General features: G+C 39.4%; 1 protein-coding gene across 10 annotated transcripts; it reads right to left on the bottom strand.

Annotated features, from left to right (window-relative positions):
• Window positions 1–452: 452 nt before the first annotated feature.
• Window positions 453–103,063, bottom strand: LOC106065257 (uncharacterized). Of its 10 annotated transcripts, none has more exons than XM_056005133.1 (3): window positions 17,777–17,874; window positions 11,127–11,387; window positions 453–8,111 (listed from the first exon to the last, which is right to left on the bottom strand). In XM_056005133.1, exons 2-3 carry the CDS (start codon window positions 11,149–11,151, stop codon window positions 6,043–6,045), a joined length of 2,094 nt encoding a protein of 697 aa, XP_055861108.1. In that variant the 5' UTR covers window positions 11,152–11,387; window positions 17,777–17,874; the 3' UTR covers window positions 453–6,042. The 10 variants fall into 10 exon arrangements, with proteins under 10 accessions (XP_055861108.1, XP_055861107.1, XP_055861109.1 ...); XM_056005132.1 differs by having other exon boundaries at window positions 17,666–17,870; XM_056005134.1 differs by having other exon boundaries at window positions 17,663–17,777.
• Window positions 103,064–103,358: the final 295 nt, after the last annotated feature.

The raw sequence follows: 103,358 nt of genomic DNA, 5'->3' as shown, positions 1-103,358 counted from the left end.
AAGCGGGAATCACTCTGCTAGTGGAAATCCTATGGACATGGAAAATAGTAGGCTAGAGTTATCTATTGTTTCTATAGTCTCATCCTATTTTTTATGCTCTATTCACTAAGACTCAGACGAGGTGTATAAAGGGGACCAATTCAGTTTATACCACCACTTCAATTAAGTACAAATTCTTTTCCTTGTTTGAGGTACCTAACAAAATAATTACCGTTTTTATTTGTTTTATTCTTGTGATGTCAGGTAAAAAAAAATAATTGTGCAAAGTTTCAACTTAATCCGAGATTGGGTGTGGGAGAAATATCGTGTGCAAACTTTTGGCCAGACAGACAGACAGACCGACAGAAAGAGTGAGTTGATATAAGCTTTGCAAATATGCACAAACAATCAAGAGAGTACAATCGATTCAAACAATCTTTCATCGAACTCACAGAAAAACAAAACATTTCAGATTAAAATTGTAATTGGTTTATTAATTATAATACAAAGTTATTAGAATAAGCAAATCATGTTTATACATTGACATAATCAGCAGTTATTAGGATGGTGGCAAAAAGATTTTATTCTAAAGTTTGGTAAAGTGTTAGAACATTTGTCTGAAGACAATAACATTGAAACAAACTCAAACACTATTTCCCCCGAGTTGTTACAGCAAAGATATAGGCCTACCACATACATACATACGTATGAGTTGTTAAAACAAAGATACACACACTGTGAAATAGAAACAAGCATTAAGAATTCTGAGAAACATTTTCTAAAAAAACAGACCATTCAACAACAAATATTGTCATTCAACAACAAATATTGTCATTCAACAACAAATATTGTCAAACTTCTGAATATTACGCGAATTTATATTGTCACAATCATATTCATCTTCTACAGACCATAATCAAAACACTCTCCAGCAGTTACAAAATATTAACCGCGAGCAACTTTTATTTTGATGAAAACAACAAACTCTTTCTCCAAACCACAAAAAATGTACATTAAGTGACTGAAAGACGTGACGAGTTTCACATGTTACTTCAGAATGGAAGATAATTTACTTCCTAGTCCAAATCTCCCGTCAGAAGCAATAAACGAAGATATATCAAAGCTCAAGCCACCAAACATGCACATCATTTAAATTTACCTAAAACTAAGTGTTTTTTTTTTTACCGAGCTTTCCTGAAAGTGAAACATTTGAAATTTGACTATGTACTAGTGCTAGTCCATTACTAGACAGTAAAATTAATGCTTCAAATGTGTCTTACAAATATCGCTTCAAAATCACGGGACAAAATCATTTCCCTTCTTTCTTGAATGCCCCATACATGCACATTTTGGATATGGCTATTTCAGTATAATATTTCTACAACCAGTACAATAATCATCGTTGGGATGGGAAGGGTTGCGGTATTAAAAGGTCTTGCTTTAGTCCCCATTTCCCTTTATTTCTAATCTTCACTTAAAAGATAAAGGTACTTCTTTCAGACCTTGCAATATAAAGGCACTGATGATATACATCTGTTTCTATGGCCAACGGTTAAAAGGGTATCATGTGGACAGCACAACAACCAACCGCCCTTACTTCTTCAACGTATGTGAAGTACCCATAAGAATTGGGTGGACTCAAAGCGCCCTCTTACTATATTGGAAGTTTAAGATAAAAATCTACATCATCACAAGGTTCAAACCCGGGACCCCTCAATTCAGTACCCAAGCGCTTTACCACAAATCTGTACAAATCAAGTTTCTTTAAACATTGATCATCTCATAGAAGAGATGTTAAGGACTCATGCTACAGTAAAATAACTGTTCAAAGAAAATTCACACATGTTCTTTAGATCCAGCTATATGAAAACGTATTGTCACAAATCATGTAAGCTCAATGCCCTTGCCAACAAGATTCATGTATTATGCAACAGAATAGACTTAGTCCAGAACAAGCAATGCATGGTACTGATGGTTACAATAGACACAAAATATCCCTGGATAGGATACAGTGAAAGAATTCAAGGATAATATTGAAAGTGAACAAGACTTGGTAGATCAGATATGTTTGAATAAGATAAACATTATCCCAGGAAATATATCACAATATGTGGGCCAGAAATGTCCAAGGGACATGGACAATAAACGCAAGTGAATTAAATTTCATGTAAAAGCCAGAGCGTCTCTAAGTTGGTTAATGAGCTAATAAGGAATGCATCAATTAAAGTACTGGATCTAGCTCTTGTCTTATTCAAAGTCTAATAATACACATAGGGGAAAGTGAATGTATAGTATAGTCATGACTGAGGTCTGGTTTGATGTTTTTTTTATTTATTTCAGGAGCAGTAAGCCCTAACCGAAAGTTTTAATGTTTATTAACCCTACAAAATATCTACAGTCTAATCTGAGTTGCTTGATGTTTGCCTTTCAAGAGAAAGGTAAACCCAAAGAAGAATGAGTTAATGTGTTTTTTTTTTAATTAACCCTACAAAATACTCTACATTCTTACACCATAGTAAGTCATCGAAATTGTCTAATGTTAAACAGCATTCTTGGCGCCAGCTTGGGCGTTGTTTGAAAGAACTACTCCGCTTTTTGCTTCGGTCAGAGGGGTAATAAACAAGGAAACGTTAATCTGGCTAATGAAGCCTCTTTTCTTTTTTTCTTGACTTTTTTTTCTCTATTGCTAATGACTAACAAGTTCATGATCAGGTGTAACAGACCAAAGCTCCATTGACCAACAAATTCACTGTTTTGGACACACACACACACACACACAAAACATCATTGCCAGGTGTAGTGTAATAAACTTATACACAAGAGGACAAGAGAAACAACTGTTCTGCATTCACTTTCTATGCCCTGCATTCACTTTCCTGCATACTTGCCCCATACACAACCTAACCAATGATAGTAATTCAGTTATTCAGTTCAATACAGATTCTGAAATATCTGTTGAAAATGATGCATTATAAAACAATACAATGGTACATAAGTAAATGAACAGTTAATGTATTAGAGAAATATTTACACCTCACAAGGGATGTTTCCCATTCAAATTACCTTTACACCACACACAGGCGCAAAGACACACAAAGGCACAAAGTAAAACAACCAAATGTATTCAAAATGTATTGCGAAAAGAAACATTATGCAAAATGAAGCAAAGCTTCAGAATCCAAATCAATAATTTCAAACAATAATAGAACACTGTAAAGAAAATACATAAAAGATATAATCACAAAAATGATATAATCACAATCATAAATATGTTGTCAAAGGATTATTCCTAGATTATTTTATAAAATATAAACTATAAACAGAAAAGATGCATTTATACACTTAAGATTCCAAAAAAAAAAAGATCAATAATAGCATTAATATTTAGCAAATATAAGCTTGTCATAAACAACAAGACTTCAAAGTCATCCAGTCATGACTTAGTTCTACATTTTGATACAGTCATTTGCAGTGATTTTAGTATTTAGTTAAATTACTTATAATACTTATTACTTATAGAAATATTTTGTTAGCTGAATGCATTTCAGTATATATAGTCTCTATGTATTATAGCCTGAGCCTAAGTAGTCTGTATGTATTATAGCCTGAGCCTAAGTAGTCTGTATGTATTATAGCCGAGCCTAAGTAGTCTGTATGTATTATAGCCGAGCCTAAGTAGTCTGTATTTATGATATCCTAGTCTAGCGTGTATGTTTATTATATTCTTATCTTACCTTATATAATACAGACGTTACTTCAAAAAAGGATGATTACGTCCTACGCGCCATGCATATTCTCGTTTAGCTTGTATGTGCTTATTATATTCTAGTATTCTAGCTTATCTTGTATGTTATTATATTCTAGCTTATCTTGTATGTTTATTATATTCTAGCTTATCTTGTATGTTTATTATATTCTAGCTTATCTTGTATGTTTATATATTCTAGATTATCTTGTATATGTATAACAGTATTTTCGATTTTAGCTACTCTTGAGTTATTTCACATTATAGTCGTACTGATTAAACAGGCCTATATGTCGACATCTAGAATTCCTATATGTTTGATTTATGGCATCATTTTAATGTACAGGATTGTAAGTACATATCAGTCATTAGTTTCATGTCCTATTTATTATTGTTGCCTTATCAGCAAAGCCATGGGTCAAAACTGTGAACTTATAGAAGGAAGGGCAAACAGAAACCAGTAAAAGAAAAAGTGTACCTAATGAGTCCTTACTTCCACGAAACAATTATAAATAAGAGACTAGTTTGCTTTCTAGATTTGGTGACTGTTTTTTTTTTTTACAAAGCTTATTTCAACGGACTCTGGTACAATTCTTGCACACGTTAGTTCTCACACTTCCCAGTCTCGGATCAAGTAGAAACTTTCACAATTATTCACAATGTCGATGACAACACATGAATCAATCAAAAATAAAATTAATCACATAGTTTATTTTAACTAATTTTGTCTTATATACAAAAAGGGAGATGAATCTTGTGAGATATGGCAGTAATTGTGTAGTTTTTCCCCTTATGTAAGCTTGGTTTGTACAGAAGTATTTTTAAAAAATATTTTGCTTGTTTTTTGTTGCTATCCAAATGCATAATGAACAGATCCAAACCGCCTCTTAAGTTTTAGCCTAGACAAGATTGTGGGCAAGTTGTTGCTAATTACAAATACAGTTTGATAATCGTTTCATAAATACAAAACTAACCAGATCTGGAAACATATTAGGCACTATTTACTAATCTATGGGTTGAAATTCCGAAGTGACGTTACAGAAGACCTTCCCTCAAAGATTGTAGACTGTGGACATTGAATACACACTGAATATATCCTATCGGTAAAAACATGCGATAGAATGGTGACAAGTCCCTCGCCCTATTTAGGCCAAAAACTTTTTGAGATATGGGGCGCTTTATAAGTCCACATATTATGTGTCAGTGAGGAATATTTCTCTGGGGCCCTATTCTATACCTTGGTTTCCTACAGGTAAATCTCAGCCCTGGAAAAGTCCTCAAAGACATTGGCACTGCATCTACTACTCAACATAATTTCTGCTTGTAGAACTGCGGAATGTCACGTTACATTCGCCCTCTAGCAAGACTACATCCCGACACTACTAAAGAAAGACTCTTTATTTCATGTTTTTAGATGTATACTAATTTTTGAAAATGAAAAAAAATAGTTATAAGGCTTTTCTTCGAGTACTTAGATTGGAGTTGGGAAATACAGTACTTCACGTGGATACGCAGTCCCCGCTGCGACCTACATATTTTGCCACACACTAATGATTAAAATAAAGTTATGAATTTGTCCCTAAGATTAACTTGTTTTTTTTTTATATTTATAAATTTATATTTATACATTTATATTTATACGTAATATAGTGAACATTGTATTATTTCTACTTTTCGGTAGCGATATTTGCTTTATCAAAGCTCATGTTACTGGAAGGTATGATAAATATTCTAGCCCAACTACCAAAATGCATTAATATATTATATTAAATATATAATGTAGTGATTAAAATGCATTCATTACTAGTGGATTACGACTTTAAAAAAAAAAAATAATTTAATGCCTGAGAAAAACGGCTACATTAAAACTGGGTATAATTTGTATGGGCAAGTGAAACCTAGGTGTGGGCAAATTTATTTGTTTGATGCTAGGTAAGTGCACTCTCTATACTCCTAGTTCAAAGCTGTGCATCTTGAATGTTTAACATTATTTATGGTACGAATTTGACCTAATAACTCAAATTACTCATAACACAGGTCTCTAAATTTCAGAGTGACTATTTCCGTGCCACAGCGCCGCCAAATTAAAAGATGATATTGATTCACGCAGGCTGCATAATGGTAGTCTTTTGATCAGTGACACCGGAAAGTTGGTGCCATACAGTAGTACACCCTATTTTGACGTTTATTATGTAGATTCAGTTATTCAAAGAAATTGTAGATATAAATCCAGTTATTTGTAACGATTTTTAGTTATCCATTTAGAACATTTCATTTTTTTTGTTTATGAATTGAATGTCGCGCTGTTGATACAGCACTCAAGGAAGATATCCCAATCCTTCCTCGAATTCATTCCTTCCCCTATACATGTCCCCAGGAGGCCTTACACCTCCCTGTTGCTGTTGCCTGTAGTTTGAAAACATGTTGGCTATCTCTAAGTCTTTCATCCGGGCCAGCTGATCCATAGAGTCCTGGCCTGCTGGGTACTGGCTGTCCATTTGATAGGAAGAGTGGGAGGACTTTGGTCCGGGCCCCCACTGCCGCCCCATCTGGTCACCGTAAGCCGCCGGCATGCTGTACCTGTTTTTATTGTTGTTGTCCTCGTACTGGTGGTAGTGGACGGGGCTACTGCGACGGTAGGCAGGGTCGTCCACCATAAGCCCCCCAGGTGGCTTCTCCCTGACGGTCTCCTGCCAGTTGGTGGTAAAGTCCCGGCTGTCCTCCTGAATACGACCCCTGTTCGAAAAGTTCATGAAGCCATCGTCGTCTCCGTAGTTGCTGCCCATTCCGGAACCGGATTTCCCCAGAGCTGGGTTGTAGATGGAGTCTCGTTGGTTTTCTTTGGCTTCCCTGTACTTGTCCATAAGATCTTTGTTATTGTCGTAGCCTCCCGAATCTTCCAGGTAGTCGGCGGGCTTGTCAGCCTTGGCCTTTAGTTTAACTGCTCTGAAGTCTGTCGGAAGCACTTTGATGCCTTTCATGTGAGGAGGCACTTTGGCCACGGGTTTAGCCATATTGGGATCTCTAGGGTCATCCTCGACGACGCGGCTCTCCAAGTTAGACGCAGAGAAGACGGGGCCTGAGTCGTGGATGCGTGGGCTGGTCGGGGGAAAGGCTAAAGATGATCTGGGGGAGGTAACCGGAGGAGACGTTGGGGCGTCAGAATTTCTTGGAGAGAACTGAGGACCACCGACATATACTCCACTGGAAATGCGGTTGTTGGCAGGTATCTGACCACCGGAGATTCGCTGCCCACCACGCATCTGAACATCATCCATCCTCATTCTGACAGCTTGGTCAGATCCGGTATGAGACGGATAGCCCCTGTCGTAAGGAGGGTTTTCCATGCCATCCCCTGACCGCTGATTAACATGCATTATAACGTCCGGCCTGTTTCTGAAATTCTGCTGCTCATAAATGTATCCAGGAACCGTTTCGTGCATCATTTGTTGTTGTCCCATTACTGTAGGGTCTCTAAAGTTTTCTTGCGTGAGCATTATTCCACCATGCATATTTCCACTAGCTGGACCCATGGGGGTATTTTTCACAGGGCTCATAACTTGTCCTCCCATTGGTGGGCCCACTGGACCTCCTAAAGGTGGTCCAACTTGACCACCCATTGGACCACCCATTGGTGGCCCACCTGTGCTGAAGCGCTGACCCTGTGGAGGCCCCTCGTATGCGTTGCTGCCCCGATAGACGGAATATTCTCCGTACTCTGTCCTGATCACATCACCGCGGACTCCTCGGTCGAATCCGGCTTTGGCCTTGCCGTCAGCCAAATCGCCGCGACTGTTTCCAGAAGGCGACATGGGCATTTGTGTGGAGCTGATGACTGCCGAAATATGAAGGGCATTCTCAACTGTATCCAAGGCGAACACGTGGCAGTCCAGCGCCTTCACCCCCGCGGGCCTCCTCACCACGCAAACCACGAGTGGCGGATGGGTCGATGAGACGAGAAAGTGAAACGCCTTTTCAACAGCAAAGGCGTGTTTGTCGCTCAGTGGAGCCTTGCTTTCGTCCGCTGGAGCAAATAGTGCCTTAGGCTTCTTCTCGCTGGAGGTTTTGACGGTCAGGAAACGGACCGCCTCCACAAAGATCACGCTAGAGAACTCGAAGAAGATCTCATTTTTGACGGCGCCGTCTTCGTAGATGCTGACAAAGACACCCTTCTGTGTCAGCTTTAAGCTGGCGCTGCGGCTCCCAGTCGGGGACTTCCGGTATTTGAAGTACAACTCCTTTATAGGGCTCTGGAGGGCGTTCAAATTTGTGGGAGGTTTAGAGATGGGACTGAAGTTGAGGTAAGCGCAGTAGAAACTTGGTCCGTCCATGTCTTTGCTGGACTGTTCCTCTGCTGATGACCCGGTAGTGCTCGCACCAGTGCGATCTGCAAAGTAGAAAACAAAATGTTGAAATGATGGAGAAGGATTTGTTAAAACAAAAACTTTAAACAATAGGAGAAGAACAGAGACCAGGCGACAGTTTCATCACTGTCTAACTCAAAGTTTAAAATATACGGTTTATTCCATGAATAATGGGAGCGTTTACTAGCATTCTAAAAATAATTTGGAGTCTATTAAATTTGATTTCTAGAAAGTTAAACATATATGTTATTTTAATATGAACAGAACATGGTATTGATAGGCCCTGCTCTTCGACGGACTTCAATATCAGGTATTTGTTCTTGCCATTGTTTATATATAGATTCTACTAAATGAAACAGCTGATAATAGTCTTCGGAAAAAGAGCGCTTTAATTTTGAAAACTAATTTGTAGGCTTATGAATAAGTGTAAAACATTTTAGATCTATATCAAGATTTTGATTAAAGTAAGGCTTTCATTTGGTCGAGTTCTTATCCAGATATCAAGTACTCTGAAAAAGTAAAGTTTCCCGTCAATGGTTTAGTCAATGCTTAATTTTATGTCAAGTCATAACATTGCATGAAATATTATTTCCACAGAGCAGTGTTTCCCAAACTGTGTTCCGCGGGACTCCAGTTTTCAGTGAGGCCTGAATGGGTGTTCCGCGAACTACTGAAAGAATTAACTAGTAGGCCGCCATGTGAATTAATCTCTAAAGTATAAACAAAGTGTTCTGCTAGATACTCAGAATGAGCGGCGAAGTGTTTTGTTAAGAGAAAATGTTTGGGAAACACTGCGCCATAGAGTAACCTCAGAGGAATGAGCCCACACACAAGCAGAATAAATGAAATGTGGATAGAATTGAGTTTCCTTTAGTGTGTCACTACAACTAGCAACACAACACACGCGTGCTGAGACGTCAAAGTGTTGGTCCTCATTTGCTGCGCCTGACAAAACACCACAACACACAAGACTGCAGCATGTGTGCGGATCTGAATGTAAAGAAGGGGGGGGGGTGCCTGTGATGGAACGAGAGGGGAAAAAATATAATGGCCCTTAGATTAAATAGAGCAGAACGAGGACACAGTTTACCGTTTCATTTTGTTTTGTTCGAAACTTCCGGGAACGCAGTTAAAATATGCACTTGAATTTACACCGAGTATTTAACTAAAAATATTTGCATTTAGTACGGGGAAAACAAAAAAGACTACTGCCATATCACATAGCTCACAACTGCCTGAACGAGTGGTATGCGCTCTGGACTTCAGTCTCGATGGTCATGAGTTGGAGCCCCCCCCCCCCCCAGCAGTCGTCCTGAGAGAAGCTTGCTAAAGGATGTCAATTACATTCTGAAAGTGCATGTGAAACACGCAAATCCCAGCATCTTCAATTACACGTACATCTAGATCTAGATCTTTTGGGGACGTCAAACTTGGTGATCGTTAACAACTTTGGGTGGGGGGGGGCGAAAGAAATGTCCTATATCCATAACGAGGCTCCCCGATTAGGGGAGCGGGGGAGCGCTGAGAAGGCAAAATGGGCTTCAGAAAGTTGGGATGTTACTAAAGTGCATTAGACCAGAGACCAAGGAACTGAAAAAAAAAATTTACATCCTTAGCAGGAGAATGCTTTTCCTGAAGGTTGCATAGGTATTTAATTCACTTTTTTAAACTTTGTTTTTTTACGACCATAAGCAGGGGTGGTTTCCCTTGGCAGCCTGGGATGACACGCGGGAGATGGTGTGACCAATCAGAGAGATATTCATGACCACGGTTCAAGTGACGAGACACAACGAGGAAGCATACGTGTGACTTGACACACAGTCGGACACCCATTAGCGAATGTATTTTAATTACTTTGCGGAAAGAGGCAGGTGTACCTGTGTCTATGCCACAGTTTGTGTGTGTGTGGGGGGGGGGAGGCAGTGGCGTATCGAGGGAAGGGCCCAATGTTTAAGTACATCGTAAGGCTATTATTATACATGACAAAATTATCATAGAAGAGCAAACTGATTGGGTCACTTAACAAGGAAAATAAAATACTTTAAAAAAAAATTGTTCAAAGCTTATAAATGCTTATATATTTAGTCAAACGTGAGCACCGTTCAATCGCTGCCATACTTATCGATATTGCAAGGTTAATTTCCCCTTATTCTAAGAGTACAATGTTAATTTATTACCAATAACTGATAAACTAATTGGCTATTTTATTTATTAATGCGATGCTACCGGGAATGACTAATAGTGCAAAATTTCAAATTGACTTGAGAATAAGGAGTGTGAAAAAAATTGTTTAAATGATCCACCCGGACAAACAGATGGACGGAGTGAGTTAATACAAGCTTTGAAAAAAAAAGTTTGGAGTAAGGCAAGTAGCCACTTGATAACCTCTTGGGCAGAGAGGAGTATAGACATTTGTTGCTGAAGAGTGTGTACGAAAATAAGAGATGAAATAAAACAATTCATAGGTTTGTTTTCCTTGTTGAATCAACGGTGTTGTGGAGTTTCATGATGAACGACATCTAAGACTTTCAATTTTCTCGATTATCTTCTGTCTTATGGTAGATACTATCTCCAGTTTAACTCTTTAATATTTATCTAGGTTAGTTACGTTGACTAAGATTTTATATATTGACAATACATTACTTATCAATTTCTTAGAAGCACAGAGACACGAATGTCTAATTAAATAGCAACAAAAACAGAATTGGACAAAAAAAAAAAAAAAAAAAAACACAATACACTATGAAGTGAGATTCAACGCCATCTTACTAACACTACTTTTATTCGATATTATCTATAAGGTGAGGTCCCTACTCAAAATGTGTCAATAAATGAGACTTCTTAGAAACTACGGTACATTTTTGTGTTTGATATATGCAGGCATAATATTTGTAACAGATTGAAATATTGTACATTTAATTCAATGTATCAATTTTACAAAGTAGATCTTAACACCTCCTTACAAGTCTCAATAATCATAAAACTTAAATTCTATGTTGAATGCGACATGTGTATCTATTGCATTAGGTTGTACTTACTTGACTGTGGCTCTGGTTGCTGCATGTCTTAATCTAATAACCTCTACTCACTTATGTATATGTAGTACAAATAACACTTAAGAAAATAGGAAATTCGAAATAACAAAAATTACAGTCACTGAAAACTCTAAATGTCACAGTGTTAATTATTTTAGGCGTTCCAAAGAATGTCCAAATATAGAACTATCCGACACACGAGTCATGATGCTGATGTATACAAATATGTAATCCTGACTTCTCCATCCGGACCATCACATCAAACTGTGATAGAGATAAACAACCAGTGATAAAAAGGATAGATATGTATAACAAACAATAAGACAGTACTGGCGGCGGTCCACAGAGTTCTGTCTTCTCTGTCGCACTGTCGGAGGTGACTTAGACAATACAACACGCGTGATGAAGCGGTCGATGTGTCTGTGTGTGTGTACGTCTGTGTGCGTGTGTTGGCTGATATGTCAACTGCCAGGAACTAGAACTGTTTAGTATAGATCTACAAATGACAAGTAATACTCTCAAGGCAGACGCAGTGTCAACAAATTCAGTCGCATAAAATCAAACTGTAGGAATCCGCTAACCAACTGTAGATCTATATTATCATCACCCAGAAGTCATAGACTTGGACAGTCACTAGTGTGATGTAAAAGAAAAGAATTTGTCAAATTTTATTAAAACAATGCAACTAAAGTAGCACCGAAAACAAAACAAAAAACCAAGGCATATAGGACTATCACAACTAAACAATTCAAGAGGCACAGCAGATATAATAGTCCAATTGTGATGCACAGGAGCTGCTTGCTTTTGAAATCCACTCACTTATGTCTACGGTGAAGGGCGTTTAAAGACTACGTCATTGAATAACTTAAGACCGCCTTCAGGTCTACGTCTAACTAACCAGCAGAAGTTAGAAATCAAAGTGAGGTACAACATACTCCCGATTCACTTGCCAACTGCAAGTTTGCGTCAGATGAGATACAATCGTAGAAAGCATGTTAACGATACAGTCAGATGGTATGTACATCCGTCAGGCTTTAGATTTACGACTTAAAGAAACACCAGAACTGATGGTCTAGGCCGATAGTCGTCTAAGCGGTAACCAGAGATGCGAGATTCTACCCTTCCGACTAGAGAGAACTGGAGTCGCATTTCATTCCACATTCAGATTACACATTGATTGAAATCACATGGAGCTCTACACCCAAACAAACAAAAACACTGGAGTGTTAACACACTTGGCTTTCTAATCAAACGATCTCGGTGATGACAGACATTTTGAATTCGAGGATTTTTAGGACCTCCCTGTATCCAGACAGTCCAGACAGTTCAAACAGCTACCCTCCCCCTCCCCCCAAATCAGCAATGAGTACCGGGGGACCAGTGGCGTAGCTAGGGAGGAGGGGGGAGAATTTGAAAATCCCCCGGGCCCCCACTTGAGGGGGGTTCCAAATGAGTTTTCGGAATAGTTTTTTTTTTACATTAAATATTAAATATTAAAAAAAAAAACTACAAATGAAAGAGCTAAGAAAGTGCTACAAAGAGCAAAACACTACACCACTACTTCTAGTCTATGAGATGTACATAGCTTAACAACACATCTTTTCTTATGTACACCAAAATGCGAGCTATTTATAGTTTTTTCCGACATTGACGAACATCTCTAATATGCTTATAACTTAGATTTTAAGCTTATTTGCAATGAACGTGCTTTAAATATCGTATGACTGTTTTTAATGGAAGTCTATTACATACCATAGGTTTACTTTTAATGTCACAATTATAAACACTACACAAAGAATGCTTTAATGATGCATTTGTACAAAACTGAGAAACTGATTTTCCATAAACACTCGTTCAGTATTACATCAGCGAGACATTGAAGGCTTTATATAGGATGAGAACATAGGACAGTTGCCACAATGGCAGAGACAATATTCAAGAAGAAATCCCTGAGCTAGAGGAAGTGATTTCAACTAGAGTTTCACTGAGCATAAAATCACACATTACATTATAGTGTACATCAAAACTGCAGCCTCAAAGACAGAGCTCATCAATGTCCTCCACTGTCCACGAAAGCATATTTTCATAATTTAATTAGACATCTACAACGAATAACTGTCTTTGATTTGAGACAGTCAGAAAACATGGGAACAGTTAGGAGGTCTGAGTATAGCCAAAAGACCTAGAGACAGAAGACATTGGAACAGTTAGGAGGTCTGAGTATAGCCAAAAGACCTAGAGACAGAAGACATGGGAACAGTTAGGAGGTCTGAGTATAGCCAAAAGACCTAGAGACAGAAGACATGGGGACAGTTAGGAGGTCTGAGTATAGCCAAAAGACCTAGAGACAGAAGACATGGGAACAGTTAGGAGGTCTGAGTATAGCCAAAAGACCTAGAGACAGAAGACATGGGAACATTAAAAGGTCTGGGTACAGCCAAAAGACCTAGAGACAGAAGACCCGGGGACATGTAGACAGAAGAAATGGAGACAATCAGAAGAAGTGGAGACAGACAGAAGAAGTGGAGACAGACAGAAGAAGTGGAGACAGACAGAAGAAGTGGAGACAGACAGAAGAAGTGGAGACAGACAGAAGAAGTGGAGACAATCAGAAGAAGTGGAGACAGACAGAGGAAGTGGAGACAATCAGAGGAAGTGGAGACAGACAGAGGAAGTGGAGACAATCAGAGGAAGTGGAGACAATCAGAAGAAGTGGAGACAGACAGAAGAAGTGTAGACAATCAGAAGAAGTGGAGACAGAAGAAGTGGAGACAGAAGAAGTGGAGACAGACAGAAGAAGTTGAGACAGAAGAAGTGGAGACAGACAGAAGAAGTGTAGACAGACAGAAGAAGTGGAGACAATCAGAGGAAGTGGAGACAGACAGAGGAAGTGGAGACAATCAGAGGAAGTGGAGACAGACAGAAGAAGTGGAGACAATCAGAAGAAGTGGAGACAGACAGAGGAAGTGGAGACAGACAGAGGAAGTGGAGACAGACAGAAAAACCTGGTCCTTGGTGCTGCTGTTCATTTATGTTTAATATGTTTGTATAATCGTCAGTAACCAGTGCATCTATTTCTAAACACTGAGCTTTTTCTCGCTCAATAGAAGGGACACAAGGTGAAGCCAACCTGCTCTGTGTCATAGAAATTCTTAAAATATTTTTTCCTGTCAGATTTCAATATTCATAGCAATTTTAAATAAATATAATGGTAATGACGTTCTGTAAGAACTATGAACCAAATAAATACTAAGCATTGGTTAAATTTTAATACAATTCCATGATCAATTTGGGCATCTATCTATCTTCTAGATCTTTGTTATAAACCTGCTCTCCAATTCGGTTTCGCCATTCATTGTAATAGCACAAGTACGATGCATATGATGTTTCTTTTGCTTGTTTAATATTTAATGATACTTTTATTCTGTTGTAAACATTTTTAACATACTACAGAAGACAATAAAAATTGTATGATGAAGACTTTCACGTGTTAGTGGGCCTTTAAAGTATAGACTTTGTCGGATCGGATGAAATCCTTTAATAACGTTTCATTAATCTGTTAAATTCTCAGACTTCATACAACAGTAAGTGATTTACATACATGAAAATTACTTATTTACGTATTTTAAATTAAAAAAAATTAAAGAAACAGATTAAGCTTTCTAAAAAATTGAATAATTAGTAGATGTGTCGAAGTTCTCACGTGGGCCCGTCAAGAGTTATGGACCCAAGTGCAATCAATCCGTTTGCGCCATTGTTGCTACACCACGGGCTGTGGGCCCTTAATGGTCGCGGGCCCGGGTTCCTTCGCGCCATGGATGCTACGCCACTGTACACATGTACATCTAGTAATGTGAACTAAAAAATGAAACTAAACATTTTTTTTTCTAAACGTTTAAGTCTGTTCTATGCGCAGCTCCTCCCTGCATTCATACAAAAATTGTTTAAACGCCGGCCAGATACATAAATAGAGTTGATGCATTAGAATACGATAAGACATCAACCTTTGACCTCAAATAAATCATTTTTCCACGAAATCAACGAAGGTACGCCCATCAGTTAGTGTACATATCGGAGAGGGAAAGGGCGGTGGTGTGTGTGGGGGGGGGGGATAGATAACAACCAAACAGCTGACTCAATCGACTCAATCAAGTGAAGAATGCGATGACAGAGGAGCTGTGTGGCTAATTAATTGATCACCAGAATGAAAACAATGGCGGGTCTTTTGAAGGTGGGAAAAAAATATGCGTTCGACATTTTCCACTAAGGGATACGAATCACGACAGACACCCGGTTGGGCTAATGAGACACCCGGTTGGGCTAATGAGACACCCGGTTGGGCTAATGAGACACCCGGTTGGGCTAATGAGAGTGTCATGAAAGAACAGAATACATGACCTAGAAAGACTTACGAAGTGAATAAATCTTGGCCTTATCACACTATATATCGTTTTGTTACCTTCTAGTGCGCATGTTTATAATCTAGTACTAAATTCATCATGAAGGATCTTAAAACACAGACAGTCCAGGTCTGCCACCAGAAATATTTTGTCCCAGAGAAGTGGGTGCCTGTGAGCTCCTCTGCCTCCCCCCCCCCACACACACACATGCCAAAACCTTCAAATAAGTTTTCAAGATGATAGATAGATAGAGAACTGTAGATTACGTCTCTTAATTTCTCCCATCTGATAGAGATGTCTTCTTCATCACTTAACATACACGATCCTCTGGAAAACTATTGAATGTATCAAGGCTGCGGGCAAAAACCAAGGTTAGGAAGCTACTCGTCAGGGAACTCCTGTATGCTGATGATGCAGCTATTGTGGCTGATTCTGATATTCAGCTACAGTCCATGGTTGACAAACTATCTGCTGCTTGCCAGAAGTTCGGCTTAAACATCAGTCAAAGCAAGACTAAGATACTTGTCCAAAACACAAACACTGCACCTCAAGTAAGCATTAATGGCCAACCACTAGTAATTGTTGATCACTTTTGTTACCTTGACTCCATCATATCCAACAACACTCTACTGGATAAAGACATAAACAACAGGATAGTCAAGGCAATGGCCACCATGTCACGGTTGAAGAAAAGAGTCTGGGACAACATATTGCTGACTAGCAGTACTATAGCCCTAGTCTACCGGACCTGTGTGTTGAGCACCTTGCTGTACGGAAGTGAAACATGGTCAACCTACTCATGGCAGGAAAAAAAGCTGAATGTCTTCCACCTCCGATGCCTAAGGCGGATCTTTAAAATAAGGTGGCAAGATAAGATAACCAATGAGGAAGTGCTACATAGAGCAGGATGCCAGGACATCCGCTCTGTTATCAGCAGCAGACGCCTTGGCTGGCTTGGCCACGTTCGTAGAATGCCAGTAGGTCGACTTTCACAGGACATCCTGTATGGCGATCTAATAGAAGGCAGGAGAGCCGCTGGTCTCCCACTTTTACGTTATACGGATGTATGCAAACGCGACATGAAGCTCTTCAAAATCGACACTGGCAACTGGGAAGAGGTGGCACTGGACAGATCCACATGGAGAGAGAGCATAAAGAAAGGGTCACAGATTGCAGATGTCATACACAACAGAAGCAGAAAGAAGGGTGAAAATGCAACGGCGCCTGGTGATTATATATGCCCAACCTGCGATCGCAGCTGTGTATCAAGGATTGGTCTCTTTAGTCACACAAGAAGTTGCAAAGGGAAAAGATCGTCTCTCGAGACGTAAAATGCCACAGAGATAGATCGAGAGGAGAGAGAGTGGAGAGAGAGAGAGAGGAGAGAGAGAGGAGAGAGAGGAGAGAGAGAGGAGAGCGAGAGGAGAGAGAGAGAGAAGAGAGAGAGATTGGGATGATGAGATGTACCCACTACTTACAAGACAAGTGAATGGTGTCAAGAATGTCACTGAAGATGAGATAACAAGATATATGCTCCGCGTGAACTCCCAGAGTTTGAAGATGTTTCTAAAGAACTTGAATGTAACCACATTTAGGTGGCTTTTCAACATGTAAATGAAAAGTCAAATGAAGGAGCGGAGAGTATAAATGGATTTCAATCAGTGAGATAGGTCAACAGGAAGATATAGAGATAGATGGAAGTTCTGGTTCTGTTACAGACTAGCTGAAAGACTGGGAGAGTTAGAATATATGGATGTAAGATAGATATAGATATAGAATTACACTAATACATGTATAAATAGCACTACTCTAACCATCTTCTTTTTTTTGAACTAAGATCGTGACTCATGCTGTCACAAACAAAATATCTGAAAGAGAAAGAGAGAGAGATACTTTAAGAAGATAGCGGATTGAGAGAGAAGGGGGGGGGGGAGAGAGAAAGGGAAGCAACACCCAAGTGGAAAATGCCCCTTCTTCCAACAACAACAAAATGTACCAAGTGCTCCATTGAGCAGACCACTAGAACACATCGACACGATCAATGAAATAATCGCGCCCCCCCCCCATAAAAAAAAACAACTAATTTAAACGGTCAATTAATTAGATCTGTTAAAAAAATATTTCCACAAGAAAACCAACTACACCAAACACATTGCGTAAATCCTTTGCTAGTCACTACTACAACAGCAAGTAGTTCTCTCAATAATTAATATTCTAATTAAAACATTCAACGAAATCCAAGTCACGCCAAACTGTTCAGAAATAAATGATAATTCTATTCCTCCAGGTGACATTGCGACTCAAGAATGTGTCCCACACATCCAGCCGTTGTTTGCACACAACCAAATCGTCTGGCCAGAATGGTTCTCTAACATTACCAAGCGAGACTTTCCCGAGAATTTAGGAGCAGATGACAATTACTGCGCGTTACCGGATTAACACATCGAAGTAGATAAAAGTAAATAGGGCCGACAAATTGGACCAAGATGCGCTGAAGACATAAATGGATGGCTCCCTGGTTGAAACCCTGCCTGTAGCTACCCCCCCACCCCACCCCCGCGGCCGTCCTGCGGGAGGTTTGGGTTAGGATGTAATTATCATCAGAACCTGAAGAAATGTCCGAAACATGTTGAACAATTTGGAAAATATTTTTCAAAACAAAGACTCGTATGAACGAACATTTATAAGATAAGATAAGATCAAATCAAATGGAAATTCAGTTTGACTACAATTGACAACCTCAGCGTAACTACTGTAACAATAACAGTATAGAAGAAAAATTCGAACAACATTCACACACGAAAGACATACACATTTACAACCAACGCTTTATGAATTAGACTTCTATGTACTTCTCGATGACGACAGCTGATCTTGTAACACTCTGACCGAAAGTGGGATAAAGGAGTTTTTAAATCTTTCTGTTTTAGTCCTAATGGAAAGGAGACGACCACTTCGTTCAGATCTAATGTAACAGTGGTTTAATGGGTGCAGCATGTCTTTAAGAATCGTGAGTGATTTGGAAAGGCATCTTTCATGAAAAAGCTCTTCAAGAGATGGTAGCTGTATTCGAGTGATATGCGATGCGTTTTTAATTAGCCTACTTAGTCTAAGTCTTTGTGCAAGTGAAGTATTACCATACCAGCAGGTGATGGCAAAGTTAATTAGACTGCTGATGGTTGCTGTATAAATAAGTTTAATAATTGTTTTTGTCGATGTTAAATTTTCTTAGCTTTCTGAGATTATATGTAGCAGTTGTATCGAAGTGAAGCTGGCTAAGGTGGACTAGTATCACCGCAGCATACGCTTATCCGCCGCTTCGTCCGGATGAAACAAAATGAGTGCTCTGGTGATTCTTTACGTGAAATAATAAAATGACCCTCTCTAGGCCCCCCCCCCCAACTCTTCAGTGAAGTAGTTCCACAATGTAAAAAAAGATATAATTTAAAATAATTTATGCAAAGATTATGCATCTGTGATTGTTTCTGCTGGTGACGTCTTTATTGCATATGGACATAACCCTGATAGGATCCCGTGAGAGATTGAGAACCACTAATGGAGGCCAAAGTAGTGCAGAAATGTAGCGTTTTTTTTTATAAATGTGATAACAAGAATGTCTGGCTCAAGTTGATGGACAACACAAGCGTGTTGCTAGACGTGTCACGTGACCACATAACCAAGGACCCTTTTTTTTTTTAACAAAAATATTTACAGCGGCATTACAGGTACATGTGTACTATTACTATTTGTAGGCTATTTAGTTATTGACAATGATCAGGGCTTATCAGAAAGTTGGTTGACTGATCAAATGATCAGGGCTTATCAGAAAGTTGGTTGACTGATCAAATGATCAGGGCTTATCAGAAAGTTGGTTGACTGATCAAATGATCAGGGCTTATCAGAAAGTTGGTTGACTGATCAAATGATCAGGGCTTATCAGAAAGTTGGTTGACTGATCAAATGATCAGGGCTTATCAGAAAGTTGGTTGACTGATCAAATGATCAGGGCTTATCAGAAAGTTGGTTGACTGATCAAATGATCAGGGCTTATCAGAAAGTTGGTTGACTGATCAAATGATCAGGGCTTATCAGAAAGTTGGTTGACTGATCAAATGATCAGGGCTTATCAGAAAGTTGGTTGACTGATCAAATGATCAGGGCTTATCAGAAAGTTGGTTGACTGATCAAATGATCAGGGCTTATCAGAAAGTTGGTTGACTGATCAAATGATCAGGGCTTATCAGAAAGTTGGTTGACTGATCAAATGATCAGGGCTTATCAGAAAGTTGGTTGACTGATCAAATGATCAGGGCTTATCAGAAAGTTGGTTGACTGATCAAATGATCAGGGCTTATCAGAAAGTTGGTTGACTGATCAAATGATCAGGGCTTATCAGAAAGTTGGTTGACTGATCAAATGATCAGGGCTTATCAGAAAGTTGGTTGACTGATCAAATGATCAGGGCTTATCAGAAAGTTGGTTGACTGATCAAATGATCAGGGCTTATCAGAAAGTTGGTTGACTGATCAAATGATCAGGGCTTATCAAAAAGTTGGTTGACTGATCAAATGATCAGGGCTTATCAGAAAGTTGGTTGACTGATCAAATGATCAGGGCTTATCAGAAAGTTGGTTGACTGATCAAATGATCAGGGCTTATCAGAAAGTTGGTTGACTGATCAAATGATCAGGGCTTATCAGAAAGTTGGTTGACTGATCAAATGATCAGGGCTTATCAGAAAGTTGGTTGACTGATCAAATGATCAGGGCTTATCAGAAAGTTGGTTGACTGATCAAATGATCAGGGCTTATCAGAAAGTTGGTTGACTGATCAAATGATCAGGGCTTATCAGAAAGTTGGTTGACTGATCAAATGATCAGGGCTTATCAGAAAGTTGGTTGACTGATCAAATGATCAGGGCTTATCAGAAAGTTGGTTGACTGATCAAATGATCAGGGCTTATCAGAAAGTTGGTTGACTGATCAAATGATCAGGGCTTATCAGAAAGTTGGTTGACTGATCAAATGATCAGGGCTTATCAGAAAGTTGGTTGACTGATCAAATGATCAGGGCTTATCAGAAAGTTGGTTGACTGATCAAATGATCAGGGCTTATCAGAAAGTTGGTTGACTGATCAAATGATCAGGGCTTATCAGAAAGTTGGTTGACTGATCAAAGCCACCTGTTTTCATACTATAACAAGCGGAATGATATCGACCTACGTTTTGTAAGGTGTGAACATTGAAACCAATATCAACGACAACAAATTAATCGTATGGTAAGCGCTCTGGACTGTCGTCTCGATAAACCTGGTTCGAACCCCCCTCACGCCATTCTGAGGGAGGTTTGGAGCATATAAAACAATCAAATATGAACTTAATTCTGTGTTTCTACTTGATGTTTGCTACTGATGTACAGTTTGTACACCTCCATTTGTAAGGATTTCAGTTCTAAGTAAGCCATGCTCTCATTCTTTCAAGACTACATTTTCCCCCTGTAAACGTTTGTTACCAGCCAATACCTACAAGTTCTATTAGTTGGGAGGCATGGGAGTCAAATGCCTCACTAGAATGTTTCATCACTCATAAAGATTTCCAATGAAAAGATAAGTGGCTCAAAGTCGTTTCTTAAAGGCAATTACCTTAGAAGAACATGAAACAATGGAAGAATACCGACTGTATTTACGAAAGAAAGAGCCTTCAGATTCTAGATCAGTAAGGAAAACGACATGGAATCCAGAGACTTCAGCTCCCACATTAAGAAGACAACATGGAATCCAGAGACTTCAGCTCCCACATTAAGAAGACAACATGGAATCCAGAGACTTCCGCTCCCACATTAAGAAGACAACGTGGAATCTAGAGACTTCAGCTCCCACATTAAGAAGACAACGTGGAATCTAGAGACTTCAGCTCCCACATTAAGAAGACAACATGGAATCTAGAGACTTCAGCTCCCACATTAAGAAGACGACGTGGAATCTAGAGACTTCAGCTCCCACATTAAGAAGACAACATGGAATCTAGAGACTTCAGCTCCCACATTAAGAAGACAACATGGAATCTAGAGACTTCAGCTCCCACATTAAGAAGACAACATGGAATCCAGAGACTTCAGCTCCCACATTAAGAAGACAACGTGGAATCTAGAGACTTCAGCTCCCACATTAAGAAGACAACGTGGAATCTAGAGACTTCAGCTTTCACATTAAGAAGACGACGTGGAATCTAGAGACTTCAGCTCCCACATTAAGAAGACAACGTGGAATCTAGAGACTTCAGCTCCCACATTAAGAAGACAACATGGAATCTAGAGACTTCAGCTCCCACATTAAGAAGACAACATGGAATCCAGAGACTTCAGCTTTCACATTAAGAAGACAACATGGAATCCAGAGACTTCAGCTCCCACATTAAGAAGACAACGTGGAATCTAGAGACTTCAGCTTCCACATTAAGAAGACAACATGGAATCTAGAGACTTCAGCTCCCACATTAAGAAGACAACATGGAATCCAGAGAATTCAGCTTCCACATTAAGAAGACAACGTGGAATCTAGAGACTTCAGCTTCCACATCAGATAGGAATATGTCGAGTGCCTACACCATCATGAGCTTAGTAGTTATCGGGTTAGGTTTCTAAATAACTTTGATTTAAATATGTGAATGAAATCAAAAGTCATTCTAGTTTTAACTCAATACCGGTATACAAAACTTACCAATCAAAAAATATTTTAATGCAAAGCTCTACACTTTCCAGTGGACAAGATTATATTTGAAATAGTTTGTCCACTTTCCAATTCACCTTGAAAGCACATAGAAGCAATCTATCCTACAGATAAAGTCATCACCTCAGGGTAGACTCAGTGAATTGACAATGTTGACATTCCAACCATGTATACAGGACAAACATTCAACCAATCCAACCAAGGGGGATAAAAAACTCTCGAATCACTCCACTGATCTTGATTTAACAAGGAGCCGACAAAGAGGTCAAAGTAAACTGTAGATATTTGCTGTACATTTAGATCACTTAGGACCATGCTTTTTTTTTTTAAGGAGCAGGGTGAAAAAAAAAAGTAGTTCCGGTATATTTTAGCCTGCTGGACAAACCAGTGAGCAAAGTAGTCCCGAGGAAGAAGCTGTCATGCCAGCAACGTCAGCACAATCAAAAGTATTAAAGTATTGGAACACTCGTTCAAACAACAGTAGGCTAGCATACTTTATACAACTGATCAGTGCTTTTTTTTCTGTTAAAAAAATAGATGTCGGTACTCACTAATAAATTAATAATAAACGTTAAAATAAAAGAAAAGTAATAATTTTTTCCACACAATAAAAAAGGTGCCCGGTACGCCGTATCAGTGTGTACCGTCACAAAAAAAGCCCTGCAACTAATTGTTTGGTAAATGAAGATGAGGATAAAGAAAATGGCAGAGCTGAGATTTTTTTTGGAACTCAACATGCTCTATTGTCAACGCAAAACATTGTTAACTGTTGTCGATACGAAAAGATGGCGAATCAGGTCAGTACGCAAAAATCGCAATGTCATATGCAATAGAGCCTGTTAATATATTTTATACAAGTTTTAGATTACTTTTCAACCAGTTTTTGTTGTTGTTGGGTTGTTGTTTTTTTGTTGAGTCTGAAGATTCCAACCACTGCTCCCATAGTAACCTTGTGGTCGATACATTTTCACTCAGTAGAAACGGAATATATCCATGTTCTAATAGGTAGGATTAATACAAAAAAGAATGATAAAGATAAAAGTAACTCTAATTTTGAAGAGCTTGGAATGCGGTAGTTAAGATAAAGTTAAAGTGTCTTTCTCCTCTTTCCCCCATGTATTGTATATAGATCGGTGATATCTAAGATAATCACAATACGAGATCCGGTATAAAAGAATATATGAATCCACTGTAAAATGTATGACATGTTTCGGATCTTCCATCAGATTTACAGATAATTACATCCTAGCCGAAGTCTCCCACAGGGAGAAGGGAGGATGGACTCGAACCAGGGATCATCGAACGACAGTCCAGAGCGCTCACTACTCGACCAGGCAGCTTCTATATGACATTAATATACACAGACGACCATATCCATGCAATATCCTCGAGCAAGCTATCAAACTAGCTAATGATTGATGATAGTTATTTTACTTTTTTTTTATTAGAATAATTGGATCAGAAATGCTCCAATCTTAGGCGTGAGATGTTAAAGATCTTTTCCTAGTAACGAATTGTGCTTTAAGGTTTATGAATTTAGTCTTTCGGGAATCAACGACGTAAAACCCTTTCTTGAGCAAGTGTCCGATTATATCATTTGAAATTACGTGACCGCATGCATTATTTATACGTACGGGGCTAGAACACAGTCTTGTAACTTGTTAGAGCTACCGTGATGCATGTGTAGTAGTAGTCATTTGATTCTTAAACTTTTCAAGTAACAAGATCTACAGCACAAGTGCTCCACCTGGTGGGATTAAAAAAAACAGTCATACACGTTTTTGCGGGGATGGGGTGGGTATCGGTTACCGAAGCACCCAGCCATATCACGTGACAACTTTTCTGAGTGCCTATTTGATGGGAGGTTAAACAACTGCAATGGGCTGAGATGTCAGCTCGTCTCTGTTGACCCATGAATCCTCCGCAGGATTGAGTCAAGGCAAACACTTAAAGGCATTACTTCCCCTGGTCGTACCGAGACCTCTGTTGGCTGTTGGTACTTCGATTGTTATCCAACAGCCATTCGTAACATCGCCATGAATTGAGATGGTGTAATGACATAGAGGTTTTCAAATAGACACGTCTTATACATTAGGTCCATGCTGATCCTTTTTTTTTTTATGTGCAAGATTTTTTTTACAATACCTCTATTCAAATCACTCCTCCGTGGAGGGTGGAACCTGGCTGGGCGAAACTTGGACACGGATCTCGAAAACGGTTCTAATGATATTTCTACGAATTTGATAGTTGACGTATATTGTTTGGAAAAAAAATACTATCTTGTTGACCATAACAGGAAAACTCTATTTTGACTTTTATAATTCTTTAAAGCAAAAAAAGAAATTAATTAATTTTTTTTTGTTTTTTAAACTAGGTCTAGATCTAGATCTAACATCGGGTTTGAAAGGAGTATCGCGTTCGGGTATTTCCAAATGTAAAGCATCATTGATTCATGAGTTTCATATATTAAATCAGTGGTTCCCAAACTTTATCCTTAACGGAGCCCTTCGCACATTCTGAGTATATAGCGGAACACTTGGCTTTTGTTTCTAGGAGTGATTACTTCACTAGTGGCCTACTATTTCATTATTCTAGTAGTTCGTGTAACACCTATTTAGGCTTCGCGGAACGAACACTGTTGGGGAAACACTGAATTGAAGAACAATTTTACGCAGCCGTGTGCCAATGAACATCAAGTTTTGATGACGCAATAAAACTCTTTTCCAATGTACTCTACATCTAAGCAAAATAATCGCTCTATAAGAAACAAAGAGAATTTCATCAATTTTGAAGTTCTGCTCTATAAGTTGCACGTGTCATTTATCGAAGACACGCCTTTTATTGTAAGTTGTATAGAGGAGAAGTTGTATTTTTTCAAAAGTTTTTTTTTTAATGCGTTTCTTGCTCTTGTTCTGTACACGTTCGTAAGGCTCTGAGAGTAGATGTACTAATCAAGTAGGCTTGAGACATGCAGTGAAGTAGCGTGAAGAAGAACATGCTGTCTTGAGTCAGTACACGTCAGATGAAAGGGAAACTGAGGTGATAGACTTCTAGATGAGAACCACTCAACTTTTAACAAGAATAATAGTCATTTAATACTACAGGAGGCGGTAGGCTGAAGAAAAAGTCATTTAATACTACAGGAGGTGGTAGGCTGAAGAAAAAGTCATTTAATACTACAGGAGGTGGTGGGCTGAAGAAAAAGTCATTTAATACTACAGGAGGCGGTAGGCTGAAGAAAAAGTCATTTAATACTACAGGAGGTGGTAGGCTGAAGAAAAAGTCATTTAATACTACAGGAGGTGGTGGGCTGAAGAAAAAGTCATTTAATACTACAGGAGGTGGTGGGCTGAAGAAAAAGTCATTTAATACTACAGGAGGTGGTAGGCTGAAGAAAAAGTCATTTCATACTACAGGAGGTGGTGGGCTGAAGAAAAAGTCATTTAATACTACAGGAGGTGGTGGGCTGAAGAAAAAGTCATTTAATACTACAGGAGGTGGTGGGCTGAAGAAAAAGTCATTTAATACTACAGGAGGTGGTGGGCTGAAGAAAAAGTCATTTAATACTACAGGAGGTGGTGGGCTGAAGAAAAAGTCATTTAATACTACAGGAGGTGGTGGGCTGAAGAAAAAGTCATTTAATACTACAGGATGTGGTGGGCTGAAGAAAAAGTCATTTAATACTACAGGAGGTGGTGGGCTGAAGAAAAAGTCATTTAATACTACAGGAGGTGGTGGGCTGAAGAAAAAGTCATTTAATACTACAGGAGGTGGTGGGCTGAAGAAAAAGTCATTTAATACTACAGGAGGCGGTAGGCTGAAGAAAAAGTCATTTCATACTACAGGAGGTGGTGGGCTGAAGAAAAAGTCATTTAATACTACAGGAGGTGGTGGGCTGAAGAAAAAGTCATTTAATACTACAGGAGGTGGTAGGCTGAAGAAAAAGTCATTTCATACTACAGGAGGTGGTGGGCTGAAGAAAAAGTCATTTAATACTACAGGAGGTGGTGGGCTGAAGAAAAAGTCATTTAATACTACAGGAGGTGGTGGGCTGAAGAAAAAGTCATTTAATACTACAGGAGGTGGTGGGCTGAAGAAAAAGTCATTTAATACTACAGGAGGTGGTGGGCTGAAGAAAAAGTCATTTAATACTACAGGAGGTGGTGGGCTGAAGAAAAAGTCATTTAATACTACAGGAGGTGGTGGGCTGAAGAAAAAGTCATTTAATACTACAGGAGGTGGTGGGCTGAAGAAAAAGTCATTTAATACTACAGGAGGTGGTGGGCTGAAGAAAAAGTCATTTAATACTACAGGAGGTGGTGGGCTGAAGAAAAAGTCATTTAATACTACAGGAGGTGGTAGGCTGAAGAAAAAGTCATTTAATACTACAGGAGGCGGTAGGCTGAAGAAAAAGTCATTTAATACTACAGGAGGTGGTAGGCTGAAGAAAAAGTCATTTAATACTACAGGAGGCGGTAGGCTGAAGAAAAAGTCATTTCATACTACAGGAGGCGGTAGGCTGAAGAAAAAGTCATTTAATACTACAGGAGGTGGTAGGCTGAAGAAAAAGTCATTTAATACTACAGGAGGCGGTAGGCTGAAGAAAAAGTCATTTCATACTACAGGAGGCGGTAGGCTGAAGAAAAAGTCATTTAATACTACAGGAGGTGGTAGGCTGAAGAAAAAGTCATTTAATACTACAGGAGGTGGTAGGCTGAAGAAAAAGTCATTTCATACTACAGGAGGTGGTAGGCTGAAGAAAAAGTCATTTAATACTACAGGAGGTGGTAGGCTGAAGAAAAAGTCATTTAATACTACAGGAGGTGGTAGGCTGAAGAAAAAGTCATTTCATACTACAGGAGGTGGTAGGCTGAAGAAAAAGTCATTTAATACTACAGGAGGTGGTAGGCTGAAGAAAAAGTCATTTCATACTACAGGAGGTGGTAGGCTGAAGAAAAAGTCATTTAATACTACAGGAGGCGGTAGGCTGAAGAAAAAGTCATTTCATACTACAGGAGGTGGTAGGCTGAAGAAAAAGTCATTTAATACTACAGGAGGCGGTAGGCTGAAGAAAAAGTCATTTCATACTACAGGAGGCGGTAGGCTGAAGAAAAAGTCATTTAATACTACAGGAGGTGGTAGGCTGAAGAAAAAGTCATTTAATACTACAGGAGGCGGTAGGCTGAAGAAAAAGTCATTTCATACTACAGGAGGCGGTAGGCTGAAGAAAAAGTCATTTAATACTACAGGAGGTGGTAGGCTGAAGAAAAAGTCATTTAATACTACAGGAGGTGGTAGGCTGAAGAAAAAGTCATTTCATACTACAGGAGGTGGTAGGCTGAAGAAAAAGTCATTTAATACTACAGGAGGTGGTAGGCTGAAGAAAAAGTCATTTAATACTACAGGAGGTGGTAGGCTGAAGAAAAAGTCATTTCATACTACAGGAGGTGGTAGGCTGAAGAAAAAGTCATTTAATACTACAGGAGGTGGTAGGCTGAAGAAAAAGTCATTTCATACTACAGGAGGTGGTAGGCTGAAGAAAAAGTCATTTAATACTACAGGAGGCGGTAGGCTGAAGAAAAAGTCATTTCATACTACAGGAGGTGGTAGGCTGAAGAAAAAGTCATTTAATACTACAGGAGGCGGTAGGCTGAAGAAAAAGTCATTTCATACTACAGGAGGCGGTAGGCTGAAGAAAAAGTCATTTCATACTACAGGAGGCGGTAGGCTGAAGAAAAAGTCATTTAATACTACAGGAGGCGGTAGGCTGAAGAAAAAGTCATTTCATACTACAGGAGGTGGTAGGCTGAAGAAAAAGTCATTTAATACTACAGGAGGTGGTAGGCTGAAGAAAAAGTCATTTAATACTACAGGAGGTGGTAGGCTGAAGAAAAAGTCATTTAATACTACAGGAGGTGGTGGGCTGAAGAAAAAGTCATTTAATACTACAGGAGGCGGTAGGCTGAAGAAAAAGTCATTTCATACTACAGGAGGTGGTAGGCTGAAGAAAAAGTCATTTCATACTACAGGAGGTGGTAGGCTGAAGAAAAAGTCATTTAATACTACAGGAGGTGGTAGGCTGAAGAAAAAGTCATTTAATACTACAGGAGGTGGTAGGCTGAAGAAAAAGTCATTTAATACTACAGGAGGTGGTAGGCTGAAGAAAAAGTCATTTAATACTACAGGAGGCGGTAGGCTGAAGAAAAAGTCATTTAATACTACAGGAGGCGGTAGGCTGAAGAAAAAGTCATTTAATACTACAGGAGGTGGTAGGCTGAAGAAAAAGTCATTTCATACTACAGGAGGCGGTAGGCTGAAGAAAAAGTCATTTAATACTACAGGAGGTGGTAGGCTGAAGAAAAAGTCATTTAATACTACAGGAGGCGGTAGGCTGAAGAAAAAGTCATTTAATACTACAGGAGGCGGTAGGCTGAAGAAAAAGTCATTTCATACTACAGGAGGCGGTAGGCTGAAGAAAAAGTCATTTAATACTACAGGAGGTGGTAGGCTGAAGAAAAAGTCATTTAATACTACAGGAGGCGGTAGGCTGAAGAAAAAGTCATTTAATACTACAGGAGGCGGTAGGCTGAAGAAAAAGTCATTTAATACTACAGGAGGTGGTAGGCTGAAGAAAAAGTCATTTCATACTACAGGAGGTGGTAGGCTGAAGAAAAAGTCATTTAATACTACAGGAGGCGGTAGGCTGAAGAAAAAGTCATTTCATACTACAGGAGGTGGTAGGCTGAAGAAAAAGTCATTTAATACTACAGGAGGCGGTAGGCTGAAGAAAAAGTCATTTCATACTACAGGAGGCGGTAGGCTGAAGAAAAAGTCATTTCATACTACAGGAGGCGGTAGGCTGAAGAAAAAGTCATTTAATACTACAGGAGGCGGTAGGCTGAAGAAAAAGTCATTTCATACTACAGGAGGTGGTAGGCTGAAGAAAAAGTCATTTAATACTACAGGAGGTGGTAGGCTGAAGAAAAAGTCATTTAATACTACAGGAGGTGGTAGGCTGAAGAAAAAGTCATTTAATACTACAGGAGGTGGTGGGCTGAAGAAAAAGTCATTTAATACTACAGGAGGCGGTAGGCTGAAGAAAAAGTCATTTCATACTACAGGAGGTGGTAGGCTGAAGAAAAAGTCATTTCATACTACAGGAGGTGGTAGGCTGAAGAAAAAGTCATTTAATACTACAGGAGGTGGTAGGCTGAAGAAAAAGTCATTTAATACTACAGGAGGTGGTAGGCTGAAGAAAAAGTCATTTAATACTACAGGAGGTGGTAGGCTGAAGAAAAAGTCATTTAATACTACAGGAGGCGGTAGGCTGAAGAAAAAGTCATTTAATACTACAGGAGGCGGTAGGCTGAAGAAAAAGTCATTTAATACTACAGGAGGTGGTAGGCTGAAGAAAAAGTCATTTCATACTACAGGAGGCGGTAGGCTGAAGAAAAAGTCATTTAATACTACAGGAGGTGGTAGGCTGAAGAAAAAGTCATTTAATACTACAGGAGGCGGTAGGCTGAAGAAAAAGTCATTTAATACTACAGGAGGCGGTAGGCTGAAGAAAAAGTCATTTCATACTACAGGAGGCGGTAGGCTGAAGAAAAAGTCATTTAATACTACAGGAGGTGGTAGGCTGAAGAAAAAGTCATTTAATACTACAGGAGGCGGTAGGCTGAAGAAAAAGTCATTTAATACTACAGGAGGCGGTAGGCTGAAGAAAAAGTCATTTCATACTACAGGAGGCGGTAGGCTGAAGAAAAAGTCATTTAATACTACAGGAGGCGGTAGGCTGAAGAAAAAGTCATTTAATACTACAGGAGGTGGTAGGCTGAAGAAAAAGTCATTTAATACTACAGGAGGTGGTAGGCTGAAGAAAAAGTCATTTAATACTACAGGAGGTGGTAGGCTGAAGAAAAAGTCATTTAATACTACAGGAGGTGGTAGGCTGAAGAAAAAGTCATTTAATACTACAGGAGGCGGTAGGCTGAAGAAAAAGTCATTTAATACTACAGGAGGCGGTAGGCTGAAGAAAAAGTCATTTAATACTACAGGAGGTGGTAGGCTGAAGAAAAAGTCATTTCATACTACAGGAGGCGGTAGGCTGAAGAAAAAGTCATTTAATACTACAGGAGGTGGTAGGCTGAAGAAAAAGTCATTTAATACTACAGGAGGCGGTAGGCTGAAGAAAAAGTCATTTAATACTACAGGAGGCGGTAGGCTGAAGAAAAAGTCATTTCATACTACAGGAGGCGGTAGGCTGAAGAAAAAGTCATTTAATACTACAGGAGGTGGTAGGCTGAAGAAAAAGTCATTTAATACTACAGGAGGCGGTAGGCTGAAGAAAAAGTCATTTAATACTACAGGAGGCGGTAGGCTGAAGAAAAAGTCATTTCATACTACAGGAGGCGGTAGGCTGAAGAAAAAGTCATTTAATACTACAGGAGGCGGTAGGCTGAAGAAAAAGTCATTTAATACTACAGGAGGTGGTAGGCTGAAGAAAAAGTCATTTAATACTACAGGAGGCGGTAGGCTGAAGAAAAAGTCATTTAATACTACAGGAGGTGGTAGGCTGAAGAAAAAGTCATTTAATACTACAGGAGGCGGTAGGCTGAAGAAAAAGTCATTTAATACTACAGGAGGTGGTAGGCTGAAGAAAAAGTCATTTCATACCAGAAGGAGGCAAAAATAAAGCGATCAATTGTAATAATAGACTTCAAGCCTTAGACTACATGCTGTTGTATGCTGTTGTATGTGGTTTATATGTTTAACATCTTTAGTACAAGCTTGCACGTAAGTACTACAACTCACTAGTACAGCCTGTACAATCTTCGTGTGCATACTGTTGGCTGCTATTATGCATAATCTCATCTAATTAAATGTATCAAACAACGCAAATGATTTATAAGGGAAAAATTGCAATGCTAAATTCATGGTTATAAAAAATAAGAACGTAATGATTTGGTATGTGTGTAGAAATAGACGTAGGCTCAATGAACTTGCTGGCTTGTGAAGTAAACAAAACAGAAAACATTAGCCTAGGTAAATAAAATACAGGTAGACCCTTTCCAAAACAAAAATAATTCAAAGTGTCATTTCAAAAACCAGGAGGGGGAGAGGGGAAGTTAATGTCTGATCCAATCAGGTGACACATTCATCCACAACGGTCAGATTCAACTTTGGTTAAGTCACTTTCATCGTCCCATCTTGCGGTCACGTATTGTTTGACCGCACAGTGGCCAACACGTAAGACTATAAACTGGATCTGAAAGTGAGGTCAAAGGTCATCCAAGCTGAGGGTGTTTTGTTTTGTTTTAGTTGGAGGCAACCTTCAAGAATGTAGATACAGTGGAGGCAACCTACAAGAAACCAACCAGCAGGGCGTCATGTGGCCATGACAACGACCAACCGCCTTTACTAACCCCAACTAAAGCCAAGTACCCATTAGAGTTGGGTGGACTCAGGGGCACCATGAAAATCCAGAAATTCAATATCGCCCAGTCTTCATCGAGATTCGAACCCAGGACCCCGGGTTCGGAAGCCAAGCGCTCAACCACTCAGCCACCGCGCCCTATTGTAATCCCAAATCATGACACAATTCTTAACTTTTGGACTGGGGCAGGGGAAGAATGAGGCGGCGTACTCCGATCCCGGAGCTTCGTGCTGGGAATCCACTGCGCATTAGGGCACGCCTGGCCAAGTTGGGAGGAGAAAGTACTCAGGACAACTTTGCATTGAAAACACATTGTGTAGTGGGACTAGATTTATACCAGATGTATTTTCTAAATGTCTTTGACACTGACAGCTCTATTTACTGTATACTGTCCAACAAAAGATAGTGTCATGGCAGAATGCGACAATGTTGTCATCTCCCCTTTTTCAGTCACAAACAAAATTGTCAGTCACCATAAAAGACATGTGTCAATGACTTATGAACCCCTACTAAAGAAAGGGAAACAAATAACAGGTGAGGTTAATATATAAATAGACTAGAGAGAAAGCATGATATGAAAATAGACTAGAGAGAAAGCATGATATGAAAGTAGGCTAGAGAGAAAGCATGACATGAAAATAGACTAGAGAGAAAGCATGACATGAAAATAGACTAGAGAGAAAGCATGACATGAAAGTAGGCTAGAGAGAAAGCATGACATGAAAATAGACTAGAGAGAAAGCATGACATGAAAATAGACTAGAGAGAAAGCATGACATGAAAATAGACTAGAGAGAAAGCATGACATGAAAGTAGGCTAGAGAGAAAGCATGACATGAAAGTAGACTAGAGAGAAAGCATGACATGAAAATAGGCTAGAGAGAAAGCATGACATGAAAATAGACAAGAGAGAAAGCATGACATGAAAATAGACTAGAGAGAAAGCATGACATGAAAGTAGGCTAGAGAGAAAGCATGACATGAAAATAGACTAGAGAGAAAGCATGACATGAAAATAGACTAGAGAGAAAGCATGACATGAAAATAGACTAGAGAGAAAGCATGACATGAAAATAGACTAGAGAGAAAGCATGACATGAAAATAGACTAGAGAGAAAGCATGACATGAAAATAGACTAGAGAGAAAGCATGATATGAAAATAGACTAGAGAGAAAGCATGACATGAAAATAGACTAGAGAGAAAGCATGACATGAAAGTAGGGGAGACAGAAAAGCAGGAACTAGCTGACAAGACCTGCGCTTTCATGTCCGGTCTATCTATACAAGACAACGCCCTCCAATAAATACCTCTATGACTAAACGTGGAGGTGACAATATTCACTGACTGACGTTTCTGTTAACGTCGCATTTATAAGCATTGGGAAACTCGGAATAACCTAATAAATATATTCCCCTTATTTCTGGTTACATATAAACTTTACTGTAACTAGTCTGTTATATTTACACATGGATAACATATATACAGAATTGACATTGGTTGGCAATATTAGGCCTACAAAAGAATTTTTCACACCTGGTTCTTTTATTACTCTTTTTTTTTCCTTATACACTAATTTAATTCATTTTACTTGAGACTAAAAGGGTGGGAAATATTGGTAAAAAATAATATAACAAACAAGCACAAATATGTAAATTACCTATACCATAATGTCATTAAAACACACCGATAATCATAATGCAGTGGGGTTTTTTTTTTAGTAATATCATCCAGGTAAACAATACTCTAGGTAAAATTCATATTTCACGCAAGACTAAATTAAAAGAAAACCAGGCCGCTATTTGAGCACTATGGGGCCCTTTATAAGTTATAGTATATATCAGTGCTAAATATTTCTTGGGGGGCTCTAAACTATAACTTATGTTGCCAAAAGGTAAATCCAGCCCTGGGCGCAATGTTTCTGTTTTGAAAGAACATTTTACTATAAGTTGAGAGCAACGAGACGTCGACGAGTAATCCAACTTCGCGAGGGCCTCGTGTGAGAACCTTCGTATGAGAACATACAAAAAGACGTCAACATGATAAGTTCTTCAAGAGAGACGTACACAATGAAAGGAGGATGTTAAATCCTGCCCCGTTTAAACAAACGACGCCTAACATTTAGGACAATATTTGTTTTCTTGGCGTTTTTATTTTTTAAATAGCAGTTTTGATAGGCACGTCGATCCATGGATTTGTGAAGCGTCTGCTTTCAAGACCAGCTGTGAACGGGCCGCATCTAGTAAAGCTTGAACACCGAGTGGAGTCCCGTGCTAAAGTTTCGCATGCGTAGCTTCTGACAACATTCAACTCTGTGCCCCGAATGGAAAGGAAGATGATGAATGGCCCACACGCTGGAAGACATTCCAAGTAGAGAAAATACATTTTGATGAAAATAGGAAACTGGTCAACGAACATAAGATAAAGCCCTAACGCCTAACATTGTATTGGACATATGAAGAGAGCTGATATACAGGGGGCCATATTACAAAAAGTGCATGACTAGATAGTACTAAGATTAGGTTTCAGGTAAGTATCCGCCTCTCCGTGACATCATCAGTAGGTGCACTGCGTTCACATGGATAAATCCGGAACTGATCAACACGTGAGTAGGGTAATAATGTAAGGTAAGGAAGGGGCTAACCTTCATCGACCTGGGGGGGGGGGGGAGGGAGGAAATTACATTTTTAGACATACATCAAGGCCTTAATATGCTCAGTGAGATTTCTTGGGGCTGGATAGCACCGAGTCGAGGGTCGGATATGACCCACTGATCGTAGTTTGTAGTTTGGTTAACACTGATGTGAGGTAGATGTGCAAGCTATTATTTACTGATAGTGTAGATATGCCTATATCTTATGATTCCATCTCAACATCAGTCGCCCACCATTTACCACCTTCACCTAATGTGTTAATATAATAATATTATATTTTTACTAACACTTTTAAAACGAGCTTCCTTGGATACTTTGCAAAGTCATTGTTATTCTTATTTTTTTCTTGCACCAGTCTTTGGAAACAAGACTAGCTTACAGAGTGTGTAAACAATGATCGAAGTCCAATCTTGTTTCCAAGAGAAACCATTTCCTGCTGGCATGCTGTGGGCTGAACTCTAAAATGTCAACGCGATACGGGAATGCAAAAACTAAATAAACATCCGATAACTGCAAGACCTTTACAGCACGTTCTTCGATCACAGTATTCTCGGAAGCTAGGTTCCAGGCTAGATTGTGCTGAATGGGGAAAAAAACGTATCAATCTAGATTAAGTGACCATAAAACAAGTTTGAACCTAAAACTGATAAACATACAAAAATGTAGTGATAAACGGATTGATGGGGTGTTTAATGTTCTGCAGGACCACGCCCAAAGTACTGACACATAGAACACGGTAGTTTGTTATATTTCGTCCAAGTTTAGGTGACATAAAGAGCTAGATTTAGATCTAGAAGTTAACTAAATAACTCTTAAAAAATATAGCTAGATGTAGATCTTTAAGTACTTGTGGTTTAGCGGTTAGAGAGTTGGCAACACGTTTTCTTTTAAATTAAGAATGAAGTGAGACTTAATATTGTAAATTCCACTCATGTCAACAGAGCCTACATCTAGAGCTATATTTACTATATGATTGCAGCAGTGATATCCAAACTACGACCCGTGAACCATTGTGCTACTCGCCCACTATAAACGTTTCCCACAATTCACAAGAAAGCCGCCTAAGTTCTAGTCCACTCGACACTTTGTCGCAGTGATGTCTTAAATGTCTATAGTGCCCAGGCAGAAAATGTTTGGGCACCACTGTTTTACGCAGTAGAACGTAACCACTTAGTGGCTGAAAGTCAAACGTTATTACAAAAAAAAAAAAAGGGGGGGGGGGGAGTCTAATGTAACTGAATTGGCTAGAGCAAGTCATTTGGACCGGCTGAAATAGGAGGAGAGTTGGGCATTGGGCTGGCTACCCTACACCGTGAACAAAACAAAACAACCCACTAGCTATAACAACACCAAACAGCAAATCGAGTCCTGGACCTGGGAAGAAGTCCTCCAGCTGGAAGGTGTATGACGCATGTCGGTGTAAACCAGAGTCATCTGGAAGCCGAGAGTCTGCATCCAACATAACAAGCCCTCCCTGGAACTCCGAAGGAAAGAGGAAGAGGGGACGGCCCAGGAATACATGGCGCAGCGATTTGGAAGCTGATGAAACCACTAGCAATACCAGTTTAGAGAAATGTCCTACTTAAAGTTATTCACAGTAAACATACCACTTTGTTGACATTTTGATTGCTAACATTCGTTTGAAATATTTTTTTTCAGGAAAAAAATAAAGCTTTAAAAAAAGGAGAAGAGAAAAAAAGAGAAAGCGATAAAGAGAAATAATGGAATACACAGGATTTATAAATACCAATAGATAATTAGGGGAAAATAACAGAATTAAAACAACCTAGGGCAGCTCAACCTTTACTAAGGAGGTGTCTAATTCAAACAATTTGTGAAAGTCATTGCTACAATGAATTCAATTTTCTGTCTCTGTCTACCTGGGCTACCATTGTGTCTGTCTACCTGGGCTACCATTGTGTCTGTCTACCTGGGCTACCATTGTGTCTGTCTACCTGGGCTACCATTGTGTCTGTCTACCTGGGCTACCATTGTGTCTGTCTACCTGGGCTACCATTGTGTCTGTCTACCTGGGCTACCATTGTGTCTGTCTACCTGGGCTACCATTGTGTCTGTCTACCTGGGCTACCATTGTGTCTGTCTACCTGGGCTACCATTGTGTCTGTCTACCTGGGCTACCATTGTGTCTGTCAACCTGGGCTACCAATGTGTCTGTCTACCTGGGCTACCATTGTGTCTGTCTACCTGGGCTACCATTGTGTCTGTCTACCTGGGCTCCATTGTGTCTGTCTACCTGGGCTACCATTGTGTCTGTTATGTGAACAATAAGTGACGACATTCCATTCTACACATTCACTTGCTAAAAATAGAAGCAGGCCGTGGCTACAGTATTAGATGAGAACCAACACACCCCCACTACCCTCCAGGCTTCCAGTTTCATGGATATATTAAATCAACGGTTCTCAAACGGTTGTAGGTAACGAAGCGATATAGGCAGGGGTAGACTGGGAGACACAGTGAAGCGACCCCGGGCACAACTGCACAATCTGGACTGGAAGCCTTGCCCTTACTTTTAGGAGGTTATACCACTACGTATTACTGACTTAAAACAATGTCCAGCTAAAGATTTATCAGTACAACACTACGCATTACTGACTTAAAGCAATGTCCAGTTAAAGATTTATCAGGTGCCTGGAGATGGGGGAACTGCTGCATGGGTGTGGTAGCGTAGCTAGAAATTTGCCATCATGTGGGGGCCCGTGGGGGGGGGGGTTGACCTCTTTGGGGGCCCCTGCATTTCGACATTCGACATTATGATATGACATAATGACGTAATGTTTAATATTAAATGTAAAAAAAAAAATTCGAACACCCTAGCTACGCCACTGTATTAGTGACATTGTTCCGAACACAGACAAAGGCTACGCCACTGTATTAGTGACATTGTTCCGAACACAGACAAAGGCTACGCCACTGTATTAGTGACATTGTTCCGAACACAGACAAAGGCTACGCCACTGTATTAGTGACATTGTTCCGAACACAGACAAAGGCTACGCCACTGTATTAGTGACATTGTTCCGAACACAGACAGAGGCTACGCCACTGTATTAGTGACATTGTTCCGAACACAGACAAAGGCTACGCCACTGTATTAGTGACATTGTTCCGAACACAGACAAAGGCTACGCCACTGTATTAGTGACATTGTTCCGAACACAGACAAAGGCTACGCCACTGTATTAGTGACATTGTTCCGAACACAGACAAAGGCTACGCCACTGTATTAGTGACATTGTTCCGAACACAGACAAAGGCTACGCCACTGTATTAGTGACATTGTTCCGAACACAGACAAAGGCTACGCCACTGTATTAGTGACATTGTTCCGAACACAGACAAAGGCTCGGGCTTTCCTTTTATTTTGACGAGATGAAGAAGGGTAAAAGAAAAAAAAAACATTTTAAAAAATACTTTGATACTTTTAAATCTGTAACGAAGTGTAATTGTCTCAATTCGTTTGGATCAGTCGTGTCATTGAGTTTCAATAGAGCTAGACCAACAACAATACATCTATGGGATTAGAAATATTTATATTTAGCGCTACTTCATGATTTGGCTTTCTCTATACGCTATGATCCCAGCACCTGGACCAGTTGAGAAAATGGTGAGGTGTGTCTAAAAGAAAGAGATATTTGGGTGAAGTGTACCGTTTTTTTTTTTTAAATAATTTAAAAAAAAAAAGGGGTGGTGGAGACCTGCTAACAGCAGCTTTTTCCTAAGTGGGCCACTTGAAACTGAAGTTAGAAGGCATTAGTCAATCAATAAGTCAATCAATTAGACAATGAATGAACCAATCACGTACTATACAATCATCTGCTTTGCAAACGACACACGTACATTTAAATCTACACTCAGGTACAAACTGAAAATAGCCATTTTATAATCAAACATTGGGTTAGGGGCAGATCCGGAGGGGGGGGGGGAGATAGAATAATTGGCCAGAATCTCTGTTTGTATGCTTTGATCTTGTAGTAGTTACACAACAAACTAGCCACAGAATTTAAATTACGTTTAAACACACACACACACAGATCTTGTAAAAAGTCTTTTGTCGTTACTGTCTAGTTTTATTTCTTCCATTGTATGGAAGTAATGATCAATTTCGCAGTCCCTAATGACTCTATCAACAGAACAATGCCAACACCCAAGACAGACGACATTCGCTTTGTTTGGGATTCACTGGAGGCAGCGGAGCGTCAATGAACGTAAAAATGAAAGATACCAAAGACTTCCTCCTGGTGATAGCTACGACCACTGACGGTTAAATATCAACTTTTTTTCCATTTTTTCAACAGCTGAACAGAACTGTTTAAAAAAAAAATAGCGTTTTCCAATGCTTTGATTTCTGTGGGCAGACTGGCCTTATAGCCTTGTGAGGTACTGGACAGCCAGTCTAGGAGATGCAAGCTCCGAAATACAAGCTATGACTAACTGATTACGTGTCAGACTTCAGTGCCACAGTGAATGACTTTTAGTGTAGAGAGTGGTATTGGCCTTCGGAAGTCCATCATCACTTTATAAATACTGAGCCGCAGGCTGGAGAATAGGGTTTACAGCGTGACATACTGCACTCCTCCTTAATCTTCTGATTCCAAGTCAAAATTTATATATAATCCAAGAAGTAGTGTAGTGACCTTGTTAAGTTTAGAGATAATGTTAGTTTTGTAAATAAATATATTGTGCATTGTTTGTAGCGACGGTAAAAGTAGTGACGTAGACAGACGAATGACGTTGCAGAATACGTGTACATGATAGGAGAAGAATATGGCTAGGGCTTGGTGCAAGATTTATATTGAACAGGCTGTTAATTAAACGACGGTTAGATTGACAAGACGATCATCCCCAATCTGTAAATAAACATTAGTTGAAGTCTTCACAAATTGTATATAGTTAATTGTTGTCTCCCTTGGATGTGTTCGGACTGGCGTTTAGAATATGTGATATAGTATCGAACAGACAACACACACAATCCAAGCAAGGCGGGACAGTAGTCAAAGTTAGCGACGCCCCTGTCATGAATCACTGAGCGCCTTGACGATCCCTTTATGAATGAATCCTGTAACACAGCGATGCCCAAAACTACGACCCGTGGGGCATATCCAGCCCTAGATGTTGCACTATCCCTCGAATCCTATGACCACAGGACATAACGAAGCCGCACGCAGAGTTTCGATCCCATTAGAGGAGACTTGTGTGTGTGTGTGTGTGTGTGTATGTGTGTGTGTGTGTGTGTGCGAGAGAGAGTGTGAGTTTTAATAGTGATCTGGGAATTAGGTATTCAAAGATCATTAAAAAACAGCGTGTTTCAGTGATTGAATGCCAGATAGGTAATGAAATCTAGCTTTCCCACTAGCTTTCCATTACGGGCGGGACATTTAAACCTCCCCCCTCATATTTTAAAATACTGTTTTAGATAATAATGACACCAGATCACATGAAAACTAACTCCATGTGTAAAGTGATGCCAACCCTGGCTTGACCTGTCCACTACGAGTACGTCATTAGAAAGTGCATGACACCCAAAGCTGGCAATAGGCATAGAGGTTTACATCTGGAACTAATCAGCCATTACTCAATGCCATACAGAAATCGTGCTCTTGGAGCATTTTTTTTTTAATCCATAAAACCATCGAACGAGCAAGGGTAAAAGATGAAATCAATATGATTTCTAGACGCAGAGCTTTGGAGATCAATATTTTTTCATCAATCAATCGATAAGGTGGACTCTCAAAGGCAAGGCAGGCACCAGACCCGATAAAGTGATAACGTCACGTCCTAACTGGTTAGTTCTGGAGTAGAGGAAGTATGGGAATCTGAAGACATAGTGGAACGTTTTAATGTCCACTGAAACTTTATGATCTACGCCCTACGGGAATACAGACATGAAAATCCTGGGTTCCATTCCTGTCTTAAAAGTGATTCCAGGATAAACCACATATACCACTCAGTCATGAGGTCAAGTTATGGGGCTTTGTTATGGCGACATACAACTCTGTTTAGTGAGTGAATTTAACAGGACCAAAGGGCCTTCTGGGTCAGTGCGGTAAAGGCTAAAGGGCGTTGTCATGGTTACATATAACCCTGGTTAAAGGGTGAATTTAAGAGGACCTAAAGACCTTCTATGTCTTAGATTTTGGATGTGATGTGAATGTGTTTACTAAATCAAAGGCTCAGGAAACACGGTGACTGATAAAGACAATAGCCCAAGTTTTTATTTTCTGACAACACATCAGCGTTCTTGTCATGACAGCTTTCAATGCATTCTCACGTAGGAGTTGTCTACAGAGTGTCATGAGAGAGTAGAGACAAAAGAATGAATGATTGCATTAATTAGTATGCAAATATACTTTAAAATATTCGTGGTAACAACTCTTGATATTACATTTACACACGAAGCCTGGATATCACATTTGCACACGAAGTCTGGACATCACATTTGCACACGAAGTCTGGACATCACATTTGCACTCGTCACTTAAACCTTAAGGAAACACAGACACAGTAGTGCTTCACATTTGGGAGTTTTAATTACGGGTTTTGTCGATATCTAAGTATCGATAAGCTTTGTATAAAGTATTTTAAAAGCAAGTAACTTGTATGCACTTTTCGGCAGAGTGTAATAAAATCTCCAAGCTCTTCTTGTAGTTCAATCGAATTTTTATTATTATGAAATATTTCAACAGTTATCGTCCAATATAAAGTCCCTGACATGGATTAGTTTGTCTATTTATTATGAAACATCTTCCAAACCTCCCTCCTTTTATTTTCTGACGTATTTCTCATGGTTCCAAAATATCGACCCTACATATCACTTACATATATATAGATCGCTTTCCTTTCATTTTTTTTAAATTGCTTTTTGATTGATAACCGGATCTTAAAACTTAAAATGTAAACAAAGAGCAGATTACTGAGATTAACTTGATTTGGGAAATCTGGTAATAAGATATTGTAACACGCTAAGATTACTAGCAGACGACGTATTTGAGTCGATTTTGGAATCAAACGTTCGTATTTGCTGGTATTTATTTATTTTAGACATTTCGTGGTTCTTCCTGATTAAGTTTAAGTTTGCATTGTCAATGAATACAAACCCACAGAACCTAATTTGTGTATTAATGTTTTCTTTCAAGTTGATTTTCACTAACTCTGGGAGTAGCGTAATTATCATCTGTAGTGACCTAGTTTAGTTTAGAGATTATGTTCGTTTTGTAAATAAATATATTCATTGCGACGGTAAAAGTAGTGACGTCGTCAGACTGACGAATGACGTTGCAGAATACGGGTACATTATAGAAGAATGTGGCTAGGGCTAAGAGAAAGATGGATATTGAGAAAGATTGCTAAGTAAGCGACGGATAGAGAGACAAAATCTTCATCAGTTTTACTAAGTATAGCATAGTTCATTGTGGTGTCCCTTGGATATTTTACGACTCTCGTGTCAAATGAAGGAGTGTTTGAGTTAAACAACACGCAACATACAAGTCAGGACACAGTAAACATCAAGTGTTAGACAGCACACAACATCCAAGTCAGGACACAGTAAACATCTAGAGTTGAACAATACAACATCCAACTCAGGACACAGTAAACATCTAGAGTTAGACAACACACAACATATAGACCAGGACACATTAAACATCTAGAGTTAGACAATACACAACATATAGGCCAGGACACATTAAACATCTAGAGTTAGACAACACACAACATATAGACCAGGACACATTAAACATCTAGTGTTAGACAACACACAACATATAGGCCAGGACACATTAAACATCTAGAGTTAGACAACACACAACATATAGACCAGGACACATTAAACATCTAGAGTTAGACAACACACAACATATAGGCCAGGACACATTAAACATCTAGAGTTAGACAACACAACATCCAAGTCAGGACACATTAAACATCTAGAGTTAGACAACACAACATCCAAGTCAGGACACAGTAAACATCTAGAGTTAGACAACACAACATCCAAGTCAGGACACATTAAACATCTAGAGTTAGACAACACAACATCCAAATCAGGACACATTAAACATCTAGAGTTAGACAACACAACATCCAAGTCAGGACACATTAAACATCTAGTGTTAGACAACACACAACATATAGGCCAGGACACAGTAAACATCTAGAGTTAGACAACACACAACATATAGGCCAGGACACATTAAACATCTAGAGTTAGACAACACACAACATATAGGCCAAGACACAGTAAACATCTAGAGTTAGACAACACACAACATCCAAGGACACAGTGAACATCAAGACATCTCTAAGAGTAGCGTGCGCATCATTAAACATTAAGACTTCCTTTCATAACAAAATGGCGATTGAAGCGATATTCTTTCAAACTAAGAGGCATTGTGAGGAACTCTCTAACAAAGGTGATCGATTTTTGTCCTCCCTATATATTTAGGACCAGCCCAATGGTGGAATGCCCTAGGCCGTCATAAAAGCTGATAACATCAGAAGCACGGGGATATTGTCTCAATGATCAATTGATACCGACTAACACTGACCCTGATAAAGATACACTACAGATATATGAAGTACAGAACTAATACTGACATGATACAGATATGATATATGTATATGGCGTACAGGAAGGCGTGATGGATAAGAATACGGATATATTTTACTTAATTATAGCGTATATGTTTATCAATAACGTTTTGTAAGTCCTAACACTTTGGCTCCTGTCAATGTAAGGTCTGTTGGTTTACAAAGAAGTGGATCGTCATACAACAGAAGACTCGAAAGAGTCCCACATTCTCCTATATTAAAGAAAACAAAAAGCGAAGGTGACTCTATATCTTGGATATCTATACAATATTGTAGTTTTCTTTTAAGGTATCTTTACTGGGTAACTCTAAAACGTAGCACTAAAAGATAACATGTTGTGCTACTTTTTCAAGTTACGTTATAACCTATATACCATCACAAGGTAGCATCTGTATACCATCACATGGTAGCACTCTTTAGATCTTTATGAGGCTATTTTATTTTGTTTAATGTAGGGACTACTCTGTAACCATAACTTGAAAAAGTTTCACTACGTTGAAATCTGCATGTATTGTAAACACCATAATCGTATTTAGTGTCTTCTACATTAGTTTGTGTAAACTTCTCACCACAAAACGTAGTGCTGCTGGTTTAAGTCGTTTACTTTTTACTGTTTAGATATATGAATGTTTAAGAATTAGACAAAAATAAAACAATACAAGAGTTGTTTTTTTATGTAACGAAATTTGACAAGTCATCAGGGGATTATCTAAATCAGAGATAATTGCAAAACGGAGTGAGAAAAATGTTTCTATAGAATCAGCATTTGTATGAGCAATCAGATTTTAATACCGTACATTAAAATAGATTTAAAAGAGTTTGTGTTAAACTCAGAGGTGGCCCCCGAAGGATGCATCCATAGGTCATTTGTTTGGTAAGCAATGCATGTAAAAATGCAGGTTTCAATATTTTCAGAAGCTATAACAATCAAAATATTAAGAATGTAATGACTTCAGATTTGAGACAGTTGATACTGACCACCTGGAGCCGGGTAAATAAACAACATATCTTAGTTATCTTACCTAGATCTATACAAGCCCAGGGTTCGATCTCAATGTGTTTTTTTTTTGTACTTTCTCAGAGTACCCTAAGAAGTGTTGCTACTGTATCATTCTCGAATATTGTGTGTAAGTTATCCAAGGTCTTGTCTATTGGTACTGAGTAGGTAGCGACTTGACAGGGACTTAAAGACTGGTGGGTCTTAGTTTAACGTATCTATTAAGTCTGGTGGGGGAGGGGGTGCCACGCCTCTCACACTCCTCGTCCCTATTTTACACACACACACACACAGATTGTTATCACAGAGACATTGCAGGTTACAGGTAAAACGCTAATTATAAGTTACGGATTGATAGAAAGGCTAAGATCTATGTGACTTGATTCGCGCTGTGCCTCTCTTGTAGTGCACACACACAGACTGATAAGGCGAGTAAATAAACACACCCAGAATATACTGACACGTACACACACACACACACTTAGCAACACGCTTGTACATAGAGTGTGCGTCTGAAGACAACTGCCATTCAGTGACAGCAACACATACACACACGAACAGGCCTTGCACAGAGTAAAAGAACTTAAGAGTGCGCATTTAAAAAAAAGGATATATGACAATAGCCAAGTACACACACTCACACACACACACACACACACACACACACAGGGAGTGACACTCTGCCACGAGGTTGTATTGAACAATAAATTATCTTGTTTAGCAGAAGCACGTCTTTATCTCTGAGTAGCTTGTTTAGCAGAAGCACGTCTTTATCTCTGAGTATCTTGTTTAGCAGAAGCACGTCTTTATCTCTGAGTAGCTTGTTTAGCAGAAGCACGTCTTTATCTCTGAGTAGCTTGTTTAGCAGAAGCACGTCTTTATCTCTGAGTATCTTGTTTAGCAGAAGCACGTCTTTATCTCTGAGTAGCTTGTTTAGCAGAAGCACGTCTTTATCTCTGAGTAGCTTGTTTAGCAGAAGCACGTCTTTATCTCTGAGTAGCTTGTTTAGCAAAAGCACGTCTTTATCTCTGAGTAGCTTGTTTAGCAGAAGCACGTCTTTATCTCTGAGTATCTTGTTTAGCAGAAGCACGTCTTTATCTCTGAGTAGCTTGTTTAGCAGAAGCACGTCTTTATCTCTGAGTAGCTTGTTTAGCAGAAGCACGTCTTTATCTCTGAGTAGCTTGTTTAGCAGAAGCACGTCTTTATCTCTGAGTATCTTGTTTAGCAGAAGCACGTCTTTATCTCTGAGTAGCTTGTTTAGCAGAAGCACGTCTTTATCTCTGAGTAGCTTGTTTAGCAGAAGCACGTCTTTATCTCTGAGTAGCTTGTTTAGCAGAAGCACGTCTTTATCTCTGAGTATCTTGTTTAGCAGAAGCACGTCTTTATCTCTGAGTAGCTTGTTTAGCAGAAGCACGTCTTTATCTCTGAGTATCTTGTTTAGCAGAAGCACGTCTTTATCTCTGAGTAGCTTGTTTAGCAGAAGCACGTCTTTATCTCTGAGTAGCTTGTTTAGCAGAAGCACGTCTTTATCTCTGAGTAGCTTGTTTAGCAGAAGCACGTCTTTATCTCTGAGTATCTTGTTTAGCAGAAGCACGTCTTTATCTCTGAGTAGCTTGTTTAGCAGAAGCACGTCTTTATCTCTGAGTAGCTTGTTTAGCAGAAGCACGTCTTTATCTCTGAGTATCTTGTTTAGCAGAAGCACGTCTTTATCTCTGAGTAGCTTGTTTAGCAGAAGCACGTCTTTATCTCTGAGTAGCTTGTTTAGCAGAAGCACGTCTTTATCTCTGAGTATCTTGTTTAGCAGAAGCACGTCTTTATCTCTGAGTAGCTTGTTTAGCAGAAGCACGTCTTTATCTCTGAGTAGCTTGTTTAACTGTTGCATCCATGGGTTGGGGGGAGGGGGCAGATCGAAGGCGAGCAACAACCAAGATATAGTTTCCCCTTTCAGACATTGAGATCCATAGGGTTGATGATGTAAAGGTCATCTGTTTCTGTGACACACGGTTAACGAGGATGTCATGTGACCAGCACAACGACCAACTGCCTTTACTTTTTTTCCCCTGTTAGGTATCAATTAGAACTGGGTGGACTCAGAGGCGCCCAAAATATCTCGAAACAAGAATTCCCAGTCTTCACCAGGATTCGAACCCGGGACCATGACCGCGCCTCCTAGAACCAAGAGATGAATATGAACTATTTTGCATTCCCATGCCTTACATCTAGCAACAATTGGAAACAGAAACAGTAGGGAAAATGATACGGGCTACCAGACATCAGACAAAAGGAGGACATGTCCTTCCTTTGGGAATTAAGTCCTCCATTTAGCAGTTTTGGCCATTGTGAAATTTCCGGCTTTCATTCTGATTTCTGCAATAGTGTATTATCCATTAATCTAATTCTGTCTTTCATATCTGAGTTAAAGAAACTCAGTTCATGTGTACGCACAGTCAAGGCTGTATACAAAATAAAGTAACCTGTTACTCGGAGCTCCAAACTTTCTGATTCTTTGTTTCGCTTGCATTCCCAGACGTAATTTTAACGTTCATAAAGCGTTTTCATTCATCAATGCGACGTGGGCATTCTGGGATTTTCACAATATATATGTTCATTCCTAGACAATGTCAAAGACTCTGTACTAAACAGCTCACCGTTGTCAACCAAATAATGAAATTAGTTTGTGCTACAGGCAACAAGTGTAAAAACATGATTCTGCTGAGTCTGATGAAAAAGGGCATACAAATTATTACATGCCATTTAAACCATTGTTGATCAACATGTGTAGACTGAGTAGACTCAGCAGGTAGCTATTTATTGCCCTAAGATGACATTCTCAATGAGGAATTAACGTGAAATTGTTTTAGAAAATGGTTGTATCGTCAGAAGGGCTTTTCCCTCATTTTTAAAAACACAAAACGTGTGGTCCATAGGAACATAGCGCTCAGTAATGTGTAATAGGAACATAGCACTCAGTAATGTGTAATAGGAGCATAGCACTCAGTAATGTGTAATAGGAACATAGCACTCAGTAATGTGTAATAGGAACATAGCACTCAGTAATGTGTAATAGGAACATAGCACTCAGTAATGTGTAACAGGAGCATAGCACTCAGTAATGTGTAATAGGAACATAGCACTCAGTAATGTGTAATAGGAACATAGCACTCAGTAATGTGTAATAGGAACATAGCACTCAGTAATGTGTAATAGGAACATAGCACTCAGTAATGTGTAATAGGAACATAGCACTCAGTAATGTGTAATAGGAACATAGCACTCAGTAATGTGTAATAGGAACATATCACTCAGTAATGTGTAAGAAGAACATATCACTCAGTAATGTGTAATAGGAACATAGCACTCAGTAATGTGTAAGAGGAACATAGCACTCAGTAATGTGCAATTAACGTACTTATAGATGGACGGGCGCCACGTGACCAGTTCATTGACGAAATCATATGTCAGAAATAAAAACATCCGCCGCGCCTAAACTAAAATTAAGTTAGATCCAGAAAGCCTAGCCCTAGAACCTTGACTTTACTTTCAGTTGGTTCCTAAAACCGAGAAATATTTCGTAGCTGACCAACCGTAGGACTTTGGAAAACGTATTTTTACTTAGCTTCACTGGCATTGGTAAGAAACAAACGAACAAGTCAGTAGGGCCTCAATGAAGGTCTGTTGGATACAAGGTGGAATCTTAAAGCAGAAGTCAGACAACCGATGCATCGATCTGTACAGCAAATTAGGAAGTTGCTTGTTTAAACTATTTTAAACTCGAGAAATAAAAGTAAAAAAGATCCTAATTATTACAGAAATGCAAAAAGAAAAGGGGGGGGGGGGCGTGGAAGTTCCAAATCATTTATATATTAATCCTAGACTACTATATCTTATAGGACTGCCAAAATGGGGTGGGACAAACTATTTAATACTAAAGGAATGAAAAGGTCCCAGACTGATATTATATGAATGAGGAAAACGTGTGTGTCTGTCTGTCTGTCAGTAGTTGAATTCTTGAGGAATCTTAAAGGGAGGGAAGTCACTTAGGAAATTTTATACACGATTAATGGGAGAGGAATTTGGCGTGTGTGTGTGCGTATGTGTGTGTGTGTGGAGTTTGTTTACAGCCTAACATTTGTTACTTGCGGAATAAAAAGAACAAAAAGGGGGGAGGGGGTCTAGACGGTTGGGAACGAGAAAAACGCAATAAAAAGTGTTTCACCCTTGCGCCTTGTTTTTGTTGTTTTTTTGTTGTTTTTTTTTACATTTTATCGTTTTGTTTGTAGTAAAAATGGATTTCGAGGTGCACAAGGTGGAAACATGTCACCCATGCTTTCGAAATGCACATGATAACCTGTTACACCGTTCCCAAGCATGGCGTAGAATTATCATTGAGGATATATGTCTTTTTTTTTCCTAGTCTCAAAATCCAATGAAATTAAAGTTCTGATTACCAGCGGCGAGTTGATGACAGTCAGTGACATTTGTGTGCCACGACCTCTCGACCTTGTTAAGTTCTGTTGTTTGACGCTTTTACGCCTTTAAGTAGCCCGACAAAATAACCTTCGAATTCACGGGTGTTTTGTTCAGAACTGACCTTCACGAAGAATAGCCCTTAAAGACCGAGAGAGAGAGAGAGAGAGAAAGACAGAGAGAAAGAGAGAGAGAGAGAGAAATTTGGTTACATTAGGTGGAAGGTCCATAAAGACCGAGAGAGAGAGAGAGAGAGAGAAACATCATGTTAAATTAGGCGGAACATGCATGCAAACACTTCTACTGTATTTACTAACGCAGATAGAAATATAGAGTGGCTATGTTTCAAAGTTTTGTCACAAACATTGTATCCAACCACGAACTCCTTACATTACAAGTAACAAACATTGTATACAAACACGAACTCCTTACATTACAAGTAACAAACATTGTATCCAACCACGAACTCCTTACATTACAAGTAACAAACATTGTATACAAACACGAACTCCTTACATTACAAGTAACAAACATTGTATCCAACCACGAACTCCTTACATTACAAGTAACAAACATTCCTTAAAAACAAAAACGCAAAATATGTTTTAAAATTATTTTTTTTTAATACAAAGTTTATCTAATGGAAAGAACTTTGTGATTACAACTACATCTCTCAACTATGTAGAAGTTTTTTTCCTTGATCGATATCAAACAAAATAACAATTACCAATAATTAATTGACTAACTGGTGATTTTTTTTAAATCGATGTATGTTTTGTTAGGTCCAATAAATAGTAGTTTAAAGTTTCAACTTGATCCGAGAATGGCTGTGGGAGAAATGACGTGCTCAATTATTTAAGGGGAAGAAAACTCTACATATTTAGCCTATCTGCGAATAGTTAAGGATTTATTTCCCGTGTAATTAATTGACTAATTGTTTGTTTGTTTTTTCAATTGATTCGCGTCTTGTGCATGCCAATAAATAATTGTGCAAAGTTTCAACTTGATCCAAGAATGGATGTGAGAGAAATAACGTGTACAAACTTTTGACCAGACAAAGAGAATTGATAAAAGTTTTAAAAAAGTTAATTCCGTCTCACGCATATACATCTAATTAGAGTCTCGAACTCTGCTGAATCGTTGGTTTTCCTGGTTGCATCAGGCTTCAACGTTCTATGACCTATTGGTACACAGAAAGTAAAGAGAAATTGACGTCTTAGCACACCATCGACATATGAAATAAGAATTGCCTATTTCTTTGCTTTATTATGCTGGCTTTCGTGTAGATTGTATTGTCCTATATAAATGCTCAAAAAGTTCTGCCAGTCTCAAACTGCGGTGTGATGTCAATGTAAGCAGTTTCCAGTATATTTTAAGAAAGGCAAGGCCGCGGGACACATATTTGAATTTGAGACCCAAAGAAAAGCCTTTGTTGACGGCGAAATGAAAACTTATATAGACCGCCCCGGTGGACAACGGTTTTGTCAGGAAGATATGCGGTAAAATATGCAGGTCGCATCAGGGTTTGCGAGGTCACATGAAATAGTGCACTCATTCTTAATCTTCGCAATCGAAGACATTGCCATTATTGTAGATACAAATAAAATATAGATCTAAGTCAGGGAAATAGTGACTATTCAAAAGGGTTTTAAAAAATGGCAATGAATTAATGTTCAATAAAAGGCGCCTAATATTAACAGAAACCCCAAAAATACAAATTTGATTAACAATTGAAGACTAGATGTTTTTATGCAGGACATTGAAAGTCGCGCTGGTTTGAACGGACCAAGAACCAACGTGCTTTCTACAAAGCTATCAAGTGATTGAATTGATTGTTTAAATACTGACCTGAACTATGCAATAATCCTAAACGTAGGGAAAGTAGGTCTGGGGAAAGTATCCAAAACACTTACAATGGGAACTTATAAGTAACTAGTGTACACAAAGTCAAGTCTATTTGAGATCTATGTCACTTGTGTGTGTGTGTTGTTAATACAGACCAGTGTTATTTCCTAGCCGAGACCTCTCTAGGACACATGAACTGAAATGCCAGTGGCTACTGAAGTGTGTCAGGTACACTACCTGTTGCCTTGTTCAACGCTCAGACGATCATTCCCCCACCTCTCCCCTTTAGTTATTGAACTATTCCTCTCTCTTTTTTTTTTTAAACACGCCGTTAAACCCCCCCCCCTCCCCCTCTTTTTCTTGGTAGAACAGGTCTGAATGGGTCGATCGTGTCCTTACGACATCCAGAAGGGCGTGTCAGCGGTATTAAAGGGACTGCGAGGTCTGAAACAGGGGAGGGGTGCGAGTGGCGGAGAGCCACAGGAGTGGAGACAAGAGATGAAGGTAGGGAGGTGGGGGGATTTAAGTGTGTGTGGGGGGGGGAGGGGAGAAGAGATCAGCTTCTTAGCATCTTCCTGATTTCAAATACAAAAATGTAAAAATGGAAACCGATGGACGGAATAGATGTAGTCACGTGGTTTTGACGGATTAACGCGTCCAGTGAGAGAGAGACATGTGGCGAGAGAGAGAGAAAGAGAGAGAGAGAGAGAGTGACACGGAAAGTGACTTTGTTACTTAACTTAGACGAAGGTCAACTGATAAAGGAGAGCAGGGATTTGCACGCATAATATATGGGATATATATGGGATATATATATATATATATATATATATATATATATATATATATATATATATATATATATATATACATATAGCAGAATTTAGCGAAGCAAAATAAAGACAACAAATTAATTACAAAGCACACAGTTACATACAAAAAAAAAGTAAAAAAATTCCGAACAATAAGAATTAAACGAACCAATTAAACTTCATATTCCGATCATATATAAAGACAACATCTAATATTAGTAAATATGCATATCAAAATACAATATACGAAAAGAGGAGATGTTTAATGAAATACATTAATGCTTTAAAAAATAAGTTTATATAAAGTTAAAGGTTGGGGCGACCAAAATCCGAACCCTTCGCTCACGCCTCCTCTAGCCCTAGTAGACATTCCAATCACCCTGCTAGGGAGCCTAGGACTGCGAAACATTGTATAGTTGTGTATTGTTTGTTTAAAATTTACTTTAAACCGATGACATATAAAGGGAACTAATTCAGCTTATATCACCACTTCAGTTTAAATACAATTTCTTTCACTTGTTCGAGATACCAAACAAAATAATTAATAACCAATAATTAATTAACTAATTGGTTAATTTTGCTTATTGATTCTTGTGTTGTCAGGTAAAAGAAATAATTGTGTAAAATTTCAGCTTGATCCGAGATAGGGTGTCGGACAAACAAGGTGTACAAACTTTTACCAGACAGGCAGTGAGTTGATATAAGCTTTGTAAATTACATGTAACAGAAGAGATCATATATATTTCCTTTTTTGTGTATCCCACCCTTTTTTTTACTTTTAAGACTAGAGACACTCACTCGCATCATCTTTCCCGCGCTTTTTAAAAAGCGTCTGTTCATTCATTCAACAACATCACCGGAGAGAAGTTTTTAATAACTCCAAACCTCCGTTTTTGTGTGAATGAAGGTCCAGCATGTTTTCTTTCTATCGCACACCTAGACATTTCCACTAGGGTTGGCCAATCTTTTTCGGGGGCCCTATAGGAATTTCCAACACGTTTGTCATGGACCGCATTATACAAAAAAAAAAAAAACGAATAATCGACTGCAATGGAACCCCGCCTCTGAGGTTTTATTGTGCAGGGATGAGACCTGCATCTTTGGCCGGATGGGACCTGTGTCTATGGCCGGATGAGATAAGCGTCCTTGGCCAGATGGGACCTGCGCCTATGGCCGGATGAGACCTGCGGCTTTGGCCGGATGAGACCTGTGTCTATGACCGGATGAGACCTGCGTCTATGGCCGGATGAGACTTGCTTCTTTGGCAGGATGAGACCTGCGTCTATGGCCGGATGAGACTTGCTTCTTTGGCAGAATGAGACCTGTGTCTATGACCGGATGAGACCTGCGTCTATGGCCGGATGAGACTTGCTTCTTTGGCAGGATGAGACCTGTGTCTATGACCGTATGAGACCTGCGTCTATGGCCGGATGAGACTTGCTTCTTTGGCAGGATGAGACCTGCGTCTATGACCGTATGAGACCTGCGTTTTTTTTTCCTGTCATTTGGTCTATCGGTTTGTTATTTGGACTGAAACTATGAAAATATTAGTCGTTTAGTCTATCATAGTCAGTTGTTTACTGTGTCACGTATCTGTTCTTTTGTCTGACACACATGTCTGCCATTTGGTCTGTGGCTTTGTCTGCCTATCATTTATCTTATTCTTCTGTCTGTCATTTTCTCTGTTACTTGCTCTGTCACTGTCTGCCTGTCATTGAGTTTGTTACTCTGTCATTGGATCTGTCACTTTGTCTGTCTTTCATTTAGTTAGCTTCTTTGTCTGATAACAGAAATAAATACACTTTAAGGAACAAAAACAAAATGAAATGAAAAAAAAAAAAAACATAACGGAAGCTGAAAAAAAAAACACACAGAGCAAAAAAACTTGATCTATATATTAAATGTAACTTCTTGAGCGCTTTCACCAAAGATGTTTGCGCTCCATCATGGACATACGGTGGCAAGACCACACTACAAACAGCGATGTCCTTGCGAACGCCGGTATGGACAGTATAGAGGGACTCCTTATGGTCCGACAGTTACGCTGGGCAGGGCACGTATCTCGTATGGGAGAAGAACGTATGCCAAAGGCAAAGTGAGCTGAAAGGTGGTCGATGTAATTGAGGCGCCCCACGGAAACGCTTCAAAGACCAGCTTAGGCGTCAACTTTCCTTGGCTGACATAGAAGAGCACCTGGTTGCATGCGGCCTCAGAACGAGACAGCTGGAGGTCACTCACGAAGGCCGCGGAATATACATTTGAGACCAAAAGAAAATCCGCTGCTGAGGACAAACGCAGACGGCGAAAAGAAAATCCAAATAGACCACCTGCGGACAATGGTTATGCTTGCCCTGGAGGTGGCAAAATATGTAGGTCACAGCTGGGGATACGCAGCCACGGGAAATACTGCATTCCTCACTAATCTTCGAACTCGAAGACACACCTTATTATTATATTAAATGTACATAGAAATTAGGCTTTCAATCGAAAAATAAAATGGAAAAGGGGGTAAAAATAATAATTTCGATACCAGATTAAGTGTCATAGCTTGACATCTGTAACAAGTATCTCACACTGGATGAAGCACTGGATGAAACATCGGCCTGACATCTGGACTACATCATTCCGGCCTAATTCAGCCAGCACTTGATTCGAGATCGTCTCTTACTTGAAGTAGTCGAGTTTCTAAATCATTCCGTCCCTCCCTTGTATCTGTAGGGCGTGCTAGCTAACCACACAGTAGTTGTTGGTCCAGATTTTAATAGATAGGGCGTGCAAGCTAACCACACAGTAGTTGTTGGTCCAGATTTTAATAGATAGGGCGTGCAAGCTAACCACACAGTAGTTGTTGGTCCAGATTTTAAGAGATAGGGCGTGCAAGCTAACCACACAGTAGTTGTTGGTCCAGATTTTAATAGATAGGGCGTGCAAGCTAACCACACAGTAGTTGTTGGTCCAGATTTTAATAGATAGGGCGTGCAAGCTAACCACACAGTAGTTGTTGGTCCAGATTTTAATAGATAGGGCGTGCAAGCTAACCACACAGTAGTTGTTGGTCCAGATTTTAATAGATAGGGCGTGCAAGCTAACCACACAGTAGTTGTTGGTCCAGATTTTAATAGATAGGGCGTGCTAGCTAACCACACAGTAGTTGTTGGTCCAGATTTTAATAGATAGGGCGTGCAAGCTAACCACACAGTAGTTGTTGGTCCAGATTTTAATAGATAGGGCGTGCAAGCTAACCACACAGTAGTTGTTGGTCCAGATTTTAAGAGATAGGGCGTGCAAGCTAACCACACAGTAGTTGTTGGTCCAGATTTTAATAGATAGGGCGTGCAAGCTAACCACACAGTAGTTGTTGGTCCAGATTTTAATAGATAGGGCGTGCAAGCTAACCACACAGTAGTTGTTGGTCCAGATTTTAATAGATAGGGCGTGCAAGCTAACCACACAGTAGTTGTTGGTCCAGATTTTAATAGATAGGGCGTGCAAGCTAACCACACAGTAGTTGTTGGTCCAGATTTTAATAGATAGGGCGTGCTAGCTAACCACACAGTAGTTGTTGGTCCAGATTTTAATAGATAGGGCGTGCAAGCTAACCACACAGTAGTTGTTGGTCCAGATTTTAATAGATAGGGCGTGCAAGCTAACCACACAGTAGTTGTTGGTCCAGATTTTAATAGATAGGGCGTGCAAGCTAACCACACAGTAGTTGTTGGTCCAGATTTTAATAGATAGGGCGTGCAAGCTAACCACACAGTAGTTGTTGGTCCAGATTTTAATAGATAGGGCGTGCAAGCTAACCACACAGTAGTTGTTGGTCCAGATTTTAATAGATAGGGCGTGCAAGCTAACCACACAGTAGTTGTTGGTCCAGATTTTAATAGATAGGGCGTGCAAGCTAACCACACAGTAGTTGTTGGTCCAGATTTTAATAGATAGGGCGTGCAAGCTAACCACACAGTAGTTGTTGGTCCAGATTTTAATAGATAGGGCGTGCAAGCTAACCACACAGTAGTTGTTGGTCAAGATTTTAATAGATAGGGCGTGCAAGCTAACCACACAGTAGTTGTTGGTCAAGATTTTAATAGATAGGGCGTGCAAGCTAACCACACAGTAGTTGTTGGTCCAGATTTTAATAGATAGGGCGTGCAAGCTAACCACACAGTAGTTGTTGGTCCAGATTTTAATAGATAGGGCGTGCAAGCTAACCACACAGTAGTTGTTGGTCCAGATTTTAATAGATAGGGCGTGCAAGCTAACCACACAGTAGTTGTTGGTCCAGATTTTAATAGATAGGGCGTGCAAGCTAACCACACAGTAGTTGTTGGTCCAGATTTTAATAGATAGGGCGTGCAAGCTAACCACACAGTAGTTGTTGGTCCAGATTTTAATAGATAGGGCGTGCAAGCTAACCACACAGTAGTTGTTGGTCCAGATTTTAATAGATAGGGCGTGCTAGCTAACCACACAGTAGTTGTTGGTCCAGATTTTAATAGATAGGGCGTGCTAGCTAACCACACAGTAGTTGTTGGTCCAGATTTTAATAGATAGGGCGTGCTAGCTAACCACACAGTAGTTGTTGGTCCAGATTTTAATAGATAGGGCGTGCAAGCTAACCACACAGTAGTTGTTGGTCCAGATTTTAATAGATAGGGCGTGCAAGCTAACCACACAGTAGTTGTTGGTCCAGATTTTAATAGATAGGGCGTGCAAGCTAACCACACAGTAGTTGTTGGTCCAGATTTTAATAGATAGGGCGTGCAAGCTAACCACACAGTAGTTGTTGGTCCAGATTTTAATAGATAGGGCGTGCTAGCTAACCACACAGTAGTTGTTGGTCCAGATTTTAATAGATAGGGCGTGCAAGCTAACCACACAGTAGTTGTTGGTCCAGATTTTAATAGATAGGGCGTGCTAGCTAACCACACAGTAGTTGTTGGTCCAGATTTTAATAGATAGGGCGTGCTAGCTAACCACACAGTAGTTGTTGGTCCAGATTTTAATAGATAGGGCGTGCAAGCTAACCACACAGTAGTTGTTGGTCCAGATTTTAATAGATAGGGCGTGCAAGCTAACCACACAGTAGTTGTTGGTCCAGATTTTAATAGATAGGGCGTGCAAGCTAACCACACAGTAGTTGTTGGTCCAGATTTTAATAGATAGGGCGTGCAAGCTAACCACACAGTAGTTGTTGGTCCAGATTTTAATAGATAGGGCGTGCAAGCTAACCACACAGTAGTTGTTGGTCCAGATTTTAATAGATAGGGCGTGCAAGCTAACCACACAGTAGTTGTTGGTCCAGATTTTAATAGATAGGGCGTGCAAGCTAACCACACAGTAGTTGTTGGTCCAGATTTTAATAGATAGGGCGTGCAAGCTAACCACACAGTAGTTGTTGGTCCAGATTTTAATAGATAGGGCGTGCAAGCTAACCACACAGTAGTTGTTGGTCCAGATTTTAATAGATAGGGCGTGCAAGCTAACCACACAGTAGTTGTTGGTCCAGATTTTAATAGATAGGGCGTGCAAGCTAACCACACAGTAGTTGTTGGTCCAGATTTTAATAGATAGGGCGTGCAAGCTAACCACACAGTAGTTGTTGGTCCAGATTTTAATAGATAGGGCGTGCAAGCTAACCACACAGTAGTTGTTGGTCCAGATTTTAATAGATAGGGCGTGCAAGCTAACCACACAGTAGTTGTTGGTCCAGATTTTAATAGATAGGGCGTGCAAGCTAACCACACAGTAGTTGTTGGTCCAGATTTTAATAGATAGGGCGTGCAAGCTAACCACACAGTAGTTGTTGGTCCAGATTTTAATAGATAGGGCGTGCTAGCTAACCACACAGTAGTTGTTGGTCCAGATTTTAATAGATAGGGCGTGCTAGCTAACCACACAGTAGTTGTTGGTCCAGATTTTAATAGATCGGGCGTGCAAGCTAACCACACAGTAGTTGTTGGTCCAGATTTTAATAGATAGGGCGTGCAAGCTAACCACACAGTAGTTGTTGGTCCAGATTTTAATAGATAGGGCGTGCAAGCTAACCACACAGTAGTTGTTGGTCCAGATTTTAATAGATAGGGCGTGCAAGCTAACCACACAGTAGTTGTTGGTCCAGATTTTAATAGATAGGGCGTGCAAGCTAACCACACAGTAGTTGTTGGTCCAGATTTTAATAGATAAGGCGTGCTAGCTAACCACACAGTAGTTGTTGGTCCAGATATTAATAGATAGGGCGTGCAAGCTAACCACACAGTAGTTGTTGGTCCAGATTTTAATAGATAGGGCGTGCAAGCTAACCACACAGTAGTTGTTGGTCCAGATTTTAATAGATAGGGCGTGCAAGCTAACCACACAGTAGTTGTTGGTCCAGATATTAATAGATAGGGCGTGCAAGCTAACCACACAGTAGTTGTTGGTCCAGATTTTAATAGATAGGGCGTGCAAGCTAACCACACAGTAGTTGTTGGTCCAGATTTTAATAGATAGGGCGTGCAAGCTAACCACACAGTAGTTGTTGGTCCAGATTTTAATAGATAGGGCGTGCAAGCTAACCACACAGTAGTTGTTGGTCCAGATTTTAATAGATAGGGCGTGCAAGCTAACCACACAGTAGTTGTTGGTCCAGATTTTAATAGATAGGGCGTGCAAGCTAACCACACAGTAGTTGTTGGTCCAGATTTTAATAGATAGGGCGTGCAAGCTAACCACACAGTAGTTGTTGGTCCAGATTTTAATAGATAGGGCGTGCAAGCTAACCACACAGTAGTTGTTGGTCAAGATTTTAATAGATAGGGCGTGCAAGCTAACCACACAGTAGTTGTTGGTCAAGATTTTAATAGATAGGGCGTGCAAGCTAACCACACAGTAGTTGTTGGTCCAGATTTTAATAGATAGGGCGTGCAAGCTAACCACACAGTAGTTGTTGGTCCAGATTTTAATAGATAGGGCGTGCAAGCTAACCACACAGTAGTTGTTGGTCCAGATTTTAATAGATAGGGCGTGCAAGCTAACCACACAGTAGTTGTTGGTCCAGATTTTAATAGATAGGGCGTGCAAGCTAACCACACAGTAGTTGTTGGTCCAGATTTTAATAGATAGGGCGTGCAAGCTAACCACACAGTAGTTGTTGGTCCAGATTTTAATAGATAGGGCGTGCAAGCTAACCACACAGTAGTTGTTGGTCCAGATTTTAATAGATAGGGCGTGCTAGCTAACCACACAGTAGTTGTTGGTCCAGATTTTAATAGATAGGGCGTGCAAGCTAACCACACAGTAGTTGTTGGTCCAGATTTTAATAGATAGGGCGTGCTAGCTAACCACACAGTAGTTGTTGGTCCAGATTTTAATAGATAGGGCGTGCAAGCTAACCACACAGTAGTTGTTGGTCCAGATTTTAATAGATAGGGCGTGCAAGCTAACCACACAGTAGTTGTTGGTCCAGATTTTAATAGATAGGGCGTGCAAGCTAACCACACAGTAGTTGTTGGTCCAGATTTTAATAGATAGGGCGTGCTAGCTAACCACACAGTAGTTGTTGGTCCAGATTTTAATAGATAGGGCGTGCAAGCTAACCACACAGTAGTTGTTGGTCCAGATTTTAATAGATAGGGCGTGCTAGCTAACCACACAGTAGTTGTTGGTCCAGATTTTAATAGATAGGGCGTGCTAGCTAACCACACAGTAGTTGTTGGTCCAGATTTTAATAGATAGGGCGTGCAAGCTAACCACACAGTAGTTGTTGGTCCAGATTTTAATAGATAGGGCGTGCAAGCTAACCACACAGTAGTTGTTGGTCCAGATTTTAATAGATAGGGCGTGCAAGCTAACCACACAGTAGTTGTTGGTCCAGATTTTAATAGATAGGGCGTGCAAGCTAACCACACAGTAGTTGTTGGTCCAGATTTTAATAGATAGGGCGTGCAAGCTAACCACACAGTAGTTGTTGGTCCAGATTTTAATAGATAGGGCGTGCAAGCTAACCACACAGTAGTTGTTGGTCCAGATTTTAATAGATAGGGCGTGCAAGCTAACCACACAGTAGTTGTTGGTCCAGATTTTAATAGATAGGGCGTGCAAGCTAACCACACAGTAGTTGTTGGTCCAGATTTTAATAGATAGGGCGTGCAAGCTAACCACACAGTAGTTGTTGGTCCAGATTTTAATAGATAGGGCGTGCAAGCTAACCACACAGTAGTTGTTGGTCCAGATTTTAATAGATAGGGCGTGCAAGCTAACCACACAGTAGTTGTTGGTCCAGATTTTAATAGATAGGGCGTGCAAGCTAACCACACAGTAGTTGTTGGTCCAGATTTTAATAGATAGGGCGTGCAAGCTAACCACACAGTAGTTGTTGGTCCAGATTTTAATAGATAGGGCGTGCAAGCTAACCACACAGTAGTTGTTGGTCCAGATTTTAATAGATAGGGCGTGCAAGCTAACCACACAGTAGTTGTTGGTCCAGATTTTAATAGATAGGGCGTGCTAGCTAACCACACAGTAGTTGTTGGTCCAGATTTTAATAGATAGGGCGTGCAAGCTAACCACACAGTAGTTGTTGGTCCAGATTTTAATAGATAGGGCGTGCAAGCTAACCACACAGTAGTTGTTGGTCCAGATTTTAATAGATAGGGCGTGCAAGCTAACCACACAGTAGTTGTTGGTCCAGATTTTAATAGATAAGGCGTGCAAGCTAACCACACAGTAGTTGTTGGTCCAGATTTTAATAGATAGGGCGTGCTAGCTAACCACACAGTAGTTGTTGGTCCAGATTTTAATAGATAGGGCGTGCAAGCTAACCACACAGTAGTTGTTGGTCCAGATTTTAATAGATAGGGCGTGCAAGCTAACCCCACAGTAGTTGTTGGTCCAGATTTTAATAGATAGGGCGTGCAAGCTAACCACACAGTAGTTGTTGGTCCAGATTTTAATAGATAGGGCGTGCTAGCTAACCACACAGTAGTTGTTGGTCCAGATTTTAATAGATAGGGCGTGCTAGCTAACCACACAGTAGTTGTTGGTCCAGATTTTAATAGATAGGGCGTGCAAGCTAACCACACAGTAGTTGTTGGTCCAGATTTTAATAGATAGGGCGTGCAAGCTAACCACACAGTAGTTGTTGGTCCAGATTTTAATAGATAGGGCGTGCAAGTTAACCACACAGTAGTTGTTGGTCCAGATTTTAATAGATAGGGCTTGCTAGATAAACCCAAATTAGTTGTTGGTCCAGATTTTAATCTCCACAAGTTAATTTGGGACCGGCAGAGACTCGACTGAGACAAAACCAAAATCAATGGTTAGACACACACGTATGAATCAGTTATCTTCTTGGCTTATACTTTAAACTACTTTAGAGGATTTCTTTTAAATGCTATTAAGTTTTAGGCTTTCCCATGAGGTATTCATTTTAATTAGAGATTTAAATTGTGACGTGATCAGTTTTGAAGTCTTGTTCTTCAATGAGCTTTTCGTATGTGACATGTCATTGTATGAAATCTTAATTATCAAGAGCTTTAATCATTTTGTGTAGCATTGTTTAGCATAAACATACATTGGACAGTAACAGGTTCAAACATAAGTCTGTGTGATTCTATTGTATTCCCCTTGTAAACTTTGTGGTTCTGTTGTATGCCTATGTATCATTCTTTATGATTTTTGTTGTTGGCTATATGGGCAACTGGGCAAATGCCCGGTGGACCCGTGGAGCTGCGGAATGGGCCACATTAAATGTGAGTAAGCTCAGTAAAGATGATTGGCCTCGAATAGATTAATTAAGATTGCGAATAGATTAATTAAGATTGCGATTGCTCTGTAGATTATTTTTTTTTTTACAAATTGAGATTTCCTATAGCCCCTCCCCACTAAGTCTATTTACATGTAGAAATAAAAATACATTATTAAAACCCATGTTTGCATACATGCGGTCAGTTCTATGCATATCATATGCGATTAAGTTGTGGGCCGGATGGTATGGTAATGCCCGGGTCGATTTTGCAACCCAGTCCGCCCATGAGCCAAATTTATTTTTATATCGTCCCAGACCTGAACTACCATTTCACCAATTTTAAGTTTTGTGTTGGAACCTTTGTAAAGACTTAGTCACAAATTAAATGCATTCGTACGAGCGAATATCATAAAGATACATCAACAGAAGAGGGGAGAAAACTAAGTTACAATACTTTCAATACGGCTTTGCCAGTTACTGCCCTTCTTTGAGCTTCCTTTCAGTTCGTTAAGAAATGTATTAAATAAAACAAAATCTAAGTCAATATTTTTATTCCATTTATAGAAGCCCTTATTCATAAATCCGTTTCGTTATGTATAAATTATGTATATTTATACCCTATCCTACTAATATTGCAATAATGCCTTTAAAAAAAAGAGAATGTATGTTACAAACATTGGATTAAAATCAAATTCTATAATCATACATCTTTCTCATAATGATTAATGTTAGAATTAAAAAAATGTAATAATTATAATATATTTAACTCTTGAATCGATAATCCCTTACATTCTCAAATTCCTGAAAGCGAAAGTCTTTTCGAGAGAGCGATAATTCTCTCAAAACCAATGTTGGATTTAGATCTAGATCTAGTTCTCTAGCCAAATTTAAATGTAGGCCTACTTTTTTTCAATTTGACAATTTATAAGAGTCGAGTTCGAGTTTTCCCTGTATGTCAAATGATCTAGTCATTCTTTTCTCAGTGATAAACATCAACTGTTACATTGATAGGGAAATCGTTAGAGACGTTTTTAAGAGCAGTGTTTCAGATTGCTCTTTCCTTGTTCCATGAAGTTCTGACGTGAATAGAGGTATTGCAAAAAAAAAAAAAAATGCAAGGGAGGCTATCGCATTATTGAAATGTCGGAATAGGTAGGTACATTTTATAAATACATTTTACTTCTTGATACTGAAACTACACAGAAAATTATCCTTCTTTGTTAACATATTGTAACATTATATCCCTTACATTTATGTATAGTTTTAAAATTGGTGTTTTTTTTTTTAATGAAAAAATCGCTTTCATAATTAATTTTAAAAACTAAACGGTTTGCTTTTAGAAAACAAAACGTAGCATTTGCACTAACTTTGCACCTAAACTATGCAAGCCACAACGCATGACGAAATAATATCTTTCATTTCTCTTCTAGTTTTTTTTTAGATCTGAGCTGTGACAGACGGACATTTTGAAAAAAAATCGCAATGACCCTACAGGGCACCATGTGCACCAAGCCAGTAAGTTCAATGTGACTTGCGACAGTTTACTAATGACGAAAGCTGTCCGAATCAATGTGACCTGTGAAGTCAATCGATTTCAAGATAAAGAGATCAGAACTGCCAGCAGATGTCGCCTGGACCAACGTGTGAAGTTGAACGACATACACCAACAGTTTATTGATGACCATTTTGTATAGACATAACATGAGGTAACATCACTAGGCTATAAAGCAGGTAAAGAACATATGGTGAAACAAAGATGGTGAAACAAAGATGGTGAACAAAGATGGTGAAACAAAGACAAGCTCCGAACTGGAATCGAACCACAAAGAGGCGGCCTTAAGGAGTGGCGAGTGGGGCAACCTCTCCAGGCCCCGCGTTCTACAGGGACCCCACGATAAAGCTAATCACCATCAGCCCATCAAACAAATATTCGTGGCCCTGATAGGACCGTATCTTATCTTATCTTATATAATACAGACGTTACTTCAAAAAAGAAGATTATTAGGTCCTACGAGTCATGTATCTAGTCATGCATGTTAACCAATGACTAAAAGTCTGCCCAAGTCATTGATTTTCCTGGCTGTCTCAGGCAACTCATTCCGTGCTCTAATAGCACTAGGGAAGAAGGAGTATTTGTACAAATTTGTCCTAGCATATGGGACGAGGAATGTACCTTTATCTTTGTGTCTTTCTGAGTATTTTATTAGATTTTGTTTTTGTATTTGAAGATTATGGTTCAGTGCTTTATGTATAATTCTGCTTTACTTTTAAGTCTTCTTTCCTGAAGGCTTTCTAAGTTTAATGATTTACTACATGTAATGACACTGGCCCATGGCCCGAACACTACTAAGGCCGCTTCTTACCACAGACCGCTAGACGGTCAAGTCAGATGTTAGCTTAGTACTTGATAACTGCTGGTCACTGAAACCTATTCTGCGTTTAAGTACTAATTCGTCAGCTGGATCACGTGACGTGTGCACCACAATTCATCCACCCTTTATTTAATGAATGAAACGAGGCCAACCATAAAGAAGTAGGTCACACTCAAGATGGAAGTAATTCTCAGCAATATTCTCATTACTCAGGACCAAACTAGGACTCATTATCAAAAGCATCTCAGAATGAGAACTGCCACATTCCCTTCAATCCAATCAGCGAGCTAGACTCTGGTAACATCATGGACACCACAGAGACCACTGATCTGGTAGCAAGCCAAGAGATCAAGCACAAGGATGAAGGGAGATAATTGGACAACAAAGGGGAAAGAATTTATAGAAATTACGAAATACAAAACAATAAAAGAAATATAAAATACGAAATATATAATATCTACATGTCATGTTTACCCTTCCACAATAATTATTAATTGTAAAATAAAATTTAAAGAAGCATTTTTATTTTGGCTAATAATATATGCAATACACATATAAGCCCACATTATAAAGGCTTCTTCAAAGATGACGAAAGTAACATTACACACTGAGCCTTGCATGATGAGTAATGTTATTGAAGAATTGAGAAAGCAAAGACAGAGCCATATAGTAAAAAGTAGAGGAAAGTTCACCTTTCAGACCTTGTGGTCTATAGGGCAGTTGATGTAAAGGTGTAAACAGATGAACTTTACACTAAGCGATATAATAGAAAAAAAAAGTCAAACAAGATTACAAATAGACAGTTTGTGTGGAAACACAAACTCAAAATCGGCCCCCGAAAAGGTCCACCCTGGCAGGTAGAAAGGCAGGTTTCAATATTCTCAGAAAGAACATCCGAATGAAATTCTATCAAAGACAAATGACAGAGAGGAATAGAGAAAAAAGGATCCTGTGTGGTGCCCCATCGGTCCAGCAGACCAAAGGATAGGTGAAAGTGAATGTGAAGTTAAATGTGAACCTGGCCTAACTGATGTCTTATAAACCAGCTAAACCAGGTAGAGGGTATCTGACGTGTCCATGGCACTCAGTACACTGAGGTTCTATCAAACCTAGCATGTGAAGTCTGGACTTGGCGGCCTGTGCGTAACGTCACAAAACTAGACTAATCGGACAGAATGGCAAGTACCAGCACAGTGCTGTGGAGTACTCAAGAGCAGGACAAGACACACAGAAAGTCTCTGGTCATCCACTGCACCCAAACTTGCCCCCGGACGTCTTCACCAAATCTTGCTTCCGGAAAAGGACGGGCTTTAGGGCGAAAGAGTGAGATCGACGTGTTGCGCGAATCCTCCTCACTTTAATCCAAATTCCAGCGCAAGTCACTTGTCATCCCCCCCCCCCCCCCAACAAACACAGCTGGCAGAAGAAAAACGCCAGAAAAGAAAAGCAAGACAAACGACACTAGCTCCAGCTGGAATAACCTGCCCAGTGTGCGGCCGAACATTCCGGGCTCACATAGGTCTCACCAGCCACATGAGGAGGCATAAAACCCCAGTGCAAAGCCCTCAGCCCCCTGGGTGACAAAGTGGTCATCATCGAACCACGATCGACGAACTATATATATATATAATTGATCTAATTGTTTTGTAAAGGGTCAATCTCTTATTCAAATCCTCAACAAAAATACATTTCCGTTAAAAAAATAAAAAAAGTTATGTGTAATATGGTCTACCCTCTAGCAATGCTGTTCACGCGATAATATGAAGCAAACTTAATAATTGTTTTAAATTATGTCCAACTTATATGCATACTAAATAAATTGTTTTTCTCTTTAATAAAAAAGTAAATATTTTTTGTGTAAATGTAGTAGTAAGTATGACAGAACTTACATAACTTAGTAATACAAATATAATTTTAAAAAATGTTTAGACAAAAAGTCTAAAACCATTTGCGTAAATATGTAAAAAATATTGTTAATGGATAGCCCCCCTTCTAAAGAGCCTCCCGAGTTTGTTACTATTAATAGTGAATAGTTGTAAAAGTGGTGTATTTATATGAAAAAACTGCTTGCATAAGTGATTTAAAAAATTAGATTTTTCGCTTTCAGAAAAGGAAAAAAAAGGGGCCGCTGCATAAGAACTTTGAATGGTTTAAAATATTATAGTGTCAGGTTTTCTTTTCTAGTTCACGAGATCTAAACGGGACGGACGGACAGACGGACAGACATTCCACACAAAACTAATAGCTTCTTTTCCCCTTTCGGGGGCCGCTAAAAAGGAAAAATTGAATATTTGCAAAGATTCTATAATAAATAGACAAAAAGAATGCTAAGGTCGCTCTGTTTTCTATTTAGAAGAGCGGTTTAGCTAACTAAATAAACAAAATTACTCCGCACTACAAACGTAACAGCCTAGAAATTTAATTCTGAAGCGCTAGAAAAAAAGCAATATATATATTTTTTAAAAAATATTTCTTATAAATTCTTTTGTATATTTTGTACACCGGATATCCGAAGACTCGATGTATGAAAATACCCCATAGACTTTTTTTTTATGGTTGTAGCGTATTTTATCGAATTGCCAATAGATCATGCCTGTTCCTGGCACAATAAAGAAGCCAAAGTTTCCAAGACAGACATTATATATAAATGGCTGAGATCATAAGTTCATACGCGGGCCGTGTAATCTATTTCAGTCTAGACTTCACATTCTCTGGGGGGACATCTAATATCAGCTCTTAGTGTCTGATCGATCTGCTATAAGCTAACTGTTGGTAGATTTATTTATTACTTCACTTAGTCTAGCCCTTGTTTTTTGTTCCCGCCAGTATTTCACAAGGTGGAGGGCACGACCCAAGCGAAGGTCAATTTTATATTTAAGAATAGTGCCTGCGTATCCGCATCCAGGCTGTGCAACAAGGTCTAGGGGTTAAAATTATCGAGAAATCGTTCATAGTCCATGGTCATTTGACATTCTTCGTTGTTTTATAAGGGCCGCAGTTCATGAATTATGAATCCATCGCCGCAAATATAATAATAATAATGATAATAATAATAATCTTTATTGTCCGTATGGAAATTTGTCTTACAATTTGTGCATTACACCAAACAAAATACATTATAACTATAGGAACATATACAAGACGACAAATCATGTTTAGCTCGTCTGGAGTCTACAGAGAACGAATATCTCGGATATTTTTAACCACTCGTCAATCTGAAATTCATTTCTAGTTTATAACCTTTTGAATATCCATCCTTTTCCTGGTGCAGCCACGTGAAGGTATTCCTCCATTCAAATATGTGTTCATAGTGGAAAGCCAATAGCTTGTGGCCACGTTTAAGTCTATACGACGTGGTAACGAGCTATTGGTCTAAACTGCCCACAGGTTACGACGTCGTACGTCAGTGTTCAGGAGCATCATGCTGACCATGTCCTTCAGAGCTGCCTACTATATAAAAATTAATCCTAAAAATCATTAAAACACTTATTGTCAAATATTGCATCGCTTCAAGTCAATCAGAGAATTATTCAATCATTACATTATTCATAGTCAATCACTGTATCAATCCCAGTAAATCATTACATCAATTACAGTCAATCATTGCATGGCCACCAGTCAATTATTACATCATTCAATCATTACATTATTCAAACTCATTTCGAGGTAATTATTGCATTACACAATCAATCATTGCATCATTCATAGCCAATCAATTAAATACTCCTAGTCAATCAATTCAATACTCCTAGTTAATCATTACATCCTTCATATTCAATCAATACAATACTCCTAAGTCAATCATTATATCCTTCATAGTCAATCAATACAATACTCCTAGTCAATCATTACATCCTTCATAGTCAATCAATACAATACTCCTAGTCAATCATTACATCCTTCATAGTCAATCAATACAATACTCCTAGTCAATCATTACATCCTTCATAGTCAATCAATACAATACTCCTAGTCAATCATTACATCCTTCATAGTCAATCAATACAATACTCCTAGTCAATCATTACATCCTTCATATTCAATCAATACAATACTCCTAAGTCAATCATTACATCCTTCATAGTCAATCAATACAATACTCCTAGTCAATCATTACATCCTTCATAGTCAATCAATACAATACTCCTAGTCAATCATTACATCCTTCATATTCAATCAATACAATACTCCTAAGTCAATCATTACATCCTTCATAGTCAATCAATACAATACTCCTAGTCAATCATTACATCCTTCATAGTCAATCAATACAATACTCCTAGTCAATCATTACATCCTTCATAGTCAATCAATACAATACTCCTAGTCAATCATTACATCCTTCATAGTCAATCAATACAATACTCCTAGTCAATCATTACATCCTTCCTAGTCGACTATTCCATTACTCTAATAATCATCCCGAGTCCCTCGTTAAATCCCCCGCTGTCCATCTCAAAACCAAGGAAAAGAAAACATTTCAAAAACTCAACGACATCAAACTTTAATGTCGAGGCAAACATCGCGGGCGTTCGTCACAGTCAACTCCGGCTCCGTTGTTTCACAAGTACAACCCGATAATATTACAGCAATGTCCACGTGCTCTGTAGACAGGTAAAAGTGGAGGAACTTGTTCCACCTGCTCCCACAAAAAAAAAAGGTCAGCAAACATTCTCCACCTTGTGTGTGTACACTGGCGGAATGAAGGCATCCTGTCTTGTCTGCTAAAGAAATTACCTAAAGCTAACACGCAGGAGCAAAAGAGCATCAGTTTTCCTGTCGGCACGCAAAATGCTGCGAGACCACGTGACTACAATGCCAATCATTTCGCGATCATATTTTGTTGAACAAGAAGAAAAAAAAATATTCATAGGCGTGTAAACATTTGACTTGAAGGTGAGACCTACCTGTAAGTGGAATAGTAGATTGAATTCCTTTAATGAAACGTTGTTTTTTTTTTCTGAAAGTGGAAAATATTTGAAGAATGATTTCCTTCTTAAAGGAACAAGACCTTTGTTTTTTACAAGAAAAAAGTAGTGAGTTTATGTCGATAAAGGAAACTCAACTATTTTTACAAAGGTTATATCAACTCTATTTGTCTGGGAGGAATCTTGTACACCTTAGTTCTCCCACTTCCCTTTCTTCGATTAAGTTGAAACTTTGCACAATGGACCTCATTCACCAATCGTAAACAAACAACATTTAGCCACGTGATAATATTGATAAAACAATGAAAATTACATATCACGTGACAGCCTTTATGGATTGCGTAATTTGTATAGAAGATATAGAGAACCACGTTGCAAAATGTTGTTTGTTTACGATTGGTGAATGGCGTCCATTATTCATTGTCAATGACAACACACGAATAATTAAAAAAAGAAATAATTAGTTAATCAATTATTCGCTATTAATTAATTTTGTTTTAAATAGAGACATCAGGGCGTAGCGTACTAAGCTAAGTGTGTATAAGCAAAAACAAAAGTGGTTGGCCCATAGCGCCCTTATGTTACGTTCAAAGAAAAACAATAAAAATATTTCCAATCGCAATTTATTCTGGCTAGTCTACATCCATTAGAAATATATTAGATGATTGGTTCAAAACAGTTATACAATATCACTAACTATAAGCTTTAATTTAAAAAAATACTTTTACTTGTTTAATTTAATAAATCTTATAGTTGTAGAGTCGTAGATAAAGAACAGAGTATCTAATATAAGATAAAGAATACAGCAACTGATAGAATATATAGAACACATCAAGATATAGCAATTACGGAATAAGACAAGGTTACAAAGACAGTTTTAGTGGAAACACAAACTCAAAATCTGCCCCCGAAGTGGTCCACCCAGGCAGGTAATAAGGCAGGTTTCAAATGTTTTCAGAAAGAATATCAGAAGGAAATTCTATCAACGACAATATGACAGAGAAGAATGGAGAAAGAAGGTTGACATATCTTGTGTGGTGCCCAAACGGTCCAGCAGACCAAGGGATAGGTGAACGTGAATGTAGAGTTGTGAACTTGGCCTAACTGATGTCATTTAATTTTGTCATCTAATTGTTTTGAAAGGTCCATCGTATTCAAAGCCTCAAGAAAAAAACAACAACAACATTTCCGTACAAATTTTTTCTCTTTAAAATAAAATAAAAGTAATATTTTTTTGTAAATGTAGTAATAGATATGACAGAACTTTCTAAGTTATCAATATATTTCTAAAAAAAAAATAATATTTTGACAAAAAAATCTAAAATCATTTGCATAAATATGTTCAAAATATGGTAAATATAGGTCTCCTTTACTAAAAAGCATCCCGTGTTTGTTACTATTAATAGTGAATGGTTGTAAAAATGGTGTATTATTATGAAAAAACTGCTTGCATAGTTGATTTTAAAAATTAAATTTTCGCTTTCAAAAAAGAAAAAAGTATCCGTTGCATCAGAAATTTGAAAGGTTAAAAATATCGTGATGTCGGATTTTCAATATCTTTTCTAGTTTACGCGATCTAATCGGGACGGACGGACAGACAGACCACACAAAACTAATAGCGTCTATTTCCTTTTTGGGGGCCGCTAAAATAAAAGAAATCTATCTGTATCTATAGAATAGACTCAATAGAGCATGCACACTTTCCAAACAACCCGAAAGTTGCGATTGAAAGACTGATACGAGGATGATGCCTCTATCTTGACATTCTAAACTGAAACACTTTTCATAGCACTTCATTACAAAGGTTGATCTCGAAACCAGACCAGGTTTAGCAGTTGCCTATCAGCACCTCAGTTCAGCCAGACATGTCTACAACAGAACCTAACAATGGGACTCAGGCAACTGAGATAGGAGACAATCAATGCCCCCCCCCCCTGCCCCTTCTCTTTTATCTCTTCATCTCGCATCTACATCTGGTGCAGTGGGAGAGGCGGGGAATCTGTGGAGCAGATTGAATCATGCCATACGGGCACGTCACATATTCAAGTCTCTGGTCTGGAACTTGTTAACCCTGCGCCCCATTAACACCCTACGCCCCATTAACACCCCGCACCCACAGCTCACGGACCCATGCTTTAGCAATGACGTTTATTAAGGATCAAACGCCCCCAAACCCTACAAATTTTAAATCGTTGTATACCTTTAAATGAAACGAATTCTGTTCAGCGGCTTATTTCCTTCAGATTCAATACCTTCCGTTACGTAGAGTGTATGCAGTATAGTGTGTTATGTTTTCTTAGTATTGGCTTGCTTCTCCTGTGTACTGACTTGATATATTTCTTATATATTGACTTGATATGTTTCATAAACTGTTTCCTATGTATTGGCTTGCTATGTTTCCTATGTATTAGCTTGCTATGTTTCCTATGTATTGGCTTGCTATGTTTCCTATGTATTGGCTTGCTATGTTTCCTATGTATTAGCTTGCTATGTTTCCTATGTATTAGCTTGCTATGTTTCCTATGTATTAACTTGCTATGTTTCCTATGTATTAACTTGCTATGTTTCCTATGTATTAACTTGCTATGTTTCCTATGTATTAGCTTGCTATGTTTCCTATGTATTAGCTTGCTATGTTTCCTATGTATTAACTTGCTATGTTTCCTATGTATTAACTTGCTATGTTTCCTATGTATTAGCTTGCTATGTTTCCTATGTATTAGCTTGCTATGTTTCCTATGTATTAGCTTGCTATGTTTCCTATGTATTAACTTGCTATGTTTCCTATGTATTAACTTGCTATGTTTCCTATGTATTAGCTTGCTATGTTTCCTATGTATTAGCTTGCTATGTTTCCTATGTATTAGCTTGCTATGTTTCCTATGTATTAGCTTGCTATGTTTCCTATGTATTGACTTGCTATGTTTCCTATGTATTAGCTTGCTATGTTTCCTATGTATTAGCTTGCTATGTTTCCTATGTATTAGCTTGCTATGTTTCCTATGTATTAGCTTGCTATGTTTCCTATGTATTAGCTTGCTATGTTTCCTATGTATTAGCTTGCTATGTTTCCTATGTATTAGCTTGCTATGTTTCCTATGTATTAGCTTGCTATGTTTCCTATGTATTAGCTTGCTATGTTTCCTATGTATTAGCTTGCTATGTTTCCTATGTATTAGCTTGCTATGTTTCCTATGTATTGACTTGCTATGTTTCCTATGTATTAACTTGCTATGTTTCCTAAGTCTTAACCTGCTATGTTTCCAAGCATGTTTACAGAACCCCACCCATTTCGCCATGGGCCGCAGCTGACGTCATGTTCTTACACGTGTATTTATGCCTCGAAGAAGAATTTAATCACGTGACATAGACCCGATTACGAAAGTAGCTCCAGTGATAGGATCATTAGCTCGGCTGCATCCAAAGACGTTTGAAGTGGACGCTTCAAGTTGTGGGACAGAACTTCAAGATAAACTATTCAGGAGGAACAAAGTACAGATAAAGTGCACAGCGATGTGAGCTCATGGAACATTACGTAGATCAGAGTTATTTCTCTTGGTTTACATTGCTCTTATTCTGGTACTGAACACTTTCACTGTAAAACATGTTGTTCCGCCATTGGGTGTCAGAGAAATAACGTGTGCAAACATTTTACCAGACAGACAGACAGGCAGACAGAGTTGATAGAAGCTTTTTACAAATGAAACAAAAGGTGTGAAGCTGACAGTGACATTAGTAGGCCTACTGAGTTCATTAAAAATTGTTCAATGAACGTAATTTACAGTTTGTGAATAAATAGCGCGCACGCACACTCTCTCTCTCGCTCTCTCTCTCTCTCTCTCTCTCTCTCTCTGTCTCTGTCTCTCAGCATATGGTTAAATCATTCAAAAAGTAATTATTCTCTAGTGGTAGCGAGACAATGATGGAGCCCTAGAGATCTTTCAATGGCTGCCTGGTCGTGTGATACGTGATAGGGACTGTCGTCACACTCGTCACTGTGGTCCTAGTTCAAATCCCATCTGCTATCATCCTCTGTCGTCCTGCAGGAAGGAAGTACTGTGACGTCATCTTCTGAAGCAAAGTCCGAGGCTTAAAAGTCTTTTTTTTAACACTGATGACAATTTGATCTAACCATTCACAATGGCAATGTTCTATTCTAGCACAACATTAATATGCAAAGGGCCAGTCTTAGATTGCCTTCTTAAAGTTAATAGTATCAATTATGAGGATCAAGACATTGGTATGACTGCTAGACATCCTCACAGTGCCAGATATTCTCGAAGATATTTGTTAGTATTTTAATCATCACCTCCTACATAAATCAGTTCAGCTATAACTTTATTTATGCCATATTGTCCTAAGTCCCTTCACGTTATGACTCAGTGAAGACACCCCCCCCCCCCCCACAGAATTCAGTATTTTTTTAAAGAAATATACCGTTTGATCGTCTAAGAGCTGAGCCGAAGGCTCTTCGAGCTCTAGGTTTGAAAAACAAACCTGTTTGAGCGTCAAACAGTAAAAAAAAAAAAACAACCTGTGTGAACACACAGCTCTGTCTGGAAGAGACCCAAGTCAATGCCTATGTAAAGCATTGCTATTTCCGATGCATCTGGTCCCCGAGCGCATGGGCTAGACATGGTCGAAGACCGAGTACACCGGGAACCTCCGCCATTTTCCTATGTTGTACCAAGCTAACCATGGAGGACTCGCCATTAGAGTAAACGGCCCCTTGAGGAATGGCGCATGGATTATCGACAGGGTCGTGAGGGCTCTCTTTCAACTCCGCTCCGTGCAGTGGGTCGCCAACCCGTGGACACCCCCACGGGAGTTTTGTTTTGCTATTCATTTAGCCTAACAAGTTCCTCTAATGGTCGTTTCCACCCGAGTGCCACGCTGAGGCAGATTAGCGTATTCGCGAAGAAATATACCACAAAATTGAATGGTGCAACTATGTTTCATTTGCTTGAGTTCTTGCGTCAACCTCGCATAGGATGCAACCTGACAAGATGTCAAGGATACAGGTACAACAGGGGGCAAATATTTGAGAACATCTTCTGGATAGTTGGTGAGGGGGGGGGTTAGCGCCTAGTGTATTTGTTACAAGTGAAGTCGTCTGCGGTGTCAACAGAAGATTTGTTGCTTCCCTTTGGTCTTCAGCTCCCTACCCTACCCCTCCCTGTGTCACCTCTTCCAATCCCAAACGTAACTTACACTATTTAGAAGCTCTACCTACTGAGACCCTGTAAGCCGGAAACAACTTTTTTTTTTACATTTTGACGTTGGGGGAAGGGCGGAGGGGGGGGGTAGAGGGAAGATTTGGGGGGGGGGCTATTTTGGTTTCACTTTGCGCTTATTGACGCACTGGTACACAATGCTTTCGTCTGTTAGTACATTGGAGCTCAAGTCAACAATGTCAAGGACGCTCAGCAGAACTGTTGCCTATTTTTTTTTAAAGAATGGAGAAATTTAACAATATCTGACTAGCTAAGTAGCTGATATGGATGGCATATGACAATGTTGTGTGCACATTTTACCACTGCAGAATCAAAGTTTCACGCTCGTCCATTTGTAGCTCAAAATAATAATGAATTAGACTTTCACTCCAGAACTTTTAAACAAGCCATAGAAAAAAAAAGAGTACTTTTTAAAAACAAAGCGCATCTACGGGAAAGAACCGCTAATTACTGCCATTTATCTGAAAATTACCGGGATTAGCTTTCTTTCTGCTATATAAAACAAAATTAATTATTAGTACTAAATGATTAAATAATTGGTTAATTCGATTGATTCGTGTCTTGTCTATGAATGCCAATGAATACTTGTGTACTATTTCAACTTGATCCGAGAATGGGAAGTGGGAGAAAAACGTAATAAGGGGACTAAATCCATATATATATATATATATATTCATATCTCTCATTAAGTGGCATTTACTCCCCTTTTTTCGATATCAAACAAAATAATTAACCCCCAACAATTAACTAACTGGTTGATTTTTTGTATTGATTAAAGTCTTGTCAGGCTCCATGAACTCCGCCGTATGCCGGTCCCAACTCCGCCGTATGCCGGTCCCAAGCCCGGGTGAGAAAGGAGGAGGGTTTGGCGTGGGGCTAGCGACCCCACCCTGTAAAACCACTATTGCTACAGAAACGGCAAACTCGACACATAATGAAAACTATACATGCGGCGAGGGCGGCCAAACCCTGATGACGGTGTTGGATCAAAGCCAACTGGAAGTCCAATACCCGATACATGGCAAGCCTTTCAACGCAAGGAAACCGACTCTTATAGGCACGTGGAATGTAAGAACCCTGAATCAATGCGGTAAACTGGCCCAACTTTTAAGAGAGTTTGACTCTTATCGGCTGGACATTCTTGGGATCTGCGAGATGCGGTGGACGTCAAGTGGAAAAATTATCAATGATGGCAAGACAATAATATATTCAGGACATGACAAGGAGCACATTGGTGGTGTAGGAATCATCATGTCTAAAATAGCAGCTTCAGCGCTAATTGCTTGGAAGCCGATCAGTGACCGCATCATTACAGCTCGACTCCAAACAAAGCAAATTAAAGTCACTACCATCCAAGCTTATGCCCCTACAGAGGATGCAGAAGATACCATCAAAGATCAGTTCTATAATCAACTACAAACCACTCTTGATGAAACACCTACTCACGACCTAATTCTACTGATGGGAGATTTTAATGCAAAAATCAATCCCAACCGAACTGGCTTTGAATATGTAATGGGACCATATGGCTCTGCAGAAAACATCAGTGATAATTGCGAGCGTTTGATTTCTCTCTGCGCATCCAACAGCCTTTCAATTGGAAACACATATTTTAAGCACAAACAAATACACAAAAAAACATGGCGATCACCAAATGGGGAAACCTTCAACGAGATAGATTACATTTGCATCTCCAAACGATGGAGGTCATCTCTGTTAGACGTGCGGACCCGCAGAGGAGCTGATATCGGCTCAGACCACTACCTTGTCAGTGGCAAATGTAAGCTCCGATTGAAACGCCAACCAAAACGAGCCACACGACCCCGCCCATTTAATGTAGAGAAGCTTAAAGACGGCAATACTGCAGCACAGTTCCAATTGAAACTAACGAACCGCTTTGAGGCTCTTGCAGATATATTGACCCTTGAAGAAGAGTGGGCCAACTTCAAAGATACCACTATTGGGTGCGCAGAAGAAGTTATCGGAAGGAGGCGAGGTTCATACAAGGAACGGTGGATACAAGACAGAACATGGAAATTGATAGATGAGAGGAAAGAGGCCAAACGTAGACGAGATCAGAAAAATGAAACACAGGATCGCAGCCTAGCGGAAGAAGCCTATAGGGAAGCAGATCTGAAAGTAAAGAGAAGCTGTCGGCAAGATAAACGGGACTGGATTGAGCAGAAGGGACAAGAGGCACAAGCAGCTGCAAGCAGAAATGACACAAAAACCCTCCATCGTATTGTCCGAGATCTCACTGGAGCAAAGAGTGGACATAGGGCACCAATAAAAGACAAGCAAGGCAAAACTTTGTTAACGAAAGAAGAACAGGATGCAAGATGGGTAGAGCACTTTAAAGAGACCCTTAACCAACTGTCGCCAGACATAACTTACATATTCAAGGACCCCTCTCCAGACAATGATCTCAAGGTCAAGACAGACCCAATAACTGCTGAGGAGGTTACCATGGCCATTGCAGTGCTAAAGAATAACAAAGCACCAGGACTAGACATGATATCAGCAGAAATGCTAAAATATGGGGGACAGTGCATTGTTAACAGAATGACTGATCTCTTAAATCTCTGTTGGCGAACTTCAAAAGTCCCAGAGGACTGGCAAAAGGGAGTGATTGTAAAGCTTCCAAAAAAGGGCAACTTGGCAGACTGTAACAACTGGAGGGGCATTACTCTCCTCTCTGTCCCAGGCAAAGTTTTCAGCACTGTTTTGTTGAGACGGCTTCAACAGTCTGTAGATGAAAGGCTCAGAGAAGATCAAGCAGGTTTCCGAAGAGGCAGATCATGTACAGAGCAGATTTTCGTTTTACGAAATATCATAGAACAAAGTTTTGAGTACCAACAACGGCTAACGATCAGTTTCGTGGACTTCAAAAAAGCGTTTGATAGTGTCCACCGAGAATCACTATGGAAAATAGTTAGAGAATACGGTATACCAGAAAAATTCGTCCAGATCCTACGACACCTTTACAGTCAGTCTAGTTGCTGCATTAAAACAGAAGAGGGAACAACAGAGTTTTTTACAATCGAGACAGGTGTGAGACAGGGGTGCATCTTATCTCCCTTCCTTTTCCTCCTAGCCATCGACTACATAATGAGGAGAGCAATGAACCAGACTGCCTTTGGTATTCCATGGCATGAACAACTCCGATTGACGGACTTGGACTTTGCTGATGATGTTGCACTACTCGGGGCTACAAATAAATGCATTCAAGAAATGACGGAGAGCCTAGACAGAGAGGCACCCAAAATTGGCCTCCGCATAAACTTGGATAAGACTAAAATTATGCGAGTGGGATATAAGGCAAAGGGTGTCCCCGTCAGACTTGGCGAGTCAAAGCTTGAAGAGCTGGACAAGTTCACGTACCTTGGCAGCATCATAACAAATGATGGAGATGCTTACCATGATGTAGCGTGCAGAATAGGAAAGGCAGGGAGCATTTTCCAAAGGCTGCAGCCTATTTGGACTAGCCAAGCCATTGGACTCGAGACAAAAATACACCTTCTCAACACAATCGTCATTCCAACTGCTACATATGCATGTGAGACGTGGAAGTCATCTGTCAAAATTGAGAAAAGACTAAATGTGGCTCAACAGAGATGGCTGAGACGGATTTTGGGAGTCAGTTAGACAGACCGGATCTCAAACAAGGAAATCCTTTGCCGAACTGGGAGTCGAACACTTAGTGAGGTTGTGACTGAGCGTCGCATGAGGTTTGCGGGACATGTTCTACGTCAAAATGAATTACGCACACCAAGAGTTGCGATAACATGGAAGCCAAAACGAGGAAAGCGCAAACAGGGACGTCCTCGTATTACCTGGCGACACACCTTCATGGAGGACCTCAGAACAGTGGACACCAGATGGGAAGAGGCTTCAGACATTGCCAGTGACAGATCATTATGGAGACAGCTTGCCGCCCAATGCGCCGAACGGCGCGGGAGGACCTAAGTCTAAGTAAGTAAGTCAGGCTCCATGAATAATTGTTTCAACTTGTTCCGAGAATGGAAAATGAGAGAAAAAGCATGTTCAAACTTTTGACCACACAGACAGACAGAAAGACAGACAGAAAGACTGAGTTCATATAAGCTTTGTTAAAAAGGGCAACTAACATTATAATGGTACTAAAAGGAGATTGATACGAAGATCATCTGCTATCATTGAGGTTTTTTTTTTCCTTCTTGTTTTTTTTTTTTATTGTTTCAAGTGAACTTGTATAGCAGACGACAACAGTTCCGGCCAAAATGTGGGCCATTGGAAAAGTTAAGATAAGATTGACAACAAAACAATATTGATTAGAGAATATACACTAGATGTGTGACCTGGCAGCTGTTACTTCACATCCCCCCCACACACGCACTCCCACACACACACGCACAGCTTCAAAGGTGAGGCAATAAATGGTTGTCCAACTTATCGATAGCTTGGCAAACAGAAGACTACTCACCAAGTTAAAGTGCCAAATGTAGAGTCAACAATCTACTGACTATTTGGACTATCGACACATGCGTTAACTGTAAGCAATCTGGCGTTCTGTTTAATAAAAATGTATACCGGATCTACTGAATTCTTCAAAAATCTAAATTCAATATTTGTTCACACGATGTGACTTCTACAAGAAAGGACAAAGATAAAACAAAGATATAACGAAGTATCCACACAAATTGTGGCAGACAATAAACTGAAATGTGTTTCAGTCATGGGCGTAGCCAGTGGGATGTCGGCGTTCACCCCTCCCCCGAAATGAAATGTTTGATTTTTTGCTTTAATTTTGATTATTGTAAGTGACATTTTAATGCAAATCTATCACTTGCCCAGCGCAGCCAAAGGGGTTTGAGTTTAAAATCCCCCTCCAAACTCTATGAGCGTAGCCAAGGGCGGTTTTGAGTTTAAACCCCTCTCCAGATAGTTTTGACGATAAAAAGTTTTCGATAAAAATATTAAGCAAACTACAATCGCCAAATTTCATGAGCGTAGCTAAGAGGGGTTTTGAGGTTAACCCCATCCCCATTTTAAACAAACGAAAAAGCAAAGCTACAATTACTAAATTGTATGAGCGTAGTCATAGGGGGTTTTGTGGTAAACCCCCCACCTTTTTCCAATAAAATACTAAAGCAAAACTATAGTTACCGTTTTCTACCAGTCGCTGTGCTCCTTTCATAAAGTGCAGTGAATAGCAGATTTTTAAATATATTTTTTGACCTACAATTTTTTTATAGGAGTAGCAGGACAATTCATCGTAGATACCTCAGTATATACATTTGTTTTTTAGTTTCAAAACAGGAAATAAAGTTTGGACCCCGCTGGGTGGGGGGGGGACTCACAGCGTTCCCCTAGTCTCCCCTAGCTGGCACTAACTCAAGGGCTCGAAAAAAGGACAAAAAATGAAGGGTCAGAATGTAATGAAAATTAATTACGTATAACTATAAACACACACACACAAATATGTGTGTGGAAAAAAGGGGGGGGGCAAGAACCCCCCTTACACCCAAAAAAAATTCCCCGAAAAAAAAAATCCTGGTTACGCCCATGGTTTCGGTACAATATATTTTCTGTAATTATTGTTTAACACCCCACCCTCTCCCAATTAGACTCGAACTATTGAAAACATGATGGCCTCCCGGGGAACTGATGTACTGAAAACAAAAGCACCAAACATCGATAGGCTGGAAAGGATCCTAGGAAGAAATGGAAGGTTTCACATTTTGGATGACATTGTTTCATTATTGTGTTCCCCTTTACTAACTGACAGAGACCGTGAAGTGTTCTACCCCGTAACTCTTTAAACAATGGTTGGGGCGCCAATGTTGACTCGTTTACAATTTGACACTATGCGACTCAGCAGTCCTGCTTCAAATTTTACCCTCTTCTCTTGTTTTAAATAAAATCATTTCGTTGATTAAATGTAAGATTGATAGGTCTCAAGTATGTAGGTCTAAAAGATGTAGATTTCAATGATTAAAAGTCTACACGATTAAGTCCTTAATGATGTAAATGTAAATGATCAAGGTCTACATTTCTAAATGATCGTTGACGTCACTTTTGGTATTTACTCCCCCCCCCCCTTTTTTCAACTTCATTTAAGAAACGTACAACAAACGTTTTAAGAAATGAAAAAGAGCATTGACACTCACACACACACTGAAACACACAAGTACTCCCACACCTTCACACACACACACACACACACTGAAACACACAAGTACTCCCACATCCTCACACACACACACACTGAAACACGAAAGAACTTCCACACACTCACACTGAAACAAAAGAGTACTCCCACACCCTCACACACACACACACTGAAACACACAAGTACTCCCACACCCACACACACACACTGAAACACGAAAGAACTTCCACACACACACACTGAAACACACAAGTACTCCCACACCCACACCCACACCCACACTGAAACACGAAAGAACTTCCACACACTCACACACACTCTGAAACACCCAAGTACTTCCACACACTCACACTGAAACAAACAAGTACACACACTGAAACACACAAGTACACACACTGAAACACACAAGTACACACACTGAAACACACAAGTACACACACTGAAACAAACAAGTACACACACTGAAACAAACAAGTACACACACTGAAACACACAAGTACACACACTGAAACACACAAGTACACACACTGAAACACACAAGTACACACACTGAAACAAACAAGTACACACACTGAAACAAACAAGTACACACACTGAAACAAACAAGTACACACACTGAAACACACAAGTACACACACTCACACACACAGTGAAACACACAAGTACACACACTGAAACAAACAAGTACACACACTGAAACACACAAGTACACACACTCACACACACACTGAAACACACAAGTACACACACTGAAACACACAAGTACACACACTGAAACACACAAGTACACACACTGAAACACACAAGTACACACACTGAAACACACAAGTACACACACTGAAACACACAAGTACACACACTGAAACAAACAAGTACACACACTGAAACAAACAAGTACACACACTGAAACACACAAGTACACACACTGAAACACACAAGTACACACACTGAAACAAACAAGTACACACACTGAAACACACAAGTACACACACTCACACACACACTGAAACACACAAGTACACACACTGAAACACACAAGTACACACACTGAAACACACAAGTACACACACTGAAACACACAAGTACACACACTGAAACACACAAGTACATACACTGAAACACACAAGTACACACACTGAAACAAACAAGTACACACACTGAAACAAACAAGTACACACACTGAAACACACAAGTACACACACTGAAACACACAAGTACACACACTGAAACAAACAAGTACACACACTGAAACACACAAGTACACACACTCACACACACACTGAAACACACAAGTACACACACTGAAACAAACAAGTACACACACTGAAACAAACAAGTACACACACTGAAACAAACAAGTACACACACTGAAACACACAAGTACACACACTGAAACACACAAGTACACACACTCACACACACACTGAAACACGCAAGTACACACACTGAAACACACAAGTACACACACTCACACACACACTGAAACACGCAAGTACTCCCACACCCTCACACACACTCTTATATCAAAACAATCGACTCACTCCATTAATGACTTACAATTCCGTCTTCCAGTCAGCCCAACCGGCCACAATACTCACTTGACCTTCTTATTTCCTTCATTAGCACTCACCTGCAACAAGAATGGACGTGACACACACACACACACACACACACACACACACACATACTGAAGCCCTGAAGGCTATGATGACAGTCAAAGCTAGTTTAAGGGCAAGTGGTCGATTGTTCCCTAGAAATGCTGAGCTCCATGTATTCAATACATATATATGTCGATGTCAAGAAACACGATTTCCCAAAACTCGTTTCAAAACACTTCTGACTATCTGACCTTTGGATTTGCATTGATTAGTAATTATTTATTATTTGACACGATTTTCTAAATAAAATGGACCTCCAATATTTGTTTCCTAAAGTGTCATTTATAAAACAACTTTGTGTACATTTGTTCTTAATAACTCAAAAATGCTAGATTAAAAAAAAAAAAAACACAGCATGTAGGGTGCATTCTAGTTGGATGATACAGATTCAGACTTGGCAACATTAAAAGACAGTCTTCTAGACAAGAATACTGGATATAGATGTATGGTATAGAAAAGTCTGGTTTGATGATAGGCCTATAGATCCAGATTTGATAGCAAAGTTCCCCTTTCAGACCAAGAAATCTATGGGGCAGATGATGTAAAGGTCATCTGTTTCTGTGGCCCATGGTTAAAGAGGGTTTCATGTGGCCAGCACAACGACCAACCACCTTTACTTTTATCCAACTTATGTCAGGTACTCATTAAAGGTGGGTGGACTCAGAGGCGCCCAGAGATCCCGAAATTGAAGATCCCAATCTTCACCTGAATATTCGAACCCAGGACCACCGGTTCGGAAGCCAAGCGCTTTACCACTCAGCCACCGCGCCTCCAGATTTAGAAGACAAAAACGCAAAATGTTCCCCAGCGTCTATTTATTTAACTCTTTAATGCTGACATATAACCACCAGACCAATATTAATTTTAGAAGATAATATTTTGAAAACTTATAAGGGTCAAACATGAGTTTTCTCAGTGTGACCAATTAACTAGTAATTCTTTTCCCAGAGATATTCTTAAACTGTCAAATTTCAAAGAAAATCGTCAGAGCCGTTTTCGAGATCCGTGTTCACATTGTAGCTGCTTCCATCTTTTTGTTTCTTCCCATGAAAAAGTTGAAAGCTAATAAGAGGAATTGTAAATAAGGAATGGAAGTAGTTAGTGATACATCATTGGTCTTTTACCCACCAACTACGCCCGTTGAAGTTATACATCATTGGTATTTTACCCACCGGCTATGCCCGATGAACTGATACAAATTAATCCAAAATGTAACGCCTCCTTCAGAAACTATGACATAAATACACAGTCTCCACGCAGACCATCTCCCAGGTGTATTCACAACTTCAACACTGAAAGGAGTCGGGGGGGGGGGGGGGGGGTGGGAGACGATAGTTGGGAGGAGTGGGCGGAAAATGAAGCAGACAATTAACACAGAACTAAGTTGCATAAAGGTAAACAAAAAACGCGCGTGTGTGTGTGTGAGCGTGACAAGAGTACGAGTAAATGTAGTCCCCCAGCCAACCAGGCAGCACTAATCACTTCTAATTGCTGCCTCCATCTGTCAGTGTAAATCATCCAATGAACTAAATTCAACCTGCCTCAACAGGTCAACCACATGACTTGAGTGTGAGTCTTTCCTTACAATCACACACCTGACTTGAGTCTGACTCTTTTCTTACAATCACACACATGACTTGAGTCTGACTCTTTTCTTACAATCACACACATGACTTGAGTCTGACTCTTTTCTTACAATCACACACATGACTTGAGTCTGACTCTTTTCTTACAATCACACACATGACTTGAGTCTGACTCTTTTCTTACAATCACATACATGACTTGAGTCTGAGTCTTTTCTTACAATCACACACATGACTTGATTGTGAGTCTTTTCTTACAATCACACACATGACTTGAGTGTGAGTCTTTCCTTACAATCACACACATGACTTGAGTGTGAGTCTTTCCTTACAATCACACACATGACTTGAGTGTTTTCTTACAATCACACACATGACTTGAGTGTGAGTCTTTCCTTACAATCACACACATGACTTGAGTGTGAGTCTTTCCTTACAATCACACACATGAGTGTGAGTCTTTTCTTACAATCACACACGTGACTTGAGTGTGAGTCTTTCCTTACAATCACACACATGACTTGAGTGTGAGTCTTTCCTTACAATCACACACATGACTTGAGTGTGAGTCCTTCCTTACAATCACACACATGACTTGAGTGTGAGTCTTTCCTTACAATCACACACATGACTTGAGTGTGAGTCCATTCTTACAATCACACACGTGACTTGAGTGTGAGTCTTTCCTTACAATCACACACGTGACTTGAGTGTGAGTCCTTCCTTACAATCACACACATGACTTAAGTGTGAGTCTTTCCTTACAATCACACACGTGACTTGAGTGTGAGTCTTTCCTTACAATCACACACCTGACTTGAGTCTGACTCTTTTCTTACAATCACACACATGACTTGAGTCTGACTCTTTTCTTACAATCACACACATGACTTGAGTCTGACTCTTTTCTTACAATCACACACATGACTTGAGTCTGACTCTTTTCTTACAATCACACACATGACTTGAGTCTGACTCTTTTCTTACAATCACATACATGACTTGAGTCTGAGTCTTTTCTTACAATCACACACATGACTTGATTGTGAGTCTTTTCTTACAATCACACACATGACTTGAGTGTGAGTCTTTCCTTACAATCACACACATGACTTGAGTGTGAGTCTTTCCTTACAATCACACACATGACTTGAGTGTTTTCTTACAATCACACACATGACTTGAGTGTGAGTCTTTCCTTACAATCACACACATGACTTGAGTGTGAGTCTTTCCTTACAATCACACACATGAGTGTGAGTCTTTTCTTACAATCACACACGTGACTTGAGTGTGAGTCTTTCCTTACAATCACACACATGACTTGAGTGTGAGTCTTTCCTTACAATCACACACATGACTTGAGTGTGAGTCCTTCCTTACAATCACACACATGACTTGAGTGTGAGTCTTTCCTTACAATCACACACATGACTTGAGTGTGAGTCCATTCTTACAATCACACACGTGACTTGAGTGTGAGTCTTTCCTTACAATCACACACGTGACTTGAGTGTGAGTCCTTCCTTACAATCACACACATGACTTAAGTGTGAGTCTTTCCTTACAATCACACACGTGACTTGAGTGTGAGTCTTTCCTTACAATCACACACATGAGTGTGAATCTTTTCTTACAATGACACACATGACTTGAGTGTGAGTATTTTCTTACAATGACACACATGACTTGAGTGTGAGTCTTTCCTTACAATCACACACATGACTTGAGTGTGAGTCTTTCCTTACAATCACACACATGACTTGGCATGGTAGTAAAAAAAGAAAACAAAATCACAAGAAAATAACAAAAACTTCAGTTCAAAATATTGGCAACTCTGTTTCAGAAACTAAATTATTGTAAGTGTGCGTGTGTGTGTGTGTGAAAATAAGAAATAAAGAGATTTGAAAAAAAAAATATCGAGAGAACAAGATTATAGCTGGGGAGTGGAGGGGGGGGGGTAACACTGTCCATGGCATGGGCTCGGAATTGGAGGGCTCATATACAGAGAGAGAGAGAGAGAGAGAGAGACGGATAAGTAGAAAGAGAGAAGGAAATAGAGAAAGAGAGAAAAGGAAAACAGAGAGATAGAGAGAGAGAATGAAAAGAGATAAAGAAAGGAAGTGCTTTTTTTTTTGTAATGGTACGCACCGGTACAGCCTACCGGCACCTTTTTCAATGTGGGAAACAATTATTACTTGTCTTGTATTTTAACGTTTATCATTAATTTAGTAGTAGTTAAAAGTTAGGCAATCCATCACCGGCACCTATTCTTTTACAAAAAAAAAGCACTGCTTGTAACTATTGCATTTCTCTTGGTTACACGAACTTACTTAATGTTGGCCTCTACGACTACTTTGAATTTTCTTTATTCAAAATGAATAATATACGAAGTCCATAGTGACTGAGTACAACGGAATCCAAAACCACGCCCCTACTTCAAAGTCATGCCTGAAAATATACACACACACACAAACAAAACACAGATAATGACTTACTCAGAACAGACATACCGTCAGACAGACAAAAAGGTTAGTCAATACATGAGATTTGTTTCAGTCTACAAGACAACAATCTTTGAGTGAGCATCAAAGGAAACACATGACCTCATCAGCGAGTTGTTCCTTGGAGACAGGTTGGGACTGGCAGAGAGGAGCTCCAGATATGTTGAACATTAACATTAACAACATAAGAGTTGGCAGTTCCGTTTGTCGGTGGTTAGGCGTAATATATACAGAAACATCTATCTATCTATCTATCTATCTATCTATCTATCTATCTATCTATCTATCTATCTATCTATCTATCTATCTATCTGTCTGTCTGTCTGTCTGTCTGTCTGTCTGTCTGCTTGTCTGTCTGTCTGTCTATCTATCTATCTATCTATCTATCTATCTATCTATCTATCTATCTATCTATCTATCTATCTACCTACCTACCTACCTACCTACCTACCTACCTATCTATCTATCTATCTATTTATTTATCTATCTATCCATCCATCCATCCATCCATCCATCCATCCATCCATCCATCCATCCATCCATCCATCCATCCATCTATCTATCTATCTATCTATCTATCTATCTATCTATCTATCTATCTATCTATCTATCTATCGATAAAATTAATTTAGATAAGACATATAAAACATATGTATTTGATTGAACTTTAATTTTCTTTACGCCATTAACAAAGCGCGATACGTTCTGGGAGAGAGATAGACCGTTACATTGACCTAGTTGCTAGTCAAAGAAACAACTGGACAATAACACATGAAAAGGTCAAATTCCCTATAAAGTCAATATAAAGATACCGATGTAGGTGCATGTTCACACTTAGCTATAACGATCACACGTGGTCCCCCCTCCCTCACAATGACTGTGTTGACGTCTGTGGTACGCTAATGTTCACACATTATTAAACTGAAGAGTGAATGTCGCCTCAACACCAGGGTGTCACGGTGACACAGATCGAGTCCATTCGTTATAGAACACTGACTTGCGACGTCGCAACCTGTGGGCAGTTCAAACCAATAGCTCGCTGCCACAGACCTGTGACTTGGTAAGGAATTTTTTTTATCTCCGCTGCCCACTGGTTGGGACATTGCAGGTCAGTGTTCAGGCCTTCTCTGGCGCTTGGTCTCGTACAGATACAGATTTTATCTAACAGACTAGCAGTGAAGGAATACAGACAAACACAAAAACGTAAATGTATGTTCCTATCGTAGAGCAAGTTAGTGCGCTAGTTAGACATAATACAACGCAGTAGCGTAGCTATGGTGGAAGGATTTTGGGGGGGGGGGTAGAATTTGAATATCCCCCTGGCCCCCACTTGAGAGTGGCCCCAAATGAGGGTTCGATTTTTTTTTCATTAAATATTAAATATTACACCACTACCTCATGTCAAGACGTCGAATGTCAAAATGCAAGGGCCCCCAAATGATGGCTAATTCCTAGCTACGCCACTGATACAACGTATGTACTCTGTAGCAATAAGTAGTAGACAATGTTATTATTTATTTTCAAATCATTTTGAATCCTTCCGTGAAATTCTAATTTTCTAATGGATGAAAGAGCTTCTTTTAATTAGCACTATTAGCAGTAAACTAATCTATGTTTTGTTCTAGTTAAATATCCGCATACATTAATGGAATCAACTTCAGGGCAATTCGCTAAAGAAACATTCGTATTACAGAAAATATACCGAAAAAAACAAAACAGAATTGACCAATAAAAAGACATGACATATATTTAGAGGGAGAGGGGAGGGAGAGAGAGAGGGGGATAAGAGAGGGTAAGAGAGAGGGAGAGAGAGTAAAGAGATGGAGAGAGAGAGGGAGACAAAGAAAGAGAGAGGAAGAGTGGGAGAGAGAGAAAGAGAGGGAAGGAGAGAGTGGAAAAGAAAGGGGGAGAAAGAAGAAGAGAGGGAAAGAAAGAAAGAGAGGGCGAGAGAGAGAAATAGGAAGGGGAGAGAGAAAGAGGCCAACGTATTTCCTGTTGTATTGTTGTAATGTTTTGTTGACTGTAACTTATGTACAATTGTAAGACAAATGTGCTCAGGGATAATAATAAATTATTATTATTATTATTATTATTATTATTATAACTAATATTACATAGTCTTCAATCTGTGTTTCCAACGCTGTCAATGCCATGACAAACCTGCGATTGGTTAGTATAAGGGAAATATGACAGAAGAGAACAGAGTCTCTCAAAAGTCAGTATTTATCTTCTACGTCATTCTGGCAGCCAGCCATGAACCCAACAGCCTGACATAGTCATTCGATAGAACAACAGTCAGATCTCAATGGATAGTCTCTAGTCTCAGCCAGGTAAACAAGAATCTTTACCTTAAGTGCCATTCTTACCAACCGTTGCTGAAGATAAGTAACGCCAATACACCGACCTGGGGCGTAGAGTCTAGGGGTAGCACTTGAGACCCTTATTAACTTTTCCTCCGGGGACTTGTTACATCAGATAACAAAAGATCTAGATCTACAAGATTATGGCGGTAGGGTACTCACTTGAACTAAGTCGAATGACCTGCACCATCTGTTGGTATTTTATCTGTAAGCTCTTGTGCCCTTGTAGTAAGGGTGAGGGGGGAGTTTGCCGGAACGTTCCAAAGAGACAGGGTAAGCCTGGAGGGGGGGGGGCAGGGGGCGCTGAATGGTTTCATTGTTAGCATTTGTCTTTACTAAATTTAAAATATGTCTTTTAATAGCGTTGTTGGTACTCGGTCATTGTTTTTTTTAGCTCCAGATAATGAGTCGCTAACAACTACAGCTATGAAGCCATATTACATTCTGAATGTAGAACATGAAATCAACATTAGCAAGCTTCTTTTAAAACAAAACCGAATATAATTTTTTATTCATAAATATACACAGATTCAACCTGAAAGTAAATGTATGTATACAGTTTGAAACAAGTGAAATGATCCTTTGAACAAGATATAACTCACTAAAACTACACAAGTCTTTAATGTCCTTTCTGTTTGATGTCTCGTTTTTTTTTTCCTTCATCGATTTTCACACCATTATTTTCTTAACTTGACCTACGACAGACCAGCTCGTGATTTCATCAGAATCTATTCAGCCTACACAACCAAAAACATCTGCTCACGTTTTCTCATGGTTACATCAGGAACATGCACATACATTCCATAAGACAAAACAATAATATAGTTCTTCAATACTCGATACTTACAGTTTTCTCTAGAACTGATATAATCTTAAGACAAACTAAAGCGTGGGCTAAATAGCGGTACAACACCTAGATTAGCTTAGAAGCCCTACAGCTCGTCTAACAAAGAGTTCATTCAATATTTCTAGATCTAGAGCCTAGAGCTCATTCTTATTGGTTTAGTCTTAACAAGAGCTAAATAAAACATTTTTGACTTAAGTATGAAAATAAATACGCGCTTGAAATACTGAATGGCTCATAGTCTTACGCCCAGAGTTCAGGTTACCGGATACAAGCACCTTCCTTAGAGGACAAAAAAGAGGACAAAACATTACATAGGAGGACATACACACAGACAAGACAAATAATACTTTAAAAACTAGGATTGCAATGTATTCGAAGAAATACGCCGATACATTAAAATCTGTCAAAAGTTTCGTAATGTATATAGCGTCGTTTATTATTCCCGTTAATATATATGTAATGTACATATGGTGTTATATAGTTAATTATACCCGTAAACATATATTTAGTTTACAAATAGTTCTATATATAGTTAATTATTCCCGTAAACATATATGTAGAACTCTTAGTGAGAAAAAAACAACATCTCAGTAGGTTTTTGGAGAGACTCTTTATTTTGTTCCCTGTGCGTTGATAGATAAAACGCTTGTTTTTAACACAAGCACGGAGGACAGAGATTGCAAAAGAAACACTCGCAGATCTTGAGAAGCTCTGACTAACAAGATTCTTTTGAAACAGCCCTAAATATACGAATGTTTATGAAGAAGGCTCTCAGGAGCTTCTCAATTGTCTGCTATTTATGACTGAGACTGTGTATTTAAACCAGATGGTAAGAACTTTGAACGATTGATGGAAAGTATACAATTTCAATAAACAACAGAGTGAACGCCGGACATATTCAACCTTTATGCCGAAGCTGCCGACAGTGTCATAATTAGGAGGATATTCTGTTGCCGGACAATAAGTTACACTACCAACCGCGGCAAGAAGGGACAGAACTTTGACGAAGCATAACACAAACTTTCAGTCTCACGTTCTGGAGTCGTCTCCCCTAAGACCAAATGACGACAATGCCATCTATGTATCACCATTTACACCCAATCGCTAACCTCTTCCCACCGTCACCATAGGAACACACACACACACACACTCCATAGCAAGGAGGCAAATATTCAGCCAATCAAATTGAAGGAGAGAGAATACAACTGAAACACCAAACTGAAGACAAAGTCAAGAACTAATGAATTCTGACAGAAGACTATTTTCAATGTGAGCTAATGATTTCTGCAATACTTAGTTTTCAACACCTACACATAACGAAAACAAGATGCCACAACCACTCACACAACCACTCACACAACCACTCACACAACCACTCACACTACCACTCACACAACCACTCACACTACCACTCACACAACCACTCACACAACCACTCACACTACCACTCACACAACCACTCACACTACCACTCACACTACCACTCACACTACCACTCACACTACCACTCACACAACCACTCACACAACCACTCACACTACCACTCACACTACCACTCACACAACCACTCACACTACCACTCACACAACCACTCACACTACCACTCACACAACCACTCACACTACCACTCACACTACCACTCACACAACCACTCACACTACCACTCACACAACCACTCACACTACCACTCACACTACCACTCACACTACCACTCACACAACCACTCACACTACCACTCACACAACCACTCACACTACCACTCACACTACCACTCACACTACCACTCACACTACCACTAACGCAATGATCCAAGTGAAGACAGAAGATAGACAGGCGATAATGAGCTAGAAGATATTTAAGAAACTGTTCCCATCACTGGTGCCCAACCTTTTTCGGTCCAGGGGCCATATCGATTTCCGTCCCGCTTGTCAAGGGCCGCATCATCGAGATAAATCGCCGATTCCAATGAGAGTCCGAGACTCGGAAACGTCATTCTGCAGACGTCAGAAGTATTGAAGAGACAATGAAGTACCTCGACGCGGGCTGGATATAGCCCAGGAGCCGTAGTTTGTGCATCACCTATTATCATCATGAGTAAGACCATTCTAAATTTGTGTTTTGGGGACGCCTTGGATTCTAGTGGGTCTGAGTGGAACAGAAAGCTATAAATTAGGTCAATGGGTGAAAAAAAAAGCACTGAATGTCGAAGCAGAACATTTTAAAACAAACTAATCTTATTCGAGACCTTTGTCAATGCAGACAGGTGTACTGCCCTATGGCCATCAGACACGAACTTGTCAAGACTAGATTTATATGTTTCTAACACATTAACGTGTCCAACCCCAATGACAGCGTGATTGTAGAGCTTGATAGTTTATTAAAACGAGAGAAGGGGTGGCGGCCCTTATCGCTTCGTGGCTTGGGGCGACAAATTATCAAGAAACGAAAAAGATTGGTGAGCTTGCTGAAACCAAAATGAAACAAACTTATGCAAAGTAAAATACAAAATGCGTCAAGTCTCAACTTACATCGAAACGTGTTTAAAATTTAGCGACGACACACAAACAGTTGTAGTTGATATAAGCGACACACAGACATTTATAATTGATATAAGCGACACACAGACAGTCATAGTTGATACAAGCGACACACAGACAGTCATAGTTGATACAAGCGACACACAGACAGATATAGTTGATATAAGCGACACACAGACAGATATAGTTGATATAAGCGACACACAGACAGGTGTAGTTGATATAAGCGACACACAGACAGCTGTAGTTGATATAAGCGACACACAGAGTTACAGTTGATATAAGCGACACAAAGACAGCTATAGTTGATATAAGCGACACACAAACAGCTATAGTTGATATAAGCGACACACAGACAGCTATAGTTGATATAAGCGACACACAGACAGATATCGTTGATATAAGCGACACACAGACATCTGTAGTTGATATAAGCGACACACAGATAGTCATAGTTGATACAAGCGACACACAGATAGTTATAGTTGATATAAGCGACACACAGACAGATATAGTTGATATAAGCGACACACAGACAGGTGTAGTTGATATAAGCGACACACAGACAGCTGTAGTTGATATAAGCGACACACAGAGTTACAGTTGATATAAGCGACACAAAGACAGCTATAGTTGATATAAGCGACACACTAACAGCTATAGTTGATATAAGCGACACACAGACAGCTATAGTTGATATAAGCGACACACAGACAGATATAGTTAATATAAGCGACACACAGACAGATATAGTAGATATAAGCGACACACAGACAGATATAGTTGATATAAGCGAAGTAAAAAGTGTGTCTTCCCTCCCCCACATAATGTTGTAATGGCTTAAAAGATCTCACCACCTAAAAAGACGTATGTATTTCCCGCTTGTTGACCAAATTCATCTTCCCTTTATTCATGGAGAGTCAACCAAAAAAACCCACACTTCTTGCCAGATTTTATTGATTTTAATGAGCATCCTATATCCCTTGTCATTTTTCAATGTTAAAAGATTTATATCAACTCACTATGTGTTTGTCTGATACAATTTTGTACACGTTATTTCGTCCACAACCACTTTCGGACCAAGTTGGAACTTTACAAAATCATTTGTTGTACCTAACAAAACACGAATCAAAATATTAACCGATTCGTTCATTAATTAATAGTAATTTTTTTTTTCGAAAATCCTTCTTATTTAGAGATGTGGTTGTAAATGTGGAGTTATTTCCATTATTATTACCCAATTATTCATTGACGATGACAACACATAAATGAAGAAAAAAAAACAATTGTTTAATCAACTAGTGGTAATTCATTGGTTTTGTATTATATAGGTAATGGAACTTATTCCTGGAGTATTGAGATATATGGCAATAATTTTGCGGTTCTTACTCCTTGATAAGCTTTGTTATTACTTTTATTTTTGGCTACTTTTTTCCTGTTGTCCATCATTATTGGAGGAAAAGTTTGTCAATACTTTATGTCTGATGAAGTCGTTCTGAATCACAGTGCACTGGAGACGTGTCCAGTAGTGGAGATTGGCTGGTGAGATAGAAGCATAGCTGGATCTACCTGTCTCTCAAACTGTGAACAGAGCGAAACATATTTCATGTGTGTTTGTGTGTTTTTTGGAGGCGCGGTGGCTAAGAGGTAAAACGTTGGCTTTAGAACCGAGGGTTCCGCGTTAGAATCCTGGTGAAGTCTGGAATTTTGAAAATTGGGATTTTAGGACGTCTTTAAGCACACTCAGCGCTAATGGGTACCTGACATTAGTTGGGAAAAGTAAAGGCGATTGGTCGTTGTGCTGGCCACATGACACCTTCGTTTACCGTGGCCCACAGAACCTGATGACCTTTACATCATCTGCCACATAGATCGCAAGGTCTGAAAGGGGTACTTTACCTTACTCGTTTTGTGTGTCTGTGTTTGTGTGCCTTATTATGCGTGTTTGGGTGTTCGTGAGTAGGAAATACATTTAAATATATTTACACTAAATTCTAAACAGGTCTTCAGTAAATTATGCACAGATATTTTAATAAATTATAACCTTTGAACTTTCAAATGATCTCGACTTGTAGCATGTAAATATAAAAAATAGACCAGACTGATTTAAAATGTGTGAAAGTGTAGACTTCTTTTTGTACGACAGAGAATTCAAGTAAGTAGTAGGCCTACAATGACTTCCGAGATTGTAATAATGTATAGGGTTAAAGAGACTAAAGCTGTAAAGAATGAGGCTGTAGAGGCTGGGGCTGTAAGTAATGAAGATCTATTGAGGCTCTAGAAAATTAGGCTTTAGAAAATGCTGAATTCATCATTAGAAACCCCCCCCCCCCCACCCCCCGACGATACAAACCATTGGTTTCTTAATATTTCAAGATTCAGATGAAACAAAACCTAATTAAAACAGTCTTGGAGTGAGTATTGTCTTCCTAACCTCGACGAACTCACAAAGAGAACGACAATGAAACAATGTGTAGCTCTTTGAATTGAGTTCGAGCCAATGAAACTGTTTGTACATCAACACATAAGCCTGACATAAGGCACAGACTTTTGTTCCATTGAAGAGCACGAACTATAAATAGATTCTTTTGTATTCTCCTAAGATCCATCGATGAGTCCTGGCCGCCTCTCCAAATGGACCATAAGCTCTCTATAACCTTGCAGTTGTATTGGTTCCACTCTACGTACATAAACATAACATACACCCACAAACTCCACTCACACAAAGGTTCTCAAACATTGCCATGGTGAAACTGACACCTCGCTTTCATCTGTTCTCATTCTTTCAATTTCAATCCAAAAAAAACGTTTTCAAATGTCCCCTTCCAACTTGTGCGGACGGCTTGCATTACAATAGGAAACATTGGACGGAAAGAGTGGTGGGGGGGGGGGGGTGTTTGCTTGGTGGATGAGAACCGCTGCTCTGGTAGATAGAGAGAAACCAGAGCTCACGGTACCTTGTATTATCTCCCCTTGAAGGGGGAGCTTGTTTGTGTCAGAGGAAGAAACAATGTCCTAATCATCTCGGTAAGTCAACATGGACATGCCAGATTTGTTCAGTGATAACCTACTGACCGAGAGAACAGGGCGGAAGGGGCTGTACAGGAAAGACAGTGTGAGTCTGTTCCTCCTCATTCTCCGCCTCTGACATTACTAGTTCACCTGAAGTAGGTACTAGTGATAGTCATCTGATTGTCCAAGCTTGAAAACGCACTGACCACAAGTGAAATAAAGGAAATTTTTAAATAGTGGACACTCTTATAAAACATCATTCTTAGGTTGTCAGGATCTACTTCCCATGTGCCTACTACATGACTGTGTGCGCTTGACAATGTCTTCCTAAAGTAACATGTTGAGTTCTATATAATTTACATGCGCATGAATGAAATTCAACTTTTAACTTAGGATTTAAAATCGAGATGACAACTTTAGATATTGAGACGTGGAAACCCTTGTAAACCCAGCAACCAGTAGAAAACCCAACTTGTAGGCCCTAGATAATAAAAGCCTACTAGTACATTTTTAATTAACATGCCATTTAATATTTCGTTTAAAGTTCTGCTTATGATGGTTGTGATAACTTAAGTGCATCGATATTTATTACAATAGCATGGAGTTGACATTCAACCATTTGTAAACCCAAACCTATTTATTCATATAATTATATCGTAAAAGATGGGGGTGACCAAAACCAAAAGGGCGCCTTAGGGCATTAGCTAATCTTGAAGTCGCCCTTCTTAAAACTTAGCGCGATGTGGACATTGGACTCAAACTTTTAGACGTTTTCGTTTCTCAAATCACACAATAAAGACTAAGACTAAGACTAAGACCAAGACCAAGACCAAGACCAAGACTAAGACTAAGACTATGACTATGACTATGACTAAGACTATGACTATGACTGAGACTAAGACTAAGACTAAGACTATGACTAAGACCAAGACTAAGACTAAGACTAAGACTAAGACTAAGACTAAGACTAAGACCAAGACTAAGACTAAGACTATGACTAAAACTAAGACTATGACTATGACTAAGACTATGACTAAGACTAAGACTATGACTAAGACCAAGACCAAGACTAAGAATATGACTATGACTATGACTAAGATTAAGACTAAGACTAAGATTAAGACTAAGACTAATATTAAGACTAAGACTAAGATTAAGACTAAGACTGCTTTATTGATCCTTATGGAAATTTGTTGTGATTACAAGGACTCTTTTCTCATAAAAAGACAACTAAACAAAAACATACACATACATAAAATAGAAACAACATAAAGAGTTTATTCAGCGACTACATACGGGCATTTCGGTCCTTTTCATGTTTCCTGATCAACGGGTGGCGTGGATCTAAACTCAGCTCTCTTATCATCCCACGTCCTACCGAGACCAATCCTTGTAGAAGGCCTCAACACTGGCCTGCAACGTCACAACCTGTGGGCAGTTTAGACCACTAGCTCGTTGCCTCGCCGTACAGACCTGTGACGTGGTAACGAGATAGTGGTCTAAACTGCCCACAGGTTGAGACGCTGCAGGTCAGTGTTGAGACCTTTAACGAATAGTCGCAGTCCTACGTGTATCCAGTGTTAACCTGATCATGCAGAATAATTAGACTTAAACTCTATTAAGTCACTAGTTTTCCTGGTTGATTCAAGCACCCCCACCCCAATCTTATAAAATTGAAATAAAAATAACTTAAAATGAATTAGTCCTACCATATGATATATACAATTATTTAATTAACTCTTGTGTCTTTCTGAATATTGTATCAGGTTCTGGTTTCAAATGTGTAAGCACAAACTTCTCCAACAGACAAGGTGATGTAATATTAAAACCATAAGAAGAATACATAGCAAAAAAGATATCAACCACAATATTAAATCAATAATGAAAGTCACGTGACGATAAAAGAAATGCTCTTATTAAAGCGATGTTTCATTCAACATGAAAACATATTAAAAATTTAGACATGCGCAGAAAAAGAGAAGGAACCAGAGAGAGAGAGGGACATAAAGCGGGATAGAAAGAAAGACAGATTGACAATTCAAGTTATATAAAAAGAAAAGAGTGACAGGAAGAGAATGGACAGAAAGAGGAAGTAGTTAGGGAATAAAAGAGAGACGATTACAGAGAGAGGGAGGGGACAGAGAAAGATTCCAAGATCAAAAAGAATAAAGATCAAACGCTCTGTCAGGAAAGAATAAATTAAAGCTTTGACAGAATGTAATGTAAATCTGCTCATGCCAGGTAAAGCCAAATAAAAGACCGTGCCAGGTAAGGCTAAATGAAAGTATTTAAAATCAAATATGTCAAACATTGGATCCAATTCTCACGATATCAAAACGTTTGACGGCGAATTCGAGGCTGATCGTGGGCGAGCATCTAAATACTGTAGAAAGGTCAGAAAGAGTGAATGAAAGAAGCACTCGATGGACGAAACACGCTCGCACGCACACAATCTTTCTTTTTTTTAAAAGGCAAGGGGAAAAAATTAAAATTAAGATGATTTAGATGGGGAGATAATGGGGTAGTTCCGGATCTCTTCTCAGTCACGTGGGTGTGTTGTTTACATTAATGACCTCATTGATTTCATTGTAATTTAAACATGAAAATAGTCTAGATCTAGACATCTTTAAGTAATAAAAAGTACGTTACAATAATTCACTAATTTTTATGATTATTTAGTAGGTCTACTAGATCTAGGCTAACACTAAATCTAGATCTTCATCTTAACATAGGAAGATATTGCCATTATTGCCATTATGAGACCACAGTCACGTGACATTTTATAAAGTAGGTCAGAGATTCGGAACTAACTCATTAATATGGGGTAGGTAATATAGATAAGGATAAGATGAGGGAGGTAATTAGGATGGGGAGATAATTAATATAGGTTATATAGGGTAGGTAATATAGGTAATAGGTAATATAGATAAGGATAAGATGAGGGAGGTAATTAAGACTCAAATAAATTTCACGTTTACATCTAAACGAGAAGAAAACTTTTGCTAAGCAAAGCTGAACACACACACGCACGCACACACACTCCGACAAAACGCGATAGATCAAATCTAAATATGCCAAATTGAAGGCACAGGGATAAGCCTCCCACTGACACAACCTTGTCTTTATAGCGTGCATACATGCAACAAAGTTATGGCAAAATCTCCGTAACCATGACGAGCGCGAAGTTGCCGGGTTTCACCGAGTATTAGGACGAATGCCGTCTCCTTGGCAACGATAAAGTGAACTTCCTGTTGATGGCGGTCAACTTTATGAGCCTCTCCCCTATCCTTCCTCATCCTTTTTTTATCCGTTAGATTTGAACTAAACAGGAGCTAAAACGTGGACATTCATGTTCTCGTGTCAGTGGGTCAGTCGTTGTAACAGCCTGGAATCTGATCAAATAGCGTTTGTTAAAACAATCCATCTACATCAGTGTCTTGAATCTGATCAAATAGCGTTTGTGAAAACAATCCATCTACACCAGTGCCTTGAATCTGATCAAATAGCGTTTGTTAAAACAATCAATCTACATCAGTGCCAGATTTACCACAGTGCAAGACAGTGCAGCTACACAGTGCCTTGAATCTGATCAAATAGCGTTTGTTAAAACAATCCATCTACATCAGTGTCTTGAATCTGATCAAATAGCGTTTGTTAAAACAATCCATCTACATCAGTGCCTTGAATCTGATCAAATAGCGTTTGTTAAAGCAATCCATCTACATCAGTGCCAGATTTACCACAGTGCAAGACAGTGCAGCTACACAGTGCCTTGAATCTGATCAAATAGAGTTTCTTAAAACAATCCATCTACATCAGTGCCAGATTTACCACAGTGCAAGACAGCGCAGCTACACAGTGCCTTGAATCTGATCAAATAGAGTTTCTTATAACAATCCATCTACATCAGTGCCAGATTTACCACAGTGCAAGACAGCGCAGCTACACAGTGCCTTAAATCTGATCAAATAGAGTTTCTTAAAACAATCCATCTACATCAGTGCCAGATAAACCACAGTGCAAGACAGTGCAGCTACACAGTGTCTCACTGTTTAAAAAGGACATCAACATTTGAAAAAAACACAGATTTTAACCAAAAATGCATATTATACATAAATGGAGGGGAGGAAATGAAATAATTTACAATTGCTTTTTTTACTTCATCAAAAAATTTGACACGCTTTTAGATTTATTAACATTTTTTATAGCATTTATATTGAAGCTTAAGGAGGGAGTTGGCGCGTTGGACGAGTGGTTAAACGCTTGGCTTCCGAACCTGGGGTCCTGGGTTCGAATCTCGGTGAAGACTGGGATTTTGAATTTCGGGATTTTTAGTATTAGGGTGCCTCTGAGTCCACCCAACTCCAATGGGTACTTGACTTTAGTTGGGGGAAAGTTAGGGCGGTTGGTCGTTGTGCTTTCAACATGACACCCTGCTCGTTAACCGTTGGCCAAAGACACAGATGACCTTGACGAAGGTAGGGAACAGAAATCCAGCCCAGGGACTCCACTTACTAAACTGATTTCTGAATACAAGGTTCAACTAATATCAAATAGTATCTAGATAGCTTGTAACTATAATTGGTCCATTAGGTTATGCACTATTGCATGACATGACTTATGCTTAGGTCCTTTAAGACAATAAGCGTTTGTTCCTTGTAATGAAACTATTTCAGAATGTATTTTGTTGTTGCAGCCTATAATTGTAACTCTAATTACTCTTACAGAATAGTCAACAGCGATGACGAACGGAATAACTTTAGAGATTAAACGACGTGTGTGTTTTCCTATTTCTAGCTAGTACTTCGAACACTCTTTTGTTATTTATTTTGGTATTTCGAGTTGACTTCATCAGAGCTCGAAATGTCCTGCAGTCAGTTATGTGAAATGTTCTGTAGTCAGTTATGTGAAATGTTCTGTAGTCAGTTATGTGGAATGTCCTGTAGTCAGTTATGTGAAATGTTCTGTAGTCAGTTATGTGAAATGCCCTGTAGTCAGTTATGTGAAATGCCCTGTAGTCAGTTATGTGGAATGTCCTGTAGTCAGTTATGTGAAATGCCCTGTAGTCAGTTATGTGAAATATCCTGTAGTCAGTTATGTGAAATGTTCTGTAGTCTGTTATGTTAAATGTCCTGTAGTCAGTTATGTGAAATGTTCTGTAGTCAGTTATGTGAAATGCCCTGTAGTCAGTTATGTGAAATGTTCTGTAGTCAGTTATGTGAAATGCCCTGTAGTCAGTTATGTGAAATGTCCTGTAGTCAGTTATGTGAAATGCCCTGTAGTCAGTTATGTGAAATGCCCTGTAGTCAGTTATGTGAAATGTTCTGTAGTCAGTTATGTGAAATGTTCTGTAGTCAGTTATGTGAAATGTTCTGTAGTCAGTTATGTGAAATGCCCTGTAGTCAGTTATGTGAAATGTTCTGTAGTCAGTTATGTGAAATGCCCTGTAGTCAGTTATGTGAAATGTCCTGTAGTCAGTTATGTGAAATGCCCTGTAGTCAGTTATGTGAAATGCCCTGTAGTCAGTTATGTGAAATGTCCTGTAGTCAGTTATGTGAAATGTCCTGTAGTCAGTTATGTGAAATGTCCTGTAGTCAGTTATGTGAAATGTCCTGTAGTCAGTTATGTAACTGACGTGTAAAAACATTTCATGTGCTGAAGTCACCAAACCCCAATCTCTACCCCCTAACCCCAATCTCTATCCCCCAAACCCTATCGAGAAAGAAAAACTGTTGTGAACTTGTCTTGACCAAAACAAACCATCAAACCGTGGTTTTCTTTCAATGAACTGCAAGCTTGGAACAAAAATGTTTGAGAATTAATTTATATATCACTTGTATTGAAATGTAATTTTCAATTACTCCCTTCAGAGTCTAGAGTTCAGACATATTAGCACAATTTAATACAGACTGACAAATACAAATAGGCTTCACTTTTAGTACTACTAGAGCTGAGGTCATCTTTTTATTTTGTTGTCCAACTAATTTTTTTTTATGTCCTTTTGTTATTTTCATATAGACCATCAAGGGGACAAAAGAAATGTGACCCAGATAAGTGCTTCAATTACCAAATCTACCTACATTTTATTTACAACAGCCTGGTCGTTATTAGGCATAAAATTAGGAGACTTGCAAATATAGCCAGTACTACTGCAGTATATAACATGAGTATGTTACTGTCTGTGTGTTTCTTCAATTTATCTTAGCTACCAAGTTTATACATATAATCATATAGAATAAACATTAAAATAATAAATAAAACTACTACTTACATTTGGAGCTAGAAGATCCCATCTCAAAAGTTGCACTTATTAATCCTAGAAGTAAATCCTCTTTCGAAAGTAATCCTTGCGAACTAAAAAGAACTACAAAAAAAAAAATATTTAGAAATTATCGGTACTTGGTTTAAGCGAGACACTCACTCTCGAGACACATTTGGCGTGAATTCCTATGTACTTGAGCCATCAATCCAATCGTTTGATACTTGTGTTATCCTGAAGACATGTGCTCCACTGAATCGCCTGCTGGCTTAATGACTCGCCCGTGTAACAAGGAAAGACGCAGTATAATTTATATCCTTTCCAGAATAGTAACAATCAAACACACACACACACGTAGTACAAGCAGTGAAACAGCAGGGGGGTGGGCGAGGTTTGCTTTTGTGTGAATTTGTCTCCTCTAGATAACAAGTTCATCTTTCTTCGTCAGAAAATCGTATCTAAATATATGTCGGTGTTAATAGCTGCCTGCTAACTTGTACTGGACTAACTCCACTAAGCGTGTCTAAGAACATCTCTATTAGGAACACTGATATTACAGAAATACGAAAAGTAGATATAGAAGATGTTGTCTTACGTGACAGCGTAGCCTCTATGCCTTCATGAGGAATTCACTCTTACTAACATAATAATAACTGTATCTTGTGTTCTTCTGTTAATACAACTCGAGTTCACTGCTAGTGTTTTAAGACCTAGCTGGCACGTGTGTGTTGTCTCCGCCTGCTGCAATGTGACTTACTTCCCCTGATCTAATCGCTACATGGCAGAGATCTCAGGTAAAAAGAAAAGGGAAAAGAAAAGGGAGGTAATGTGGAAGAAAGACGTTTTGACTTTCTCCTAATATAAAAATAAAAGAAGGGAGAGAGAATTGAAAAAGAGCGCTTCAAGTCTGACGAGGTAGAAATAAATCAAGGAGGATATGAAAGAATGAAGAAAGTATAAGGGTGGGGTTATCTCCCTTTCCTGACAAGAACATGTCAGCAAGAGGTCAACATTGTCTCGGTGACTGACGGGGCCCCGTTAACGCCAGGATTGACTGTAATCTTGTTATGGGGTACGGATAAATTGGCCTCGCCATCAGACCAAGCTGTCCAAAACGTTTTTAGACGACGCTTTTTCCCCCCTGTTCACTCTGACTTAGCAATACTAGCGTTATGCTAGCCAAGCGTGGAGTAGGTGAAGGCATCTACCCTTGGCGCTCGTGTGGTCACGTGTTCGCAGCTGTTGCTAACAGTGTTGACTTCGTGACCCTCACGTTCCAAGGACAAGATAGTTTCTCTTGTTTCTTGGTGTCACCAGAGATCAGAGTTTGAGGACCCACACATTGTTTTTCTTTTCTTATAAATTGCAGATGCTCCTTCAAAACAGAAGATAACTGGCTTTCCTGGCTGATTCAGGCAACACGCTATACGCTCTAATGGCAATAGGGAAGAAGGAGAGCATGTATGAATTTGTCCTGGCATATGGAATAAGTCACTTCCCGTCCTATTACACTGCAGAGAGGACTGATACACTGAAATAAATCTTCATATGTCAGTTATCATACGAAGACTTGAGCCAAGAAAGGGTCTGGAAGAAATAACGTTCAAAGTTTTTACCAGACAGGAAGAGTGAGTTGACTATTACATGAAATACCAACAGTCCATTGTAGTCTCTAGATCCATCGACTTAGTCAGTGACTAGCATGAAATACCAACAGTCCATTGTAGTCTCTAGATCCATCGACTTAGTCAGCGACTAGCATGAAATACCAACAGTCCATTGTAGTCTCTAGATCCATCGACTTAGTCAGTGACTAGCATGAAATACCAACAGTCCATTGTAGTCTCTAGATCCATCGACTTAGTCAGCGACTAGCATGAAATACCAACAGTCCATTGTAGTCTCTAGATCCATCGACTTAGTCAGTGACTAGCATGAAATACCAACACTTCGTTGTATGTTTAACTCTCAAATAATGTTTCGAAAGTGACACTGAATGTCATGGGCACGAACAAAATGTCTTGCTTTAATATTCAGCCAAGGCTTTGACTATTATCTGATTAATGTACAGAACTATAAGCCTTAACGGAGTTGTACACAGTACACACTATAGAAGATTGACATCCATTAAAATGTCAGGTAAGTCCCTTCAGTTCATTGTTCACTGGAAAAGTTTTTCCCATGAGGCCAGAATTGAAGAGAGAAAAAACACACTGTTCACATGATTCATGTATCGCCACTGACTATAGCTCTCAATAGATCTACTTGCTTTGTAGTCATTACCATTATGTATGCCTGCAGTTTCTAAATTAAACTTATATATTTCAATATCTACTTGCTTTGCTTTTAGCGTCATGCTGTACGCTGAAGTAAACTTAGGAGTACAGTCAAACTATTTAGTGGTCGTTGTATAATCTAACTACTTTAGAAAACAATTGTGTTCAAGGATTGTTTCTGTCCTGCCTCACTTCTAGTCGGATATGAACACACACACACACACCTATACATTCTTGATTGGATAACATTCAGGTGCGAGGAGGTAATTAAGTCTTGTTTCCACAAGGACAGGTTTATTCTTTCCCGGCATGCAATATCATTTTAAGGCAAGGAAACATTGAAGTAGCAGAAGCCTTGAAAGACGAGCGCTGAACTCCTGATCAACTCATAGCCTGGACTCGTGTCCCTGGTGTGGATGACAGACCGATGGACTCGTGTCCCTGGTGTGGATGACAGACCGATGGACTCGTGTCCCTGGTGTGGATGACAGACCGATGGACTCGTGTCCCTGGTGTGGATGACAGACCGCTGGACTCACCACCTGAAAGGAAATATAATAGAGCACTGATGACGTACGTGAGCAGATAGTGGGATGACCGAATTTTAAAGAAAGCAAAAGAAAGAAAGGGAGAGAAGCGAAATAAAGAGAGAAAAGCAAAATAAAGACAATTCCCAGCTTTAAACGAGGTAATGAAAGGAAGCTCATTTTCAAGGTAAATAACTGCTGCGTGAAGAGGGTGGTGATAACAGTTATTTACTTTTTAAATGGGAATGAACATATGGCGCGTTCTTATCGAGTGAGAATTCCCACTTCCTAGGTTACAAGGGGCGGCTCG

Source organism: Biomphalaria glabrata, chromosome 12 (genome assembly GCF_947242115.1).
Source record: "Biomphalaria glabrata chromosome 12, xgBioGlab47.1, whole genome shotgun sequence".
Taxonomy (NCBI): Eukaryota; Metazoa; Mollusca; class Gastropoda; family Planorbidae; genus Biomphalaria; species Biomphalaria glabrata.
This window is presented reverse-complemented; position numbering and strand designations above follow the sequence as displayed.

Bases quoted from the DNA above. Each gene is read 5' to 3' on its own strand.
- LOC106065257 (XM_056005133.1), bottom strand. From the start codon at position 11,151: ATGCAGCAACCAGAGCCACAGTCAA. The intron at 8,112-11,126 runs GTAAGTACAACC...TCTACTTTGCAG, and splicing joins GCAACCAGAGCCACAGTCAA to ATCGCACTGGTGCGAGCACT.